We start from the raw sequence: 144,179 nt of genomic DNA, 5'->3' as shown, positions 1-144,179 counted from the left end.
CCACTGTTGCCATCTATCGTCGGCTGATGTTGCTGCTTGAGGGTAGGTGGCTCTTGCTGCCGCTGGTCTCTGAAGAGTTTCAATAACCTCTCAGCCTTCTCTCTACCTTTTGCTGTCCCATTCACCGATATCGAAACTAGGGAGGGTATCACCCCTTCTTGCAAGACCATTTGACTGCATTTCTCGTTACCACTGCACAGGATCAACAGGCACGACACAACCTGCTCTTGCTCGAAGGGCTCACCAAAGTCCAAGACTCCAGCAAGGCTGGAAAAGATTCCTGGATCGGAAATAATTTCTCTCCTTCCTGCCTGGCTCGATGCTAAATTTATCAAGACTGCAAGAGCCTTCTCGGTCCACATTATGCCTTCAGGTGCAGAAGGCAATCCGAGGAGCGGAAGGAGGCTGGTGATGATGCCTGATGATATGAGGATGGTGATGTTGGGTGGATGAGTGGAAAGATTATACAGCGCGTAGAGTGCATCATACTTGCAGGTGCTCCCGGCATTTTCGTAATCTTGTAAAAGCTGAATGAGGAATGGAACAGCTTTACTTGAGCAAATAAGGGGCTTGGCCTCGTTAAGACATGAAAGGTTGAGGTAGAGTGCCGCTACACATTGGTACGTTCCAGAATTTGAGATCATTTCCACTAGCAAGGGTATCAAGCCAGCTTCTATGAGCATTTCCTTGTTCCTAATAGAAGAGGAGAAATGTAAGTGCTTGAAACTAATCAGCAAATATACGTGACCACAAAAAGGCAGCCCGGTGCACGAAGCTCCCGTCATGCGGGGTCCCGGAGAAGGATCCATTGTACGCAGCCTTACCCTGCTTTTTGCAAGAGACTGTTTCCAGGATTCGAACTGTTTCCAGGATTCGAACCCGTTACCTTTTGGTCACATGACAACAACTTTACCGTTGCGCCAATAAATAGAATAGTAGGAAAAAAAGCATTAGACTTTTGTACCTATTGTTGTTGACTGCAAGGTTGAAAAGGGCCATGGCACCAGCTTCTTGAGCCTTTTGATCACCATTGTATATGGACGTTCTGAGAAACTGGATGAGCAACTCCGCAGCTCCATTAGCACCCATGAAGATCCTAGCTTCTTCATCCTCCTTCAGCAAATACCTTATCTGTTCCACTACTCTAAGTTGCTTCTGTGCATTTTTAACCTCACCAAGTGATGCTAGTACACTTCGGCATTTGCCAAGCTCATCTGCTCCACAGTCCTGATAGTGGTTTAAAATTTCAGAATCATTCTCCTTGGTCTCCTCTGGGATGCTACTGCCATCACAATCAGAAACACTAATACTTTTCGATTTACAAGAATTTATGCCAAGAAAGGAACTTGAATCCATGGCTTCACATTGAGAGAGACTCAATCTCCAATAGTTAAAATCCAAGGACTCGGGGGGGCCATTAGGAATGGGAAATCCATTCTGCTCACACCAACTTGCAATCAAGCCTTTAACACAGTAGTTTGGAGTTAAACATAAATGAGATAGCTGCTGCTGCGTTTTCGGACAGGTACTATGGCCATCATTGAACCATTTCTCAATGCAAATACGCTCATAGGTCTGTCCAGATGAAATAATGGCAGGATCAAACATGAGCTGCAAGGAAATGGGGCATATGAATTCTTCAGGAGGGATTGGCATATTTCCAGACCTTCCATTTTGTTTGAAGTTGAAAGAGCGCAACTTAGATAGATGTCTATCAAACATCTGACTGTTCCTATCAAATGTGTAGCTGTTCCGATGTGGACTAGACACCTCTTCAAACCCCAATATGGGAGGGGAGCGCGGAGTTGATCCCTGAGAGTCAGTATCATCAGCATACTCACTTCTGAAAATATTTGAGTACTTTCTCATGAGGTGATGCAAGTAAGATACAATAGATTCCTTCCGTTTGTCATCCTGAGCGCGAGCTCTCTCCATGAGTTTCTTCAGAGATCTCCTTTCAGTCAGTGCTGCTCGAGAAGAAGTAATCCCGAGCCTTAAAGCAGCTTGGTGGAAAATCTCAAGCTCTTTGCTATTGCTTGAATTGCTCTTCAGTTTACTGTCTTTCTGAAGCAATGATATGATTTCATCACCAGCCAGCTTCTCTGACTGATCAAGCTCAAACACAGCTTCTTCCAGCCCACCAATAATTTCTATGATCTGACATGAGAAAATGAAAAATAGAACCTTTGGGGAAAATTTATCATAGACAAGTAAAATGCATAAATTGAATAGTTGTCTAATTTTGTGTGTGTTGGACTGATATCAATTTTCTAATGCTCAACGGAATAATCCTTGTTGGTGCAGGTTGCACTAACAGTCGAACTCAGGTTTTGATGAATGACAGAGTAAGTTAAGTTAGGTTTGTTATGATCTAATGATGTAACTAAGTGTGCAGGAGAAGTCCAGATAGATCGACGGGCTGACCAAATATCTAGCAAGAAATCCAGCTAGGTCGACAGACTGACCGGATAGCTGGTACGAAGTCCAGATAGGTCGACACGCTAACTGAATATCTGGCACGAAGTCCAGCTAGGTCAACGGGCCAACCGGATAGCTGGCACGAAGTCCAGACAGGTTGACGGGCTGACCGGATGTCTGGCAAAGCGGTAAGTTAAGGTAAGTCACTGGAGGAGAGTGACTTGGTGAGGATGCATTCCCTGTTTGAGGGAATAGTAGGCGTCGATCCAACTTAGATCCATTTCGGAAATCTAAGTTGAGATCTTGACTAGATTCTGGTCTCGAGGAGACAGAATCTAATTACTACTCTATTTGTTATATTGTGCTAACTTTGTTTTGTAGGGTAATAAAAATTTTATTGTCTCGGACTAACATTTTCTTGCATGAAAATGAGTTGCTGAAAAAGTCAGGTCTGGGCGCCCAGAACTGGTCCGAGCGCTTGGAATGCCCAAGGCTTATCTGCTCGCCAGCTTGGAGCGTGCTGATTGGTTGGCCAACATAATGGTCCAGGTGCTCGGAACTGCCTATATAAGCAGCCTTCCACCAGGAGCACACAACACAACTCCAACGGTCGAGTGACGCTGCTCCGACGATCGAGCAACACAACTCCAACAACAGAGTGACGCGACTCTAACAATTGAAAGCACGACCTTCTAGATCTCTAAGAAGTTGTTGGTATACTTGTTTATTTTTGCACTTAAATTATACATTCATTGTATTCCTCTTGTAAAGATTTGCAAATTCTTAATGGATTGCCCAACAAAAGCACTCGACGAGTGCAGGCCTTGAAGTATGAGTCGATGAAGGCTCCGAACCAAATAAAACTTGATTTGTTAGCATTGTTTTTATTGTTATCTTTCCGCTACGTACTCGATTTAATTCTCGATTTTTACCGATCGCTATTCACCTGCCCCCCTCTAGCGTTCTTCACGATCCAACAATCCTGACCTATGATAGGTAAATGGTAAAAAAACCACAATAATTTATAGCAGTCAAAAGTATCAAATACAGCACTTAGACAATATTTTATATTACTTTATGTGTTTGTAGATATGGGCATGTATATTTTTGTACCGTGGAGAAATGGGCTGTGAGTTCTAGTATTAATGGATCTATATGTGTTACATTAAGACCGACAATAAAATGGGACAACAAGAAAGAGACAAGAGAAATGCTAGCAATTCAAAATGGGGCATATCATATAACACTAAGTGAGCATAGAGGAAACGAAGGCGAGAGAATAGAGCAACCATAAGAATTCAAAAGGTGATGGAAGCAATCTTAACTATTCTCCAACTTATTTAGAATAATATTTAAAATTGAACTAAAATTATTTTAAGCATACAAATAATCTCCAGTGTATGATGAATTAATTTCTTCAGAATCCCTAGCTCAAACTGAATTGCATATTTCCAGTAAAGAGTTGCATAAATGACGTCAAACTTCAGAGGCTTCATATTTAAAATCTAGAGTTCAGGATTGTTTTCAAATTGGAAGCACCTATGACCTATTGGGTAGAATGTTTCTAATAAGGAAATTTTCAAAATTATTTTTTTCTTCATTTTATTTTATTTTTTTAAATGATTTTATGAAAAATTAGTTTCACAAAGTCTGAATCCTTTTTTCTTTCCAACGAAGAAAATAAAGGGAAATGGATCATAATTTCCATCCCTCCAAGGAAAATAGATGAGGGATCAATTTCCTTCTTTCCCTCAATATTTCTTTCCCCTCCTCCACTTCTCTCCAGTCTTCATGTTACTTCGACTTCCTTGTAGGAAACATGGTGAAAGAGCACTTATGTATGTAGCTATAGAAATAATATATGATTTAAATATTTTGGCAATGCTAACAGACTTCAAATATTTACATGCAAACATGGTAGGAGCATACCTGACAATTAATAGGCTCTGGCACAATTTCTTCAACTCGTCTCAGACTTTCTCCAAGTGCACATTTGGCCTTTTCAAACTTTACTATAATTGATTCTCCAGTAATTGCCTATGGAATCAACACAAATGTGCTAAAACAATATCTAGCTGATTAACCTGATAAGGCACATCCAATATGTAGTAACTCCATGAAGATAATGCATTTCCAGAGAGATGTTCAAGATGGCACTTCTGTTTCAATTTTATAGAAAGTAATTTTTTGGCTGGCAAAAAAAGCTCATTTTGAGCAACCATAAAAAGAGCATGAACAAAGCGAAGGATTGCAGAAGAACATTCATTTATCATATAAAAGTAATTGATTAGAATAAAATAGGTAAGTAGCATGAAAGGATGAGAGTTCCATATATGCAACCTATTATAGGTATGCAAATTGAACCAATTTTTATGCTGCTTAAATTGATGGGTAAATGAAAGGAATCAGAGATCGTTAAAAAATCTTCAAGGAGTGTTAATTTTACAACATAATTAAGTAATAATATTTCATTCCCGAGACAAACTAAGCAATTTTTTGCTAGTAATTAGGAGTTTACAAACAATTTATGCTGATGACATTCAGTGAGATTGAATTCAATAGATTCAAGGAAAAATTGTGGAAAAGAAAATTACCAAGTAAAGCTTACTACACTCAGAGCAATGCTGAAGAAGACTTTTGGCTTTGTCAAGAGCAACATGCAAAGAGCATAGTGCCTGTATGCCAGACTTACTTCTGGGTCTTGCAGCTTCTATAAAGGGAAATATCTCCATTACCTTACTAATAAATGCATGGAGCACTCTAAACATATCCCCATGTACCTGTTCATACAAAAAAAGACGACTTAGTTTCATATTCCAATCATTCTAAACATCAAAACGTCTTCTCAAGCAAATCTTTCTTCTTGACGACAATACCTTTGGATCACCAGCTATGAACATGCGCCCTTCCAACTCAGCCGCGTCCATCACTCTCACCGAAAAGATGAATCAACTGTAACCAGGAAATAGAAAGTAACAATAAATACAACAAAATCAAAACTCTCATCGCAAACTAAAATCCAAATCCCTCAAAAACTAACTTCCACCAAGTTTTCGTTTTTTAACATCTATATCATATAAGTTCAAAACCTATAAGGTACAATTACAGATCCAAAATCAAAAAGACTTTTTTTTTTCAGTATGAGAAACCCGGAGAGCAGGAGCTCGGGTCCTCCCATCATCAACGGAAAGAACGCCAAGCTCAAAATCCCCAAGTATACAGATAATTTTCCGGCTTGTCAATCACAGACCCACCTACAAAAAAAAAACAAAATGTCCCAATCACCATCACCAGCGCCGGAGCATGCAGTCGATTCAGATGAAGTCGCGCATTACATGACAAGATCGAGATCTCATCTCCTCCACCTCCCTCGTTAGGAAAAGGATTTCGAGGAACGAGCTAGTTAAAAAAAAAACAAAGGGCGCTCGTTGCGAGAAGGAAGCGAGAATCGAGCGATCGAGAGAAGAGTAAGCACAAAGCGAGAGAGATTCCATCAGCCATTCATTCCCCATGTCCTCTCTCACTCTGATATATAATTAATAACTAATCTCCAGTGATTAACAGTGCTAATGGAATCAAATTGTACACTAAACATTATCAAACAAAATTAAACTCCCATCATGTCTCTTCACTTCAATACTACAATTGTTATTGACGTCAACACTTGCTACCATCTTCTTACCTGCACTCCCATTAGGTCAACGAACGGGCCTACTTGCCCTACATGGCAGGCCATGTGGTGGGTGCGTTGAAATAGGTCCTTTTTATCTTGACTCATCCAGACCGTCGACTGTTGCTTGTATTAATCATAGCGATGGGGTCCGAGAAACGGACGGCCAGGATCGCATGGATCAACCAATTTCAAAACATAATTTACAATTGTCGGTTGGATTTAATCATTTATTAACTCCACATGTCTCCCTGTACTAAACTCGCTGACCTAATTGTCGTTTTCTAGGCACGAAAGTACCCCTAAAGATCACTATAATACGAGGTGATTAATATGGTATTACGTATATTTTAATAAAATGTAGTGGTATTAATGGAAATTCGGTTTTATATCAAATCCATGGGGTTGGAGACCCGTAGATTACGCTGTCGGCGGCGATCGGTTCCTTCAGTCCGCCACGTGGCTTGCGCCTCGTCGCCTGTTTTGGCGGGGATTTCACCGGCCGTATGCTGCCTTATATCGGACGGTTCTCGATAGCGTGATAAAAAAAAACATGAATTTTCATTTTTGATGATCCTATCCAAAAAGTAGAATTGTAGAAAGGTAGAAAGTTGGATGTAGCAGTTTCATTGATCAGTTGCAGATCTTATTTCGTTCGGTAAAATAAATAACGTTAGTATTGAAGTAGGGAAGGAATTTTTGGTATTGGCCCTTTCATGTTTAAGTTAATCATCTGAATAGTGGAAGAAAGTGGAGCAACTGTAACTCTAGCGCAAACAGTAAATAACATGTACCTCCATTAGTGATGGACCCTCTTTATATAAAACTTTGATAAGTGACGTGCACACTCCTCGGCCATGGACACGTTTCTCCAATATGTTCTATGAAGGGACCTATTAGAAAAGTATCTTTGACATCATATCTTAACAAGACATGTATATCCCTAACAAGAGAGTAGAAGTTTTTGTCGTATGATCCGTCTATCGATCATGCCTCGTGTTAACGACACTATCTCCCAAAAGGATATCGAGAAATACGACAATGGTCCTACTGCTTAGCCGAGCGAGGTAGCCGCTTGGCCGGGACTCCTTCTCTCTGTCGATAGCTATGTCCCGCTGCTTGACCGAATCGGGTAGCCGCTCAACTATAACTTCTCTGTTTTGTCGGCCTCAGCTACCCTTCTCTATAGTGACTGTGTATAGGGGTGTCAAGAATGAATCCGACCCGACGATCCAATCCGAGTTGACCTGGAAAAAATCAGGTTCGAGTTGGGTATTTTCGGGTTCGGGTCAGGTTTAGGTTGGAGGGTTGGAGAGTTAAAAATTTTCGGGTTGGATTGGGTCGGGTTCGGGTTGATCCAGGTTGACCCGGGTTGACTTAAATATAGGGGTTTGTGGGTTTTTTTTGGATTAAATAAAATTTTATTTTAAAAATTTAGATGTTTTTATGTATATTAATATCATGTTTGTATGATAATGATGAAGTATTGAGATAAAAGTTAAGAATTATAGGGAAAATAACCTAAAAAGTCGGTTTGAATCGGATTTTCGGGTTATATGGGTTGGGTTCGGGTTGATCGGGTTGGTCAGGTTCGAGTTCGGGTTTAGGTGTTTTGGGTTGAACTTGGGTTCGGATCGGGTTCGAGTTGGGTTAAAAAAAAAAACTCAATCCGACCTAATCCGACCCGACCTATCCGAATTGATACCCCTTACTATGTAGTAGTGTGACCTCTCCATTCGGACAAGTTCTCCGGTCTCCTTGGCGTCATGTTACTTCACATTGAGCGTTCGATTATCTTATCCAATTATCCTGAGCTGGATGGATGGTCCGCTCGGATATGTCTTTCGATGGTCGGACACCGACTATCTTGATCGGCCATTGCAATCGTCCTCCGTTTGATTCTTAACACCTTGACATTAATCATCTTAACTTTAACCTCTACCTTGACAATTGACCTCGCACCAGATAGATCTCCCTATATCGCCGCATCATTTAACATTTCACCAACCGTTATACCCCCCACGCGATTGCAAAATCAAGAGCGGCCCAGTGGAGATTGACCAATTGCAACGCGGGCTTATGTTTTTGTAAGATAAAGAATTTCATGGACGCTCAATCTCGACCGTCCACTTTGGATGTGGGGTCCGTGATCCGAATTTGTATCCTCAATAAAGGTGCTCTTTGTCTGTGGCTGTGGGAGATTAGTAGCTTAAGTATGATTAATTAAATTGACCCATTAACATTGTGATTCTAATTAGTTTTTGTTTTTATCATCTGTAATTTAATAACAAGATTAGGAAATCAACTAAACATTTTTGAAAAAAAAATTGAAGTTTTAGAAATTGATATGTTAATTTCTAGTATTAGTTAACTTACCAAATAATTAAGTAAAGCATAACTTACCAATTGTTTAAACAAATTTATTGTCCTAAGGGCGTAGCGTAAATAGTGGATGCATAGCATTTGAGATCGGTACTACAAAATAGTTAATGTAATGTATCTATATTTTTGTTTTAACAATTTTGTCTTTAACATCCATTCTATTTTTAATTATTATTTTAATTGACATATCTCAGATATCTAGTTTACGCTAATTTATGGAAGTTTTCTTGAGAAAGTGTAATGCCACTACGCCATTGTCACAGGGGCAAAGTTGCATTCATCATATTGAAGTAAATATGATTATACTCATCCCAAATGAGCATTCATCACATGAGTGTGGTATTGTTGCAATTAAAATTATGATTTAAAGAAAAAAAATTGAAATTAATTGGATGTGTCACATGGAAGACCTAGGAGTTAGGCAACATTTGGTGCCACCCAAATTATTTTAATGAATGAAAATTAAAAATATTAAATCTATAGATTTTACTATTTTAGTGTTGATTCTTGCTAGGAAAGATGGAAGCAAACCAATAGTTCGAACATTTTAAAGTATTTATTTGCTAGTTCCTGGTTAAAAATAAATGTTGTTGCTTAGTGATTAACTATTAAATTTGAATGTATTAATTATATTATTAATTAATGAGTATCTTTATTTCTAAAGTTAATGTTATTGGTGCATTATCTACTATTAATATTTAAGAATAATGGAACCTCAAGTAATCAACTAATTTGGAATTGCTTTTGTTAGCCAAAACCGGCCTTATTATTTAGTTATTATTCTACTGAATTAAAACAGTGATAATAATAAAATCTCTGTGAATAATATTAATTAAGAAAAGTTTAAATATATTTTAATATAAATATTGCATTTCCATATACAAACATGTATTTTTAAAAACAAATAAGTATTTGAAAAAAGTATTTATTTTATAAGTTTAAAAATAACTTTGCCTGACTATTTATAAATTTGACGAAGTTAATTATATTTTAAATTTTATGGTAATTTATATAAGAAGTATGAGGTCGATTAAATAAATGTCTTTTAATGCTTTGTTTTTGTTCAGAAAGTCCAAATTAATGCTTGATCAAGATTTTATACTTGGTAACTACTTAACAAAAAGTCGCACTTTTACAATTCAATTCATAAATATTACTTGTATTAAACATCTTAATTTACATAATATATTTTGTGTATTATGATATGTTTAATCATAGAAACTCTTCCTAATTTATCTTTAGGGAGTTTGAGATTATTTGAATCTTTTGAGATTTTTTTTCATATTATAGTTAAAGGAAACTATAAGGTATAATCCGCTACCAGCAGTCTCACACGGCTAATGTCTAGCAGTAGTAACAAACTCAACTGATCAAATCTGGCCCGGGGTGAGATTTATTTTTTTTCACATGAACATTATAAATCTTGAGTTGTTAATGAATATATTTTATTATATGTATATATTTTTAATATCACTGGATTTTCAACTGATCAAAATTAAATTTTAAATATTTGAATTTCTAAATTGACGTAGCAATCTACTGAAGGCGTCATGTGCATCAAGAAGTCAATCTAGAAAAGGAGTCAAAGTCAAGATCAGGGAAAGATGAAGGTCCACTCGGATGATTAATAAGCTGAGCGATATAGTTCAACTTACTTGTCAGAGCTAGTTTTACAAGTTCTTGACTAATCGAGCAGGATGTAATAATTAATCATTAACTAATCAACATCGAGTCTCAAGCAGGATCATAAATTATATTGGTTTAGTTTTGAATTTGAAATTTACATTCCAAAGAAAATTAGGATGGTAAAAAAAATTAAACGTTCTCGATAATTAATTTAATGTTTGATTTAGTAAAAATTTATTTATATTCGTTCAATACACATCAGATCAATTATTAAACAAACTAAAATAATTAGTTAAACTAAATGAATTTTTTTTAGAATACAAATATATTCAACTCGTTAATATTCGTGAAAAATATTAGTGAATAACGTTCATAAATAAAACTCTTATTAATATGTTAATTTATATTATTCGATTAAATAATCAACAAATAAATTTTAAATATAAAAATTTCAAACAATTAAACAAATTTTAATTGAGAGTTCATAACATCTAAATGAACCAAACTCAAACTCAAGTAACTTTAACTCAAATTCAAACTCATAAAAAAAAATCAATCAATAATCATTTTAATATCTTATCACTGAAAATAAGGAATAAATTATAATTTTTTTTACTAATAGCTTAGAATGTCATATTTTACTTTTATAAAATTGTGGCAAAATATCTTAAATATTATTGTTAGTGTTCGTAACTTATGTCATCGATTAATCATAGAATGGTCAATCCAATTTCATAAAAATTTTAAGACTCATTATAATAATTAGGAAGTACTCGTAGTGGACGACCTATAGGGGTATAAATGAGCCAAGTCGATCGTGAGCTATTCGAAGCTCGATTCGATAAAAATTCGTTTGAGCTTGTTTAATGAGACTCGTTAAGATAAACAAACCAAACTCAAGCTTTACAATATTCGGTTCGTTAGCCCGTGAACATGTTCGTTAAGCTTATAAATCAACTTTTAAATAAAAAAATAATAGTTTTGATATTGAATTTATAGATTTTACACTATACATATGAAAAACATAGACAAATATATTAAATTTATTTATCTTACTATTTTATTAAAAATCTTCCCTCTTTACTAACTAACTTTGGTGAAGCCTAAAATGAATTTACGTTACTGTCCTTTTTTCTATTCATACTAAAAATAATTCCAAGGTTTATTAGTAATTTTCTCTGATTGTTTTATATAAAAAAAATATAGTTCTCTTTAGTCCCACATCTTAGAATTGACAACACTATGATCAAAGAAACTTCTATAAATATTTTAGGCCGATGATGTTAAAAAATATATTTTTCTTAGTTTTTTTTACTAAGATAAGTATAATATTAAATTAAAATAATTTTTTGCATAGGGAACCCATTACAATAGTTTATTACTGGGATTCTCTAACGTCATCCTTGCATTATTGCACTATTAATCTTATCCAAATGATTAATTCTTGGTTTTGAAGGAGACACTAGAAAATCGAAACAATTCAGATTTTCAAAGACCCAAATAATTTATATATTATTATATTACACACGTTGCGTGTGCACGATCACACTAGTTAGAATAAAATTATAAATTTTAACAAGAATATTATATTTTTTTAAAATATATAATTTAATTTTTAATAAATATTTAAATTTATAATTTATATTTATTAAGTTTGTTTAGACTCGATAAATGCTCGAATAAGCTCGTGAGCCATGAATATATTCGTTAAATAAAATTCGAACTCGGCTCGATTATAAACGAGTTAAATTTAAACATCAAAGAGTTCGACTCGACTCGATTACACCTCTAACGACCTATCAGATCAACATTTTTAGATGTCTATTTTAAAAAAATTATTCTTTAATTCGCCGAGATTAAAGCACGATCTTAAATGTCTAAGAAATGGAAAAGATATCCTACCTCGTGACTATTGCTTCGGGTGTTGAATATGCAATGACACATTTATTAAATCTTACTTAGATAAACTTTTAAAAATGTCCCTCAAGTTTGTTGCTTTTTAAAATGACTAAAAATTTTGCTACTTTTCGACTAACTTTAGTTTCTTAATTTACTCATTCTCAATAGTGTAGAGTAGTTGTGGGAAGACTGATAGGGTGGCGGATTTAGGTTTTTGCAGAGTTTATGATTTTTGCTACTTCTATAAGCTCCAAGTTTTGCAATTTTTTAAAATGTCACATAGCTTTTCAGTATTGTTAAAATACTACTAGCTTTTGGCTACTTTTTAAAATACCATAAACTTCTAACGTTATCAAAATGTCTCTATGTTTTGAAATATTACTTCAAAATACCCTTCCTGAGGTTATGAAATGGCTTATTTGCTATGCACATGACTATAATTTTACATTGGTAAAATTGAAAATACAAATTTACCTTTAACTAGGGGGATATTTCTAAATTTTAATTTCACACGTTCAGATTGATCGCTCATATCTTTACTTGTGAAACCACTAGTTCTTCCTTCTCGCCATTAGATTCATTGTGTTTAGTTTTCTCTGAAATTGTCCACTTTTTCACATACGCTTGTAATATTCTTTCTTGTGTAACTACTTGCTCTTGTTTATCATGATTTTTTTTATTTTTTAATTAGCATCAGAAATCATTAATCTATTTATTCATCCTATAAAAGATTTCTATAGCATTAGAATAAATCAAGCAGTATTTATAGCAAACGAACATTAAAAAAAATCAAACAAGATTTTTTGGTCCGTACTTAGATGGATCCTCTGCTCTCAAGAAAAATTATTCATCCATTAATTCATTAAGATTAAGATTTGATTCTTAAATATCTGAAAATTTAAAAGTGGCCCTTGGCCGAGAGTGTATGTTGAATAAATAGCAAAGCCTATGATCATGTTGAAACTTCATTAAACCCTCCCGTGTAAAACAGAATTTTCTCCTTTTTTTTTAATAAAAAAATAAATGTAAGTGTTTTTTTTTGGGTAAAATATTGATGGAATATATACAAGATGCTCTAAACCCTTAGCCGAGCGTCATTTTCGCCTCCAAGAGCTTGACGAACTCCGCGAAGAGAACGAATCCTCCCCGTCGCGGCCATGGCTGCTATCCACAACCTATTGACCTCCATTTCCTGCCGATCCTTCTCCCGGCGGATGGCTACGTCCCTCCGTTCCTTCGCCTCCGCCGCTCTGGCCGAGGTAGACTACTGGACCGAGTGGGAGGAGGTGGAGGAGAAGCACGTTTATAGCCAGCGCGCCTCGGCGGTGGAGGAAGTATGGGGGGAGAGGAAGGCGAGAAGTGTGCAGTGGGTGTTCATGGGCAGCCCCGACGTGGCGCAGAGGCATGTGCTTTCCATGCGCGTGGCGGAGCTCCTCGACGTCCCCTACATCTCCATGGGATCTCTCGTACGCAAGGAGCTCAATCCCAATTCCTCCCTCTACAAGAAGGTCTCTCCTTTTTCTTGATTTCACCTCCAGACTTATCGGATTTCGAATCTTGAAATTTCAATGATTTCCTCCCTTCCTTGGAATCGAAAAAGGTTGTTGTTTGGTTCCGATCTCAATTTATTTCTTGATTTCCCCCTTGAATTCATGGGCTTTTTCCTCCGGTGTGGGAATCGGGGTCAAGAGCTACCTGCGAAGTGGCGGCCACGATTTAGTTCGTTCCCTTTCTTGTGCCTTAAGGGTACTATAGTCATTTGCTAATTGCCGTTACTCCTGCACTTCTTTTAGGGGTTTTGGATTTTAGGGTCGCTTGGACTTTACACCCAAGTTGTAACTTAGTTTTAAATTTTTAGTTTGTGTCAAAACCGTCGCTGAATTTTAGTTGGATTGCTTATCTACAGAAACATATGCAAATTGTTTTTTTGGTGGCGCTGCAGATTTCGAATGATGTGAACAGTGGGAGATTGGTGCCTGAGGAAATAATATTTGGCTTGTTGTCCAAAAGGCTGGAGGAGCGATGCCAGAGAGGTGAATCGGGATTTATTCTTGGCGGCATACCACGAACAACAATCCAAGCCGTGAGTTTTTAGAGCCTATATTGTTACTATGCCTGCTTTACCATGTACTGTAATTTTTGTTCTGTTAAATCATACTTCCGTGGAATTTACAGTTGATTAACTATGGGTGTTTATCTCAAAATTTTCCTTCTTCTAAGTGCATTATTTTCTTGTTTAATCATCTTCACTTGTTTGAGTATTTTCAAGAGATATTGTTAAGTGTAACTATTATATCTGGCATCTGATGGGTTTTGTACAGAATTCATGAACTATGTCAATGTATTTGTTTGTTCTTTTTTTTTTTTGGCAAATGCTAATTTATCTTATTTGTCTTTATGTTCAGGAAATCCTTGATCAATTAGCAGATATTGATTTGGTAGTGAACTTGAAATGTGCGGAGAACTGCCTAGTGAAGAAACATTTTGAATATCATATTTGTCCACATTGTGGGAAGGTCTTTGACTCAAGCAACTCTGAATCAACATGCTCTAATTCTTGCTTGACCACATGCACATGTCATGCTCTGTTAAAACCCTCTCTTGCAGTAGATATGAAGGATCAACGCATGGAAAAAATCCATGTATATACTGAGCAGGTAGTTCCAAAGTATGATTTTAAAGTGAAGGCAAAATCCATTTATTTTCCATCATATTTTATGATCACTAGGAACTTCTTGAAAATTATTATTTTTTGAACCAAACTGTGTTATCAATTTCTCATCCTATTTTTCCAACATTTTGAATTAAGGAAACTACAAGTACCAGCCACTTTCTGTATCATGGATCATCTTAAACCATATATCTAAAACTGCAATTTTCCGAAAGATGTGTTATATATTCAGGAGTCTATGCTAGTCACCACCAATGTATAAATTTCGTCTAGTAAGCCATCATTCATGGCATTAAAACTGGTTAGCTTCATTAATTCACAAAATTTGCTTTCGCTGTTAGAGCAAAATAAATTTTGGTGGTTCATCCTGCCTCATTTAACTCCTGATTTTCTTACCAAAATTTCAGCCGTACATATTACCAATGATCTGCTTTATTCTTTAGTTATAACAAAACGCGAGTTGGAATTTGATGGCAGATCCAACCTGTGACACACTTTCACCCCTTGTCTACTTGGAGAGGAAGTAGAAAAACTAGTAAGTTTGAAGGAAAAACACATTTATAAGATGTTGTTTCCTTAAAAGTGTAGACAACAGAAAGTTGTAAGGTAAAATGCCAATTCTAACCAGAAAGGAAGAAATTTACCTTCTTCTGTTCCTCCTCAAAATTTACCCATCTACCTTCGACTCTTCAACTCTTGCTTCCTCATTGATCCCTCTTCATCAAGTTTATCCTACCCTCTTCATCAATTCTTGCAAGTAGCTTTTAATACAACAATGTTTGCAATCATTTACAGCATGCTGCCCGAGCACTGTCAAAGCAATGCTGCTTGTTCCCTATTGGTAAACACATCGGTGATGATGCCAACCACCTGCTGGTAGTAACAGGATGAAGAAGGTTAAAATGTTTTTTGAATGATATTCTTGCCTTCTTTCTCCCCAAAATTTTCAGTCTCCAAGTAAATATTTTTGTTTTTCCAACTTTTTGTTCCCTCCCTATTTTCTGTCTTCTCCCAATATATATCTTACCTGCTTTCTATCTTCCCTAGTAAACAGGACCTTATTTCTTTTCATTGATAGCTCTTTTTGCTTGAGCTCCTATCGTCATGCTCAGAATTAGTGCCACTATGATATGGATAGTCATTATCTCACTTGACATTGAGCTAACCTATTAACCAAAAAGGCACAAGCCAAAATGACTACAATTTACTAGTTTTATACTCGTTTAAACCTTTGTGTTCATTTGATTGGCTTCTCACTTCAAAACAGGACTGAAGCAGTGTATCTTGCTTTCCTTAATTTTGCTTCTGGTACATCTTGCATAGGTAGATGTGTTTGCGATACATATTATATATGGAGAAATTTTAAATACTCTAATACGTGGGTATTTGAATAGTATTTTAGTGAATGAGCCAATCATGGGTTGGATTCTAGGTAAAATGGTTAGATAATTACTTGCTATGGATATTGTCCACATTTTATGCTCATCTGATTTTACTCAATGCCTTTCATTTAGATTTGCTTGCTTCACCCAATTATTATGCTTCTCTTTATTTGCTGTAGATAAAAGCATAATGCTGGTCATACTGTTTTTTATGCTATAACTTGCAAGCATAAGATGATTAATACTCGACCATCTGGCATGTTTGGCTGGATATGCTCCCAGTTGTCTATATTGTTCAATTTCAATACTATTGTAGTTTCTAAACTTTGCATGTTAAATCCTGATAATCTTGAGTCGGATACTTTACTGTCCAGATAAAAGTCAAGAGGATGAATGCCCATCCTCGTTTGTGGGCTTCCCATTTTCTTTCTGCTCTTTCCATGCAGTGGTTTACTAGTTTTCGTCAACCAAATCTTTTGCCTTTCTTTTCTCCTGCTTTTTTCTTCCATCTTGGTCGGCATTTTTTTGACAAAACTTTCCAAACCAACAGTGTCTTTTTAGTCGTTAATCTTCTAATTTCTACAAGGAATGCTTCTTTAGCTCAGAAGTTCCGTTATCAAGTTGTAGGATTTATGTGTTCTGTCATGAGCTGTAGGTCAGTAAGTTATTGCTCTCAGTCAACCTTAATTGCATCAAAATCCTCTTTTGAGAAGCACACTTAGTTATTCTGTCTTTATTTTTCCTATGAATTAACTTTCAAATAGGTTTTGGATTCAACAGTTGGTAATGTTATGGTCATTGTTATTTGTTTGCTATGAAAGTCCAAGTTGATCTCACTATTATGCTCGCCTTCTAATGCGTGGTTCCAAAATATTTCTTCGGCCATAACAAATTGAAGTGTTTATACTCATTGTTTCGTTATTAACTGTAACAAATACTCTATAAGAAAACAGTGCTATTTGATCTTGTTTCAAAAATACAAAAGGACCTTGATATTTTATCATCTTTACAGTTCAAGCTATTAGAAGAATACTACAAGAAGCAAAAGAAGCTTTTGGAAGTTCAAGTGACTGGGGGCGCACGAGAAACCTGGCAAGGGCTTTTAGCAGCATTGCATCTGCAACATATGGATACTGCCAGTTCCAGCCTTCCTAGAATCAATTGATGACGCCACAAGATCTCATATATATTTTTTAAAATTTTTCTCCTCTCCCCAAGAACGTCGTATTATCAGCAAAATTTCGAGTTGTTTTTGGTGCGTAAGAAGTTTTCTAGATGTGTGTGTTCTAATGCGACCTCTAACGGGGTTTTTAGTCCTTCCATGGAGAATCATTCCTTTCTTTTTTGTAATAAGAGTAATGCCACTGAGGCCGAATGATATCGAGAAGTGTTTTGTTGTTTTTTGATCTTTTTCTCTGATAAACAAATATCAATGTTTGATGAATGGAATGGAATGGATGACTGTAAAAGAAGATGACTGTCAAACCTCTGATTACATTTTTTTAACGAACCCGAAGAGTCAAAAGCAATAAGTTTCTTCTTCCTTTTTGTTTTTCTTGTGAAAAAAGCAACAAGTTTAAGTCGACCAAAGAAAAGCATTTTATGGGCAGCAAACGAAATTCTTTTTTTGATAGGTTTTTTATTGACCATCAAAATAGATTGGAAGTATTAAATTTATGTGGTGGTAAAAGATGAATATACTCACATCTTCTTGGAAGTACTAAATCTATATGGATCGATTAGTTGGATGTCAAATCTGTACGACTCCCCGTTTTATAGCAAAATTTCAAAGTCAAACAAGTTGCCGGGGAGAAAACGATTACACCGACAAATGTAATTATGGATGCACTTTTCTTTGCTTTTGCAAGATAGCATTTATAAGTTCATTGTATACGGTCAAGACACCTTCTAAAATTTGTTGATTTGATTTGATTTGATTTCAGTATTCAATTAATCTTGAAAATAGACTTTCTCTTTAATTTATCTACTATGCAAATTAAGAATACAACTTATGCTTATGAAAACTTAAGACAATCCCTTTAACTCTTATAAAATTAAGTGTTAATAATTTCAATAGTTTTTAATAATGTTAATGATTAGAGATAAAATGATAAAAACCTTAGGACAGATTTTTCTATATATATATATATATTTCCTGCAACACCTACCCTAACTTAAGTAGAGAAATTCAAATTTGTGTGGTACAGTCAATTTTTGCAGCCTTTGATTTCAAAAACCTTTTGAAGATTCTTAAGATTTTTCAAAGATGAATGATTTCATTATCAATCAATTGATATACCTTTCATTGTCTGCGGTTAGCAACCATTTGTTGGATATATTTTATTTTTCTAAATATGGTATCTCTTCAAATAAAAAGGGAATCTCCTTAGAACAGTTCAATATATGGTGAGCTAATATAATTTTTAGAACATTAATATACAAGTTTAGATAGTAGTTAATCTTATTTTATCTTGTCTTATCTATTTCTTTGCTTTGTGAGTTGTGAGTCAGATATGATGATCGCTTGTTTTAGCATGCAGACATGATAATTAATTCGTCACATTTATGGCGAATAAGATATGATAATCAATTCACCACATTAATTATCATTGCAGCTCATTAGCGTGTTTCCAGCTAATCATTGGATCAGAACAAGCATTTTATAAATTCTCAATTCCAATTTTTAAATATCCTATTATACTAATTCAAAAAAATATATATTTTTGGATAATTTTGTATGCAGACCCTATTGACAAATAAATCTTTACATGCAGTCTCCATCTATGAAAATCTTTATTTTCACTCCCCAGTCAAACATATTTATCTAATTGTCCATGATATTTTTAGGTAAAAAAATCTAAAAATAAGTATAAATCATCTAAAATTCAGTATATTAAATTAGAATCTAGTATATTTTCTATCAAATTGAGTACGATTCTTTTTTCACCTCAAAATATACTCGATTTTAGTTTAATGTGCTGAATTTAATAGAAATTATACTCATTTTTAGACTATTTGTACCGAAAAATATGAGGGTTAATTTCGATAGAAAATATACTCGATCCTAGTATAGAGTGCTGGATTCTAGTGTAAAGTGCTGAATTTAACAGAAATTATACTTGTATTTAGACTTTTTATATCTAAAAAATATGAGGGACAATTTTGATAGAAAATATACTCGATTTTAATATAAAGTGTTGACTTTAAGAAGAATTATTTAGACTTTTTATATTCAATTTTGGACTTTTTATACTTAAAAAATCTGAGGATCAATTTAGATAATAATATTTATATGAGAGAATTGAACCAAATAATATTTTATATACAAGCAGTGGAAATAAAATTGTTTGGACATAAAGATTGCATAGTTAAAAGGATTTTTCTCTAATTTATAGTATATTTTTTATAAAATTACTAAAACTATAAAATTAATTCAGTACTTTTTTCCCATTCCTTTTGATTCGGCCTCTGCTTTATGGCAAGTTGCAAAAAGCTTGCTATTTAATCAAGAGAGCGGATGATAATCTTCTTCTTGTCGTTTCCGATCCAACTTCCGGCCCTATCTCCTCCTCATCCCTGGAAGCTCGAAGAAGGGGGCGGAAGCCATGTTCCAGAGCCAGTTCGCCAGGTCGCCCTCCTTGAGAGGCTCCCTCAAAGCCCTCGAAGCAGACATCGATCATGCCAATACCTTGTAATGTTTTTTCCTTTTTGCCCTAAATAGATTTTGTGATCGGAAAGACTGTCCTTTTATTGCGTTTCCGCTGTTGTTTTTTTGATTCCTTGAGCAAAAATGACATTTTGATTTTGGATCGCAGGACGGATGCTATTCAAAGAGCTTATGGCGGTGCTTGTATTCAGATGAGGCTGTCCTGCAGCCCTCTGGCTCCCTGTTTCCTCTTCTTGTCGGAATGGTTGGACTGCACTTGTTCTTTCGGTCTCCTCAGTTATTTAGGGCTTTTCCAAGTTCTCGTCTACAAGGTAGTAAGTGCTATTCTAAGATTTCTCGATCGTTCGCTATTGGATGATAAAAGATGTATTTTGCAGGTTTATGTCGATGATATGACCGCAGTCTCTACTATCGAAAGGAGAGCCAGCATCGGAGAGTTCTACGGTGCATATTCTGAACACAAATACACATTTCTATGCGTTCTTTGTATTGCCTGCATTTGCTCCTTATTCAATTTAGTTGTTAACCAAATTGCAGCAATCATATATCCTTCTCTGCAACAACTGGAGAGCAATTTGATGGAAAGAAAGCAGCCCAAGGGGAAAGGCCGAGCGAAAGACGCAGTTGGGAGGAAGAATTTAGACAGGGAGGACGAGTGTGGGATCTGCCTGGAAGTCTGCTCCAAAATGGTTCTGCCAAACTGCAACCACGCAATGTGCATAAAATGCTACCGTGACTGGTGAATTCTCACTCGATTCCTTTGCTCGTTTTAGAATTCCTTGGCTTCGGTGTTGCTAACGGTGCATAATGTCGGCTTGCAGGAACGTGAGATCTCAGTCTTGTCCGTTTTGTAGGGGGAGCCTAAAACGAGTGCGCTCGACTGACTTATGGGTGCTCACCAACAAGAGCGATGTGCTAGACACCGTGACTCTGGAAAGGGACAACGTGAGGCGATTCTATCGATACATAGACACTTTGCCTTTGATCATTCCTGACAGTCTCTTATTGGACTATGCTTATGTTGTGTACGGTTGAATTGTGTACGAATTTGTACAAAGCCGACCAACCCTCGTGGACTGAGTCTGGTCAGACAAATCACTTATTCCAATTGCTCGGTAGAGTGTCATGCGTTATTGGAACAAGGATTGCATGTATAAGCACACCATGGAAGCTGATGCACATGTATATGTCAGGGTCTGCAAGGCATTTGTATCTGCCATTGTTAATCCACTTCCCTTCTAGTTTCCTGCCTGCGTTTATCAAGAAAATAATCATCTAGTAAAATTTTAATAGATTCTAATAGATTCTGCTATGTTAATTACTTTGCCAGCTTTTAAACTGAGCTATCTTATTTTAAGTGGAGCTTACGGTTCTATAATTCAATCCAGCTGATCTAATTCTATCCTAAATAAATCTAAACTGAGGCAACTGACTTTGTCGGCTTTTAAACTGAGCTGTTTTATTTTGATTTTGTCAGCTTTTAGACTGAGCTATAATATTTTGATAGGATCTTAAGATTCTATAATTCAATCCCAGTTGATCTAATTCTATCATACATAAATCTTCTGAAGCTCGGGTTGATTTTTAATAAGTATAAAATGTCTTATAAAACCCCATGCTTTCCTCACAGATAGCAACATCTTAATTAGGGATTTGATTGAGTTGGTTAATACGGGATAAAATTAATAATACCATCGAATTTACACCTGGTATCTACAAAGAGCGCTATTTTTCCCACTTCGCCTAATATCCTCACTTCTCAACCCTACATAATTTTTTACATTTATACTCTTTCCTTATTCTCACATTCACGTTTTTTTTAAGTCTTGTTTCTTTTGTTTTTATTGGTTTTATTTTTTTAATCAGTTTTTTTTATCAATTTTTTTCTTTTTGAATAATTTTTTTATTATATGTTTATAATCTTTTATTTATTGTTTAGTTGTAGATTTTAGGAGTTATTATTTGTAAAAAATTTTAAAAATATAAAAAGTTTAAAAATGACGTAGTACAGATAGTGGGCGCATAACATCTCTGACGTAATATTAAGGGGTTACCTTATCATGCTGATTTACATTTTAAAAAGTATAAAAATATAAATCAAAATAAAAATTATATACATGAAACAAATAAAAATATTAATAATTAATAGTAAACACATTTATAGCTCATGAATAAATATTTTTTTAAAATGAAGAGTAAATATAATAATACATAAAAAAATAATGAAATATATAAAAATAGAAATTTTAATCAATTTAAAGAGAGGAGAGATTCTGACATATGTCAAGGGTTGGAAGGAGGTAATTTAAAGGGAGATGATTGTTTTGACATGTGTTAAGGATTGAAGGATGAGTAATTTAAAGGGATAGGAGGTTCTGACATTTGTCGGTTGGAGGATAGTAATTTAAAGATAGTGAGAAGTTCTGACATGTGTCATGTGTCCAGAGTTGAGGGAGGTAATTTTAAGAGAGGGGAGTTATGACATGTGTTAAGAATTGGATGGAGATAATTTAAATATCGAATTAGGAAAGTAATTTAAAGGAAGGAAGATATTCTGACTATGTTAAAAATGATATAAAATAAAAAAATAATAAATAAAATTGATAGAAAAATAAAACAAAATAAAAATTAAATAAAATAAAAAAAAACACGAGTATAAAATAAAAAAAAATTGATGAAAAAATAAATAAATAAAATTAATTAAAAAATTAAACTAAATACAAATTAATAAAACTTTTAAAAAAAAAATATAAGTAAAGAACTTAGGGGTATAAAGGTTATTTATATGGGAGACAAAATATGAAAAGGGAGGAGGCTGTGTAGGGGGTGGGAGAAGAAATTTATAAAACTAAATAAAAATTTAAAAATATATAAGTATTGATAAAAAATAATAAATAAAATTAATTAAAAAATAAAATTATATAAAAATTAAATAGAATTAAAATAAATAAATAAAATTAACTAAAAAATAAAATTAAATAAAAGTTAAAAATATATATCTTGAAAAAATAATAAATACAATTAATTTAAAAAATAAAAATAAATAAAAATTAAATAAAATTGAAAAAAAAAACAAAGAAAAAAGATAAGGAGAGAAATGGTATTTGACAGGGAGGGAGGGGTAGGCAATTTACGTCTACAAAACGTGTAGACTGACGGCGATTGGATTTCAAGGCGGGAATGGTTGCCGGGAACGGAAGGTGATACGTGTAAACTGGATAGGGATATTCGCCCCCTCTTTCACTATGGACATCGTACTGGAAACTGAGATCGTCGTCTTCTATGCATACCCGCTCTCGTCCTCCCTCTCGATCTCCTCCTCCTCCTTTTCCGATTCGGCTTCGCCGGATTGATTGAAGAGTCATTAGGATTCACGATCCCCTTCGCCCCCTCTCCCCTCCCGATCCAGGTCCCTGCACGATCACTTTATCGGTTTGCTTTCTGACGGTTTTTGGGTTCTCGAATGAGGATTTTCTGTTTTGGAGATGCGTAGGTTGGCAGATCGATCGGGGAGAGGAGATGGCGTCGCCGAAGAATGAGGGGATCTTGACGGAGGAGCAGAGGGGACACCGAGAATAGCCGCGCAGAACGCGGAGTTACCCTCCTCGTCACCCAGATCGTCCGGCGAGATGGGGATCCACGATTTCCAAGCGAAGGGCGGGGGAGGGAGGAGGAATCTGGCCGCTGGTCTGTGGCACATGCAGCGCACGCATTCGGGGGAGCTTGTGCAAGTGAAGAAGGGTTTGTGATAATCTGTCTTTGCTATCCCTTTGTTTGCTGGTGATTTTGGATTAGGCTTGAATGAGATGGACTGCATGTGATTGTTAAATCTCTGAAAGACACGTCTTGTTTTTATTTTTGCACATAATCAGGTTATATTGCCTGATCTTTACTTGATAATATTTTCGGAGGTGAAGTAGGGCTATAAATTGCGAAATGGATGATACAAAATACATAATGCATAGTATTTCATGCATTATACATATATTTGCCACTTCACATAAATATTATCACAGTTGTTCAAAGACCATTGCAAGTGTTTGGTTTAGTTTCGGTGACGTATGTGCATGGTATTTCTAAAAGTCACAAGAGATGGACTTTGGAACAGACATCTCGAAGAAGAGAGAAAGTGAAGAAGGGAAGGCTGAGAATCACATTATTTCGACTAAAGGATTGCAATAACTCTCCGTAAACTTGAAACTAAAAACTATCTGTAGATAACCATGATGTGTAAGTTTGACACTGGGGGGAAGTATAGACTACATTGATGAAGATTTCAACATTTATAAGAAGGTACCCAAACAACTATAGAAAACTTCCTATTGGGCACACTGTCTTGCAGGCCATATTAAAGTGACATCTAATGGTCAAGGAATAATTTTTCCCTTCTCAAGTCAGAATTGCATGAGAATATATCTGTGTATTTCACATTTTAGGCATATCAGATATGGAACCATTTATCAGGTTTTGATTCACAGGCATATATACTCTAAGCTTTCTTTTGAGGGATTGTCAGATATTGAAGTCAAGATTAGATTGATCTAATCAATATTTAGACTTACAAAACTTATTGAAGATATGGTGGTTAAATCAACTAAGTGAATTGTAATCCACTGACCTATTGCTGCAATGCCTATCTTTGCTTTGTTATGATTTGCTTCATTCTGTTACCCTTTTATTTTCTTTTTGTTTTCCCCTTCAGTTCTGCACAAACATCTTAGATAACATAAGAGTATTTAGTTATACTTAAAGGGCGCAGAAGTCAAAAAGAACCTGCGCCAATATAGGTATACACACATATACATTTAAACACATTTCATACCCGATAAATTTTATTAAATTCAGTTTGAGTGTTAGGTACATTTAAGGTGTAGTATACTTGATGGGTTGATTCATTTAGAAAGTTTACTTAATTACACTACAAAATTAACAGTAATCAAGTATGATTGTTTGTATCTAGCATATATTTTTAATTTTCTTCAGTAGGAGGGTACTTAGGCTTATTAACAAATTCAAATCTAACTATAGTGGTAAATATTATTTGCGCAATCAATATTTTGTTATTTTTTCTTCATAAGGAATGTAATGCCATTAGTATTTCTCTTTTTGCTCTTGAAGTTACAGTATTGCAATCTGACAAGTTCTTGTTATATCATACACCCAATTACCTCTAATGCAGTGATGCTAGCATTCTTCATTTACCTGTCAAATTACAGTTTTACATACTGAAAAGGTCTCTTCATACATATATGTACATTACTTCTGAAGGCTGCTCATGTTTTTTTTTTTTCCTTTTTCTTTTTGATAATTGCCTATCCCCCCCTAAATTTGTTAATGTTTTTCTATATCATCTTCTTTCATGTAAGGATCTATACCTAATTCTATTTATAAATGTCTTCCATATCCATAAGCACAGGAATAATAATTTTAGTTTTTACATTAATGTAAGTTCATATAATATTATATGACCAGTACGTTAGTTACTTACTATTGTTTACCCGTATAGCTTAGTGAAATGCCGTCAATCTTTGATACTACTACTCTGTCATGGAATACTCCATTTTATCCAGCTTTCAAACTCTAGAATGAGTTTAGTCTTTATTCATCTATTAATATATTTGAAGAAGTCTACGTTGCCTTTTAGATCCATTTACTTTGCTTAAGGAAACTCTTTATGTAGAGATGCATAATACCCAAGACTTTCTCCCCTTGTTTATCATTAATGTTCAACATTGTGGAAGGGATAAGTCTCTTATGCGGACAACATTTTGGCTGCAAATGTTTCTGCCTGAATTTAGGCAAAAGTAGGAATGTCCATGGAAGAGAGGTCCTAAAGACCTTTCTACCCTTTGTTCCAAGCAGAGTGAGGGATCTAACGAGGCAATCAGTTTGGTTCCGAGGTTGAGCGACTGGTGTGTTGATCAATGTGATGGTGTGGTTAAGCTAGGCTACGGAAGGGATTTGTGTCCTGACTTTTGATAGAGGAGACATGTTATCTACTCGTGGAATGACTCATGGTGCTTGATGGAGATGATCGGTGATTGATCGGTCTCATCGGTGCTAGACGATGAAAATTGGAGATGAGATAACTGATTGGTGTGGAGAGCCGTCAAAAACACAAAGAGGTCTATCTCACTGGAGGACTAATTGTCATTTTATTTCATCCATCTCTGCCTACTCTTCTGGGGTAAATGAGTTTTTGCTCCGTGGATAGCTTTTTTTTTCTCCCATGGTGAAAGGGCTTCTCTTGTAGATTCTTTTCCTTCCTCTTTCCCTCTATGTGGGTAAATGGACTCTTAGTAGCAATTTTAGTTGTAGAAAATTGATGTGTCTTAAGGATATTATCTACATGATGTATTTTGATATAAATTATTTATAAAGTTTCTTGATTGTTCTGCTGTTATATTTATGACAAGCACATTTTTTCTATTGTTCCTATTATTTTTGTTATTACATTTTGGAACATTTGTATGTGGGTCATTTTCAGATGGAGCTGGTGGGAAAGGAACTTGGTGCAAGCTTTTGGATTCTGGGCCTGATTCACGCATTGACTCGAATGGTCCTAGTTATGACAGTGGTGAAGTAATGACTTTTCTTATTCATTCTCTACTTATGTCAACATATACACTGATGGAAAGACATTTAGGTATCACCTTATAATACATTGTATTATTTTTATGTTTATTTATGCTCCTAACATGTGGATAATTATTCAATACTATTTCAGGGGCCATATCAGCTAGAAGGTGCCACTGTTTTTAACCCTGCACATGAGTCACATGACTATAAGAAATTTATAGCAACAATCATTGAAGAGTACTTCAGCGATTGTGATGTAGAATTAGCTACTACAGAACTTAGGGTCCTTGATTCTGATGAGTACCATCATTTGTTTGTTAAGAAACTTGTTTCTATGGCAATGGACCGGCATGACAAGGAGAAAGAGATGGCATCTGGGTTCTGTTATCCGCTTTGTATGCCAATGTGATAAGTTCATCTCAAATCAGCCGAGGTTTTTTTATGCTACTTGAGTCTGTTGATGATTTGGCACTCGACATGCTTGATGCAGTTGATGTGACATTTTGGATGTCTCAAAGGAGCTAGCTCTATTCTTAGCCAAGGTTGTGATTGATGATGTCTTAGCTAGGGATGTGTATTCGGTTAAAATTAAACTGAACCGAACTGAATAAACTAAACTTGAATAAACCGATTTTTTAAAAAAAAACTGAACCGACCGAATTCCTTGTTAAAATTTGAACAAACTAAACTGATTAAAAATCGGTTAATTCGGTTTTCAACTGAATTAACTGAATAAGCTGAATTTCTCACAAACTGTGAGAAATTGTCGATTTCTCACAATTTTAGGCGTTTAGTCATTGTTTGCCCATATTCATCAAATAATTATGAAGGTCTTCTTTCACTTCATCCTCGAATTTACACAAATTTGGGAGTGGAACAATTTGCCGATTGAATCTCTGGACATTGTAAAGCACTAAAGCTCCATGACCTTGTCATAGTTTTCAGCCCGCCACCTCTGTGCTTGCCACTTGTTAAACATCTCACGGCTACCATGCTACCATTGACATCAAGCATTTATAGAATTAGTGCACCAATTTTAGTTAGGAACTAGAAATTCAATGTCGCCACTTGATATCACATAAAAGGTAGGCCTCAATTTATTACTAAACTCTATGAGAAAAATAAAATATGACAAACGTAATCCAAGGAACAAGACAAATTTTGATCAAATAATTACTATTGGAAACCAGAAGCATGACATATTAACACACAATTTAGTGTGACAAAACAAGCAACAAATATAATCTTTCTGCAAACTCAAGACAGTGAACTACTTATGAAACATACTGGAGCAACTGGTATACAGCAACTCAAGGAAATAAGGCACAATTTTTCCAAGTGATTTAAGCTACTGTTTTTTATGGCCACAATAGGTTCCTGATTTGCAAAATTGTTTGGCATGTGCATGAAGAGTTTGATTCGCACTTTCGCAGTTCTTCCACTTCCTTTACCATATACAAGCACTTCCTTTACCACATACAAGCTTAAGCAAGGAATGGATGAGCAATCTGCAATCCTCTTTTTGTGAAACGGAAGCAATTGCTCAAAACTTAATCATCCTTTCAATGATTGCATTTTTACATATTTGTGACAACCATGGTGCATGTACTAGAATCAAGCATAAAAAGGCAATGCCTCTTCAATATCTCCATGAAACTCCATCATTTAAAGGATAATCATTCCAGCATGTTCTACAAGTTCAAAGGAAAGCAAAGTAAAACCATTTTTAGCATGTGGCAATTGACCTTCTACAATACCATTTGTCAGTAAATTAAATGTGAGCATAACAATTGACAATTAATCAATTACACAAGTTAAATCAGAAAATTATCAGCAACATACCTTTCTGATGACTTAAGTTTGCATGTGGTGCATGAGTATCAACATTAGCATGTGAATTCTCAGATCCATTCCTTTAAAGATGAAAAAATGTCAAATATGATTCACATATCCATAAAACTAAAATAATAGATTATGTTGTGGATATAGAAGAAATAGTATTTCAAAATATATATACCTACGTCTAGTATGCTATACAATTGAAGATGAAAGAAAAAAGAAAAATGAATGCAATAGTAGATGATGCATGACAAAAATTCACTACCAAAGTACCAATGTCCTTAACAAGTGAAATTGGAGGTACTAACCTTGAGTCATCTCTGGTCAAGATAGATAATATTGCACTTGCACATGCTTTTTTTTAATAATATTGAAGCATTAGAAACTTTCATCAAACAACCAAAAATGCCAATGGTGAAAAAATAACTATGAACCTATAGTGCAAACATTTCAACTTATCAAGATGGTTAAGAGCAGAGGGTGGCATTATGACTAAAAGAATGAAAGTAAATTAAGTTAAAGAGGGCTAAAATGTATATAAAAGAAAACTACAATAACAACATAAGGATCAAGGAACAACTTGCTTACTTTTATCTCCCATCTCCAGCTTCAGTTGAGGCTGCATAGATAGGAGATTATTTTTTTTGTTAAAACAAACTTCAACAAATTAAACCAAAGCTTATTTGTTTTAAGCGAGGTCAACTAATTTTAAATGTACACTAGTATACTATGAAAAATACTAAGCTATGCAGTAAACTGTAAGTATTTGATTACATGATTGTTAAGATTGCAATCCTATTGTTAGGAGTTAGAATCTTGTAATACAATGGCTAAAATTGCCACTAAACAATCCAAATCACTTGGTTGGAAGTTGGATCCGCAAGAAATTAAGATCCAATATTAATTAATTGTCCTTGATCCTCACAATTATAAACTCATGGAATATACTAATAAACTCAAATAGAAACTTCATTATTGCTAGTCTCAAATAGAACATTAAAAAAAAAAAAGTAAGAACTTTGCTAATATCAAGAACAAAAATAGCATAGCCAAAGTAAGAACTTTGCAATAGCATACTCTTTCATAATGAATTAGATTGCATCTTTCCTTGTCCTTTAGAAAGTGATGGATCTAGCTTAGTGCACTTCTCGGCATCTTTAAAACCTTCAAGCAAAGCACCTAACTTCTCGGCATCTTTAAAACCTTCAAGCAAAGTGCCTAACTTTGTATAGCATGCTGCCTTAGCAGTAAACTTTTAAAAGCTTGAGTCATCAAATATAAAAATGCTATGAAAAAGGCTGAGTAGGAGTTAGAATTACAATTAACAAGTGGGTGTTTTTGATTGCACAAGACAATCTAGGCAAAATTACAATGAGCACAAAAAGTTCTAGGCTAACAGATCATCTACTTGTTTGAGATATACAAAAAACTTCATACAATCTTTTGATTACATCAAGATAAAAATTCATCATTTGGAGAGCAATTTCAATGCATAAAGCAACAAGGTCAACCCCAACATAGTCATGTGTCTGTAATCCTTTCCAAATCAACCTACATTATACAAATCAAATTGCATAAAATCAACATGTACTGCCACATGTTTATTGAACAAGGTAACAACAATTGAAAATGATCACTTACATCATTAGATAGCTTCAAGGTCAATTTAAATAAAATATAATATTTAAACATATCATTGTTTATCACCGGTGTTGTCGAAGAAGATGAGTCCACTATAATTTTTGAGAATTCTGATAAAAAAATACAAGTTATCACAATACTCTTTATAAGTTTATAATTATAAATAAAAATCTAATTACCTTTTTCTTAAAAAGAAAAACTTACCACTTTCAAGTTTTTCCACATCCTCTAAAATTTCTTCGATGTTGAGTGGTTTCAAATTTAACCGCCAATCTTGTGTGCAAATAAGACTTTCCACCACCTTCAGAGTCAATGAACTCCTAAAACAATCAAGTACCCGACCACTAGTACTAAAAGCAGATTGTGATGCAATTGTTGATACGGAATGGCTAAGACATCACGAGCAATTTGAGCAAGTATAGGAAATCTGTGACAATTTTGCTTCCACCATCCCAAAATGTCAAAATTATCATAATACTCTTCAACTATTTCATTCAGATACTTGTCTAATTCTGACATATTTTCATCGCCAAAAACTTGTGACTTTTGTTTCTTATACTTGGCTACAATTGTTTGTCTTTTCAAATAACTCATATTGTTTGAAGTATTGTCCTTGTCAACTGAGTCTGAAATAGATGGAACTCTTGAAGTATTACATTGAGGCTCCATTTTTTCCTTATAATTCTTGTACAAAGCAAATAAAGTGTCCTTTATTATCTTTCCTACTCTTTCACCCTTCTCAGCTCCATATAATTCAATCAACATAAATTCTACGAAATCCAATTTATGCCTTGGATCAAGCACCACCTCAATATAAAACAACTTATTCATTTTCTCAAGATCTCTCCAATACTTGTCAAATTTATTTTTTGTTTTAATTCCCAGTGAATACACATCAAGGTCATCACTTTCTTGCCACTCCTTCAAGATGGTAAAAATATAACTAATTTCATGTGCAAAAGTATTGGATGTGACATGCAATGATCCTGAAACTTTTAATGTTAGCTCATAAAAAACTTGCAGTAGAGATGCAAAATGTCTAACATTAGCCCAATCTATACTTGTTAGCTTCCCATCAAAAGTCTCAATTCTCTTTTAGGTTTACCATCTGATTCAAATATCATCTCTCCATTCTCATTCAAAATGGTATGTCATTCTACATATTGAAGATCTAATTTAAAACATGGATCTTGTTCATCAAACCTATCAAAAGCTCTTTCAAATTTTTGAGCTGTATTCAACATCAAGAAAGTTGAGTTCCATCTAGTTGGTACATCTAAACATAATGAGTTCTTACTGTCAATTTTTTCAATCTCAACACATTCTTTGAACTTGCTTAATCTAGAGGGGGATTGCTTAACATATTTAATTGCATTCCTAACCGTCATCACAGATTGATTTATATCTTTTAAACCATCAGCAACAATCAAATTGATTATATGAGCTACACATCTCATATGAACATATTCCCCCTTCAAAATAATGGAATCCCAATTAGTCATCTTTTTTCTAAAACTATTGATAGCAACATCATTTTAACTTGCATTATCAACTGTAGTTGTGAAAATTCTGTCAATTCCCCAATGTCTCAAGCAATTTTCAATGGCTAAACTAATAACCTCTCCTTTATGACTTGTAATTGGACAAAAATTGAGAATTCTTTTCTATAAATTCCAATTTGTATCAATAAAATGAGTTGTTGGACACATATAGTTGATTTTTTTGAATCGATGTCCATGTATCAGTGATCAAACAAACTCTTTGTGTTGAATCATGCAATAATTTTTCCAATTTTTCCCTTTCTACTGTATATAATTCAACACAATCATGTGCAATCGTCCATCTTGAAGGAATTCAAAACTTTGGACATGCCATAGCCATAAATGTTTTAAATCCTTCTCTTTCTACAAATTTGAAAGGAAGTTCATCCATGATGAGCATTCTAGCTAATGTTTTTCTAGATGCATCTTGATCAAATTTCCAAGAAGTTAGAGACACCTCACCCTCTCTTGAACTTTGTAAACTTAATTGTGCTCGATCTCAAACTTGTTGTTCCATTCCTGTATGGATCACAAAAAAATTCTTTAACACAATATTTGCATTTGGCTTTTATCTCTGATGCATCATTAGTAAACTTTATGAAATGATCCCATACTTCACTTCTCGATTTCATTGCTTTTCTTTTGGTTGCCTTTCTTTTGGAATCTATAGTAATTTTTGTTCCCACAGTAGGACCACTTTCAGATTGTGGTATTGAACAACTATTAGTAACATCCATATTTGATAAATCTCCTTGCTTGATATCAGACAAATACTGATCACAGTTCAATGATTCACAAACACTGTTTAAAAAATATTACAAGGTGTGATAACATTGTTTAAAATATAAATGACTAAAATTGAAAGATAAATATGAATTCAACTTATGACTAAGCATGATGTTTAAAATATCTAGCTACTATTAAATACTTGAGTTCAACAAAGAATTCATATGACATACAAAATCAATGATTACTAATTTTAAAATATTGAGTAAATTATAAGTAGGTATTACTTACCCACACCGTAGGGCAGTTGTTGGCTATTGTGGTGTGAGGACAGGAGAGCTCTGGAGTCTGGAGGAATGAGCCAGCGGTGAGAGTGACAGGAAAGGGGAGGGCTAAGCAGTGAGCAGGGAGGAACACAAAGAGAGCGATGGGAGGATGGAGGGCTGCTGAGCAATGAGCAAGAAGGACTGGCGAAGAGAGCGGTGAAAGAAGGGCTGAGCAGTGAGCAAGAAGGGCCGAGGAGATGCTCGGAGATGGAAGGAGGGATGGCTGGAGGACTGGCGGAGATGTGGACTCGCTTGGCAACGAGAAGAAGGAGGACAGAGCAAGGCGGACCAGAGGAGATGCAGAGTTGTAGGTTTGGCGAGATGGCCGATGGGAGGAGAGAACACTGATCAGTGATCACGACAGATCGCCAGAGTCGGTGATGGGCGGCGAGAGCAGCATCGACAGCGGGAGCGTGACTGCGTGAGTGGCGAAGGAGCGAGTCGTGCGGAAATGGGAGATGAGAATAGGGATTTTAGGGTTTACTGGTTTACTTATGATTTAAGCCCGGTTCAAGTTCGGTTTTTTCGGTTTAACCGAATAACAAAGTTGAAAACCGAACCCAAACTGATTAACCCGAAATAACCGATTTTTTAAACCGAATTAATCAAAATTCCGAATTAACCGAATCGAAATTAAAATATTAGTCGGTTTGTTCAGTTTAACCGAGATTTTTCTCACCCCTAGTCTTAGCCCCACTCAACTTGGATGAGATCGATGACAAGCTTCCTAAAAATTGCAAGGGAAGGGAAATAGACCAGATGGCTCGTTCGCTTGTTTCTTCTCGACATGCTGGTGAGAGACTTCTGAGATGCTGGGGTAGTGGCACTAGTTGGGCAGTGGAGGGTGCAAAAGACAAGATAATGAAACTTCTGGAAGAGCATGAGAGTGGAGGCAATATAGGTTAGTCCTGTCTAAAATCAAGAAAGACGGGCAGCCAGTTAGGTGGCTTCGATGTTGACCGTGAAAAGATTTTTGGCTAGAGAAATATGTCATTAAGCGGTCCCGTGTGTCAAAAAAGAATGTAAAGGGAAGAAAACGTCAGCAATCGGGTCAGGGAGGGGTTCTAGCTCGCTGCAGGAATTCCGACGCTCAAGTTAAGTAAGTAGTTAGGAGAAAAATGGAATGTGACAAATAGTAAAAAAGAGCCGTGAGATTCGTCTGCCTAATCTTGTGTACTCGTGCCTCTAAGGGGAGACCCCTTATATATTGTTAGTTTTCCTCTATGTACGAATATTGATGCATTTTTAAAAAATGACTGACTATTCTAGCATTCTGACAACTTTCCTAAAATAGATTCACCATTTCTATGCTTTACAGGGTAGAAGCTTTCTTCATGTGAATTGCATAAGAAATATTTCTTTGATTCTCTGATAACAATTATACCAAATGCTAAAAAAGAATACTGGGTCATTGGGTTGGTGGGCCTTGGATACCCTTTGATGGTAGGCCGACTGGGTCCCCTCTAACGTCTGATTAGACCTCATTCTCGGATGGAGTTGGGTCAGCTAAGGGATATTGACCATCTTGTGAGCTCGACCTCTTTGAGGACTCGACCTCCTTGAGAACTCGGCCTTTGCTCGGCCAAGGAGTCTGGTTAGATCTTGTTCTCGAATGGGGTTGGATCGGCTAAGGAATATTGACCATCTTGAGGACTCCCAAGGAGTCCGATTAGACCTCATTCTTGAACGAGATTGGGTCGGCTGAGGATTGTTGACCACCTTGAGGGCTCAGCCTCTGCTTGGCCAATGAGTCCGATCGAACCGTACATTTATCATATCCAATCAGACCGAGAGGACTCAACTCCGAATTGAACTAATACGGCTCAAAGTTCTATCTAATTGGGGCTCGTAATCTGATTAGTTGGACCACTCAGTTGAGCCATGCGACCGTGCTAGCCCTGAGTATTAATATCTCCTTAATTTTAACTATCATATTAGCTGACCTTCAAACTTGGATCTCTCTTTCGGGAGCCTATTCTATTCGCCATATCATAGGTTCTGGAGACTCCTTATCTGCTTATGGATTCTAGTTCGCGTGGTTTTCTCTTATCTGCTCGCCTTATTGCTTTGCAGTCCTGGATGGGGGTATACCTGTAACGACATTGTCGGGATCTTTGTGTCTTTTGCTTAGGGATAGAATTTCCCTTTGATTTTTCGATTTTGGTAGCATACACTACTTCTTGATAGGCTTAATATGATAATGAAAATTTCATTTTCCATTGAAGTTTCTTTTTTCCCTGAAACTTTGAATTGTTATTTTGCCCTCTTGAATCTTAATTTTGTTACTGATATCCCCCCACTAAGTTTTCATTTCGTTAACAATATCCCCTCCACTGTTAAATATATAGTAATCAAGGAGGTGGGAAAAAATGGCCATCTAATGTGAGGACACATCTGGTATGCCATGTTTTGGATGAGTCTTATTCACGAAGTAAATGTTTTTGTTTTCTTGCCTTCATTGAATTCTGAACGAATTTTTCCCATCGGATCCACCAACATCACACGGTCATACTGGATAGACTATTAGAATTCATACTATGATTGTGTCAGGTTATGAGACCAAAGTTAAATTTCAAATCTATTAACGAACGTAAATCCTTCAATGAACTTCGTTTTGATAGTGGAAATACTTTTGTCTTGTTGCCTTCATCGAATTCTGAACCCATTTTTCCCATCGGATCCACCAACATCACACGGTCAAATTGGATAGACTATTAGAATTCATAATCTGATTGTGTCATGTTATGAGACCAAACTTAAATTTCAAATCTATTAACGAATGTAGATCGTTCAACGAACTTTGTTTTGGTAGTTACTTATTTCATGGTTTGACCTGATTTAAAAGTTATGACCTCCAGAGATCATATTTACCAACATCACAAGGCCAAGTTGGGCAGACTGCTGGAAATCAGAATAAGGTTACGAGACCAGACTTAAATTTCAATTCCTATAAACAACGTAGATCTTTAAGCGAGCTTCGATTTGATAGGTTGCTCGTTACGTGGTTTGACCTGAGTCAAAAGTTATGACATCTCAAAGATCAGATCCCCCAACATCACACAGTCAAGCCGGGTAGGCTACTGTAATTCAGAATATGATAGTGATAGGTTACAAGATAAGACTTAAATTTCAAATCCAGTAACAAACGTAGATCTTTGAAGGAGCTTTGATTTGGTATATTGCTCGTTTAACGGTTAAATCCGAGTCAAAGGTTATGGTCTCTCAAATATCATATCTCCCAACATCACACAGCCAAGCCGGGTAGGCTATTGAAATTCAAAATACGACCGTGTCAGGTTATGAGACTAGACTTAAATTTCAAATCAAGTAACAGGCGTAGATCTTTGAACGATCTTCGATTTTGTACATTGCTTGTTCCGTGGTTTGTCCTGAATCAAAAGTTATGTTGTCTCAAAGATCAGATCTCTCAATATTACATGGCCAAGCCGAGTAGGCTGTTGGAATTCAGAATATGATTGTGTCAGGTTATGAGACCATACTTAAATTTTAAATCCATTAACAAACGTAGATCTTTGAATGAGATTTATTTTAGTGGGTTACTTGTTTCACGGTTTGACCCGAGTCAAAAGTTATGACCTCTTAAAAATTAGATCCCTCCCAACATCACACGGCCAAGTCGGGTAGACTGTTGAAATTCAATATAAGGTCACGAGACCATATATAAATTTCCATTCATGTAACAAACGTAGATCTGTGAATGAGCTTGGATTTGGTAGGTTGCTTGTTACGCGGTTTGATCCGAATCAAATGTTATGGACTCTCAAAGATTGGATCCTCTAACATCACACATCCAAGGATCCCAAAACCTTCTTTTATAGGCTTTGTTCAATCGACGGATAAATCGTTCTGTCGACAGATCTTATCTGTCGACAGATCTTATCTGTCGACTGATCTCTATTACTTTCTTGTTCGCTATGATCCGATCTGTCTAATCCCAAAAATCTCATTATTCCGTCGACTGATCCCTGTGTTCCATCGATTGAACATTCTTCTTTCCTTATTCGATCTGATCTGATTCATTCGATCCCAGAAATTAAGTTGTTCCATCGATGGATCTAAGTTATCCGTCGACTGATTGTCGCTTTCCATGTTTGCTCTGATTGTAGCTTTATCTGTCAACTAGCCCATTTGTTCCATCGATAGAACACTCTTGGATCAGTTGACTGAACCCCCTATTTTGTCAGTTTAATCCTCAGTCAATTCCAACTTAGTTATTTTACAAAACAAAGTTAGCACAGATAATATAGAAGTCCTATAAAATAGAGTCAGCATAATATATAGTAAATAAGGACTGTCTTGATCTCAACTTAGAAATCTCCTAACTTCTTTAGTTAGATCAACGGCTAAGAGTTGTCCCTACTGGGACACGACATCATTGCACTCACTCCAGGAGCTTACCTCAACTCACCGATCAAATATTTAGTCTTCCAGACTTGTTTGGACTTTCTTTGCTTGGTGTCTGATCAGTTAATCCACAAAGACTTTTCCTACAATATTAAATTAGCACAATAATAATAATAGTAATGTCAAATAGTGTTGGTAAGACTATACTTAGGTTTACCAAAATCTGCTGGTCCAATCGACTGCGTGTTGTCGATCGAAAACCTTTCAATCAAATTTACTTGGAGTTCACTCCTCTAAGACTTCTCATTACCCAAGATTACCTCCTCCTAGGGTTTTCCACTGTCTAACTTCACTCATTAGGACTTTCACCATCTATCTTCACTCATTAGGGTCTAGCTTCACTCACTAGGACTTTCATCGCTTATCTTCACTCACTAGGACTTTCATCATCTAGCTTTACTCACTGGGGCTAGTTTCACTCACTAGGACTTTCATTGTACTTGGATTTCATTCCTGAAAGACTTCTCACTCCTTTGCTAGTCATCCGATCAGCCTTGACCTGATTAGACTCCAATAAACATATTGTCAAACAAAAATCAAAACCTTAGAGGTCAATTACACCAACAAACAGTTATGACCTCTTAAAGATTGGATCCCCCAACGTCACACAACCAAACCGGGTAGGCTGCTGGAATTTAGAATACGATTGTGGCAAGTTACAAGAACACTTAAATTTCAAATCCATTAACAAACATAGATCTTTAAATGGCCTTTGTTTTGGTAGTTTGCTCATTCCACGGTTTGACTCAAGCCAAAAGTTATGGTCTCTCAAAAATCAAACCCTCTAACATCACATGACCAAGCCGAGTACGTTGTTAGAATTCATAATAAGGTTATGAGACTAGAGTTTGTTATATTTGAAAGTGTCCTAAGCCAATCACCTTAGATATTGCATCATTTAATTGATAAATAAATTTATTATTTGGGTGCACATTATCTATGTATATAATTTGACCTTAAACTCAACTAATGAAATCCACAAAACTATACATTGCACGAGAGAAATTGTGATTGAATCAAAATTAGTGAGTATCTCATCATGTGCAATTATATACATAATGAAATAGTCCCTAGTCAATGAATTGATAAGACTAGACATCATCAATTTTATAAGACTAGCATATATTATGCTCCTTAATTTATCCAAGCAGTCGGTCCTCACTGGCTAAAAACATTAAGATGTTGAGAGTTAACATATGGATGCTAGTTAAAGGCAACTAGTTCATTGGATGTGACTTGTTATGAGATTTCATATGGTTCCTTACATGTTGATAAAGATCTTATTGCAGCTCGAGTGTAAGTTTCCTTTGACTTGAGGTATTCAAATCATCTTGGTCATAAACACTTATACTTTGACATTTTAGCAAACATCTCCTATGAGGTGTAAGTCTGGATGATTGGGTTAAGTCAATATGTCCAAAGGTGTTTGAATAACCCATAAAGGATTTATCACTCTTTTGATAAAGGAGACATATACATTAAGGCTTCTTGTCAGGATTATTACTCGTAAGTCTTTGACCAAAGCATTAAACATCAAGAGGATGGTCTTCTTAGACACGTGTTTGAGTAATTTGAATTTACTGAACAAGGAATTATTACTTTGGTTAGGTGTGACGTAGTCAGCTTAGAAGGGATTGATGATAGACCATGTCCTGAACCAAGTGGATATAATATGAGTGAAAGGAGCAGACACACTAATAATCGTAGCTGCTGAATGGTTCAGAATTGTTCATGGATCAACTGTGATTTTTTGATTAATTGAAGGTCATGATATATTACTAGGTGTCACTCATGATTTTCATAATTCATGGCTAATTATGGACGAATAACATAAACCAGAAACCTATTAGGTCACATGTACAATAGTATATCTAAAAGACTTAAAACAAATTTGAAAATTGGATTCTCATATTGAGAGAGACTAAGTCTGGTAGGACTAGACGAGGGTAAATATGGAAGATATTTGTTGCACTAGAAGTGATGGTGGGTCACGCCTCTTAAAAGCAAGGTTAGATTCATTATAGTTTAGTAATAAATCGAATTAGTTTGGTTTAGTTTTGAACTAAAATTGATTTGGTTATAAACTAAGATGGCTTGGTTATTGATCAAACATAATGCTAATGATTCGGGTTAGCTTAAAGGATTTTAGGTTTGGATTATGACTTGCTCCCCAAGTCATTATGAAGAGATATATAAATACCCCTTCATAGAATAAGAGAATTAATTAAGATACAATCTAATTGTGATTAGGTTTTCTTTTCTCTTCCTCTCCTTCTCTTCTACCTCTATTGCTGCCACCCATTAGAGCCGCTGTTGCCCTTGTCCAGCAGCCTCCATCCACCACTGGTCACCAACTATTGTTGGCCTTCTAGTCACCAGTTATCAACTAGCTGCCCTGCTACCAGTCACCATCCACTGGGCACAAGAGCTCTATACCACAGTTTGTGCCACCGGACAACAAGAAAAACTTGCTTTTTTTTGTTTATCACCAACTTCTCCCTTCCTGCCGGCCACCTAGCTGTTTGACAGAGGGTGCCTATGCTGGTGCAATCGACCTCCAAGATTTTGATGTTTGTTTGTCAATATATTTAATGTAGTTTGGTCAAGGTTGACCCAACATAGAGAAGTTTAGTTGGGTCAAAGGTTGACTAGATGACTAGCAAGAGAGACGTCTAGTTAGATCAAAGGTTGACTAGATGATTAGTAAGGGAAAGTCCTGGTGAGCGAAGCCAAATGATGAAAGTCCTAGTGAGCGAAGTTAGATGATGAAAGTGTAAATACCCTGTGATAGTTTTGATGTAATCAAAAAAGTCAAGTTAGGTCCTATTATGTTTTAATGCCCTATGTCTGAGTGTGCAGGAAATTAGGAGCACAGGAGGTCGAGCGAAAGACGTAGCTACCGAGAAGGATGACACGGGAGAGAGTCGACGAGCTCAGTACATCCGAATGATGAGGCACTGCGGAAGAGTACGCTGGCGGACGAGAAGGAAGTGTGCGACTATTCCAAGGGACGAGAAGTCGGAGTGGAAGGTTACTCGAGAAGACTGGAAAATAGGTTTGGGTGAGCTCTATTCCGGATGGCCGAAATCATCCAAGCGAACGGAGTCGGAACGAGAGGCAATCAACAGGGCTTTAACTAGCTAGACTGGTCAGGGCGCTCGGACCTGGTCGGGGTGTCCCGACCCCCCAAGGTAGCCAGGGCGCCCCGAGCCCGCGCCCTGTCCGCGGGCTGATTCAACCGGGTCCGAGTGCCCGAACTTGGTCCAGGCGCCTGGACCAGAAACCTTATCGATTAGCCAACTGTCGCGATCTCTTGTGATGAGAATAAATTTTTATCCATACCGAGGCGCCCGGAACCCTTCTAGGTGTCCGGAACAGGGCTATAAATACAACTCTGATTTCAGTAGTTAAACAACAACACTTGTAAACGAGTTCTTTGTCTGTTCTACTCTGTGTGAGCTGTCAACGCTGTAAGAGGCTTCTTTGCCTGAAGGAGATTTAATAGTGTGCTTCACTTGTCTTAGATTAGAAATCCTTTGATTGCAAATTAAGTAAACTTCTGTGCCTCTTCTTTCTTTTAAATTAGTTTATTTTTGTACAAGTGTTTCTATTATTCAAATCATAAGTTTCGACAAAGGGGTTTTGTTTGTTTTATATTGTGCAGGATAATTCACCCGCCTTTTGTTGGCCACAAGGGTCCAATATTTGGTATTAGAGCCCAACTGCTTCAAAAGGATTAATCGCCAATCGAAAAACAAAAGATGATGGCCGAACTGAGCATCTACCCACCGAAATTCGAGGAGGAATTCGTAATTTGGAAAAGAAAGATGGAGGTATTCTTCAAAATGGATTTTGATTTATTATTAATATTGAATTATGATTTTGTAGCACCGAAGGACAAAGAAGAATATCAATGGACCAAGAAGGAGTAAGCAGACTTTGTAGCAAATGGACGAGCCGAATTCCATCTACTGAGTGTGCTACCTCCACAAGAAGTCAACAGAATCGGCATCTACGAATCAACAAAGGAATTTTGGGAGAAAATTGTCAGAAAATATGTTCCAAAATTAGAAAATATGTCAAGAAAATATGTTCCCAGAAATTTTTGATTAATACGATTGAAAGGAACCTATTTTGGGTTCTAAAATCATTTTAAAATTAAAAATCATTATGGATGCTCTATTTTTAATTTGATTTTCTATTTTTTAAAATCTTAAAATTGTCTAACATTTTCTTATTTAAATTTTGTTCAAAATTAAGTAGATATTAATTTTTCTAAGAAAGATAATTTCATCTCTTATTTATAGATTTTTTTTTTCAGAATTTTCTATTCATTATATTGTTTTTTTAATGAATTTTATAATAAAAATTATATTTTTCAATTTAAAAATATTTTGCAAAGTTATTTTTTTGTAAAATTTATATTTTTGTGAAACCTTATCATTTTCCCTATCTAAGGAAATTTGACTGATTTTTTCTGACTGCCGGTGAATTTTCTATTAATTAATTATCCAAACATAAATTTTTAATATTAAAAATGTATGAAAATTTAATTCTTAAAACTTTATTTATTTATTTTTTATGAAAATGCATGTTCTATTACATTTTCAGAAAAATTTTCACGATTAGTTGAATTTGGAAATTATTTTTAAACATTTCTTTTGAAAATATAACTTTTTGTAGAAATTATTTTATTTCTGATTAAATAAATCTCATAATTTAGTGAAATTTTTTTCACAGCTTTGATTATATTGGTTTTATCGCTATAATTTTTTTTTTGAATTTTTGATAATTACAAAGATCTTTCACATTATTTTTTTTTTCTAAAAGTAGTTTATAAATTGTAAAACTCAGATATTTCAAAATTTAAACTTAAATTTATTTTCTGGATGATAGTCATTGTAGTGTATCCCTTAGACTCGATTTTAAATTCATTTCAAGTTATATTCATTGCTTACCGCTATTTTTAATTTGATCTAAGGGGAAGAAGTAGAGGTTAAGTGTAGGGAGAGGGTACATTTTGATTTTTTGCACTTTTTTTTCTTAAGTGCAAAATATGTACTTGCCATTTTTTACTCTGATTTGTTTTTAGTTTATCCTAACCTAACTTGGGCTGCTCATATCAAAAAGGAGGAGATTGTAAGTACCCATTGATAATTTTTATGTGATCAACTAAGTCAAGTTAGGTCATGTTATGTTTTGATGCTCTATGTCTGAGTGTGTAGGAACTTACGAGCACAAGAGGTTGAGCCAAAGACACAGCTAGCGAGAATGATGGCACGGGAGAGAGTCAACGGGCTCAGTGCGTCCGAGGGACAAGGCGCCGCGGAAGAGTACGTTGGCGGACGAGAAGAAGAAGCGTGTGACTGCTCCAAGGGACGAGAAGCCGGAGCGAAAGGTTGCTCGAGAAGGCTGGAGAATGGATTCGGGTGAGCCATATTTCAGATAGCCAAAATCACCCAAGCGAACGAAACTAGAACGGGAGGTAGTCAACAAGGTTGTTGACTTGCCATACTGGTCCGGGTGCCCGGACCCCCCCCCCAGGTAGCCAGGGCACCCTGGGCTCGTGGCCTGTCCGTGGGCTAATTCAGCCCGGTCCTAGCGCCCAGACCTGGTCCAGGCGCTTGGACCAGAAACCTTATCGATTAGCCAGCTGTTGCGATCCGTTGCGACAAGGATAAACTTTTATCCACACTCAGGCACTCAAAACCCTTCCAGGCGCCCGAAATAGGACTGTAAATACAGTCCTAATTTTAGTAGTTAAACAACAACACTTGTAAATGAGTTCTTTGTCTGTTCTACTACTGTGTGAGCTGTCAACGCTGTAAGAGACTTCTTTGCATGAAGGAGATTTAATAGTGTGTTTCACTTGCCTTGGATTCGAATTCCTTTGATTGCAAACCAAGTAAACTTCTGTGTCTCTTCTTTCTTTTTAATTAGTTTCTTTTTGTACAAGTGTTTCTATTAATCAAGTCATAAGTTTTGAGAAAGAGGTTTTGTTATTTTATATTGTGCAGGGCAACTCACCCCCCTCTTGTGGGCTGCAAGGGTCCAACAGAAAGTCCAAGTGAGTGAATCTAGGCAGTGAAAAGCTATAATGAGTAAAGCTATGTAGTGGAAAATCCTAGAAAAAGGTAGCCCTAGATAGTGAGAAGTCTTGGAGAAGTGAACTCCAAGCAAAGGAAAATCCTAGGGGAGTGAACATTAGATAGTGAGAAGTCTAACTCTAAGTAAAGAAAAACCCTAAGGGAGTAAACCCTAGAAAGTGATAAGTCTTGAAGGAGCGAACTCCAAGCAAATGAAAACCCCTAGGAGAGTGAATCCTATGTAAGTGAAAAGTCTTGGAGAAGTGAACTCCAACCAAAGGGAAAACCTTAGGAGAGTGAATCCTAGGTAAGTGAAAAGTCTTGGAAGAGTGAACTCCAAGCAAAGGGAAAACCTTATGAGAGTGAATCCTAGGTAAGAGAGAAGTCTTGGAGGAGTGAATTTGAAGCAAGTGTGACCGGATCAGCAAATTTTGAATGTTGTTAACATTATTTTACTTTACTATTTTATATCTATTGTGCTAATTTAGTGTTGCATGAAAGTCTTAGTGGATTGGGTCGATCAAATACTAAGTGGACAGATAAAGTCCAAACAGATCTGAATGACTAGATATTTGGCAGGTAAGTTGAGGTATGCTCCTGGAGTGGAGTTGTGATGTCGTGTCCTAGTTTGGGGCAAATCTTAGGTGATGCTCCGACTGAAGAAACCAACGGAAGTTTCTAAGTCAAGATTAGACAATTCTAATTATCTTATTCATGCATTTATCTATATTATCTAACTCTGTTTTGCAGGATCATATGACCATTTAAGTTTTAAATGGACATAACTTTTAATCCAGAACTCGGAATTAGACTCTGTCAGCGGACACACGTGCAAAATTTATAGATCTACAATTTAAACATTTATATTTAATCCGTCAACTGAACTAGAGGATTGGTCAATTAATCCAAGTGGATAAGAATATGTTCGAGATCTGGCAAAGAAGACAACTAGGGGTCTGTCGACAGATTAGTGAAATCAGTTAATCGGTCCATAAAAGGTAACAACAACTGATTAGATCAAATCACATAGAAAATTTATACTCAAGGTTCCGTCAACAGATAAGCTTTATTGGTCGACCAAATAGTGAAAATTACAGGATTAAGCAGATCAGATCTGGGCAAACAAGGAAGAGCGCTAAGATCAATCGACAAATAGGATCAGTCAACTGATAGGTTCAGTTGACGGATCATGTTTTCAGTCGACTGAATGGTGCTTATAAAAGAAGATCGCGAGGTCTGAACCAATTAATAATTTTGATTCATCGCATTATTCCGCTATTACTACTACTACTGTTTGTGCAAGTCTTGCTTCTACTACGCCGAGTGGCTTGTCGACAACCGTGCTTCATCTTCTACCTTATGTTGTTTGTTTAACTTTATTATTGCTTGCATTCTTATAAGGAGATAGTAGTGTTGTTACTATTCTCTTATTTTGATTTGTACGATTCTATTTCTTCAGAAGAACTATATTAGATTTTTCATAAGATACGATCAAGGATCGTAGGTCTTGGAGTAGTAGTCACTGGACTACGAACCAAATAAAAAAGACTTGAGTTTAGGTGTGTCAGTACAACCCCTCTCCTGAGCCACATCAACTGGCTGAACCAGAGGGTTGTTTCCTCACAGGAACGTGTGATGTTAATGCTCAAAGCCTCTTGCTCGTTCATTGATAAACAGAAAATATCGACCCAATAATGCCAATAATAAATTGGTAATAGGAATAATACAATCGGTTTTCATTTTAACAAGCCTCTTCTGAATAACGGCTCTTTTCTCTTTTCAATGAAACAAAATCGATCTCTCCTACTTCCTCGTGCACTCGCCCTGCAACTCCCTCTTCATCATAATCATCACTATCGTCACCTATGTCAGTTAACTCATTTCTGTTTACCTCTGATGGATCAAAAGCAGCTTCGAATCTTTCAGGATGTTTTATTTCTGAATCATTGATCTGATTTCCATGCTCATCACTACGAAGAAACTTAAGTTGTTCATTTGGTGAATCGTTTGAACTAACATTAGCATCACCCACCAGCTCATTAGCTTCAATCTTCTCTTCTGCCGTTTTAGCCAAAGACAGAAGTATATTCTTTGCTTTCTGGTCAGGTGGGAGCCCATGGGCACTCATCTCTTTGAACCATACGACAGCACTTCCAAAATCAGAGTTCTTGCCATGGGCATCCATGATGGTGGTATAGATGGTTTGATTGGCCTCAACGCCTTGCAACTTCATTCTCTCGTATACGCGTAATACTTTCTCAAGGTTATTCAATCTGGCATAGCCTTTCATTAAGGTCCCGTAGACAACCACATTTGGTTTCAAACCATCCTCTTTAATCCGGCGAAAGAACTTCTCAGCCCCATCCATATCAGATGCATTTACATAAGCAGATAGCATGGTTGCATAGGAGCAAAGATCAGGACTGTACCTGCAATATATTTGTTGTTTCAAAAAAAAAAAACATAAAATCTTGTTTCCTTAATTTGCAATAACAAGTTTGATGAGTTAGAAGGTTCATACTTCTCTCTCCTCATACTCTTGAAGACTGTCCGAGCTTGGTCTACCATTCCAGATATTGCGAAGGCATCAAGCAGAATGTTATAAGCTTTCCGTGTTGGCCTGGAGGGGGAAAAAACTGATTTGACTACCAATAGAAATCACAGGTTAAAAAATGTGCCGAGAATTAAGGGATTAAAGCAGATGTATAATGCATGAAAATAATGGATTAAACCAAAATGAAGCTTTACAAATAACTGCAATCAGCAAGAAAGAAACAGTCGCTCAAGCCAAGGAATACACAAAGCATTAGCCTATATATTTTTAAGCCATTTCATCTTTTAGGAATACATATGAAGAATTATGCTCTCCCCTCTTACTCGGTTAAAATTTAGGCATACATCTTGTTGGGACCAAAAAAATTTACATATCTCCATAATGGTATGATATTGCCCACTTTGGGTCTAAAGCCCTCATAGTTTTGTTTTTAGGCTCTATTCAAAAGATCTCATACCAATGAAAATTTTCATCTTTTAAACCCATGATTTTTTCTATGTTTTTCCAACGTAGGACTTTGATTGTATTTTCAACAATCCTCCCATCAAATGAAGAACCACCATTACTCTCATGGCCTGCAAACATCTGATCACCCTTGACCTGCTCCGGGCCTCCTAGCATGCATCTGCATCCAGTCACTCTTGACCTGCTCAAGCCTCTCCGCAAGCATCCGCATCAAGTGACTCTTGACTTGCTCCGGGTCTTCCCACAAACATCCAGTCACTTTTGACCTGTTCCGAGCCTCCCTAACTTCGTTCAAGGACACCCCACATAACAACCGGCTTGGAGATACCATTTGTTGGAATCAAAAAAATTCACATTTTTTCACAATGATATGATATTATCCATTTTGGACCTAAGCCCTAATGGTTTTGTTTTTGAGCTCTACTCATATCAATAGAGATATCTTTCATCTTTTAAACTTATGATCTTTTTCATGTCTTTCCATTGTGGACTTCTCTCTCCTGTGTGTGTGTGAGATCATGAGAATCTAGCAATTAAATATTACCATTCCATTTGTACATTTTGCGTGTCAAGTTTAGACATGCGTACAATGGATAGACTTATATATATGAATTGGTAAGGACCCTCATGTCTGATTTACTAAGACCTTTTTGCAGTAAGTGTTTATATTTATACTTTACACAATCGTTGAACAGCAATCTATATAGGTGTATATAAAAGAAAATCTAGGCAACTATCCTGAATTTGTTTTAGCAAAGGGGTAGTAAACTGGGATAACCCAAGGAATGATGAAAAAACGAATATATAACTGAATATGAATCTATGAAAAAATAATAAATGATTGATCAACCAATAATGATCAAACAGGCCTACTCCATCAAAGTCCAACCATACAAGTGATACAATAACCCAAGAATGCCAACCGTGTAGTTGCCCTTTTATTTGGTGGAAGTTATTTGCACAGTGAAAGAATTTAACAATCTTTAAACCAAGGAAGAACATAAATCCAGAAAAACCAACTATATGTCTATATCCAGCAAGCTTCTATATTTCAAGTAGAAATAATAACTTCTCAAACTGATGCCTCAAGGAAAAGTAGTTACTATTTCAATAATGGATCAATTGCCTGGTAAGATCTATAAAATAGCAACATAAGGAAATCACAAGGAAGAAAATGAACACCTGACACCAGCATCAAGCATTTCCTCAAAAACTGACAATGCTTCTTCCTCTCTTCTAGCCTTTCCATAAGCACTTACAAGCAACGCATAGCTAACAACATCAGGTTTTACTCCAGCTCTTTGCATCTGGGATGAATATCATTATCAGTTCCATTGTAAGCACAACAGAAAGAAACCCTCTGGAAGACAACCATATTTTCTTCTATAAACTCTACCATTAGATTTTGTAGAAGAAAAACATGATTTGCTAGCAGATAATTTGACGTTTGGTCATGTAACTTATGGTATTCCTATCTGCATTGAAAATTTCCACCAGGGCAAAATAAAAACATAACCAAGAGGAGGAATCATAGTTAATTTCATTGTATCATTATTCTTTCAGCTACCAATTTTTTTCTATACTAATTTCCACAAAGGCACTTCAAAATAAGCACATTTTTATTATAAACTTTTATCAAGAAATTTTCAAGAATCAAGACATCCATGTTAGACAAGTCTCAACGTAATATATATTTTTTCTTAAATTTATGCTCTGTCAATAAAATCAAGAAAGAAATATATAAAATGGCAATATAAAATCACACAAGGGCTGCAGATTATTTAAATAGATAGAAAAAAGGTATACACATTTATGTCATATACCTGGTCATAGATTCTCGAGACTTCCTTATAATCAGTTTCAAATGACATTAGGCTATTATATGTGACTGCAGATTTAGGGATTCCTCTCTCATCCATGAGAGCAAAAATCCTACGAGCCTGACCAGAATTCCCAGCTTTCTTATACATGTAAATCATCATATGGAACATTTTCTGATCTGGCTTAAAAGAAGATCTTTCTTCCTTCAAAAGGCTTTCAAAAACTGCTTCAGCTTCCTTAAACATGTCACCCTGTCATCATTGAATTGCATATGTCAACAAAATTTCATATGTCAAAAGTATTGAGCATGGAAAGTTTGCAAGTAGATATTTTACCCACTGAAATGCATTTAGTTAGTTATGAAATTGTAGGTTGTATTGAAGTGTTCCCATATTTGTTGTTGGGAATTGTTCATTAAGTGTTATTTGCACGTTAAAGTCACAAGGATATTTTTTGTTTCCCTTGGAACCTATAGCTAAACAGTGCAGTGAGCTTGCTTTTCTGCAACACTAAAATAGTGTTCATCATTCAGGACAAATTTTTTGTCATATGCAAGCAGGTTACAAAGATAACGTAAGGATTCTTAACAAAGGGCATAACTGATAAAGTCAAGAAAAGACAGTTTGATGTATTAGATCCATTCTGGGAGCTACTGAGGTATCAAAATGGGCTCCTAATTATAGTTGTCACTAAAAATTAGATGAATTGGAGTGGTTGTGATGATTGTCAAGGTGGAATGAGGGCAAATTCTTAAAAGAGAAGTTTATTCCCATATTTTGCATTGGCAAACATGTTTTGGATGACTCAAATTAGTGAGAATTTCTACCGAGATGACCTTGGAGTACGAGCATCTTGGGAAATATTATACATGAACTACACACCTTAAGCATAAAAAATTCCAACCATTTGAGGGAAGCACAAAAAGGAAAATTCATGTTGACAAAAAAGGAAAAACAAGATATGAGTTATGTTATGCTAATGTAAAATATATCTTGAGAACATTGGATAAGCAATGAACCAAGAACACTCTTTTTAGTAAAGAACTAGAAGGCCAAATCATTGTTGGTCAACATGCATCTGGCTGGGTTTTGAAGCATCAGCAACCAAAACAACAAGAATTTGTCATGTAAGTTCAGTCAACCTTTGCAAGGTTTACTTCTAGGTCCTAGAAAGGGATAAGTTTACCTAACTTACAAATATCTTACAACATTAAACTACTAGTAGTGAATCAAAGAAAGTGAAAAATAACAAATTATACTATTCAATATAAAGGTGCCAAATAACAAAAAAAAATGGAATCTGATAAAAGAGCTTGTCTTCCTAGATAGCTACAATGCATGTGAAAAAGAAATAAAACTGAATAATTGAACATGGATTGGACTAGCTAAATTAAATAGTTAAAGACTGAATCTGAAATGAAGATACAGAAGCACCCAAATGGATCAGATTAAGTTTGGAGATCACACATCAATTGACCTGATTAGGCATTGCACAACTGAAAGGATTTAATTTGATCTATCTTAATTGATTCGTCCCCACTAGGTGGGATAAAGCTTGGTTGTTATTGTTGTTGTATCTTAATTGATTCGTCTTATCTAGGCAATCATGACCGGAGAAAAAACGAGTGGTTGTTAAAGTACAAAAAGAGATTAAACCAATTTAATCTAATCTGATGAACTTTGTATTTTTTTTTTCCTTAAAAGAAAGTACAAACACAAAGTAAACAGGTGTTTGCATGAGATATCTCTCAATTGCTCGTAATGTCAGATATCTCCTCCTAAATTACAGGTTGCAGATTTGATTGACTTCATAAATGACTACTAACTTGCATAAAAATTGAACTTTAAAAACCATTTGAGTTGAAAGTATTCACCTCAACAAAAGTTTTAAGAATTATCTGATAAGTTATTGGTGAAGGATCCGGCCCTGACAACTGCATCCTACGAAATATTGCTTCAGCTTTCCGGTACTGATGAGATCTCCCATATGCTTCCATCAAAGCAGTATGTGAAATCACACTAGGAGAATAACCTTTTTTGTTCATGTACCTCAATACTCTCTCAGCCCTGTTAAAATCTCCAAGCTTACCATAAGCTGTTATAAGCATTAAAAGATCCATCACGCTGATATCCCACCAGTGTTGAGTTCTAAGCCATTCAAGAATCTGAAAATGTCACAAAGAAGAAAGATTCAGAAGTTTACACAGGTGTGATTCAGAGTAAAGGCGTAAATGTATATGTAGTCACTTTATGTTGCATTTACTTGGTTGGAAATAAAAGGAAGGAAAAGGAAAAGAAATGAAAGAAACAAGATTGGAGAAAATGAGTGGAAAGAAGATAGCATTGTTCTTTTCTTTCAGTTTCCCCTCACTTAAACTACTTCCTCTCTCCCTGTGAATTCCTTCAAGTGAACAAGGATATATCATGAAAAAGGTACACAACCACACTGCCTGCATTGAACCTTGTAATATATCTAGGGAGTTATGGTAACTGAATAGTTTCAGATCAGTTAAAAATAACAAAAGACCAAGTGCCAACTTGTCTCACGAAATGCAGATTAAAGAACAATACCTCGCTAACAATGTCCCATTTCTTTAGTTGCTTAAATCTTACAAGCGTCCCAAGAACAAGATCTCTAGGCAGTGCATCTTCTTTAGCCCTTCGGGTCTTAAGGACAGGCACAGCTGAGCCTAATTCTTCTATTTCCGCCATCAATTTTCTCCAATTTCTCTGGTTAGCAGCATCAGCAGCATCTTTATAAACTTCCACTGTCTTTCTCTGCATATGCTTCCTCGGCGCCAACATGGCATGACAAATTATCTCAAAACTTCTTTTTACTTTTATATTCTGGGGCTGAGGAATCCCTGCCACACGCATCCTTGGCTTGCTAATCCCACAATAACAAGGGGAAAAAGAAATTTTTAAGCCAGACAACTACAGCAAAAGGAAAATACTACAAATTTGGAGAACAATAGTAAAAAGGAGAGCATCAAATAAACTTAGTATATCCCGATAAGAAGAGCCGCTTAGTGTATTCGACGCGAAAACAAGATCTCTGACCCACCAAAAACTATTTTTAAAAAAGAGAGAGGAAAAAGAAAACTTACTACGTTTCAACTGTTATCAACTCATGTTTAGATGAAAGTAGAGGGGAAGAAAGGGTTTACCATAGTTGGGAAGAGAAAGAGAGCAAAGACTGAGGGCTTATTGCTTCCATTGGAGATCAGGGAAGCGAGCGCGAGCGCGAGAGCGAGAGGAAAGGGGAAACTGAAGAGCGAGGATGAGGACGCCTTATCGGCTTCGGTTGTCAGATGACATCATACTCCGTCTGTAAACCCCTCAAACCTCATGTTGACCTCAGTCTTAGCTTGACCTATTCGGATCCAACGGTGGATTTGATACTAGAAATATTTTGTGCTTTATGCCATGGTTCCTCTTTCCGTCGGAGGCGATGGAAGTGGTGCTAGCTCTTCGACGCGACCGCTGTTGGATCTCCGGTTAGTGCAGGCGACGGGAACTCGAATTACATGGAGGGAGGGAGGGGTAGGAGACCTGAAAGAAACTCCATGGAAGAAAAGTATATAATGACCATTTAGTCCCTGTAAGGCTATGATATAATTGTGGCAAAAGGCGAATACGTTATACCCCGCCCTTGCCAGTCCGTCCCAAGGTTAACACGGAGGACCCGTCCCTAGGTCAACACGGAGGAGATAAATCATGGACGGCTATTAGCCTTTGGAATAGTGACTAGCACATAAGGAAGGTATTTATCTCGATTTTACCGAGATTTAAACCCCAGATCTTATTGTGGCAACACCTCATGCGCTATCCATTAGACTCATCCTAGGGTGTAAGGCTATGATATAATGAACATTATAACAAAATAACACCGTTACAATTGCTGTTTTAATCGCAGTTGCAAGCCATCGCAGTTTGCAAGAAACATGCGGACTCAAATCGCTCACTTTCTCTTCCAAACTATGGTAAATCCTTTCTTCCCCTCTATTTTCTTCTAAAGATGAGCTATAACTTATAACAGTTGAAACGTAGTAATGGGACTAGACAATAAAGACCTAATTCAAACGAGAAGAAGATCTACTTAAGAACTAGGTAATGTAAGTGTTGGATCTATATCCATAATTTGTCGGATGAATAGTACTTATCTATTAAGATAATTTAAGTTAATAATCTCAAGTTGTTGGCTGGCTTAGTAGGTCGATCGTCAAATTATCTAGAGCTACCCAAGTTCGTGTTGGAGAGAGAATTTGTCAAGATGCAGATTCATCAAGTTGTCAAGTTGGTAAGTGCTCCGAGTGTTGAATCGAGGAAGTTGTTGCCGAAAGCTCAAGCAGGCCGAAAGCTCAAGAAGGATGTCAAATAAACTCGAACCCTGAGTCTGAGTTGCATGAGGAGCATTGTCCGATGAACAAAGACGCCGAGTCTTGCAGCGAGATAGCCTCCTTAAAATAGATTCATCCCCTTTGACAGTGCTAAGAGGTCAAGTTTGGGCGTCTATTTTTCTATATAAAACTGTAAAATCACAAACACAATCTAACATAAGTTAACATGATAAATTAAACATATACCTGAACACTATCACATATATCGAGCGAAAAAAAATTGGATGACAGTACGAAAAAGGACATGTTGGATATAATTATCCATATTAAGTGGGTTTATTTATAAGTTATATATATGAATACGATCTGAACCCTTTAAAGTGATCTAACTTATGCATATTGGGTTTGATTATTGGATGTAGACTATGTATGTATAGAATCTTTAGTCCCGCGTCTATTATCATCTGTATGATGATAATAGATGTTCAGTATATATATGGACTTATAATCTCACATCTATGATTATCTATGGGTTGATAATATATGTGCACTATATAATGGGTTAGTCCCCAGAGGATTAGGGCATTTTTGAGACGTCTCTTTGTTTCCCATTGACGAAAACAATTATCTTCCGTAGGATTATTGGATCGACGAGCTCTACATGAAGAATAATGACAATTCCGTTACATTCAAGTTCTTTATAATTACAGTATTTACTTTCTTATGTCATGTTCTCGATGAAACATGCTTATATGTTCTTGATTTTCCTATTCGAATTCTTATTTTAATTGTTTAAAATTTATACGGTTTAAGTTTTTACAAGAACCATCAAGACAAATAAGGGATTAACAGATCAAGCAGAGACTCTCTTCTTTGTTTGACCATACACTACAAAAAAACAAGATTTTAGGGATGAATTTTCCAAAAAATTTCGTCACAAATTTTTTTGCGACAAAAATATATTCGTCCCAAATTTTGCGATGAACTATAATTTTTGTCACAAATTTTGTTGCAAATATACACCATATAGTGCCTTTAAATTTGGGACAAAAATAGATTTTGTCCCAAATTAGGGACAAATTCTAGTGCGTCCCAAATTTGGGACGAATTTTGGTTCATCCCAAAATACGGGTTTACCCGAATTCCTAAGGTTCGTCCCGAATTTGGACAAATTCAGGACAGATCAAAATTCATCCCTAATTTAGGACGAACTTTGGGAATTGAAGGTAAACCCGAATTTTGGGACAAATCCAAATTCGTCCCAAATTGGAGGTGAATTTTGGTTTGTCCCAAATTAGGGACAAATCAATTCATCCCTAATTTGAGATGAACATGGGTAATTCGGTGTGGGATTTTGGGACGAATCCAAATTCGTCCCAAGGTTCGTCCTAAATTTGGGATGAACCCGAATTCGTTCCTAATTAGGGATAAATCCAAATTCGTCTCAAATTTGATACGAACACTAGTTCGTCTCAAATTTTGTCCCAAAATAAAAAATTATCTACATTTTTATTTTCTTTATCCTATTTACATATCAAATACATTATTACATAATCTGATCTATAAATTTCTTATCATCCCCATATCCAAATTTAAAATATATTAGTCAAACTTCAACACACATCATATTTATACACATCCAAAAAAACAACAAAAACTATACATCCCATATCAACATTCAAATATGTCAACTCAACATACATCATATTTACACATCAAAACAAGAACTAGTTTGGTTCAACAACTCATAATCCAAATAACAAATACCTCAAAGCATCTAAAGCATAAAATAAAATAATAATCGTCATGCTTCGGGAGTTTCGTGCGCCTTCTTCCGTTCTTCGTTCTTCTTTTCCTCCATCAAATTACAAATGAATAATAACTAATATTTATAAGCAAAAAAAATATCTAAAACATATCAATGTTATCATATTGAAATAAGACATCTAAAACTTATGCAACTAACTTTTCAATGTCATGTCCCCTTGCCTTTATCTTTGCTTTTCTCATTCTTTAAATTTCCTTGTGGTTCCTAAAGGCTACAAGGAAATCTTGGTCATTCTTTTAAAGATTAGAGAGGGGTAAACAAATCAACCAAAGTGAGAAATAAGTTTGCTTCAATTATCCCAATTCCTTTTCTTTCATCTCTTCAAGGTGAGCTTCAACGTTGCACAAAACCCACTAATCATTAGAAGATCAAAGTGAACTTCAACATAAACAGTGGAGTTTTATAGCTAAAAGAAGTAAGAAATCCAGGAAAGATTAACCAAATAAATATAGAGAAAGTAAAATAGTTGGACTACAAAATTTTAACATAAAATGATTTTTACACCGTTAATACAGTAATATCATCAGTTCATATCAGCAAGAATAAGAAAATCTACTATTGTAATCCGAAGATTTTTTTTCTTATACACCTATATATTCTTTAGTTAAACGTCTTGTCCAAATCAACTGTGTCCTCATCCTGTCATCATGCTATGTTATGCTTTTAAATTTATTCATCCAATTGATCATTTGATAGTGTAGATATTCTCTTACCTAAGGATTTCAATAATGAATGCATATGATTCTACTATCTAGTTTTTGTGGCACACTATATGCATTATCAATATCTGAATATGATGTATCCTAATACATGGTTATCATAATATATCAAAGAATTAGATAGCCAAAAAATATCATTTATCCTTATTTGCATGAAACATACATGAAATAAAACTTTTAATTAAGCGTAATAAAAATGTATATATCATGTAATCAAAAATACATGTATCAAATGTTTATGACATAATAAAAGTATTGAAATATATATAACTGAATTTGCATAGATTAGTAGTAGACAAATCAAAAATATAAAACATGGCATAACATGCAAAATATCAAAGTAAAATAAAAATATAAAAGAAACTATAACAATATTTGCTAAAAAAATTATAATATAAAACTTACCATAAATTAACTAAGATTCACCACCATCGCCATCATCTTGATCACCATCATCACCGTTATCGGGAGGATTCTGACTTGGAGTAGAAATTAACTGAAAATGTCACAAAATCAATTCCTGATTTAGGCGCATTTGACTCATTTCTTCATCCCTTTCATTTAAAATCTCATTCGACTGTGAAACCTCTTCAATCAAGTGATTCATCTGCTGGGTTTGTGAGGAGGAAGAAGATATACAACCAACTCTATGAGTTCTACTCAAAGAACCCATTCCAAATATCTTTTCTTCTTTTTTGACCCTCCACTCGCCTGTAGCCAAAAATTTAAATCAGTACCAACAGATGTCTCAGACCCCTCCATATCTGCACTAGCAGAACCAGAACATCTCTGTGTTACCTCTAGTTCATCATATTTCTCCTGCACTCGCTTGTGCTTGCTTTGTCTTGATAATGTGCAGTGGAAATAAAATACAAGATTCACACAACGCTAACAAGTAGATTTACTTGGTATCCACCTCAAGAAGAGGTGACTAATCCAAGGATCCACACACCGACTCACTCCTCCACTATGAAATATTCCTTCTCAGTCACAGTCGGAGGCGGAGAAGCCTTGTACAAACACACACAACACTACAACACTCACACAAGAAGAAAATATAAGAATACAACTGAAATACACCCTTCTTCTTGCTTACTTGTTGCTTGTTGTTGTTGTCTTTTGAATCTTGGAGATGCACTCCAAGAACCCCTCAAGAACTGGCAAGAATCTCGGAGGAGATTGCTGGTGAAAATCGCAAAAAACCGCAGGAGAAGAATGCAAAGTTCTGCGGAGAAAACACCTCGCAACGGCTATATCCTGTGCTCCCAATCGATTGAAATCAACCCCAATTGATTGCCACGTCAGCTCTGCACAATCCCAGCCGTCCATTACCTGCATCCTGCGCAACGATCACTTCCCAATCGATCAACCGATCGATTGGGGCTGCCTGAATCGATCGCCCGATCGATTCAACGTCTTTTTGTGCTCTCGCGTCCGTGTAAGAGCTTCTGCTGCCCAATCAATCGATCGATCGATTGGCAGCTCCCAATCGATCGACCGATCGATTGGGAAAGTCTCTGTGCTCGCGATTTCATATCCAATCGATCGGTCGATTGATTGGGCCTTCTCATAATCGCAACACAGTCCAAATCGATCGACCGATCAATTTGGACCCTGTTCAATCGATCGCCCGATCGATTGAACTCTCTGAACTTGACTCAAACTCAAGTCCAAAGTCCCAAACTCAACTTTCGGTCAACCATGACCTGTTGGATCTCCATGTCTAGCATTTAGCCACACCCGACCAACCTCGAGCTAGCCTTCTAGCTTCCTCCATCAGCCTTGCGTCCCTCGGATATCTCCCCATCCTTCACGCCTTGCCTTCAGGAGTTTCCTTCAGCCTCATCCTAGTTGTCAGGTCTTCCTTGCCAAGTCATACCAGGACTTACCTTGCCAAGACCACATGCTTGGACTTTCCAATTGTCTGGCTCCTCACCAGGACTTTCTCAATGCCTAACATCCAGTTAGGACTTTCCCAGTCAAGTCTCCTGTCAACCTTGACCTACTTGACTTGTATTCTCATCAACCTGGTCAACCTTTTGACCATCTCCATAACCGAATGATTGCTCTAGCAATCTCCTTATATTGTCAAACATCAAAACTCAAATCCTGACTCAAACTTGACTTAACTCAAGCTTAGTCAAACTGGTCAACCTTGACCTAGGGAAATTGCCCCAACAATCTCCCCCTTTTTGATGTTTGACAATACCTCTAAGTTAGGCTTAATCCCATAACCTTAACCTCTTCTTTATCACAAAGCTAGATCTCATAGCCTAAATCTCATAGTCTTAATCTCTTCTTTATCACAAAGCTAAATCTCATAGCCTTAACATCTTCCTTATACCAAGGCTAAATCTCATAGCCTTTACCTCTTCTTTATACCAAGGCTAAATCCCATAGCCTTAACTCTTTCATGACAAGGCATGAATGAAGGTTTCCTTCATTCTCTCCCTTTCCTAGAGGACAAACTCTCCCTGCTTGGGATGAAGGCCTAACTTAACATTCCATTTTTCCCCTTTGTCACACATCAAAAATTGAAAATAAACTCTTCTCCATAAGAGTTAATTCTACGTTGTTTACAACCTCATATGTTGTTAACAACCCTACAATGAAGATTTCATATTTTTCATTGCCGCCAAAGCTCCCCCTTGAGCTCTACTTCACTTCACAATGCTCATCCTAGAGCATGCATCAACTTCCCAATGAAACTCTCATTCATTGTATTCAATGCTTCCCCTTGAGTAGTAATCTTCTTTTCAATGCTCATCCAAGAGCATTTTTCACTTTACCAATGAAGGTCCGATTCCCTTCATTAATCCAATGCTCCCCATGGAGCAGTAACCTACTCCACAATGCTCATCTGAGATAATTTATTATCCTAGCAATGAAGATAACCAATCTTCCATTGTTCCCCAATACTCGACCCTGAGTATTATCCATCACGAAGGTTTAACCCCCTTCTAAGGTCTTTGAAGATAAATTTTCATGCATTCAAGGAGTAACTCCCCCTAAAAAGACATGATCAAACTTCTGTCATTGCACCAACAATGACTTGGAGTTCCTAAACAGTTAGAAAAACCAAAACTTGAAGTTTTGAGGTTCAAAATTTAATAATGAAACTAAACTCCCAACCTAAACTTCACCTAAGTCTACCTTAACCAATCCATACTTGCTTTCATCATGAAAGCTTCCCTTAAATGTATACAAATGTATTCCAAGGGATTTGGAATGATTATTGGAACTTGAAGTGGCTTAAAGTGTTGAAATCAGACTTTTCAGGCCAAAATTAGACTTCCCAATCGAAGTTGGGACTCAATCGATTGAAATCACTTCAATCGATCCATTGATCGATTCCGCAAGTTACTGCTCATAGAAATTCCCTCTGAATCGATCTGCTGATCGATCTAGCCTAGGTTAATCGATCGGCTGATCGATTCACTAACATTCTGTTTGCTGGAATTAGCTTCCCAATCGATCGGCTGATCGATTGGGTCTGATTTCCTGAAAGTTAGTTTCAGCGAAATTTAGAAACTCCCCAAAAATTCTATAAAATTCTAAAAATCATAAAAACTCATGTAGACATTATTTAGAGTATATTCTATCAAGGAAAAATAGTTTTCTATGAAAATACTCCTTATTTTCAAAGATTGACACATATTTGAAAACTCTTGAAAACTTCAATATTTTCTCCTAGTTTGTGTCTAACTTTCCAATGATGATTACTATCAAAAGATAGTCTTTATCAAGGTTTTCAAAAGTATTTTAAAAACCTTTTAAAATCAAAATCCAACCATGTTCGTTGGGGGTTATCCTAGAGAAACGAAAAGAGGTTTATAGTCCTAAAAATCAGAAGGTCATTGTAAGAACTAATGCCCGATTTTTAAAAGAGGACTATGAAATGAACCACAAACCCATAAGTAAATTTGTTCTTAAGGGAATAATAAAGGACACGTCTAATGTAGTACCAACTGTATAAGATGAAATATCACAAGAAATTACAACACGTATCACAAATGATACACAATTACAGAAAGTGTCTCATCGTAGTGGGAGGGTTGTTAGGCAACCTAAAAGATTCATGTTTTGGGAGAGTCTTTGGACTTGATCCCTGGTGAACATGAACCTAATCCCTGGACATATGATAAAGCACTCTAAGATAAAGATGCAGCATCTTGGCAAAGAGCAATGAATACAAAATTAGAATATATGTATTCTAATAAAGTCTGGGAGCTTGTAGAATCGCCAAATGGTGTAAAAGTCATTAGGTCTACAATAGAAAAAGGATAGATGGGAAGGTGGAAACTTTAAAAAGCAATGCTTGTTGAAAAAAGGTATTGATTATGAGGGAACCTTTTCACCGGTAGCCATACTTAAGTCTATCCGGATTCTTTTATCTATTGTTGCTCATATGGATTATGAGATTTGACAAGTGGATGTCAAGACAGCTTAACTTAAAGGAAGTCTTGAAGAAAGCATCTATATGAAGCAACCAGAGGGGTTCATTGCAAAGGGCAAAGAGCATCATGTATGTAAGCTCAATTGGTCTATGGACTGAAGTAAAGATTCAAGGTCTTGGAACATCCGGTTCAATAAAGTAATCTAGACCTATGAATTTATTCATTGACCAGATAGTCTTGTGTATACAAGAACTGTGATTGAAACGTGGTGGTATTTCCTGTACTATACGTAGATGACATTTTTGGTAGTTGGAAATAATATCAAAGTGTTGTCAGAAGTAAGAGTATAGTTGTCCACGAAATTTGATATGAAGGACTTGGGAGAATGCGCACATATTCTCGTGATCAGAATAATAAAGGATCGCAAGAATAGAATATTATGCTTATTCCAAGCTTCATATATCGATACAATCCTAGCCCGCTCTAGCATGCAAGACTCCAAGAAAGGTTTTCTACCTTTTAGATATGGAGTAGCTTTATCTAAAGAGATGTCTCCGAAGACATTAAAGGAGATAGAGGACATGAAGACAGTTCCTTATGCTTCGGCTATTGAAAGCCTAATGTATGCAATGCTGTGTACGAGACCAGATATCTATTTTGCTGTGAGCATGGTTAGCAGATATCATAGTAACCCTGGACAGGAACACTAAACTGCAGTAAAAGCATATATTAAAGTACCTTAGGAGGACTAGATATTATATGCTGGCTTACAAGGCAGATAATTTGCTCCCTGTGGGTTACACGGATTAGAACTTCCAATCAGATAGGGACAATAGTAAGTCGACCTCGGGGTTTTTGTGTTTACTTTAGGAGGTGAAGCCATAACAATGGAGGAGTGTTAAGCATAGGTGATTTTTCAGACTCCACTATGAAAGCTAAGTATATGACAGCCTCTGAGGCAGCCATAAAAGCTGAATGACTCAGAAACTTCATGATGGACTTAGACATAATTTCTGGTTTGTCCAAAAATTATTACAATTTATTTGTAATGATAGTGGTGTAGTAGCAAACTCAAAGAAACCATAGTCCATAAGACAAGTAAACACAATAGAGCGCAAGTACCACCCAATACGAGAAATCGTATAACGAGGAAAAATTGTTGCCGCCCAGATTTCAAGTGATGACCTGGAAGATCTTTTCACTAAGACCCTTAAGGCAAGAGCTTTTAATCAGCATATTGAAGGTTGGAAATCAGATGTATGGCAAGATATATGACAACTTAGTCTTTTAGTATAAGTGGGAGATTGTTAGAATGTATACTAAAAGCCTAGCTTTTGTAAATATTTATTTTTGAAATAAAAGAATCACATTGGTCAAATGTCTACGTTTATTTGTTAAGTGTAGTTGTTCAATTAATTTATATTGTAGATAACATGGTGTGTGGTTTCACACACAGAATATTATGTTATTAGTTCTTTATAAATTATAAACAGTTGCTCACGACTAAGATGGAAAGAAACAAATCATTGGAATAATCGTAGTGTAATTAGGTATTAGTTTATCTTGACTAATAAATTACACTAGTACACTCTGAGTGTATTGAGTAGGATCATTTTAGGTAAGTTCTTTTTATACTGATTTAATAAAAGAACTAGACCTTAGTTATTATGGAAGTATGTGTAACAACCCACCTTTCTTACTACTACTCTCTAAGGGTGATCGTTACCTAACTATTACTCTACTTACTAGTGTCACTGACGCTATTATTAGCATCAGTTAGATTTATCACGGCTCAGAGGAATTCCTACCGAAAATTTCGGCAGAGTCTCCCTGTACCGGTGACCAAATCAATAATACAAACAATGTATACATAGTCACAGGCGGCTGGAACATATTTTTCACAATCACGCAGTGATAAAAATCACAATAAGAAGAAAGAAACTACTCTAGCAATAGTAAACGACTATATCACTCCACGAATAATAAAAGAAAACTAATTACAAGTGCGGAATAAACTCAACTATAATCCCAATTGCATAATAACATTAAAAGAGAACTAAAAGAACTAAACAGAAAAGTCTTGGCAATTTGCCAGCTCATTCTGGATCTCTCCATAGTCCAGTCATCACACACCTCCATCACCACCACCTTGTCGCCTTCCTTTCATATTTTAGCTTTTCCTTTATCTGCAGTAGGAGGAAAAATATATCTATAAGCGAAACGCTTAGTAAGTACTAATCTATCTCACAAAACTCGAAATGCATAGAAATAATGCAACAATACTAAAACTGAAATGCTAAAAGAAAAGCTGCATGTACTCATCTAATAGCAAAGTACTCATGGTGTACAGAAATAAAACTGAACACTGGAAATATTACTAAACATGCTTACTAAACTGATAAGAAAATAATGAAACTAATGTTGTATATATGCTTAGAATTAAAGGAACTAAACTCCTGTTGATTCTAAACATAGGTGGTAACTGTTTCATTTACTTATAGCTTTATACTTGAAATTAATCTTTTAATTTCTTTTACTTTTACTTTTCTTTCTTCTTCTTTTTCTTTCTTCTTCTTTTTGTTTTACTCTTTCTTTCTTTTTCTTTTCTTTGGGCCCAGACTTAGTACCATCTTTTATGCGCGCTCTCTAATAGTGACTGAGGTAGCGAGCCTCTAGTCCTATGAGGGTAAAGACCTCGGTCTTACCAGGGCCAAGATCTCGGAATTGGTCACCTGGATTTGTTTAACGACAACCTCGGAAGTTGAGTACTAGTCTCTTACTTTAAATTACTTGTTATCTTTTCTTCTCTAGACCTTGGTCTTTTAACACAACACAAAACTAAATCTGCAAAATGCTAAGTTTCAGGATTTAAAACCCAAAAACTAAGGCTATATGTTCATGATACATGTATAAACAACAAAGATCAGAACTGAAGGTTTACTAAAAATTCTGGAACTAAAACCCACTGCAAATCCGAATCTGAATTGCTTAAACTACACGATAAGGAGACCAAGAAAAAAAAACTGCATGTTAACGAAATTAAATGGCAGCAGATCTAATAACATGGTTAACACAAGTTATCCCTAGTATAGAATTCCACAGGAAATCCAAACTACATGTCCAAGTAAGCCACTAAAGATCTGGCTAAATACTTCCAGAAACTAAGGCCGTTCGTACCCCTTATATAGCACGAATTAAGCAGCTGTGGAAAACTACAGTAGGCTCCAAGGGACAATGTTCGTGCCTGCTGAAATATCAAGAAGGAAGGGCTGTCCTATGCTCTAATAGAGCTGTACGTTTCTGCAGTGAACATAAAGAAAACTTGGACTGGAATGAGCTCCAAAGGGGCTGTTCTAAGCTCCAAATGGAGTTGTTCGTGTCTGTAGAAATGCACAAAGAAAGGGGTTGTTCTCTGCTACAATTGGAGCTATCCGTATCTACTGCAAATACCACAGAAAATGGGACTGTTGGTGCCCCTTTCATAGCGCAAATCAAACTAAACCTACTGGAAATTTAGAACCTATATAAAGCTTGTTTCGTTTCAAAATCAAATTCAATGTCTAGCAACAGGATCCTAAATCTTGCTACAATAGAACTTAAAAGGAAGAAAGCCATGAACGCATGCTGCACACTACAATCCGAAAGCAAAGAAAACAAACCGAAGCTTGGAGCAACTCCTACCACAGGTGAGTAGTACTTACCCTTGATTGCTTGGACTTACAACCGAGAGGGAGGGGCGGCTAGGGTTTCGGGTGAAGCTTGACGACCTCGGCGGCTCCTTTGAGTTCCCGAGCTCCCTTCGTCGAGATGATCCCGTACGGGTGAGGACCGGCCGGAAAAAGTCCTCGCCGGCCGCCGGAGGGAGAGAACCCTAGCTTCGTCGCTTCTTCGCCCGAGAGCAGAACCCGCCGCGCCGCACGTGCGTGTGAGGAGAAGAGAGTTTCGGCTCGGGAGAAAAGGAATTAGGTCTTTTTAAAACTAGGGTTTCCTATTACTAACTATACCTTAAATATCTATCTCTACTTATTTGGTTAACAAAACCTGCGTAGCTCAGTTGGTTGGCTGTGCCCGGTTAGGTTGGGTTCGACCCGAGGTCATGGGTTCGAGTCTCACCTTCAACGATTTTTTGTCAAAACTTCTTTCTTTTTGTAATCATACTAAACGACCTCCAAAAATTACGTAAAAATACTCTAAAAATTCCTAAAAATCTCTAGAATATTTTAAAAGTATTTCCAAATATTTTTTATGGACTTTTAGAACTTGAAATAGGGAAAATTGGGTCGTTACAGTGTGTGCTCTTAATCTTAATATAATAATAAGCACATATATTTAGTATTTATTTCTTTAACTTATCAAAGGGTGAGTTTAGTTCGATAAATCAATAGACCCGATAAGTTGGGAAATGATATTACTTATAGTGTGCGTTGTTGATTATAGAAGGAAACTGTGTCCTAGTAATCTAGGATGAGAATTGTCCCAAGAGGAGCTCATAAGGATTGTCATGTTAAACCCTGCAGGTGGACTTAGTCCGACATGACAATAAGGTTGACTGGAACTACTCTTGGATTAAATGTTAATTAAATGAGTTGTCAGTAACTTATTAAATTAATGTACAATTCGATATCTTAAACATAGGGCGATTAACACACTCATGATAAGAAGGAGCCCATAATGTAATTTGGGATTGGTGCCGTAGTGCAATAATAGCTCTCTAGTGGAATGAGTTATTATTGATGAACTTGAGTTGTGTGTTTGGGGCGAACATGGGATACTCAAGCTCATCGGAAAGCCAAAACCAATTTCTCTTCTAGGTCCCTGTCGTAGCCTCATTAAAGCCTCAAGTCCATCCAAATAAAAAACCCATCTTGGTGTCTAAGAAGGGGGCCGACCCAAGGCTTGGTGACCAAGCCAAGGGTCGACCACCATCTCCTCAAGAGGGTCAGCCCTTTGCTTGGTGCCCAAGCAAAGAGGGGTCGACCACCATAATCTAAATAAGGAGGGGTGTTTTGAATTTTTTAAAAATCTTCTCTTTGTAGATAACTACAAGTTTAAAAGAAGAATTTTAAATTTACAAAACTTTCCTTATTTGAATTAGGCCACATGGTTTAAAAGAAAGTTTAAAAGTTTCATCGCTATAAATTTGGGCTTTAAATAACATACATGAATCAATTTGAGTTAACTAGCTAGTAAAACCTAATTAGTCCTATACACTCAAATTGACCTACCTAAGTCAATTGCTACTATCTTATGGTAGTTAGCTTTGTACAAAGGTTGGACATTTTATCATAAGGATATTTTTCCTTAGTCTTTTTGCTCATGCTTGGACTTTTAGGTTGTCATCAATTCTAGGGGGAGCCTTGAACTATATTTCTTTTTTGAAAAACTTTTTCAACTTCGTTAAAAAAAAATTTGTATCTTAATTTCAAAATTTTCGAAAATCCTAATTTTTTAAAATAAAAAAATTTATTTTTCAAAATATTTCTATAATTTTTAACTTAGTGGAACTTTTTACATTGTGTCTTTCAAAATAATTTATCTATGCTAACCTCTTATCTTTCTAAACTTTTGAATTCTTAAATTAAAAAAAAAAAAACCTTTTTCACAAACTTTTATAAATTTATAAAAGTGTTCAAAATTATTTTTGACAAACTTTTTCAAAAACTTTTTTTATTTAAATTTTTAGATTTCTATTTTTCAAAATCTTTTACACTTAGTAAATTCTTATTTTACACTTAGATTTCATATTTTTAGACTTTTAGAAATGTTTAAATTTATTATCTTTAAAATATTCAGGTCAAATATTTTTCTAAAAACTTAGTAAAACTTTAAAACTTAGTAAGATCCTTTTAAATAATAATAATAATAAGTCATTATTTTTCTGTTTCAAATGTTTTGTTTTTAAATCATTTTTTTCAAAGATCTTTCTAAAACTTGGCGACTTTTAAAATTACTATAACCTTGAAATTTTTTACACTGAGTTGTTAGTGAATTTATTTTACAAATAATTGGTTAATTCTCTTTATAAACCTTACTATATTTTCAACATTATTGGTTTTATTAAAACATCTTACTATTGTTTGATTTTTGGAGTCTTCCCCTATTTTTGATGTGTGTCAAAGGGGGAGAGATAGTGAATTCAGGGGGAGTTGTTTAACTCAGGGGGAGAGTTCAAATTTAAAATTTCTTGTTTATTTAATTATTACATATTTTAACTTAACTTTGAACCTTGATTGCCAAACATCAAAAAAGGGGAGATTGTTGGTGCAAGTTACACCAGAATCAAACCTAAGTTTTGATGTTGTCAAAGGTTCAAGTTAAGTCTTGTTATGATCTAACAAGTTGACTGAGTGTGCAGGATGTTTACTTAACCGAGAAAGACCTAGTTGGAGGCTAGGCAGGAGAAATCTTAGCAGATCGTGGAACCTAGGTGCAAATCCAAGTAGGTCGAGGGGACCCAAAGCTTGGCAATGTGATTAAGAGGTCTGGAGGACCGAAGATCAAGAGAAAAGTCCTGGGGAGTCGATCAAGGCTGAGTGAAAAGTCCAAACTAGATCTGGAGGATTAAAGTTTGGCAGGTAGGTTGAGGTAAACAAACTGGAGGAGCGACAGTGAGGTCGTGTTCCCAAAGGAAACAACCTAAGGTCGCTGATCCAACTGAAGAAACCGGGAATGTTTCAAAGTTGAGATCAAGACAGTTCTACTGTCTTTCATATTACTCATGCATTATAATATTATTGTTCTAACATCTATTTTGCAGGAGATTTTTGCTTAACACTGTTTTGTAGGTACAACTGGATCGGTCGACCGAACCACGATATCGGTCGACTGAACAAGGCAAAATCAGTGCAATATTCATACCAAACCAGAACAGAGTCCAAGTCTGATCAAATACGGATCGGTCAACTGAACCTTATGATCGGTCGATCGAACCCAGATGACTCAACACAGACAACAATGATCAAAGCAGAAGGAAAACACACTGATGGATCGACTGAACCCATGGATCGGTCGACCGAACCAATCAACATTAAAGTTGCATTAACTGTTGATCTCGGCAAATCACGACGAACAGGGAAGGAAGTTATTCGGTCGACCGAAAAAAGGGTTCGATCGATCGAACCCTTAAAGAGCATTGATTGTCGGAGATCGAGTCAGCGTCAAACTCCAGCCAAAAAGGAGGGGAGCGTGTTCAGTCGACCGAACAGGAGGATCAGTCGACCGAACGATCAGTACACCTATAAAAGAAGGCTCGAAGTTTGAGGCCATGAAAAAAACACACTACTGATAATCAAAAAGCTCTTCTCTGCAAACGGATCGTGCTACAAGTCATCATCAGCTGTGTAAGATACTCCGTCCGGAAGTACCGACCGCGCTTCAATCTTCAATTAGTACTGTTAGTATACTTTACTCGTATTGCATTTAAATACAAATAAGATAGTAGGGTTGTTACTATCTTATATTTTTATATCTGTACGTTCTGCTTCTTTTCGAAGGATTTCGGAAATAAGAGTTATAGTGATTGCTCATCAGTGCGGTCAAGGACCACGACCCTTCGAGTAGGAGTCAAGCTAGGCTCCGAACGAAGTAAATGAATTCGTCTCTCTTTTTATTTTCCGCTGCACAATTCAGATTTTAAAGTTAAAGAAAAGTTTTAAAAAGAGCGCGATATTCACCCCCCCTCTATCGCTCGCATCCGATCTATCAGACACATCTTCCAAGATTAGAAATGAAACCATCTGGAAATTTCATTGATTTCAACCATTCACAAACAACACGTCTCTGATCCTTATTCAATGTATAAACTGCCTTTGGCTTTGGTCCCGTACTATCTTCATCGACATCAAGAGTGAGTCTTTTACAAAGGAGTCGCATATCTTTTCTTGCATTGAGATTGTCTTTGGTTTTCCTATTGATATATCCATCACTGTATTTATCAGATTATCAAAAATATTCTTCTCAATATGCATTACATCGAGATTATGATGTATTAAATGACTAAACCAATATGGCAAATCTCAAAAAAATACTCCGTTTTGTCCATTTATGTTATTTCCATAATCATATGTTGTACCATGTGGGTCTTCAATAACAGATGAAAAGTATAACACTTTGTACCAAATATCTTGACCTGTTAATCTTAATGGAGGAGGTGTTCTTTCAATTCTATTCCTCTTGAATTCATCTTTATTCATTCTGAAATTATGATTTAGTAGTAAAAATTGTCTATGACAATCAAAATAACTCGGTTTCTTCCCATGTTTCAATCTGATTGATTTTGATCTCTCCATACATATTGGGCATCCTAAGATCCCAGCAGTACTCCAACCTGATAGCATACCATAAGCTGGAAAGTCATTATGGTCCAAAGAAGAGCAACTTTCATTACAAACGTCTGATTAGTATGGACATCATATATAGGAAAACCTTCATCCCATAATTATTTCAATTCTGCAATCAAAGGTTGCAAATAAACATCTATTAACTTCTTTAAATTTTGCGGCCTAGTTACAACCAATGTTAAAAACATATAAGGTGTTTTCATGCACATCTCAGGTGGAAGATTATACGAAGTTAAAATAACTGGCCAACATGAATAATTTTTCCCTAATTTGCCAAACGGAGCAAATCCATCAGCACAGAGACATAATCTAATATTTTAAGTCTCTTTTACAAATTCTGGATATGTTATATCAAAAATTTTTCACGCCTCTACATCTGATGGATGACACATTAGTCCATCTTCCGTTGATGATTTGCATGCCACATCATATGTTCAGCAGTTGTCTTTGATGCATAAATAAAACAATTGACTATATGATTTACGTCGTTGTTGACTTCTGATGGTCTTGTACCTATCTTGATTACAGAATTTATAAACATCTGCATCTGCATCATCTCCCTAATATAGCATACAACCATCTCTGCATACATCAATTCTTTCCACTGAAAACCTAATTCTTTAATAAGTTTCTCCACCTGAAGGATATAGTTAGTGCGCTTCAACTTCCTTGGATTAACAACCTCCCTGGTTGTAACCAAGGCTATTCAACCCCCCTTCTAGCCAACCAACGTGATCCATCACTAATTACTACTTTTAACTATAATTGTACTAACACTTGTTTTGCAGGGTAGTATAAGTTTTATTGTCTCAGACTAACTTCATTTTGCAAGAAATAAAGGCTACTGGAAAAGTTGGTTCGGGCGCTCGGAGTGGTCCAAGCGCTTGGAAGTGATTTGGACGCCTGGAATGCCCAAAATCAATCTTGTCGCCAGCTTGGAGCGCGTTTATTGGATGGCTGACATCACAGTCCAAGCGTCCGGAAGGGATCCAGGCGCCCGGAACTACCTATATAAGCAGCCTTCTACCAAGAGCACAAAACACAACTTCTCTTTGCAACTACTTTCTTGCACGTTGCTCCAAAGACGCTCCTGCGATGTTGTGAAGCTTCTCCGACAACCTGCGACTCAGTTTGTATTTTCCTTGTTGTCGGTAACTTTATTTTATAATTCTTATACTTATTGTATAACTCTTTTGTGAACTATTAGTGGATTGCCCAATGAAATCATGCTCACATGCGGGCCTTGGAGTAGAAGTTGACGAAGGCTCCAAACCAAGTAAAACTTGGTGTGTTAGCGTTGTTTTCGTTATTATTTTTCACTGCGTACTTTGACTCGATAACGATTTTTCAACGATCACTATTCACCTCCCCCCCTCCAGCGTTCTTTTCGATCCAACAGTTTTAACACTGATTGTTGTAGGCAACTTTTCTGCACCTTCTTCATCTCCTGCTTTGGTCAATCCTTAAATATATCAGAGTATTGCTGAAGCCTTATAATATGTCATGATCCTGTCTGAAAATGGGAGGATGGAAGGCTGGGATGTGGCTGCTGCGCTGACTAGCTGTAGAACGCGCTTCGCTCTACAAAATAAGTAACGTCAGTACTAAGCCAGGGAAGGGCTCTCTAACGTTGGCCCTCCGACACTTAAGTCAGCCACCAAAAGTGTAGAAAGAAGCGGAGCAATAGTAACGCAAGCGCAAACCGTAATAACGTGTACTTCCGCCGGTGATGGATCCCCCTTTATATAGAGCCTTGGTGGATGACGTGCACACTCCTCGAGACATGAGCACATTCTCCAATATGTCATATGAAGGGACCTGTCAGGAAAGTACCTCTGACATCATACCTTAACAGGCCATGCATATTCCTGATAAGACAATAAAAGCTTCCGCTGTACGCCTGTCGACCATGCCTTGTGTCAGCAACACTATCTCCCAGAAGGATATCGAGAGATACGACAATGGTCTCGCTGCTTGGCCGAGCGGGATAGTTGCTCGACCGAAACTCCTCCGCTTCGTTGATGGCTAGGTCCCGCTGCTTGGCTGAGCGGGGTAGCCGCTTGGCCGGGACTCCTCCACTCTGTCAGCCTCAGAGAGATGACAATGGTCCTGCTGCTTGCTCGAGTGGGGTAGCCACTCGATCGGGATCCCTCCACTCTGTTGACCTCAGTTGCTCTTCCCTGTGGTGACTGAGTGTAGTAGCATGCCCCTCCCCGTTCGGACAAGCTCTCCGATCTCCTTAGCATCCTGTTGCTCCATACTGAGCGGCTGGCTGTCTTACCGTATTATCCGAACTAGATGGTTGGCCCGCCTGGACACTGGCCTTTGTAGCCTCTTGCCGATCAGACACTGATTGCCCTGATCGGTTGTTGTAGCCAACCTCTGCTCGGCCACCGTAGGTGAGCTTTTTGACACTTTGGCGTTGACCATCTTGACTTTGACCTCCACCTCGGCAGTTGACCTATGCCGGGTGGGCCCCCCTCTATCGTCGCATCATGTCACTATCACACGTCCTGACATATCTTTTGTTGTCAATCGGGCTTGTCAATATATGCACTCTCCCACTGAACAACATTGAGAAGGAGTTAAGAGGATCATTTGCTATCTCAAATGCACTATTCCTCATGGTCTCTTTTTATATCGACGTTCCTCGTGGAAGTTGAATGCATTTAGTGATGCAGATTGGGCTGACTCTCCTGAAGATAAACGTTTTACTGGAGGATATGCAATATTTCTTGGACGAAATCTTATCTCATGGCATTCTAAAAAGTAACCTATTATATATTGATTCAATACCGAAGTTGAATATAAAGTTGTTGCTAATATAACGTCTAAAATCATTTAGCTCCAATCCCTTCTCTCAGAATTACATCTTTCTACTGATATTATACCTAAGATATGGTACATGATAACATTAGAGCAAGATATCTTACTGCAAATCCAGTTATTCATGCTCGCATAAAACATGTGGAGATAGATTTTCACTTTGTACGGAAACGTGTAGCGGCTAAACAACTGTCAGCCTCATTCATCTCTACAGAGGATCAAGTTGCTGATATTTTTACCAAATCATTATCCTGACAACGGTTTCATAGATTGACAACCAAACTCAACGTGTTGCACATCTTGTTGAATTTGTCGGGGGTAATGACGATAAGGGTAGTAGTCCAGAATAATAATTAGAAGATTTATCATATTCTGTGTAGAATCAAAAATTGATTTCAATTATTGATGACTTACTATATTTGGATTGCAATCTCAACCATATTTATCATTGTTTTTATATTTATTATTAAGTATCATAATATGTTACCATATATATCATAATACTTTTCCATATAATTATTTGATCCTCTATAAATAAATTTATTAGCCTATGATAATATCAAGGAGAAAGCAATTATTTCTTCTCTCTTTTTTATTTATTACATACTTATCACTAAGTATTGTTTATTTTTTCTATTTCTATATTTGTTCGCATGTAGGTGGGCATATCCTAAAATACTAATATATATTTTTGAAATTATATCAGCATGCCTACTTAAAGGTAACATTATTAGTATGACTGTTTCCTTAAGGCATCCCCTATCATGATTATTGGATCAAAATATGGGATAGAGGGGGTGAATATTACTCGTTTTAAGAACCTTTATTTTTTTTTACAAAAATAATCACAGAGATAGAGATACGTAGTAGAAAAAACAATCAAAGAAGATAAGGTCAATTTTTATTTTATTCATAATTCAATGACTATTACTCCAAAGCCTTCAATCCTTGATCGCTTCTGAATAGGCAATATACTAGAGTTCTCTCTGAAAACTTTAAGAGAAAGAACAAAACTTGTACGCTATATGAAGTTGATAGTAACAAGCTTCACCTTGAATGTAAATGCAAGTATTAAAAATAGAATATACCGACAATTGAAGAGATAAAAGATTAAGTGTCGAAGAGCTTCTTGGTGTGGTAATAGCAGCACTTGCATGATTTGAGCAAAAGGAAAAAAATGAATCATAGAGAGAATTGTTTAGTCTCGGATCCCAAGGTACTTTTTATAAATTTTTCAACCGGTCAACCGAACTTTTTTCGATTGAATGATCTCTAGAATTTGCCTGGCTTCGTGTTCAGATTCATAATTTGCCTAGATCATGTCTTACGTGAAATCAACCTTTATCAATCGATCAATTCTTGTTCGATCGACTGAACATCCGAATTTTCCTTTGCTGCTCGATCTGATATTATCATGCTTACCAAACTCGATCCAATCGGATATCGATCTTATCCAATCTTAGGCTACCAAATATGTTGGGTTAACTAAACTCTTGCTCGATCGATTAAATCTTTATTTCATTTTTAACCCGAATAATAATAAAGGTCTTTAAAATAGAGTTGGAAACCGATACGACTATGGGTGAATAATTGTGACAATTAGAAGTGTCTTTTCTCGACTTCAAAGCAGTTGTCAAAAGAAAATTATTACACGGATTTGTAAGCTTGTCTTCGTAGTAAAAATAATAGCTAGCAAAATAATAGTTCGCAAGACCGACTGCCTCCAACTCATTCTCCTACGTACTTGCACTGCTGCTAATAAACGTCAGTATCTTGCTCGACTCTTCCACTACAATTAATCGTTATCTTAGGATTTCAGTTTGATTATTCAAAAGCCACGAAGAATATATTAGGATAAGCTCGTATTATTGGTCTTCTATTGTGCTCAAATAGTCAAATCTACCTATTGCTTTCTTTGGCTATCAGTTGACTTTGATAGCTCACGGTAGAGATTCCTTTAGCAACACTAACCCTGGATAGTAGGGTAGACAAGTCAAGCTAAGTTAAATTTTAGAGATAATGGACGTTTATAAATAGGTAGCATCACTAACCCCACACTTTTTCTACCACGCATAATTCTGTGCTAGTTATTATTTTAAAAGTTAATAATCATCCGTAATTTATCTCCTTCATATTGACCCTAAGATAAATTGACCGAAACGTTGAAAATGAAAATCATATTGATAAGTTGAGTTTGGGGACCTGTGCTCACTGATTTAAGAGCCTCAAGTGACCACTTCGTCGTTGGACCATCAGAGAGCGTACCCGGGACCTTTGAGTCCATAATTGATAAATGTATGAATTCAGTTCAAGTAGTTGTTTTTTCACGAAGACCTCCGTCTAAAATCGATCTCGCATCCACCTCCTCGTGACTCTCACCCAAATCACGTGACTTTCTATCGCGAGCCACCGACGAAATCCGGATAACCTCTCGATTTCCTCTTAGACATGCCAATGCCTCGCTGCCACGTGTTTCTCAAGCAGCCACGTCGGCGTCTCCGTGCCCGTCGTCGTTGGAAAAGTGCGCGTCCTTTTTGCTCACGGAGACGCCCCAAAAGCTAAAAAAAGGAATTAATCGTGTTCATAAATGAAGAGCGTTGGGTTGCATTTGCGCGCAGGCGACGGAAATCCGATGGTATAAAAATAGTGAGCTGGTGACCGAAGCGGCAGTATGCGGCGCTCCCGATCGAAGGCGCGCAAGCCCAGGTACGTCAGTCTCCGCCGCCACCTCGCTTCTCCTCCGCCGGAGCCCTCCGACATGACCTCTGCCGCCGCGGTGGCAGTGGGTGAGGAAATAATCGGTCGTCGGCGCCAGTTTGACCTCTTCCCGCGCCACCCGGAGCACCTCGACCGCGATCCGCCCGTTGACTGCCTCCTCGAAGACCGTGGCGGGGCCGCAGATCCGACCCTTGCTGGGATCCTCGGCGGCGGCTCATCTCCTTCGTCGGGATCCCCTTCGCCACCGTCGCTTGATATGCAGTCGATGAACTGGGAGGACGAGGGAGGCGGGGATGGGGACGGGCTCGCGAGGCGAGCGCTCAGGGGTCGGGAGCGGTGGGCATACTGGCGCGCCTCCTCGTCGGAGGAGGAGGTGGCGAGCACCGGTGTCGTCGCATGCGGAGTGGATTTGTGGCGGGGCACCGCAGCGACGCGATCGCTGGCGCTAAAGCTCGATTACGAGGAGATCCTGGCGGCGTGGTCGGACCGGGGCCCGCTCTACACCGACGGGGACGGGCCCCAAGTTGTCCCCGATCTCCATCATCAGATCTATACATTCTTCGACTCCGCCGACATCCCCGTGAGTACATCATGCTCCGTTCTCCCTATATGCGAATCCCTAACCGATAAAAGCACAAACGTCAAACGGTTGGTGTGCATTATGGATATAATATACGAGGGCGGATTGGGCGTGCAGGTACTGGTGGAGGTGTCGCAAGGAGGTGTTGCGAGACCATGGAAGGTGCCGGAGGCGGCGTGTGACGGAAATGGCTGCGAAGAGCAGGTAAAGGAGGAGAGCGGCGGCGGCGGCAGCAGCAGCGGCAGCAGCACTTTGATAAGCAGGGAAGCGAGTGTGAGGAGATACAAGGAAAAGAGGGGCAACCGGCTATTTGCCAAGAAAATCCGATACGAGGTCAGGAAGACGAACGCGGAGAAGCGCCCACGGATCAAGGTAATATTTTATCACAGAGGAGAACATCAATGATAAAAAGGAGTAAACTTCTTTTTTAGAGAATTTGATCAGTATCATTTAAATTTTGGATTTTTTGAGACGTTAACCATGGGCTTCCTTGTCCTATAGCGTAAAGAGTCGTAATCCAAACTGAGCAAATCAAAATGATGCTTAGCTCTCGATACTCAGAGAATTGTTTTATATGCTATAGAAGTAGATAAGGAAGTTAAAAAACCCTCTGTTCTCTATGACACCGTTCCCTTACAATGTTTCAGAATTTACAATGAAATAACATTCTTGTAGTCGACTCAGTAACATTTATGGACCAAAATTTATAAATTAAGACGTCTTGTTACAGAAATTCATTCCTATATTCTCTAGAGAACCTAAAAAATTAAGACGTCTGTAATAGAACTTATTTCTCTCTTTTTGTTTATGAAGTGGGAGGAGAAGAGCCTAGTTTGTTTCCCACTTTCTATTTCATAATTGACTTTCATTGTATGGTATTCTTCCAATTGTTCTAGGATTTCTGTGCATAACTAAGTGGATCAACTATTCTTCCTCTTGCAATCTATTCATCTAGTCTTGCTTGATTAAGATTGTTCTGAATGAACACTAGTAACTCAAGAGTCAACTGAACACTATAGTTGATTGAATCTTCTTGAAGATCCCAAGTTCTCTTGATTTATCCCTTGTAAGGCTACACATAGTTTGGAATTGAGCTTGAATGCCGGCTACAACTTGTTGTTTCTTGGTCAAAAGCTCTTTACAAGCGAACTAGATAGTCCTGACATTGTTTACTCACATCATCTCTCTGTGATGTTGCTCAAAAGCATAAGATCCAAATTACAATTCACATTCAATCTCTTATAGCTTACACAACTTCCATGTCTTTGATTTCTTGCCTTTAAGTCTTCATATAGCTTGCCCAAAGACACTTGTGTCTAAGTCCTCAACCTCTTGACCAAAGACGTTTGTCTCAAGATTTTCAAAACTCTATGCTCCTTGTTCTAAAGTTCACTTTGCCTGAAATTTTCAAATTTTTTGATATCTTATATGATCAATTCACCAATCACCTTCTACTTCACCTCACTGTAGACCTTTAATTCATCAAACCACTTGACTACATCAAGTCAACTATCAACTCAACTCAACCATGTTGACTCACTCTCTGAGCTCCATATGCATTTTGCCAAGTTCCTACATACTCGATGCATATATTAGTACCATATACAAATCTAACTCAAATTCTTTGTCAATACAACAAAACAATCTAGTCACATGGAACCATTTAGGTGTAGTTGTAGTGTTTTGAGCATCTGCCTTCTGCTTTTCTTATTGATTCCTTCTTTAGGAGTCCACGGTTCCTCTTGAAGTGTCCAAGTTTTTCACAGTGAAAGTACTTGTTCTTCTACTCTTTGATCTGCTGACTACCTGATCCTTACCCTTAGGTTCCTTGTCATTTCTCCTACCCCCTCTCCTTTGTAACAAGTGTCTGATCTCTTGGACCTATAAGGAAAATGTTATGTTCCTTCTGGACTGGATTCTTCATTCAGAATGTGTTCTTTAACTATGGTGCTAAGTTTCTCAGAGTGATAACAAGCATCTTCAAACTATCCAACAATGAGCTAAGCGATATTAGTGTCTTATCTTGTTGTCTAGAACAAGCTTTTCTGCAACTAATTGACAATTCCCTGAAACTTGTTTAGATGTTGTGAAGCATCCATTGTATCTTTACAATTGAGATTCACCAATCTTCTAATCTTGAGGCCTTATTCTAAGTAATTTTTCTGTCATATAGATTCTCAAGTTTATTCCTTAAAGAATGTCTTAGTCTCTGATGTTGCACGGTGAATAGTATTTAGATGTATTCATCTCTTGGTCATAGCACAAACTAACATATGAATCCTTTGGGCAATGACTGACAAAGGTGGTTAGCAATGTTCATCAAAGAAAGGGATTTGATAGTTTCTTCCACTTCTTCGCCCTTCAATCCATCCAATTTAGCACAGATCAATTTAAATAGAAAAAGAAGGATAAGTGATCCCTCAGTTATTTCTCTTCACCCAACAACTCAAGTAAACAAAATCTATCAATCTCCTTCCCTCTATTTTAGATTCTGTCCAGGTAAACACATGCATATCATGTCTTTACCACACAGAATTTCTATGAAGCAATTTCTTTTGGGGAAAAAACTCCGTCAAGGGAAAAATAAATAAATCTGCATTCTCATATCTACTAGATTACATATAATCTTCATTCTCATATCTACTATAAAATACTTATATATTACTAAATGTATATTATCAGATCCTACCAAATAATTGGAGCTTATGGTATGTTTTTGTTGTTGCATATCTTTATGCCACATGTAGTTCATGAAAGTTGAAGCTTGAGAGTATCTTTTTATGGATGGCCGTATTGATCCCTGCGCTCTCAAAAACCTTCCTAACACTTGTGTAGTGTTTAGGTTCAGCCAGATATCTATTCATTACCAACGAAGAGAAAATACTTAGCTCAGTTCTCCAATGCCTAACAATAATTCTCCCGAATTAACTAAACTTAGTGAGTTAGAGTGAAAAATAGACATGTTAAAAGAAGTAGCAAGTTAGAAAGAAAGTATGAAAGTCCACTCTTAATCGAAGTGAGGCTTAACTATTATTATGCTTAAATAATAAAAGCTCCCTCCTGGACCTTAACAAGTAGAATCTGACTCTTATTTCCACTGTTGCAGGGTCGGTTTGTAAAGAGAAAAGATGGCAATGTGGACCACTCTTGATTCAAAGGAATGAAAGATAAACAAGTTGCAAGCTTTAGGTTCAGCTTTGCCATGTGTAAAGAATTAGCTTTGTACTGAAATGCTCCTGTTTCAGAAAAACCAGATTAGAAAATCATAAACACTACATGCTTTCAGGTAAAGACTTCATCAAAATATTAAGAGACCAGTCTCAAGATTGTGTACTAGTATCCTGTGACTACACTAAGACTTTGAGGTATTTCATTTCACTTCTCTTAATCACAAGTGTACAGAAACCAAATTTATTGATCTTGCAACATTTGATAATTTTTCTCCACTCTAATTTTACGATTTTGACTTTTTTTTAAAAAAATATATCAGTTTCACTAAGGATTTAAGGCTGGAGAAACCCCGGTCAACTTTTTGCCCCGGGCTACAGTACAACAACAAAGTGGCCATGAAATCTTTTAAGTATTTATTTTTCTCTCGTGAGGGAAAAAAAAATCTAAGATATTAGATTGTTGGGTCATCCGTCACTTGTGTTTAGGGATGGAGCCATAAATTTCGTATTGAAGGTATAAAATATATGTGTTTATAATATAGTGAGGGGAGGCGATCGTCTTTCTTTTGCCTCCTATTTTTATACCTCATACCTTTCTTATACTTAAAAATTAAGAGGGGATGGTCGTCATCGTTGCCCTCTCCCGCCTTGGCTTCGCCTCTGCTTGTGTTTTCGGATTTATCTTGATGATAGATAGAAAATTTTTATGTAGTCGAACCGGTCACTTCCAGAATTAATTGATTTAAAAATTGAATATCTGAATTATTAAAAATAAAATAATACTAATGTGTTTTATATTAGAACTTGGAGGTGAATGGTTATTTGGCTCTTGAGGATGTAAGTGGACGAGGAGAGATGCTTTAAATTATTAAAATACTATAATATTCTTGAATACTTATTAAACTCAATTAAGAAATCGATTTTGAATTTCAACCGAGTCCAACAATCTTCGAGTAAACAATTTTGATTTGATTAAGCTCCTGACCACCCCAGTTTGGGTGGTTGATTGAAACAAAAACTCTTGTTTAACAATGAAAAGGTTAGGTTAATGAATGAATGAGGCAAATTATTGGAGGACGAAACCTTTATAATTGGATTAATTATAAATAATGAGAACAGAAAAAGGTCAGTGTTCAATTCATCTGATGTGCTTAACGAAGAGAGTGCAAATATTACTAATTTAAAATTCCACTTTTAAAATAAATAAATAATATTTACTTTTTATATGGATCGCCTGTGATGCATGACCGCATTGCAACACGATGCATGACTGCGAACCTACTCAAAAGTCAAGCCGATAAGAAATTATTATCTTTTGCCCCCACACAGTTTCATTTATTTATTTTTTCAGAGAATATTAGGATTAGGTTGTTTCTTTCCAATTTTTATAATTTGGAAACGTCACAATAGTTGCTTTTCTTATTTTTGAAAAAAGTTAGGTTATTTATTTTTGATATATAAAGAAAATTCTTTAATCAAGAAGCCAAATGTAAGGCGAAGAGCAGAGATTCGAAGCTGCGTAAGAAAAAACAAGAAGAATAAAGGAGGAGATAAAATATTGATCTCAAAGATGTGCATGCTGCATTCATCAGCAAGTAGGCAGCTGTGGGCCAGTGATGGAGATTTAAATTAGCAGTCTTTTTTTTCATTCTTCAAAAAAAAAGAAAAGAATAAATCTAGAATCCTTTAATTTTTCTCTGGATTTTCGCTTTTGTATTATTGGCCAGTCAAAAATGCTTTTCCAAAATTTCAATATGGAAATTGACATATGTATAAGGGATACATAAATATATAATGATTTGGAAAAGGAATATTACATGGAATCTTCCTTTTGATGCTTCAATTCAAAGGTGATGAATGACAACTGTAAAAGAAATTTGAAAAAAAAAAATATTGTACAAAGAAAAACTGGGTGCGCCCGTTGCCGTTTTCGAAATCAGCTTCTGGAAACTCGACGCAGGGGCAGAAATCGTTATTTTATCCGAATCCGGTGGGCATTTTACCAGATTTATAGGAGCCGGCGCATCCTTTCATGCTCAGGGCGTCGCAGTCCTAATCGACTTCCTTTGTTCTCTCATTCGTCCACCGCGAATGTCCTTCATCTCTAATTGGTTCCCGTATCGGATAGGTTTACATAAAGTAATCCTCAGGCACACCAGACCTGCACAGATCAAAGATCGGCGGGGATTGCTAGGTGCGGCTGATCGATGGGCGGGCGTATCATGAAACCCAAAAAGGCAACGGACGGTTCGTATCGATAGATCGGAATACGCACGCATCCTGACGCCGTCCGACTTGTTTCGCAAGAAAAGTAGGTAGCACACTTGGGGACGTCGACCTTGTCGTGTATATAATAAGCGATCCACCCTTCTCCTAAAGTCGTCCTCAAAGTTTTTTCTCTCGTCTCCGGCGTTTCTCTCATCTGCGATCGCAATGGGTGTGTCCTCGTTCTACACCTCGGTTGTTTTCTTTTGATCTTACTCATGCGGATCTTGACTATCTGTGTTTTCTTTTGTGATTTGGTTCTCCGATGCAGCTGCAAAGATTAAGATCGGGATCAACGGTCGGTTTGCTATCCTTGTTCGTTCAAATTTGTTCATTTTCGGTTGAAGCGGGTAGACTTTGTAGAAGCTTTGCGTGTGATTTCTGATCAGATATTGTGATCCTTGACAGGGTTCGGAAGGATCGGGAGGCTAGTTGCTAGAGTCGCTCTCCAGAGTGATGATGTTGAGCTAGTGGCTGTCAATGACCCCTTCATCACCACCGATTACATGGTATTTGTCATAGTATTTCATTTCTATGATTTGTCAGATCTAGCGATATTTCGTTATTTGTGATCGTTTTTCTTTGTTCAATTGGCTGGATCGACTGCATGTCTCGATGTTTTTCTAGCGAGCTATGTGCGATTTGTCTAGGTGGATCCGATCCACCATTTCGGGGCAAATTTGATGATGTGATCCGGTATTCTTACTGGTTTAGAAGTTATTTTATTTGTCTTTTTTTTTTCATTAGGTTTGCGCCTCAATCTACCATCCGTATTTCCTGTTTCTTCAAATGTTAGCTTTTGCTTATAGTCGTCCTATGTGCAATAGTAAATTATGATTAGTCTCTGGATACTGATCTGGCGTTTAAGCTTTTTTTTTTTGTTCTTCTGTCGTCGAATATGCAACTATCTTTTAATTCATTCAAGTGTAGTATTTTAACTTTTTTGATGCATCACAGACGTACATGTTTAAATATGATACCGTTCATGGATCATGGAAGCATCACGATATCAAGGTCAAGGACTCCAAGACTCTTCTCTTCGGAGAGAAAGAGGTTACCATATTTGGTATTAGGTAATCCAATTTTTTAATCTCATCGTGGTATTACCCGTCTTGCCTGAGATGTTTTTGGTTATATATTTAACTTGTTTTCATTTCAGAAATCCTGAAGAGATTCCGTGGGGTGAGACAGGTGCCGATTATGTTGTTGAATCCACTGGTGTTTTCACGGACAAGGACAAGGCTGCTGCTCACCTTAAGGTAACAATGATTTTTTTTCGTGTGGATTAACTTGTATGCTTGGTTGTTTCTACCTTAAAAATGCATATAATCGATTAAATCTTATTGGTATGCATGATTGTTAGTATCTACTTGTGAATAGGAAACTTCTCATGTTCATTTAACTATTAAGTTGTTTGTCATTGTTAAGTTTGTGGTGTTTTAGCTTTTGCACATTTTTGCTGCTCTGTTTGTGAAAATGCTGCAACACAGCAATATAGTTTAATACTATGTTAGTGCAGCAAGGAAATATGATAATTTGATTTTTTTTTTTTGTTTGTATAATAATGATCATGTATGTAGTACCTTTAAATTTCTACATATAGTTTAATACTGAATTTTGCCTCCTTTTTGAAGCCAAATATGCAATTTCGTTAATTTGCACTTCATATTTAAATTAGTTACAATCTCTTCTTTCTATCTGTAATAATGTTTTCTGTTTTCTTTGTTAAAACTTTAAGTTTTAACTTTATTTTTTCATTACTAGATCTTTTGCATGAAACTGTCTTCAAGCAGTGTGACTGACGGGATTTTCCTGTTTTATGTTTTTCGTTTCTTGTACAGGGTGGTGCTAAGAAGGTCATCATTTCTGCGCCCAGCAAGGATGCTCCTATGTTTGTTGTCGGAGTAAATGAAAACGAGTACACGCCTGATATTGATATTGTCTCCAATGCAAGCTGCACTACCAACTGTCTTGCTCCTTTGGCCAAGGTTACTCATTCTGTAAAATGGGTTGTCTCATCTTTTATCTTGTGAAATGGTAATTTATCGTCTTATTTTTCTAATGCCCTAGGTTATCCATGACAATTTTGGAATAGTAGAGGGTTTGATGACGACGGTTCATGCCATCACCGGTAACCCTTCTTGGTCCTGCTTAAATGTGTTTTTATTCTTCAAACTAATAAACATGAATTTAATGTGGGTTTTAATTTTTTCTTTTTCAGCCACTCAAAAGACGGTTGATGGACCCTCTAGCAAGGATTGGAGAGGTGGACGTGCTGCCAGCTTCAACATCATTCCAAGCAGTACTGGTGCTGCCAAGGTATTCAGTTCATTTGGTTTGTGAGCCCTTTGTTTACATGCTTAACATATAGCCAACTAGTTCAACCTTGGTTCGAAGCATTAACCTGATATATACATCAATAGATATGTTTTACAGGTATATGCAAATCTATGTACTATTGAGTAGAGCTGCCCGTTTTGATCGAATTCTTTGATTCAATTTGGCAAACAATTTTTAATGTAAAAGATGATCCATCTTTTTGAAATACTTCAATTTGTTTTCTTTATACCTTGGCCTTGAATTCGATTAGTTCACTCTTGACTGTTCTGGTGTTAGAAAATCTAAACCCATCGGAAATATGCAGGCTGTTGGGAAAGTGCTTCCTGCTTTGAATGGAAAGTTAACTGGCATGTCATTCCGTGTTCCAACTGTTGATGTCTCAGTTGTGGATCTCACTGTCCGGCTAGAGAAAACAGCAACTTATGATGAGATCAAAGCTACTATTAAGTAAGTAATCCTGACATTTCTTAGATGACGATCACTAGATCTATTTTTTTAAAAAAAAAATTTGGAAGACGGAGAGAAGCCATTAGAAAATTCACGTTTCATGCTATTTTAACCAATACTTAGTAAACGACTCTATCTTATAATAGTACATGAAGATGCTTTTGGTAGTTAATCGTGAAATTCTAATTTCTTGCATGACAGGGAGGAATCTGAAGGAAATCTCAAGGGCATCTTAGGATATGTGGATGAGGACTTGGTCTCGTCTGACTTCGTTGGTGACAGCAGGTATTTTCTTTGTTCAATCTTAGTTCATGCATTATTTACTGATATTTACGAATCTGATATTAGTTTTCTAAGCGTATAATTATTTGATTCCTAAACTGGTATAGGTCGAGCATTTTTGATGCCAAGGCAGGAATTGCTCTGAATGGAAATTTTGTCAAGCTTGTGTCCTGGTACGACAATGAGTGGGGCTACAGGTAATTAATTGTCAAACTCTACAACAATAATCCTTAGATATTACTTTAGTAACTTGTAAGATCTTGTTTGATTATGAGATCTCTAATTTGTAATTTGATTCTTATTTGCAGTTCACGTGTTATCGATTTGATTCGTCACATGAACAAGTCCGAGTAAAATCTTTTGCAGTTCTGGTTGCCATTTCAAGTTCTCAAGTTTGTGTTGCTCAGAAAAATAAATTTGGCAATGTTGTTTTTTGTTAATTATTTGAGTGTACGCTGGTCCATGCGTTGCATGCTTTTGCTTTATCTCGAGTTGTTAATTACTCAGCTTGGTAAAAAAGCTGAAATTTCTAGCCTGTTTTGAGATTTTTCTAACGTCGAATTTAATTTTTATGATCTTTTCTTTTATAATGGTGTTGAGCTGGTAGAGATTATGTTTCTTACATGTAAGCAGACATGCGTTGGAATTGTGACATCTGTCTCTTTACATTTAGTTTTCATATCGTAATATATGTTTCTTCAAAAACATTCTCTTGTAGATTTCTCCACATGGTCTATCTTAGTAGCAACAAAATTATGAAAAATTAATTTGACCTCACCTTCTCAACTGCTAACTCGATGGATCCTTGCCACTTTCATTTATTAACCTAGTGCAGTTTCCCGTTATGAGTCCATTCATGCCTGAGTAATTCTTGCTGTGGCAATCTCCAAAGAGCTGTGTTAGACTGTGAAATTACAGTTCGTCCTGTGTGCTTCTATCCCCATCTTGTCCGCGTGGCTTCTTTCCCAAACTAGTCCGCGTGGCTCGGTTGGCTTCTGTTGGCTGATATGAAACAAATTATTCTCCACTGCCTCCATTCCCTTCAACTGCCTTGCTCTCTCCATATTTTCAGATGGAATTTGCTCTTCGCCTAAGCTTACGAGAGCTGCTTCTTTGTGGTAGATTTCTACCTCTATGTGCCCAGTTGCAAGCATCTTCTATTCCATATACATCAATGTGTGTAGCTCTGCTTCGACATAAAGCCTCCGTTCCATTACCCAACACTATCCCACAGAACTCCCATCCTTGCTACACTTAGAGAACGGTGTCAACGTTGTTTCGTGTTTGGTTTACATGTTTCATGATGTGTCTGGGATAAGTAGCCTACATGCTGTAACCACTGGATTGGTCAAAAGTGAAGCTGAGTGGTAAATTAAGATGGAAAGGAAGGTGGACCTAAAACGGATCAAACGGAGCATTGAGGTGCCGACGTGGTAGGTCAAGACATGCCCTAGTACGCCGGGGCAAACTCAAGAGGGATTTAGCTTAGCTATGCCCGACATCCTCAGTTCGGTTACACTTGACTCCTTCAGCTCGGCCATGTCAAACTCCTCCAGTTCAACCACTCTTGGCTGCCCCAACTCGGCTAGGACACTTGGACGTACGTGGCAGTCCCACGATCTGAATGTAAGTTTCATGCCTCCCTCCTAGGAGATAGTATAAAAGGGAGTCCACTTTCACGAGTGTAAGTATGCACGCATTACGCATCTTAAACTCTTACCTTCTAAGATTCTTCGCTGACCAGTCTATTTTTAGTTTGAGCGTCGAAGTGCCCATGTCAAAGCCTGTCTTGACTTCTGTTCTAACATCTTACTAAGTGTTTGAGAGATTCCAAGAATTTGCTTCACCACTGAACCATCACGAAACTTCTTCACAAGAATTGCTCTCGTATCACTCATCCATCTGTGATTTGAGATAGGAACATTTCAAACTAATCCAGTTTGTTGTGCTTCCAATTGCTCTATATTCTTGAGTTAGTCTCAGAACTATCAGCTCTAGCCTGTCCGACCAGTGAAATTAGACAAATTGACTTTGCCACCCCCAAAAGCAACCAGTAAGTAGCAAATATACGTCATAAGGATGTTGGCTTAGAATCGATGAATAGCACACCCAAAGCACACAGCACACAAGAATATATAAGAAGAATAGGATAAATAGAAATTTAACTTATGAAAGAAAATCTTACATCGAGATACCATCTACACGCCTCTACGACCCTTTAAATACACCACAAATGATAAGAGCAAAGACTACAAGATCCATAAAAATAGGATCGGCTAACACTAGATCCATAAAAATAGGATCGGCTGAGTAATAAGAAATTATCAAGAAAAAAAAAAAACTAACGACGTGGGGACTTAACCTTATCATGTCTGGATTATTTTCTCACATTACTCCCCCTAATCCTGACATGGTTGTAAATCACGGACGCCGAGTAGTTGTCGCATGGTAGCTAACTTCACTCCTGGTAATGCTTTAGTTAACGCAACGGCTCGTTGTTCTCCGGTATTAACAAACTCAACCACAATCTGTCTGCTTTCAATACATTCTCTGATAAAATAAAACCTTGTATCTATATGTTTGCTTCGATCATGAAATATCAGATTCTTCATGAGAACTATCGCAAATTTGTTGTCAACAAACAAAGTTACCGACTTTGGCTCTACACCGGTTAATTCGCTGGCAAGGCTCCTCAACCACAAAGCATGGCAGGCCGCAGTTGTGGCTGCCATGAACTTTGTCTCACACAATAAAAGCGCCACTGTCTTATGCTTCTGTGAATTCCAGGACACCAAACTTTCATTAAAATATAAAGTCATTCCACTTGTGCTTTTCCTCCCATCAAGATCGCCGCCTGTACTCCGTGGCATCAACTGGAGTCCATTCCAAGTCCTTATGCAACTATATCTTGGGTTCCATTGGATGCTTTGTGGCATTGTAGTCTGTCATCTTGAACTGAGATAGAATTTTCTTGGCATAAGTTGATTGTCTAAGTAAAATTCGGTTCTTCTATTGCTCCACTTCAATCCCTAAATAGTAGGAGAGAAGACCCAAATCTCTCATCTCAAATTCTGTCATCATTTGTTGTTTGAACTTGTTGATTTTCTCTGTGCTACTTCCTGTCACGATGAGATCGTCGACATACACTCGAACAAGTATACTTGCTTCTCCTTCACCTCTTGTATATACTGCATGTTCTTGAGTGCATTTTTTGAAGCCAAGCACTTCCAGACTCCTGTTCAAACGCATGTTCCAAGCTCGTGGAGCTTGCTGCAGTCCATAGAGGGCCTTGGACAACCTGTATACCTTATGTTTCTGATTTTGTACTTCAAACCCTTCTGGTTGTGTGACATATATTTCTTCTTCTAACTCTCCGTTAAGAAATGTTGACTTCACATCTAGATGGTGTACCTCCCATCTTTGATTTGCTGCAAGCGCAAGAATGACTCGAATAGTGTCAAGTCTAGCGATAGGCGCAAACACTTCTTCAAAGAATATGTCTTGTCTTTATACATAGCTTTTAGCCACTAATCTTGCTTTGTGCTTAATAATTTTCCCATCTGAATCTTTCTTCAATTCGAACACCCACTTTAAGTCGATAGGCTTGTGGCCTAATGGGAGCTCAATTAGGTTCCAAGTATTGTTCATCTCAATAGATTTCAGTTCTTTCTCCATTGCTTCGTACCAGCAAGCCTTGGTTGCAGCTTCTTGATAACATGTCGGCTCTTCAGATATCACCATCATCACCTCGCCCTCTTCTTCATCAATACCAACCACTTCCTTAGTGTTGGCGCAGATATCAACAATGGATCTAAAACGGATCGGTCCTTTATAAGACTCGGGCGAGTTTGTTATCGAAGGCGAGAAAGATGTATGGGTGTTCAATGATGGTGTAGATGGACTTGACGCTCCTGTCATGGGTACCACGGCTACTACCGGTGTTGTGACATCTTCTGCTGCGACCTCAATGTCTGCTGCAACAATCACCTCGTCGGTGCCAAATGCATCCACCACCATAAACTCTGGTACCTTTTCTTCATTGTTGGCACCTGCATTCCATGTCCATTCATAATTTTCTCGAAACATCACATCTCTACTTACTTGTAGCTTGTCATGCCTTGGATCAAATAGACGATGACTTTGCAGCCTTCCTTGACACCCAAGTATACCATGGGTGAGCTTATGTCGTCAAGTTTCTTGAGGTGAGGGGCTGTATTTTTCATATATGCAACACAACCGAACACTCTCAAGTGGGCGAGATGTGACTTTCTCCCCATCCAAGCTTCAAATGGCATGCACTCTCCTAGCGCCTTAGTGTTAGAGTGTATACTGAAAGTCTAAGCTTTTGTAAATATTTATTTTGAATAAAGAATCACATTTGGCCAAATTATCTACATTTGTTTGTAGTTGTTCAATTAATTTATATTATAGATAACATAGTATGCGGTGTCACATACAGAAGATAATGTTATCAGTACCTTATAAATTATAAACAGTAGCTCACGATCAAAATAGAAATGAGCAAACCATTGGAAGGTCGTAGTGTAATTAGGTATTAGTTTATCTTAACTATATAATTACACTAGTACACTTAGAGTGTATTTAGTAGGACCATCAGATGTCGTTTCTTTTATACTGACTTTATAAAGGAACAAGACCTCAGTAATTATGGAAGTGTGTGCTCTTAATCCTAATATAATAACAAGAACATATATTTGATATTTATTTCTTTAATGTATCAATAGGTGAGATTTAGTTCGATAAATCAATAAGCCCGATAAGTTGGGAAATGATATCACTTATAGTGTGTGTTCTTGATTATAGAAGGAAAATGTGTCCTAGTGATCTAGGTTGATAATGTCTCCAAGAGGAGCTCATAAGGATTGTCATGTTAAACCCTGCAGGTGGACTTAGTCCGACATGACGATAAGGTTGAATGGTACTACTCTTGGACTAAGATATTAATTAAATGAGTTGTCAGTAACTCACTTAATTAGTGGACATTCGACATCTTAAACACAAGGAGACTAACACACTCATAATAAGAAGGAGCCCAAAATGTAATTTGGGATTGATACGGTAGTTCAATAATAGTTCTCTAGTGGAATGAATTATTATTGATAAAATTAAGTTGTGTGTTCGGGGCGAACACGGGATGCTTAATTTTATCAGGAGACCAAAACCAATTCCTCCTCTCGGTCCATATCGTAGCCTCTTATTTATAGAGTACTATACCCACCTTCATACCCATGTTGTAGGGGCCGGCCAAGCTAGCTTGAGGACCAAGCTAGGGTCGGCCAAGCCTTGATCCATGGGTGGCCGGCCCTAGCTTGAACCCAAGCTTAGGTGGCCGACCCTATTAAATTAGAAAAGAATTTTAATTTTAAATTTTTCTTATGTGGAAGATATAATTTATTTGAGAGATTAAAAATTAAAATATCTCTTTTAAGTTTCTACAAAAGATTAAGAAAAGAGATTAAATCTCTTTCCTTATTTGTAGATTGAAAGAATATTTTATTTTTCTTCTTTATAAATTATTCACATGTTGAAAAATTAAAATTATAGAAATTTTTTTTTATCAACCATGAAGAGATTTTAAAGGAAAATTTTATTTTTTAAAATTTCCGGAGACAAATAAGGAATTTTAATTGGTTGATTAAAAATTATCTTATTTGTTCTTCCATAAGGTGGTCGGCCATGACATGGGTAATTAGGAAATTTTATTTAATTTTTCTTAATTAATTCATGTCAAGGAAAGTTAAGGAAATTTTATTGTAATTAAATTTCCTTATTTGCCAAAGCTAAGGATTATAAAAGAGGGGGTTTTGGGTGCCTTCAAGGTGAACAACCTCTATTATTTTTCTCCCTCTTTTCTTCCTTGGTGTGGCCGGCTCTTCCCTTTCTCTTCTCTCCATCCTTGTGGCCGAAACTCTCTTCTCTCTTGGAGATAAAGTGGTGGCCGGATCCAAGCTTGGTGAAGAAGGAGAGAAAGCTTGCATCCATTGGAGCTTGGTTGGTGGAAAAAGATCTTCATCCTTTGGAAGTCTTGCTTGGCCGAAACTTGAAGGAAGAAGAAGAAGGTGCTAGGTGGTACTCGTCTCGGAAGATCGTTGCCCACACAACATCCGAGATTAGAAGAGGAATACGGTAGAAGATCAAGAGGTCATTATCTACTAAGTAAGGTATAGCTAATATTGTTTTTCGCATCATGTTAGTTTTATCTCCATGTAAAAATACCAAATACAAGAGGCATGCGATTCTAGTTTTTCGAATTAGTTTTCAAAATTGTGTTCTTTTGTTTTTTCTTTTCCTTGTGATTTGATTGTTCTTAGAGGTTAACCTAGGGTTACTATGGGAAGGTTAAATATTTAATTTCCTTAAAAGGATTTGTCTAGTCGGTGGTGGTTGCTCTCATATCCAAGAAGGCCATGTGCCTCGCCATGCAGTACTGGAAGCCGATTTTGGAAATAGATATTTAATTGTCTTCGTGACCTAGGTGATTTGGATCGAACGTGTTAAGTTCCGCATGAGATCCAAGTCTAAACCTAAAAGAACAAATAAATTAAACTTAGGATCAAACGTGTTAAGTTCCGCAGGCGATCCAAGTTTAATTTAAAAGAACACATGGTATCTAGGAAAAGGTTCAGACCTTTGTACAAAATTTTTGTACAGTGGAACCGTTAGGTTTTCCGAGTAGCAACCAACACTTAGTTGGGAGATGGTTTAATAGATAGATAGAATGCCTAACCGCCTCTCCCCAGAACCTTGCCGACATATGTGTATCCTTGAGGAGAGATCTTGCCATTGCCATCGCGGTGTGATTACGACGTTCCACAACACCATTTTATTGGGGTATGTAGGGAGCCGTGAGATGTCGCTCGATTCCTTCATTTTCACAGAATTGAGTGAACTCCGTGGATAGAAACTCCCCGCCCCGATCTGTCCGGAGTGTTTGGATCTTGTATTCAGTCTTATTCTCCGTCAAGAATTTGAACTTCTTGAATGCTCGGAATGCATCATTCTTTGTTGCCAATATAAACACCCACATCCACCTTGTGAAATCATCAACAATCAGAAGAAAGTACTTGTTACCGGCTAGTGTACATGGTGAGATTGGCCTGCAAATATCAGCATGGAGAAGTTCCAACGGCTTCTCCGCTCTACAATTTGCTTGACACGGGAATGGCGACCTTGCATGTTTGGCGATCACACACACCTCGCAAAGCTTGTTCGGCTAGGGCAATGGAGGCACATCAACCGCCAATTTCTTCTCCCCTAACAGCTTCAAGTCATAGAAATTGACATGTCCGAGTCTTATTTGTCATAACCAGGTTGGGTCTTCTAGGCTTGCTAGGAGATTGACTTGCTTGAATGTTTTCAAGGTTATCTTGTACAAGCGATTTTGTGTTCGCTTTACCAGTATCAAGAGCTTCCCGCTCCTATCAATCACCTTCATGGTATCTCTTTCCATGTGCACCTCGTTCCCAATTTCTGTCAATTGACTGAGACTTATGATATTACTACAAAGTTTCGTAATGTAATATACCTCGTGAAGAGCCTTCCGATCGTTATTCTTGCATTCGAACACAACCGTCCCCTTGCCCAAGATCTCAATGGTTTATCCATCGCCAAATCTCACCCTCCCGGTGATGGTTTCATCTAGTTCTTGAAACTTCTCACGATGGCCAGTCATGTGGTTGTTGGCACCGTTTTCAAGGTACCAGATGTCTTTATCTCCTTTATTAACGTCTCGATACATCTCCGGTAGCAACCTATCTTCACTGAGCAGAATGGTATCCTGCCGCTCACGCCTAGTGTCAGGCTCCTCGTGGGGCACAGTCATCATCAGTGTCAGCTCTTCATCGGTGGCGCGAGTGAGGTGAGCCTCATCATCACGACTCTTGTTGTAGCACTCGGACGCATAATGTCCCATTTCCTCACAATTGAACACTTTATACGGTTCTTGTCATGAGTGCCTCTGCTATTGCTGCTAGTGCCTCCTGCACTATCTTGGCTTGGTGTACCACGGCCATGATCGCGCCCCCGCCCACGTCCACGTCATTTGCCACAACTAGGGTTGTTGGACCCACGCCCCTTGCCTCATGACGAAATGTCCACGCTGCTCCCCTTCTGTCGCATTTGCCATGCGGCATGAGTAAGTAGAAGCTCACCTTCAGCGTTGTTGGGGTTGCTGCGTAATCGTAGTGTTCGTTCCTCGTACGCCTTCAGTCACCCAATAGTCTCCTTAAATGGTATCGTCTCAAGATCATGAAACTGCTCAATACCGACAACAATAGGGAAGAACTTATCAGAGACAGAATCAAGCAACTTTTTTACCAAAGAGGAATCTTCAAGCGTGGCACCAAGAGTGGAGAACTTGCTGCTCATGGCGCTGAGCTTGCCAGCAAACTCATTAATCGTCTCAGTCTCCTTCATCCGGAGGACGTCAAAGTCGCTCTTCAACGTTTGTACGCATACCTTCTTCATCCGATTACAACCAGGGGTGGATCCATTGGGGGGGGGCGACTGCCAAGACTTCTGGATCCATCACTGATCGTCCGTCTCCCTCTTCCTGTAATTAAACTCTGCAAGTTGCCCCTCTTCCTTTTCGTTAATTCATCTCCTTGTTACTTTCTCCGGAACCCTTCACCAATCTTCCTTCCAGTGCCAGGGTTTACGTGTGACTGTGAGAGAGAAGCTAGCAGGTGGAGGAGAAGGGCGCCGACGTTCGCCAAGTTATGGGTTTTGGGCAATGGCGGAGGAGAAGCCACCGATAGAGAACCGCAAGGGCATGAACGGCCTCGACAAGGTCATGCTCAGACAGGTTCGCAGGAGCTCGGCGGAGGTCTGATCCTTCGTTATCTCTAGATATTTTTATTTCATAAGCAGTTTTGTTCTATTTCTATATTTTCGCTGATGATTGGAATGCAAAGATCGTCGACTGTGGATTACTGTGCTAGGATGCATCTAGTAAGTGTTTTTGGATATGATTCGCTTCTTTCATGGGCATTCGTCCGTCACTGCATTATTTTAGTCATTAGCTCGATTGGATTGATCAAATGAGAAGATGTGGATTTTATTTTCCACATTACAAAACAAAAAAGGAAAACTCATTGAAGATGCTAAAATTTATAGTGGAAAAATGTTATTCCCTTTCATATATCACAGTAGATAGATCCTATTTGATAGAAGTGACAACATACGGTAATGATTAACATAAAACAGAAAATACATAAATGATATTGTATCATGGCAGATTGAGAAAATATGAAGAATCTAACCAGAATGAACCCAGTTTAGGTGAGAGAATCAAAGTGAAATGTATAGAGATTAATTGAAGAGCGTAATTGTCTCGTATTCATTAGTAAACTGTTTTAATGTTATTGTACGGATTTTTTTCATAATATTGTACCTTTTTTTCCAATATGTGAAGTTATTTAAAAATGTATATATTTTTAATTACATATAATTAATTAATCGTTCAAAAAAAAATTTGATCGCGCTCATTCAGATCGCAATCGCTCCTTCATGTTTGAATTCCTGGATCCGTCACTGATCACAACCAAGGTACCTCATTTTGAGATTGTCCCAGACTTCCTTCGTCGTCTTCTTTTTTGCAATCTGGAGAAAGATGTCTTCGGGGATACATTGCCAGATATATGCACACGTCTTTTTGTCCTTCTTTGTATCTACTTGGACTCCTTCCGCTGGCTCCACCGCCTCCTAGACTCCCTGGGTATCAAGAATCGTCTCTGTCTTTATTGTCCACACAGTGTAATTATGAGGGTTTAGCATCGGATAAGGAAATGACACTCCGTCGTTCTCCTTTGTAGCAACTTGTGCGATGCCAGACATTTTTGTGGAAACGTGGATTTTTTGGTGTTCTATACTGCCAAAGCTCTGATACCAAATGTTAACTTAGAATCGATGAATAGCGCACCCAAAGCACACATCACACAGGAATATATAAGAAGAATAGAACAAATAGATATTTAACTTATGAAAGAAAATCTTACATCGAGATACCTTCTACACGCCTCTACGACCCTTTAAATACACCACAAATGATAAGAGCAAATATTATGAGATCCATAAAAATAGGATCGGCTAATACTAGATCTTTAAAAATAGGATCTGTTGAGTAATAAGAAATTGTCAAGAAAATAAATAAAAAAAATAATCTAACGACGTGGGGGCTTAATCTTATCATGTCTGGATTATTTTTTCACAGAGGATATAATGCGATGGTGAGTAGTGAATGGACTTCTAGGCAACAAATATTTGAATTTCATTTCGAACACATTACACTTGAGGATTTTGAGTTACTTGTGATGCTGAGTTGTCCATTTAAATCTATTTGCACTTACCGATTTATTTTAATGACAGATGAAAAAATTTTATAGGACCAGATAAGTTACCTCCAAAATTAGTTGAATTGTAACAACCGAATATCTGAATTATCAAAAAAATAAAAATTTTGCAAATATACGGCCAATCTATTTCCCCTTTGATCAGTATGTGCCCTATCTAATCACTCAACTACGTTCCCCCAAACAAAGATGGATTATCTACGTGAAGAACTCCTCGCCAGGTCTACCTTGTGTATGCACAATCTCTTAAAACATGCATGCCTTGTCTCATCTAGGTTTGTATATATTTGCAGTAACTTTCCCGTGTGATGCTTAGCCTATGCCTTTCATAAGAAAACTCTTTGTTGTTGAGGAGCAAGACGTACACTTCATAAAAAATATCATGATAAATATGATGATAATGAATATGATATAGAATATTAATAATTATAAGTTGCGCTTGCATGCAGTACCAATATTTAGCAAAACTATATACGATAGCATGTGCAATATCATTGAAGTAATCCTCTAAATGTTTTGTCATTTCCTTTCACTTAATTAGGATTTGTTTTTTTTTTAATTTAATCCCTTTTTAGTAGAATGGCATCCCAAACTGGATCTCATCTCTTTTATTTCTATTTTCTACAGAAGAAGACAACGGTATACATAAATAATCCTTAAAGTTGCTTAATAGAATTAGTTTACATCTAATACAATAAAGTAGCTGGCCACTCAATTTCACACTAAATTACTTAACATACTGCTAAAATAAAACGTCTGTTAGTTGCAAACTGACGATATATAACACTTCAACTAGCATGCATGGTGAAGATTCATCTACCAATTCTTCCTGGGCTAGAGACAGAAATCCAACTGTTTCTAAGGATGACCTTGCTCACCTTCTTTGGAAATTATTTTGCTTCCCTGTGCTATACATTCCAAAACTCAAAAGCTTGGAAAATGAGGAACACCATTATTTGTTTTAATTAGATGCAAATCTTATATATCTGTGAAGAAGAAATCAATTCAATCTTACTGCTCATGCAGTTGAATAATCATAGATATCAATGGTTATATATCATGTGTACTTAAATCATTTAAAACCTGAACTATTATTAATTTACGTTTAGGCATTAAGTTCAAAAAGTACTATTACATTAATTAGTCTTTCTAGCTCCAATATGATCCTCACATATATAAGTAGCCATATGAATACCAAGTACAAGATTAGTTATAGACAAGGATCAAGAGGAGATAACAAAATATTATATATTATATAGATATAGCTAATTGACTTTGATCATCAACAACTAATGCATCATGCATCTTCTTCATCATTCTCATCAGCCTCTTCATGGATGCTACATTCTCCACTCATCTTCTCCAACCCATTCCTTCTTTGTCGCAATTTCGCAGCGTTTCTACTGCTCAATGATCGCGGCTCCGCTGGCTGTCGAACCTTCACTCCTCGAATCATCTACAAATTCTCAATAACGCACAACATTGTCGATCGGTTCTTGCTTGAAATAGTAATTGGGTCATGTTTGTATGAAGATGCATGCATGGAATGAGTTAATTTTTTGTTTGTGTGAATGAAGTTCAGAGATATTGTGACTCACATATTTGCCGCACTTGACATCCGAGTAGATCACGATGAAGTCGCCTTCCTGCAAACCGTTCGACCTCACAAAATCTCCTGAATTCTCTTCACCATTAGCGTATGCATGATACCAAAAAAGAAAATGGCACTTTAGCTAATCAATAATCACACCTGTATTTTCCAAGAGATACATTCTGCTCTTGTTGTTTGGCCAGAATCTGCAGTTAACAAAAGATAATTGTTCAAAATTAACATCGATAATTAGGCATGGATATTGTAACTTAACTATATATCAATTATATAAATATGTGTACCTATATCGCATGTTCCAGACCTGCGATGTGCCGATATCTTCCATTGGAATGGAGATTCCATCCCTTGCATCTAGCTCAGGCAGGTGAGTCTCTGCCTCTTTCTGTTGGACAACAAAAGTATTATAATTTTTGTTTTTCTGATGAACAGAAAGAAGACTGAAATGTAAAAGGATCATCATCAGCAATGTAGCTTGTGAGCTCACTTTCGGCAGCACGATGCGACCCAGACTACCCACGTCGCTCTGCTTCAACACCTTCTGCAACAGGAATTTTAAGTTCTTCTCGCCCTTCCATCCCTGCCAATTAGTTCGCCAAAACTTAATTTTTACTTGCTAAATTGCAAAAAAAAATTAGAAAAAAGTTTAATTTCATAACGATTTATGATCAAATTACGGAAATATTAGCTAACCCGACGCTTCTGATCATGCTGATCAGAGGATTTCTGCTGTAGTTGAGCTGCCGGCGGCGGCGTTTCGTGAAAGGTCCAGTTCCTTCCATTTATAGAATGAGTTGATCCGGTGTCTTCTTGGTTTCCGCCGCCGACGAGCTGCTGGTGGTTATTATGATGGTTCCGGTGGGAGAAACGGCGCTGTCGCGCCATCCTTTTTTTCCTCGCTTCCTTGGTGGCCGAAGAACCGACGCCGACGCCGCCTAGCCTTTGTCCGGTGCCCGGGTGGTACATAGGACGGAAATGATTCGCGAATCCACCGGAATACTGCGGAGGAACCACGGATGGGAACGATGCAAACTGAGGCGGCAATGCTGGCCATGGCCCGGCGGCGGTGACGTCGAGGAAATCGATGGCTGGAGAAAACGGCTGGCTGTTCACCACTACGCTGCCGTTGGGAGCAGTGGAGCAATGGCGATACGCACTAGGATACGACATCTCGTCGCCGTCACCAACGGCGGCGAGAAAGGCCCGCTGCGGATTCGCGGCTCCCGGAATCCATGAGGCGCCGCCGTAAGCGCCGCCGCCGTCGATCTGCTGGTTAGGGTGGGGGTTATAAACGATGGGGCGCTTGCGTTGGAGGTGGTTGTTCTGCACCCAAGTGAGTATGAGGCGGAGAAGCTGGGTGCGGCCCTGCTGAGTCCGGCCGAGCCGCTTGGCGGCGCACTCAATGGTGGAGCGCTTGAGCTTTATGCTGCGGAGGTCCTCCGGCGAGATGGCGTCCCTGTTGTTCTTCAACCAGTCAAAGAATATCCTCGCCGGCTCTTGCTCTGAGTTATTATTACAGCTACCCTGTTCCTGCTGCTCCGGCAACAGTACTCCTCCTTCATCTCGTCCACGCGTCGCCTCCGCCCCGTCGGCTGGGAGAAGAGAGGAGGGATCCCACAAGGGGTCGTCCACGTCGATGGACAGGTCGAAGAGATCTATGTCCTCCTCGTCTATGTGGAAGTCGTCGCCTCCGCCGGATCGTTCGTGTTCGACCACCGAGGATGAAGTCGCCACGGCGGCTTCCTCGGGCTGCGGATGGCCCACGTCGTCCAAGCCGACGCCTACGCCATCGGCGACCTGCAAGAAGGCCCACGAGTCGGCGGAGGAAGAGGGGGAGGAGGAGGAGGAGGCGGCGGCGGCTGCATGCAGGGTGGTGGAACCGGCGCCGGAGGAAGGAGAGGGGGAGGAAATGCACGGGAAGCAAGGCATAGCAGAGAAGGCGTCCTCGGAGAAGATTAGATCGTCGCCGTAGACATCGAGCATGATCTCGTCGGGGTCTCCCAGAACGGCCTGATCCTGATCCTGATCCCGATCTACTACATGATCATCCACCATGGTTGCTACTTTTTCCTCCTCATGATCGTCGCTCTGCATGCAGCTCTTGCATTCAATGTCGTCCATGGCAGGATGAGATCTCTCAACCTACTTTTACACACACACACACACTATATAAAACAGTGCTTAGAGAACAAGGTCAAGAACAGAAGAGATTATAAGTGCAATAATTAATCAATTAACTGAGTGAAAGGATAGGATACGCAAGTCTCAACAGAGGAAACCTGAGAAGAGGGGTTCATCTTGGGCCCGGTATGGGTTTGTACAAGGCAAGTCAACCATATTGTTGTGGATGTGATGGGGCCACAACAGTGCTACATATTTTTGATATGAACGCATGCTTGATTCTAGGAAGCAGGAGAGAATTAATTAGCTAGCTAGTTATCCATCGATGCAAAACACTGTGTGAAAAACAGTCTCTTTTGTTTAATCGATGAATTGCCAGAATTCATGGAAGTCTTATTGAATGTGAAAGTAATACGCGATGGCTGGCCCAGGTCTGAAGCCAGACAGGACGACTGTGCGCCCTTCGAGACCCCAACGCCAAACGTCGCGGCCTCAGTGGCGGTCGCGGGCGGCGAGACAGCGGACCCACCCTCGCGCATGATCCGCTGCCCTGCCAGGACACCAGATCCCGTCACGCGTGGCGGCATCACCGATGAGCACTGCTTTACCGCCAGTGCTGGCCTGCGGACGCGTAGCCGGTCGCCATTGGGCGGCCGCTAAGGCTTCGGGCTCGCGCGGCGGTGGAGGTCACGAGGCGGACGGACACGTGTATGGGGTGTCGGGCGGCGTGTCGTCGGCGGAGACGCCTCTGCTAACTCACAGCTGGCTGTGTCCGATGCCGCTAGCTCCGCAACAAGCTTCCTTCGTCATCCTTCGCAACCTCCTTCCCGGTGCATGCATGGCATTTACTGTCATATATCGATCTTTTATTCGAATTAAACTTTCAAATTCGATATGTAGCAATTAAGGCATCGCATTTAAGTTCATTAATTATTAAATTTTATGGACGGAGCAATCTCTCTCGTCACTGCCTGCGTCCGTCGAACGGCCGACGCTTTATGACGTCGGCAATCATTATATGTCCCTGAGCCGTTCATTCTCTCTTCTCATCCACGTACGCCGTACTTATTACTATGCACTCTCGCCTTCGGTGATCTTTGGACTCCCTTGGAGAAAATATATAATTGATAATCGAGCATGGATTTCAAGAAAGAACAAACTTGGCTACTTGGACCTTAATCGATATCTTAACAAAACAAGATCATGGATTTGGCTTCATCAGCAGAAGTAATATGGGTTTTGCTCAGCCCAAATATTTAATGTGCAGACACTACTGCACAGGTCCAGAGCAAACCCCTAGCTCCGTCCTATATATATTCATCCAGCGAAGTAAACAAACAGACTAATTAAATTCATAACTTTAAATTAATTACGACTTAAATTTTCATTAGGCTATACAATCCAGGCATTGCTCTCTGTATATGGACAATATATAATTAATGCATGGATTATCAAGTTCATGTTCACCCACGTGCATGCTCTCATCGTCATTCCTTCACAAACAGCTAGCTCAGAGTTTAGGGCGAACACTCCACTAATCCATCAAATTTAATTAATGATAATTAATTAAGATGGATAGGCCATAGTGAGATTAGTGGGCACAGCTATTCATTTGTCATTTGTAGGGCCTCAACTTTGATATGGTAATTAATGCTCATGCTTCGCTTTGAGATCTCAAGGAAGTACACGATGCATGGGCGTCCCAATCCGAATGGTAGTTAAGCTATCAATTAGGTCTGATAGAAAACCCTAATTGGAAAAGTTTAAAGCGTGCGATTAAGTGTGGCAAGCTGATCCTTTCCACACATCACTTCATGCATTCGTCTTCATGATCGACTGACTTTTATACTAGCAATAGCGCACACATGTTGTATGAGCCTCCGAATTCTTTCTTTCTATTTCTATAGTAAACTACTAATGGAACTTACTTTATAATATAATTTCCCTTGTATTCACATAGTTAATTGTGATTCGTGCACACATGTTGCATGAGCTAGGCCCCTTATGGCAATACAGATAGTGATCTAATGGAAGGAGAATTAACCTATAGAAAATATTTTTAAACTTTTTGTATTGTCTTTACTTTTATTTTTTTTTAGGGCAAAACTTAAATATTTTTATAATTTTATATACCTCTAGGGGTATTTATAAAAAATTGAGGTGGGACAACTACCCCACCAAAGTTATACGTGGCTCCGCCTTATTGAGTGTGTAATATAATATATGAACACGTGCAGGTAACAGACTCTCCTTCATTAAAAAATTAATTTATAATCTTAGTCAAAAGGTCGCCCATAAATTGTATAAAAATAAATACTACATAAGGGTACGCCATACATGCAATAGTGTAATGTTAAGATGATGCTCGAGAATCTCAGTAGCAAGTTACTATAACAGACTCTCCTTATAAAAAATTAATTTAATATCATATTTAATCTTAGCCAAAAAATTGCGAAAAATATGTTTTTTAATATTACCAACCTATATTGAACCTTCTCTGCTCGTAGTATTGTCAATTCTAAGATGTAAGACTAAAGAGAACTCTAGATTTCTAATTGATTAATGAGAAAAATTCTCAATAATACGCCGTAGCTAAGTCTCGAACTTTAAATCCCTGATTAATTAATGAAATTTTTTTTTTTGCCGCATGTGAGTCACGAACTCTAGATTACTGATTGATTAATAAAAAAAATTCTCAATAATACATGGCAGTTGAATCTTGAACTTTAGATTCATGATAAATGCATTTGTGGAAATTACTAATAAACCTTAAAATTATTTCGGTGTGAAAAGGGAAAAATATTAACATAATTTCATTTTGAGCTTCGTATTCACCAAAATTAGTTAGTAATATACTAGCGATCATGCACACGCGTTGTATGTAGGGAGAGATATGAGGGAAGAAGAATTGATCTATTGAAAATAATTTTAATTTTTAAGTATTGCCCCTACTTTTATTTTTTTTAATGGGGTAAGATTCAACTGCCCCACCAAATTAAACTATACTTGTAACAGATTATCGGATTATCCTTCATAAAAAATTAATTTAATTTTTATATCAGATATTAAATTGATAAGAACAAATATCATTGGTTGATGAATTTGGGAATAAGAGAATGGAATGATAGTAAAGGATAGTGTTTGAATTGTGGGTTTGGGAATGATTTATAGATTTATGGAAATCAACTAAACCCATATAACTCACCTAAGATAATGTGGACTAAAGAGAACTCTCGATTTCTAATTGATTAATTATAAAAATTCTCAATAATACGTCACAGCTAAGTCTCGAACTCTAGATCCCTGATTGATAAACTTAAAAAATTTTCAATAATAGGCCGCAACTAAGTCTCAAATTTTAGATTTTAATTGATTCATGAGAATTTTTTTTAATAATATGTCGCAGCTAAGTCTCAAATCTAGATCTCTCATTGATTAATGAGAAAATTCTTAATAATACGTTGTAGTTGAGTCTGGAACTCTATAGAACCCTAATTGATTTGTCTGTAGAAATTACTAATAAGTCTTAGAATTATTTTTATTGTGAATAGAAAAAGGGCATTTATATAATTTCATTTTGGGGTTTTCCAAAGTTAATTAGTAAAGGAGGGAGATTTTAATAAAATTGTTATATATATATATATATATATATATATATATATATATATATATATATATATATATATATATATATATATATATATATATATATTTTGGTAAAATAAAAAAACTTTTATTTCATATATTTTAGATATATATCCACACAAACTTTCAAAACTCAACCCATCATCACGTCCCCATCGATCACGAATTAAATAATTAGCCAAAGCGATCCTTTTCCTAATTTCCTTTCTTTGAATCATTCCCAAGGAGAGAAGCCACAAAATGGTCTGGTGACCCGGTTTAATCGGGGGTGACATGAACCGATGAACCAACACAATTGGAGCAGTAGTGGTTGGGGTTGAGGCCTCATCTTTAATTAGGATATATACGTACGTGTGCCGCCAATTGATTGAGGTTGGACGTGAGACCAACCTAGACAATCATTCAGCACAGTAGTGGTATTCCACACAATATTAATTAATTAATTAATTAGCGCCACAAGACGACATGGTTCCCATCAAATAAACCCGGTCGGTCCGCCTCGTGGGTCATGTGAACCATGTGCCACCATGTGGTGGTTCGCCCTACCCGGTCCCACTTCACCGCTTTTTGTTCCCAATCTAGCCAGGAAAGATCGGGACGCGTCGGCGGCACATTGATTTTTTTTTTTGTTTTTTCAAAAAATATTTAGAATTTATTTATTTATAGATTTTTGTCACTGTCTTATATATGAATTTAGGTTATATTAAGGCTCATAGTCTACGAAGATATTCGAGAAAGATTCGTGCCATTAGACTATTTATTTATTATTTTTTTTTTAAAAAAAAAAAAGAAAAACCACTAGGGTCCTTTTTAGCTACTTTCTTATAAATTTATAATAGCGAGGCTAAAGCCTAAAATATAACATGTTGGATTCTCCTGGATCATAATTAAACCTTCGAAAAATGCTCGTACATAGAATCTACAGACTTGTTCTTTAATCTGTCAAGTTATCTTCAGATCATAATTAATTAAAACAATATATCTAATTAACTTTAAGTTGATCATATATATATCGAGTTCAAATCAAAATCGAGTCCAGCCACACAACTCCATCGATCGACGATCGATCAGCATAGTAGAAGCAAACGGACGCCCACGCTTAATCCGTCGATCGTCTCCGACCGAATCAAGTCACATCTGATGAAAGTGAAACGATCGAGAGGAATAAGCATTTTCTGGCCATCACCACCACGCGCGCACGCCACCCGTTTCTGTTTGGTTCCGCGCCTATCACGACACCGTCCCTTTCGGCTCTTCCTCTCCTTCACACGCAACTTATAATAAATAATTTATCTCATCCGTGTTGGCCCTGCGACTGACACTGGGCTTCATCTTGCCTCATCCTCTCTTTTCTATCTTCCTAACCCATCGTCTTCCCTAATCTCCCTCTAGCTCCTCTTCCATCCCCCTCTCTCATCATTGCAGAGGAATCAGCTCCCGGATTGCAGTTGACATATATATGTATAGAAGAAGCTTCAAGGATACCAGGAGTTCCTTAGGGAGCCCTAACCCTAATTTTTCCAAGCCCATGGTGGCTTTGCGCTTCCTCCGCGCCCTCTCCCTCGTCCGCCGCTCCGGCCTGGGGGCCTGCTCGCCCTCCTACCGAGCACGCGGAATCCGACGCGCCGCCTACGCCTGCATGGCCGCCTCCGCCGGGCCCCGCCGGGCGTGGAGTCGCGCCTTGCTACGTAAAATCCGACGACGTCCCGGCCGAGGTCTTCGGAGGCCGAGGGCTGTGATTTGGAGACACAGGCCCGTCGGCGGTGGCGATCGGTTGGAGGTGGCGCTCCGGCGGTTGGTGCCCGGAGGAGGCTGCATGGAGTACTGCAGGTTGCTGGAAGAGGCTGCTGACTACGTGAAGTGCCTGGCCATGCAGGTAAGGCTCATGCAGACCATTGTGGATTCTGCGTCTCATGTTTAATTCGATCGATTAGTCACCATATTGGAGATCAAGATTAGGGTTTAAAGCTTTGCTAAAATACTACATGGGGTGCAGTTAGGGTTCCCAGGAGGAGGAAGAACAGGTTAACTTCCCTATGTAATTAATTAATTAATTAATCATATATCTCTGCATATATAAGTCACTTAATTAGTCGACACGCAGGAGTTAATTAGATTCATACGTGCTTTGTAAATTAATTTAATTAGTCATCATAAATCTGTTGACAAAAAGTAATTAATCAAAAGAAAACATGCTCTTAGTTTTCTTTGCAATTGTTCTTGAATGAAGAAGGATTAGACTGGTTAATTAATTGATTGATTTGTGAAGGTTTTGGTTGGTAATTAAGGATTAGGTGAGTGCATGTGCATGTGAGTTAGAAGTGGGCTGTCAATCCCTCTCCACAATTAGGTTCGATTCTCTTGTTGTTGGATAATATCTTCTTTATCTTTTTATTTAAAGTAATAACTTCTTTTAAGCATATTAGTAATGATAAGGATATGCTTATCTTCTTTTGGCCATCGTTTAGTTAATTGAAAATTAGATATGAAATAGAGATAATTCTCTGTCATGCATTATAACCACTCTCATACTGATAACATTATAATTTTTATTGAATTACTTTTTTTAATCGCACTCCTTTTTCTGAATAAATAAAATATTATTTTGGACTTCAGCTCCTTTTATAGATTAATTATTTATTCTTTACTTTTCTTTCTTTTCTAACTCTAGAAAGGTCTCATTGCAAATGCTCTTTCTTCTTTCTTCTATAAAGGATCGTGCTTTAATTGGCTAGTGTTCATAGTTTTTGCAAAGGGCAACACCTGTGTGGTTTCTTGGATGATATTTAATAATAAATATTAAAATTTATAAAAAATATCTCATGCTTATCATTATTACTATTGTAATATATAAAATCTAAAAAAATGAATGTCCTATATCTCTAGTTTAATAATATCATAATTATTTAATTTATACAAAAATTAGATTAAAAAAAAGCTTATTGCTAGTAGAGGTGAGTTCATCCCCCACAGTCACAAATGGTTGATTGATCGACTTTGCATTAGACAGTCACATGTGGCTAGAGTTGAGCATAGAGTTGATTGAATTACTTCCATAGGTATGGTACAGTACAAAACACTAGGAGGAACAAATAAGAGAATTAGCTAGAGTTCAAATCTAAGGATGAATATTTTGAAGATTGTCCTCTTGAGTGAGCATATTCGATAGACTAACCAAGAGAAGATCATCTACCTCTAGGATTAATCAGACAAAATCAGGACATCTAGATTATCAAAAACAAAAAAAAAAAAATCTCATGATGGTTAGTGCATCATAGCATGCTCTTGCTTTGTGTAAAGAGTATCAGGAACCCCAAAACAAAAAGGAGAAAAGAAGAGAAGAGGGACAAGTGTGTTTTCCATCTCTTTCTGATGTAGAAATGCTACTGCAAAATGCCTACAGCTAGCCCACCACCTAAAACTCACGTCTTTTCATAGCCTGATGAATGAACTGGGGGTTCTTCTTCAACTACTGCTTCTGGCAATTTTAGTTTCTCTGAAATCTTGAATTATATATCTTGAAAAGAAAAGGTGTGGTTCCAAACCCTGTCAAGTGTCTAACATGGATTGTGGATGTTCTGATTGCTTAGGTCCAAATCAGGACATAATTTGTGCTTATCTTTTTGAGGCTCAATGGACCGCATTGTGCTATCTATCATATTTGTTGATGATGACCTGCATTTATAAGAGTGAAGCACAATATATACATTTCCATGTCTTCATTCTTGTTTCAGGTACTTGCAGACAGACCATCAAAATAGAGTCACTACCCAAATATATTTTTAGGTAGTAGTCACTCTATTTTTTCTATAATAAACAAAGGAACAACTTTTGATTTGTCATTCCAAATTGCCACACTACTTTAAGTTTAGGAAGGTTAATTACCAAAAGTAAAAAAGACAATAGTAAATTTGAACTCAAATCACGTCACAAATTAATCCAAAGAAATATATTTATGCAACAACCTTTTTAATTTATGCAAAATTATCACTGATGTGATAGTCCTTAGAATCCTCATACCATTGGGTATTGAAATAATAACATACGTTCAACATTTTTATCTATTATCAATATCTATTATCAATGAAGGTAATATAATGTTTTTTATAAGAAAAGTGTATATAAGGAGTATCAAACTTATTATTACTTGTGTAAATATAAAGTTATCCCAAATTTCTACTATTGTCATTTGTTCATTTTCTTCTTCTCTCTTCTTCTCATGTTCATCGAGAGTTGAAATTTTCTTCATCTTTTCTTTCTCAAAATCATCAATTTTTAATTCCATTGATCTTGTTTACAAGAAGAAAAAAAATATTTTCTACTCAATAAAAAAGCAAAAAATTTACATATGCTTGGAATGTGTTCCAAATAATTATTTTACATCTTTAAGCATGTAAGGATCCTTTGACTAGACCTCGACAAAAATCAAGTTGTTGTGAGTAACGTATCAAAGTCAACTTGTTTATTTCATCATCGTTAGTCTTGGGATTCACATTATAGTTAGTACAAATCATTATTCGTCTAACTTTTCTAGTACGAATATCCTGATCCTGTTGAAAGCGCTGGAATTCTGTTCTGTTTTAATTCTCCTGTACAAAAATTGTACAAGTATAGAACTTTTCCTAGCAACTCGCATGTTCGATCAGACATGTGTTTGATCAATCAAGCAAGTTCTTGACGGATCAAAGCACACCTTGATCGAAGTACAAGATCGTTGGCTTCTTGTGTTTGTATTCAAAATCGATACAAAGAAAACTAAACTAATTACACAGCGGAATTAAAGAACTAGTTATACCTTTCCTTTGTAGCTAAAGACCTCTTGATCTTCTACTGTTTTCCTCTCCTCTTCTTGGACGTCATGTAGGCGACGATCTACCAAGATAACAAACACCCTTCCTTTCGTTGTTTCCGAACCGCCGGCCACCAAGAGAGGCTCTAGGATGGGGCGCCTCCTCCTCTTCTTCCTCTTCTCCAAACCGCTGGCCACCAAGGGATCTAAGCAAGAGGCGCCGACCCCTAGCAAGGAAGAGGAGCCGCTGGCCCTAGCAAGGAAGAGAAGCCGCCGACCCTAGCAAGGAAGAGAAGCCGTCAACCCTAGCAAGGGAGTTGTGGAAAACTTATGTTTAGGGGGCGCCACCTCCCCTTTTTAAAACCCTTGCCGTCGGTTACAAAGAAAGAAAAAAATAACAGAATTTTGTTTAGAAAAAATCTTCCTTTTATTTTTTTATAACTAAATTCTGTTTAGAAAAAATCTCCCTTTTATTTTTTATAACCAAATTCTGTTTAGAAAAAATCTCCCTTTTATTTTTTATAACCAAATTCTATTGGGGTGGATGCGAGACTTTATATAGAGGCTACAACAGGGACCTAGAGGAGGAATTGGTTTAGGTCTCCTGATGGACTTGGGCTTCCTGTGTTCGGCTCGAACACTCAACTCAAGTTCATCAATAATAACTCATACCACTAAAGGGTTATTATTGAACTACCGCACCAATCCCATATTACAATATAAGCTTCTTCTTATCATGAGTGTGTTAATCTCCCTGTGTTTAAGATATCGTATGTCCGTTAATTAATTGAGTTACTGACAACTCAATTAATTAACATCTGATTGCAAGAGTAGTATCACTCAACTTTATTATCATGCCGGACTAAATCCACCTGCAGGGTTTACATGATAATCCTTATGAGCTCCTCAAGGAGGCATCATCAACTTAAATAATTAGGACATAGATTCCTTTTATAATGAACAACACACCATATAAATAGTACTATTTCCTAATTCATCGGGCTTATTGATTTAACGAATAAATCTCACTTATTGATAAATTAAAGAAATAAATACTAAGTATATGTACTTGTTATTATATAGGGATTAAGAGGACGCATATCCATAATAATAGAGGTTCTGTTTTTTTATATAGTCAGTACAAATCGAACAATCTCAAACGGTCCTGCTCAATACACACATAGTGTATTAGTGTAATTTTATAGTCAAGACAGATTAATACCAAAGTACACTACAACCGTTCCAATGGTTTGCCTCAATTCATCTTGATTGTGAGCTACTATTTATAATTTATAAGGAACCGATAACATGATCTTCTGTGTGACACTACACACCATGTTATCTATAATATAAATTAAATGGACAACTGCATTGACATATATATATAAATATAAAATGTAAACATTTGACCAAAATGATTCTCATTTCAAAATATTTCAAAATAAATCTTTATACAAAAATTAGGCTTATAATATACATCTCAACACTTGTTTCATTAGTTGCTCATGTTTGTCTCCTCCATCGAATTAATGCTAGTGCTTCTAACTCTTAAGTTAGTTTGTATACCATCGAGCAATTTTTTGAATGATTTTTTTAAGGATTATTTTCTCCTACTTCGATTATTTCTTTTAATCACGCTCATCTAGGCATCACTCATAACCTATCCTAATGTTATATGAAGTGAGATAAATCATGAGATCAATATATAGCCGACCGTCAGATGGCTAGAGGATGAAAAGAATTTTTTTGCCGAGAGCATGCATATGTGGGTATTAATCTCCGTGGTAACAAATTTACCACCCTTTAGTCAACTGGGCTGCTGGGCACCCCATGAGGACTAATTTATACGTATGTTTGTATGGCAAATGGTGAGCTGATGAAGAAATAAAGTGAAGAAATCGTGATTTATTGTGAAATTTAAAAAATTCAGAAAATAGACACACAAACTATGAACTATTTTTGTATAAAGCTAGACAACATGAAACCAATTGTGCATTTAATCTTTCATCAGCAAATAAAACATTGTCTGCAACACGTTGTCACATGACATAACAAAATTAAATAAGACTGGAAAAACAACAGCCGACTACCTAGAACTCAATTTTGAAGAGTTGATGGGAATCTTACGTTCCAGTTCTCACCAAAGTCCTAAAAATAAATGTCAACTCATTTGAGGTTGGAAAAAAAATCCCTACAGCTCGCTCTCTGCATCAGATGGCTTCCCGTTGACCGCGACTAGCTCAGTGTCAAAGAGTAGGGTGGCTCCACCTGTAAGATTTCAGTATAAAGCAGTGATGAAAACTGGACAATCCTCGAGTCATGTTTTTCTACCGAGTCAGCTAAAGTTTTGATTCAACCAAATGTCCTTTCCTTACCAGTGTTAGCTGGGACTTTAAAAGGCAGACGTTAACCAAATCTAAAAAGACCCAACACAAATTAACCAACCTGGGATCTTTGGAGGTGATCCTTCGGCACCATAAGCAAGTTTTGCGGGAATTTTCAGTTTTCGCTTTTCGCCAACACACATGCCCAAGAGCCCTTGATCCCATCCTGCACAAGGTCGGTAGCATCAGTTTTGAGATGGTTGATGTAGATAGCCACATTCATTATTAACTATATCAATGGAAATCAGAAATAAGATTACTTGATCAAGCAATCAAAATGAGGAGGATGCAACCAAACCAAAATTATCACAGATAAGAGAAGCAAGACAATTACAAAGATCTAAACAAATGCAAAGACAAGAAACCCACAGCAACATGTTTCAATTACAAAGATAACTAAAATGTGATTATTGTGAGAGAAAAAAGGGTCATATGAGTTACTTGTTGAAAATTACATGGTAAGTTTTCCAAGGGTGGTGTAGAAGACCAGAGTTACACAATGGAAGAGGAAGTGGTGGTCATGGTTCTGAATAAGCTCACTAGTCCAAGACAATGACATTTCTTAGGAAGTTTCACCCATGCCAACAAAGAACATGGAAGATCTCAAGCAACTTATGGCACAAGTTATATTCATTCTCTACTGGAGCTCCATCATTTACCACTGGCACAAAGTTGTATTCAATTTTTACTGGAGCTCCACACAAAATTTCATCCTTCCTCTTCAATGCAGTACTCTCATTTTACTCTTGTCATTTATCTCATGTAGTTTACTTACTCCTTCCATCTAGAAACTCTTTTGTCTTCCTGGATTATTGCATTTGGTGCATCTAATCATATGATTGGTCCATCAAACTTTTTTGTGCCATATATTCCATATCCAGTTAGAGCTAAAAGTGCACATAGCTGATGTCTCTTTTTTCCACTACAAAAGGTATCATAAATGTTACTTTCATAAAAGTTTGCATGTTTCAAGGTTTCCAAACTCATCTTTGGACATAAAATTGCATGTTTCAAGTTTGTCCAAATTCATCTTTTCATATAGTTGCATGTTTCAACTCTAACATGTTACTTTCATATATCATGTTTTGCATGTTTCAAGTTTTGCAAATTTTCATGATTCCCTTGATTGGGTGGAGAAATGGGATCTCATGAAATCTAAGGCTATATGTCAATGTCATTACTCAGGTGCAACGTGCTATAACGTGCTATGAAAACACATTTTCAAATTTTCTTGATTGCCTCTTCCAAAAGGAGGGTAATATTGATACAAAGTGGCATACCTTTGATCACCTGACCACTGCCAAGTTCAAATTCAATTGGGTCTCTTTCAAAAGTGGAATCAAATACTTCTCCATTTGTAAGTGAACCCTGCAATATATATATAAAAAAGGCAGAAAAAATCTTAGCAAAATTAAACAAGTAAATACTTGCAATCTGAATCAACAACAACAGGGCATCTCAATTTAGCAGTTTAAGAACCACTTGGAGATTCAATCACCAAAAACCCAAAATTCCTTAGTTATTTTTAAGAAAAAAGAAATCCCACAATAACCAAGTAAATGTTTAAACTATGCAAATACAGAAATGAATCATATAAGTCACTTAGCTGTTTTTAAAGGTTGTTTCAACTAGATTAGCATATATGTTATAGATGGCATGAGTAGGAGAGTATCCTGAATATTACCTTCAAGATAAGATATATTCCAGGTGTTCGGATTATTATGGTATTTAATAACATGTAAGATAAATAAAGTAATGAAATATATATATTGGGAGAGTCTTTCACCATTGGAGAAGCTTTTCTTAATCCACCCAATTATCAAATGCGCTTGCTAGATTGTGGAATCAGTCAACTAATTCAACTGTTATAAGTCAGTTGTGTCTTTTTGTTGATAAACAGAGGAATGACTCAATTGAGAAGGAGATCCAAACGCCTCTTACACTAAGCTGTGGGTGTAAATTTATCTGTTTCTATTTTCTCCTTGCCATCACTTTTTTTAGAAATATGAGGAAGTTAGTAGCAGAGTAATCCTCCTCAGCAATTGGATTGGAATCAAATAACTCATTTCAGTGAAGACATGTATACATCTATCTTACATGTTAAGAATTTCATGGTTTCGATGAACATCTTAGAGAAATCAACATAGTTTTTAATACCAGAATCAGCTTCCAAATCCTAGTATAGAAGTTGAAGCTATTAAAAGAAGATAAAAACAATATGCAAAAAGAGAGAAGAAAAGAAAACGATTTGTAAATAACAGAAACTAGAAAATCATGTTCAATTCAGATGCAAATTGTAAAATGTCAACTCCGATTTTAACCCAATACATTACAATGGCATCAAAGAAGAAATCACAATGGTGTCACTGCTTACTCGATAGTGAACTTTAATTACGTCACCTTTGTGAGCTTGAATGGTGCAAGACTTTGGTTTGTACTGCAAAATCAAGCAGATAAATAAAATTAAACAAGGCAAATATATGCTACAGACAACTTATTTCAATGGAACTATGCTGTATATGCAGTTTAGTATCTTCATGCATCTTATATTTTGCATTGAAAGAATTGAGACTATAAGCTTCAGAGTAAGAGCACAGAGAGCTAAACCATGTTACCAGTTAATAACAATGGGAGGAAAGAGATACAGACACCCATTAGCATTAGTTTAGTTCATCAAATTTCAATCATAGTCGGAGCAAGAGAAAAGAAAGCATTTTCTCATCAAATACAAACATTCGTTTTCAATCATAGTCGGAGCAAGAGAAAAGAAAGCATTTTCTCATCAAATACAAACATTCGTTTCAATCATTCAGCTTCTGTTGGGCTTCAAGGTTCTATACTCTCAAAATCATTGCGTTTGAATTCCAAAATAAGTAAAGGAAAAAACCTAAGGCAATTTCTAAAACCTAATACCCAGAACAATATTATCTTGCCGGCATTCGCACAATCACTGCTAGGAGAAAACACGTCCATCAAAAACTGATCTTTCTTCTAGCTCATCGTATGATGCGTTATCATAACAAAAATAAGCTGTACCATGATAATCACCATATATTAAGATCCAAACTTTTCCGCCCCAATCTCTAATCTATAAATAATAGCTATCCCTACTACCAAACATTTTATTAAAAGAAACAGAAAGCAAATAAAGACTTAAAAACCGAAAAAGTACCTTAACTCCGATCTGGAGTTCCGTCACGTCGCCCGATTTCTGAGCAGAAGCTACGCCATGAAAAAACACATCCGGCAATAAGCAAAAGTTCACAAAGACTGACGGAAATTAATTGAGAGACAAATGATTACCGAGCACTAATGAAGCAACGGTTAACGCAACATAGAGGTGAAGCCTCGCCATTGCCGTCTCTCTGTCGTTCTTTGAATTTGCAGTGTTCTGTCCTCCAATATCCTGAGGTATATAAGGCGGTCCACGATATCATGTATCAGCGGACCACGATAAGGGTTTCTTTGTTGTATTTAAATTGTTTTACGTATTTATATATTTATTTATTTATTTATCTATTTATAGCAAAAAGTTAAAACTTTGAAATTACAGCTAAATGCCTAAATCCAATATATTTTGATTTTTTTTTCCTCCCACCACATTATTCGCATTTTTATTTTGAGTTTATTTGAAAGTTAGAAAATATAAGAAAAAGGAAACAAAATAAATTTATTCTTTAATTCTCCTCAATATTTATTTGGATGAAACCAAATTAAGAAAGCAAATGATGCAAATATCCTTTTGCTAATCAATTATAATAATGTATAATTAATACCTTATATACATAAATAAAACCAAATTAAGAAAGCAAATGGTGCCAATATCCTTTGCTAATCAATTATAATAATATATAATTAACCCATGAATTCTAGAGATAAAATTTAATTGGTTTAATCTCAAACTAAAAAATTAAAAATATTATTAGGTACCATAAATACGACCTAAATTTTTTTTAGCTTGGACACTATAACTCAACCTCTAAATCTTAAAGATAAAATCTAATTGTTTAAATCCGAAGATTAAAAATATATATATATATATATTGAATTGAAATGCCAAAAATCCAAGCACCTCAATATCATAAAAAAAATAATGAAGGCGTCTCCAATACGTTCGAGGAGTCTCGAGTCAGGTTCGGATGAATTCACAACGAAAACGCTGCAGACTTTCCGTTGTGAATTCATCCGAACCTGACTCGAGACTCCTCGAACGTATTGGAGGCGCCTTTATTATTTTTTTTATGATATTGAGGTGCCTGGATATATATATATATATATATATATATATATATAGGGTAACTATGTTGTGGACCATTCGCAGAGTGCCCATGTGCAATAGTGGTCGAGGCGCTTAGAATGAATTCATGAGTCTGAATTCATGTAATAATTTTTTTTTTATTTTAAGGTATATTATATATATTTAGGATTCAATATTTTAAAATTTAGGAATTGGGTTATAATGAGTCTAAGTCAATAATATTTTTACTTTTGGATTATAATGTTCAAGATTAAAAATTTTAGATACTCATGAGATATATTATATGTATTCAGTGTTTAAAATTTTAAAATTTAGGAATTAATTATAATAAGTATAAGCTAATAAGATTTTTTTTTAAATTTCAAATTTTCCCCCTGGGCTATATAGTTTTTAAGTTTAAAAATTTGAAATGTTCAGTTCCTTCTTAAAGAAATGTTGATTTTTTTTTAAAAAAAAAAATTAATCCGAGATCGCTATAATGCACAAGCGGCGTGTATATATATATAATTTTAAAAATAAAAAGATGCACAAGTTATATATGATAATTAGCAGTTCTATATATTGCTTAATGAACCTCACATCTGTAATGCGACCCCAATAGTTGACTGTTATTCTGTATAAGATTTTTAGGTGATTGAAAGTCAACCAATTTTTAGATGCTTTTTATTGAAAGTTAAAATCTAGTGCTAATAAACATCGTGACGAAAATTTCACAAAAGAAAAAAAAATGAAAAGAAAAGAACAGAACAAACAACATAGTCACATTATCTAAATTAAACAATAAAGCTTGACTTGCGACATATCTCTGCATATTACATGGTTTATTGCTCTAGGAAGGAACATGGAGAAACAAGAATTGCATGACAGACCATGACCCAAACAAATGAGACCCTTTGCGATAGACTTCAGTGGATGGATGAACAACAAATGAATGGTATCCAGGTTTGCCTCCGCTTTACTTTCTTCTTGTTGTGTTTGGTGACGGGTAATCTCGCAGGTGAGTTCCATTCCTTGTGATATGCTCGATTGCCCAAGAACTCATTCGATCTTTCAGAAACTGTTTTGAGTGTTGCAGGTTCTAGAGCATGCTCATCATTCTCGGTATGCCAACTTATTCTTTTGGAGCTCAAAACTGCAGTGTCGTCTCGGCCGCTGGCAAATTTCTGTTTTCTTTCGACGTGTGCTTCGGCTAGGAGATTCTTCAATATAGCTTGTGGTTGCCCGAAGTTCAGGTCTAGCAAATTGTCAGTGTTTTCGTCGATACTGTTTCTTTTTGCAAATTCTTGTTTGAGGATTTCAACTGTTGCATTCTCCATAGTAACTGATCGTCGGCCAGATTCAACCAGTGTAGTCAAAGATATCTCCAACATGTCAAAGATATCAACATTGCCTTGAAAAGCATCGGCCGCTGTTAAATCAGATAGTAGCTCCTTCGCTGTCAGGGAATTGGTAGGTGGTGAAGCTGCCACATCAAGATTGGATTCTGCTTCGATTACATACCCCATGGATGGAATTGCTCCCTCTGCAAATGAAAACAAGGAAAAGTGGCCCATTGATTAAAAGCCATTATATACATTAGGTATTAGATTCAATCATAGCTTAGTCCATTAAGTATTAGATGCATTGATTGGATCCACCGATATTCAAGAGGTTGTACACAATATTTTCTAACTGTAACGTTGATGAGGTAGGCGGCACGGGTAGCATGAACAGCTAATTTGAAAGAAAGTTGACAGTGGGCTAGATTTGTTATTAATAAATTAGATCCACAGTTTGTTTAAAAGAATTTCTCAAAAGGAGAACTTCTGATTTGAACAGATTTTCTTTTTTTGATTAAAAAAAACCTAAAATCCTGTGTTTCGAGGCATACAATTTTTCATAGGGGTTTTGCTAAATTACACTTATTTCTTGTCATAAGTATAGGTGTTGGTAAATAACTAATCCAGCAAGGAAATGAAATTTCATGAATCAAATATATGGATAGCACATCTAATTTCAGTGGAAATTAATACCACAAGAGGGCAGATTGTAGGCTCAATCTTGAACTGAACTGAAATTATTGTGATGCAACATACACGATTTAAAAATCTAACCTGGCATCAAGCTCCTTAACGCACGAATGCTGCATGTTTCAATGTTCTCCTTGACCGAATCAAGTGTTTTCTTGTTAGATGAGTCAGCCTCTTCCATAGGTTCCACCGTGTCATCCAATTTTCCACCAGATGACTGAGTTTGTTCCATACATTCAATATGAACGTTTTCCTCCTTTGAAGGCTGATCGAAGTTGTTGGAAGTAACTTCAATATGATGATTAATTTTTGCGTGGGGATCCAAGGAAGGCTTCCCAGCCAAAGAATGAACGATAGTAGACATTTTCTCAGGTTCAGTTGTAATGCTTTCTCCACCTTCAGGGAACAAACATACTTCACTGCACTGTCTGGCATTTGATTCTTCCTTATACATACTGCAGCAAGTATTTTCTTTTCCACCAGAAGCAATATGAACATCTGTATTTGCAACAAATAGACTATCCGGATTGTTTTTGTCACTGTTCAAAAGTTCAATTTTTGCAATATCATGAACATCCTGCTTCAGCTGAGATAAAAGGATGGTCTCCACATTGTTTGTCCCGCCTGTATGGACATCCAATCCATAAGAATGTTGATCATGAATAGCACTCTCTGATGTAGCTTCAAAGACAGTAATTAATGCCTTTCCATCAGGATGATCAATGGTTTTGTCACAAGAAGATGGTTGTTCGAATCTTTCCTCAAGAATTTCTTGTGTACGTTGTTGATCTGAGTTGCAATCAGAAACACTGTGCGAGTAACTGGAACTGATACCATCACCACCAACACTACGTTCTGCAATAGCTTGAAGAACAAAAGTTTCTGCCTTTCTATCAGAATGATCAATTGTTTGATTGCCTGCCCCAGATTGTTCAAATATTTCACTGGAACTAATATAATGTTGTTTTAAACTTATGGCACCATTTCTGTTTAGAAGATCTGTCTTCTCAGATTCATCTCCATGTGGAGGCATCGGTATAAAGGGATAAGAAAGAGACTGAGAACAAGATCTTGGGTCCATAGAATAACTTCCTTCTTGTCCCATTTCATGCATCTTCTCCTTGTTCATAAAATTGTGGTCGATTGGTGTTTTGGCTTGTCTATCAATTTGACTTTCAATATTTATTACAGAACTCACATTAAATCGACGCATGCCTGAATCTGCATTTGTTAAATTAGCTTCACTATATTCATAAGCATCCAGGCCTTTGGAAAGTGATTCTAGTTTATCTGCTTCTTTCTCAATTGCTGAGCAATCAGTTTCACATGAATCAGAAGTTCGATTTATATCCCTTGCTTGATCTACTGATAGCTCTACACTTGTGACTCGGTTATCTCTCTGAAGTTGATCCATTTCTTCTTTGGGACCTTGAAAATTTACTATTGCCACAGCCACCTCATGCTCAAGTTCATTGGTCAACTGGATTCTACTGTTCACATTCTTATAGTTATGATCGTTATTTATCTCATTGGTTTTATTTCCATCAAATGTTTCTCTGTGAAAGGAAAATTCTTCATCTGCTGAAATGAATGATGGACTGTCATTCACATTTTTATCAATGTTTTTCCCTACTTCAGCATTGCCACAAGGTTTAGTAAGATCAGGCTCTTCTGCAAAGGCTTCAAGATACCCAGGCTCCAATACCACCAAAACTGCCTTTGACACCGCTGCTGATGAATGACAATCTTCAGGCTCACTTCCATCTAGTGAAGCATTGCTGTTTTGGTTGTCACAACCAGAGAAATGAGCCGAAATATTAAAAGATTCACAAGCATTATTTTCCAACGAGCACAATCCATCACTGCAAGAAGACCCATGGTCTTCAAGAGAATCAGGATTGACATCAGACGCTTCCACCAAACATGAGGTTGATGCCAATGGTAAAGTATGCGAGTCCTCAAACTTATTCATAATTAGAAGAGAATTAACAGGCTTCTCAGCTTGATGAATATCTCCAGAGGAATGAACAGAAACATCAAAAAGCCCATTGGTATTAGTTTCTGAAGTGAATGCTCCATCCTTGCAAGATGGTTGAGCTTCAGACACTTCTTTAGCAACATCACTTTTCATATCTTGATAATTGTATAACTTAGATTCTACTGCATTTGCAGTCACTTCATGAACCAAATTGGCTACCTGCACATTCACTGGACTAGCACGATCTACAGTCAAACTGAAATCATAAGGTGTTACTCTAATTGGAGTATCCAGTATGCTTTGAGCTGTAGCACAATCCATTTCCTCTGGAGCTGCCAGTAAAGATCCATCAGTTGAAGTGGAATAAAAAACAAAGTTTGAATCTTCAGAAGCATAAACCACATGAGCCCCAGATGGCACTGAATGACTTTGTAAGCATATTGAACTCTCAGCTTGAGTTTCAATTGGTTCCTCATTAGGACTCTGAACCATATCGCCATGATCTAGAGCATACTTATGAGAATTTTCTGCAAATAGAAAGAAAGATTTACCCATTTTTTCAGAAAAACAAAAAACAAAAGAAATAGCCTCAGAGGTGAAAATTAATAATGAGAGTGTTTTCCTGGTGTGACAAGCATTATAACAGAAGTAATGCACCTTTAGGCAGAAGCTAAACTCCTAAGAATCTTCACACCTGAAGGAAATGACCAAATGGAGAACTAATTTTGTTGGGAAAAAAAAATACCGCCCAACTAGGAATGACATTCCAGAATATCAAGTATGCCTTAAACAACTTATTTCGTAAAACTGTAAGTTATTCTCTTACAAAAGAAAATCGAACAAACAACAAAGGAAATCCACTAATCAATGGTATATTAAGCTATAGGTTATAACCAAGGGACTTCATAATTGATCTAGTTGTGCATAAATAGCTTAGAGTTAGGCAATAAAGTGTATTGTTTGAAGAAAATGACATTAACAGCATTATTGCATACTGAATACGAAACATAGAAGATCTCCAAGTGCGATACAGAATGTTAAAATGTTAACAAGAAGTAGCCGATGCAAATGAAAAGCTCAGCAATCTCATGAATCAATAAAATGGTTCAAAATCGTAGAGTGAAGATCATCAAATCCTAGTACACATACCCACAAATGCAATCTCCAAAATCGTATTTTTGACCATTTCTTCATCGTCTCCACCGGATGGACTCATGTCTCTCACATCTTCTCCTTCTTCCCCCTCGGGCACTGATACCCCCATCACCTCCTCTCCTGAAAAGTAACTCCATGCCAATGAGCACGCGGAAAAAGGCAAAAAGGATCCAAAAAGATAAAAGCCGTGAACTTGCCACATTTTCCACCATGATTCTCCTCCGTAAGCAGCTCACAAGGCCCCACGCTCACATCCACCACTCCAGCAGCGACATTACCGGCGTCATCCGCCGGCATGGAAGCTGTGGCGCGGCATCGCTTCTGGTGAGCCTGCCGGTGCTTCTTGCCAGGGTGCGCGTTCGGGTACACCCACCCGCAACGGCGACAAATCTTGCCGCCTCCACGGTTCGCACTCCCTTCAAGAAGAAAAAAAAAAGTCCAACTAACTGAAGCCCCAGATCACACAAGAAACACATCTACGAAAGCACAAAACATCAAGAACAAGAAGAAATTAGCAACAACTTCACCTGGAGACTGCCCCTTCCGCCACTGCGTGCTCTCCATCTCCAAGTACTCCGCAATCTCGTCTCACTCACTCTCTCTCTCTCTCTCTCTCTCTCTCTCTCTCTCGCTGAGAAATGGGAACATTCGTAGTCAAAGTCGAGAGCGCCAGAGGAAGCGGAGTGACGCCTGCTATATTTGGAGCCTGGAATTAGAAGCATTAATAACCGTTGGATACGCCTAATTTTGAGAGACGATTCTAATCGGACGGTCTAAGATACAGAACAGTCAAGGATTCAGTGGGCCAAGCTAGTTTCCGTCTCCATCACGGCAACGGCTTCGCGGCGGTCGCATCACAAATTCACAGTTCACATGGATGCGAGGGGATGGCTGTGCGGGTAATCCCTACGTGCGTCCGCATAGACTCCAAAATATGATCATATCGCCGGTAATTTTAAATTGGCCCGTGAAGTTGTCGCTATTACTACTGTAGCCCCTATCTGGTTTCCGAGGTCTAATTACATTTTTTTTGATGGTCAATTGCCAAATGCAATTCAAAGCTACGATAATATGAATTTTTAAATTGTTTTTCTGATTAAACTCACAATTTGTTGTATTTAATATCAATGATGTCGAGCATACATCATGCTGACGTGGATAACTGGTCAGTCATTCAGCCGTTTTTGTGAATCAATTCCAGTAAACAGACAAAACCTCCCTCTGCCATTATTGAATTAAAGACGTACAGTCATAGTACAGTGCCCTCGATCATGAGATGAAAGGCGGTGCATTTAGGAAACAAATCGAGTCGAATTTTAAGATTTTTAAACTTATTTGATAAAATAATCAAATCAATCGAGTTTATAATGAATTAAATTTTTAAAATGAGTATTTAAGTTTGATTTGATTTATTTTTTATGAATTTAAGTTTATTTAAAATTTAACTTGAGTTTAATTATTTTAGATGTTATCAAGCTCTTAATTCAAGTTTATCTTGGGCTTGGTTCAAGTTTGACTTTAGCTTGATTCATTTAGATATTATCAATCTCTCAATTCAAACTTATTTAATTATTTGAAATTTTTAGTTGTTTGATTGGTTATTAAATTTGATAATTTAATTTTTTTTATTTATTTTATTATTTATTTAGTATATTGAAAAGAGTTTTATTAATGAATATGGTTCGTGAACATTGTTCATGAACGTTGTTCACGAATATTGTTTACGAACGTTAACGAGCTAAACACATATGTGTTCAAGCTAGTTTATTTAGCTTAACGAACTTTTTAAGCTTGTTTGTATAATTAATCTTATGTATATTGAACGAATATAAAGAAGTTTTTATCAAGTCGAACACTAAATTTGTTCATGAACGTTTGATTCATTTACAATCATAAGTGCACTCATTCCTAAGATCCTTGTCAATTTATTTCTAAATTAACATAGAGAAGATAAATGTGTCAATTTATTTTTAAATAAATGTGGAGAAGATAAATTAAGGAGAGTTAGTAGTCATTAGAATAATAGTTAAGATATAGAAACAAAAGACGTATTGAGTTTTAATCTCATAACTTAATAGATTAATATCTTATATTTTAATCATCGTACCTCTAGAGAAGACTATGTCTCCCTCGATCATGCATCAGGAGGAACAGGTAAGCTAACTGGTTCATGTATTTTTATAAATTAATAGAATGCATTTTAAAAATTAGAAATTTAGATGAAGTTGAAATCTGAATTGCAATTTAATCTATCAAAATGGATTAATTAACTTTCACAAGACGAAAAATAATTACTAAATTAATTTAATAATTTATTAACAAATGTTTAGCTTTCATAGCTCAGTTGGTTAGAGCACCCGTTTAGTAAGCGGGAGGTCTTGAGTTCAAATCTCAATGAAAGCATTGTTTTTATTTTCATAGTGGCAGTAGAATAAAAAATATATATAATGTATCATATCAATAATTCTATATTTTAAAGCTGCTGTATTCGGCACTCCACGTGGCACCGAAATATGATTGGGCACTGCATGTTCGGTTTGGTAAAAGAAAATTAATAAAATTATTTTAAATATAGAAATCCTAACAACTTTGATACGGAATCATGTCAATTAAAAACCACAAGGTCGAGTATTATGAATCATGTCAATTAAAAACCACAAGGTCGAGTATTATGAATCATGTCAATTAAAAACCACAAGGTCGAGTATTATCCTTTATAATTAAATAACACAAACAAAGACCCAACAGTTTGTCATAATTTAATCCCCAAATTCATATGAAAGGACAGAGTTATGTTATAATACTGCTGAGTGAACGCGTTTGTGTAAACTCGATAATATCTTGAATTACTCAGCGTTTGTGTAAATTAAAATAATAATATCTATATAATAATATTTATTCTCACTGTTTTGGTCTGAGTAATATCTTGAATTCAAAATCGCACATCTTTACACTTATTTTAATGACCTTTTATAAAGAGTATTCTATTAATCTCACCATATGTGTTAGACGACGATTTTTTTTCCGTCCTATAAATAAAAGGGGAATTAGTCCAAATACTTATGTGAATTTTCATAATTTTACTATCTCGTTCAATCAAGATTTTTGGATCTCCAATCACAAGATCAGGTTACCACTATAAGTATTCTTGTTTGTAGATTTGACTCTTACAATTGACAATTAATTATCACAATGCATCATTTTGGTAGACACTGTCTTTACTCAACATAGGATACCCTAAGAGGTTACGAAGTCATTCAACTTCTTCTACAACTTTATTTAAGGCTATAAATTCATATTTCATAGTTGATCGAAGTATGTACGTTTGTTTCATGGATTTCCATGACACTGCTCCACCATCAATAGTATATACATATCTACTGATTGATTTAGAGTCTTTTGTGTCAGATAATCAATTTACATCACAATAGTCATATAGTACTACTAACTATCTTGTATAATATAATCTATATTCTAAGGTGTATCTTAAATATTTAAGAATCTTATTAATGTCTTCCAATGATTACCATTTGGATTACTTGTAAATTTAATTAATTGACCACATAGATAATATCCGGACATGTGTAGTTAATGACATATATCAAATTGTCAATTATTCTCAAATCTGACAATTGGAATATGAGTTCACCATGGTTTTTAGTCAAATACAAGTTTAAGTCTATCAGTATTTTTACAAAGAAAAAACCATATGCATTAAATTTCTTTAACACTGTCTCAATATAATGAGATTACGACAGGACAATTCCTCTAATGTCTTAGTGATCTTAATCATAAGTATAATGTCTTTTATACTCTTATATTTCATATCAAAGTTTTTAGTCAACATCTGCATAATAATCATGATTAGATCATGATTACTTCTCATGATGAGCATATCGTTTATATATATAGACATATAATAATAAACAAGTTGAGTGTGCCTTTGATATATATACATTTATCACACTTATTTATTTTAAATCTATTTGACATCATAGTTTTGTTATATTTCTTGTGTACTATTTTAAAACTTGTTTTAACTCGTATAGTGACTTTACGAGTCTGCGTACACCTTATTTGTTTTTATCTTAGAGTCATAAACCCTTTAGGTTACTCTATTTATATTTCTTCCTCTAATTCATTATTTTAAAAGATTATTTTCACATTTATTTGATATATCTCAAGGTTATGTATTGCAACAATAATAATGAGTATTCAAATAGATGTGATCTTTGTTAATGTGAATAAGTATCAAAGAAATTAAAACCTTCCTTTTGTTTGAATCCCTTTGCTACTAGTTTTGTCATGTACTTGTCAATAATTCCATTAGCCTTATATATAATTTAGGATCCATTTATATCCTAAAAGTTTGATTCCGTGTGGAATATCCATCAATTCCTAAGTATAGTTTTGTATGATGAAATTTATTTCATTATTGATACCTTTTTTTTCCAAAAAGAAGTTTCAAAATTTGATTAGGCTTCACTTATTGGTTCGTTTTTCAACATATATGTTATGAAATCAAGACTAATTGATTTTACTATTTTGGCCCTCCTACTACATCTTAGTTCTTCAATATTTTCAAGATTATCCATATTCACAGTTTTATAAGTTCTTTTATTTGAACTTTTTTTTGTTCTTTTCTTTGTAAGAAAAGATATTTTCAAAAAATATAACATTCATTGATTCAATTGTTATTCCAGCATGTACATTAAGAATTGTTGATTTGTGCATCAAAAATCAATATGTACTACTATTTTTGGTATATCCAATAAAAATACAATCGATTATCTTTGATCCTATCTTGGTTTGATTTGGCTTAGACACTTCCACTTTAGCTAAACACTATTACACTTTCAAATAATTATAGGAAGCATATGATCCTTCCATAACTCATAAGGAGTTTTATCTTTCTTCTTTTGTTGGATTTTATTAAAAATCTGATTTATCGATAAAATATATTTCCCTAACAAATTCTAGAGTAAGTCATAACTTATCAACATAGCATTCATCATTTTTTCAAAGAGTTTTGTTCTCATGTTCGACAATCCTATTTGATTGAAGAGAGAAAAGAACTGTTATTTAATGAATAATGTCAGATTTTATACAAAATTCATCAAATGAATCATCATATTCTTTTCTTTGATCACTTATTCTTTTAATTCATTAACCAATTTGATTTCTAACTTGGTTCTTATAATTTTTTAATGTTTCTAAGGCTTCATTTTTGTCTTTCAATAGAGACACATAATAATATATAGTGCAGTCATCAATAAAAAAAATAAAGTACTTATTATCTCCTCTAGTTTGTACGAATTTTAAACCATATATGTTACTATAAATTAACTCTATAGAGATTATGCATCCTTCCATTAAATGGAAAGATAACTTTGTCATTTTAACTTCAACACATATTTCACTTTTTTGGGGAGAAGGTAAATATAAATAAAGATCCCAATGATCAAACTAATAAAGACTCTAGACGCCTACCAACCAAAAACAAAAGTGTCTCCAAACCTTACGGGTAAACAATCCACGCAAGGAGACATGACCATCAAACCACATAAACATCATAACCTTTTGTGTGCTAGCACAATTACAAAAGGTGACATTACATGACCCATAAAACCACAACACATCATAACCCCTTTCTGCAAACCTATCTACACAAGGAGACATCATTCACCACACACATCATATGACCCAAAAAAACACATAACATCATATCCCTTGTGGCCAAACATAACCACACAAGGAGACATACTACACCACACAACTTAAACACATGAAACAAGTACAACTCTAAACATCTACAAATCAAAACACGTGAGTCTAAATTTTCCAAAACAACCCTACTACACACGGTGCTTCCCCTTCAAATCAGTTTTTCTTTCGTGCTTACCATAAGAGGTAAACCATACAAGAGACTATTAAGTAGCATGCCTTCATTAGCCTACCATTGTCTTGATACCACTTTCAAAGGGCCCCGAATAGCCGCTGAACAGAATTGATTTGATGTCGAAATCCCAGCCAACACCTCACCTTATCAACAACTCCCTTTTGACTGAGCAGCGAAAATATATGTGGTCGTTGGACTTGTCTTGTTAGTTACATAAGGAACATATTTGGTACGTCTCATAAGTTATCGTATCCACTGTCCTCAACCGTCTATGAGCAAGTAACCACCAAGTAAACTAATGCTTAGGCATCAATCCAGCCCTCCACACAACCGATGCCCAAAACACCTTTATAGCACATTGTCTAAACAATCTGTACACATTAGCCACCCCTTTCTTTTATGCTGTAAAAATTAACTTCATGTTCACAACACCTTGACTCCCCAATCTTCGCAATATATCATCTTTAATCAGTGATGACCTCTTCATCAATGGAGAATATGATGTTTTGTCATGCCATCGCTAAAAATCTGCATCGTAGTGGTATTGCACTCATCTTACCCATAACGAGTTCATCTTACTTTTGATGTTCCATAGAGTCTGACATAATAATGCATTGTTCCAAGCATGTAGGTCTTGAGCTCATAGTCACCTTCATCTTTCAGTAGACTTATTGTTTCCCAAGAGATCGATGGATGTTTGGTGGACCACATGAAAGACCGGCAAAGACCATATAATTTTTCAATTACACCACTTAGCATTGGAAGGATAGATAACCAATAGTGCCCCTAGGGCATAACCGAGTGTTGGTGTTATTTGCACTAATGATCTAACTTAGATTTTGATGAATGATAAGTGGATTAAAGTTAGAGTGTTTTGTGATTTAATTACTTTACCAAGTGTGCAAGAGTTGACGGGTCAGAAGGACCTGACACCAAGCTAAAATTCAGCTAGGTCTGCGGGATCCGATAGCTGGTGGGAAGTCCAAATATGTCAGTGGGCCCCGATATTTGGCGGGAAGTCAAGTTGGGTTCGTAGAACTTGACAACCGACCGAAGTCTGGTTGAGTCTACTGACCTAACAACTGGCGGGAAGACTTGGTGGGTCAAAGGCAAGTTAAGCGACTGCAGTTGGTAAGTAGAGGTAAGAAACTGGAGGAGAGATCCAGTAAGGACGTGTTCCCCGTTGAGGCAACTGTAGGCGCCTGTCTAGCTTAGGTCCATTTAGGAAACCTAAGCTGAGACCTTGACTAGATCCTGCTCTCGGGGAGATAAGATCTAATTATTACTCTTATCTTATTAATGTTGTCCTAACTCTGTTTTATAGGATAAGTATATTTTTTTGTTTCTTGGACTAAATTTTATTTCAGGGAAGAAAATATAAGATCAGAAAGAACGCTAGAGGGAGGGGTGGGAGGGGTGAATAGTGATCATCGAAAATCGAAAGCAAACTAAATCGAAGTACGTAGCAGAAGAAAGATAAACCAATGCTAACAAACCGAGTTTTACTTGGTTTGAAGCCTTCGACGACTCCTACTCCTAGGCCCAGACTCATCGAGTGCTTTTGTTGGATAATCCACTAACAGTTCACAAAATGTTTACAAAAGTTAAGTACAAGAACTAGAAATAAAAATTACCAACAACAACAAAATGAGAAAGTCTTGGTCGTCAGTTGTCGGAGGAGTTTCACAGCATCACATGAGCATTTTCGGAGCACCAAGCAAGAGAGAAACTTGTCGTCATTGTTGTTATGAAGCTCCAGGTCGAAGGCCTTTAAATAGATCCATTCCGGATGCCTAGAACCCCTTCGGGCGCCTAGACCACGTGGCTCAGCCAATTGACGTGCTCCACGTCAGCTTGTCGATGATTTTTCAGTTCCGGGCGCTTGGACCGAGTCCGGGCACTTGGATCGAGTTCGGGCTCCCAGATCGCCTGGATGAGCCTGCTTTGGGTACCCGGATCCTTTTTGGGTGCCCGGAGTCCTTTTCTTCAACATCTTTCTCCCTGCAAGAAAAGGTTAGCTCGGGCAATAAAAATTATATTTACCCTGCAAAATAGAGTTAGCACAACATAGCAGATAGGGTAGTAATTCGATCCTATCTCCTCGAGATTAGAATCTAGTCAAGATCTCAACTTAGGCTTCCCAAATGGACCTAAGTTGGATCGACCCCTACAGTTCTCTAAACAGGGAACGCATCCTCACTGGATCTCTCCTCTAGTTACCTACCTTCACTTACTACTTGCAGTCACTTAACTTGCCTCTAACCCACCAGGTCTTCCCACTAGTTGTCAAGTCTGCAGACCCAATTGGACTTCGGCTGGTTGTCAGGTCTCGCGAACCCAACCAGACTTCCTGCCAGATATCAGGCCTCGCGGATTTATCTGGACTTTCCACTAGCTATCAGGCCTGTAAACCTAGTTGGATTTCAGCCTGGTGTCAGGTCCCTCAGACCAGTCAACTCCTGCACACTTGATAGAAAAGGTTAGACAAATATCATATCTAACTTTAACCTATTTGTCATACATCAAAATCAGATTATTAGTGCAACATGCACCAATATAAAAGAGACAAAAAGTGGTCCCGACACCCGGACTCCGAGCGCCCGGACTGCCCAAACTAGTGTCGCCCATGTGGGGGCCATAGACACACGGGTCGTCTGGGTTCTCAAAATTGGTCTAGACGCCCAGACCACAAAAAGTTATCCCGAAGCTAAGTTGGAGCGCGATGATTGACCAAACCCACATCAGCGGTCCAAGCGCCCGAAAGTGGTCAAACTTCGCGGATGAAGTTTTGATGAGAGATTGCCACGTTAGCAACGATCCAGATGCCTCAGAGGAGTTCCAGGTGCTCGGAATGAGCCTATATATGGGTGTTCGACCAACGACTTTAGAATCACATTCACTATAACTTTTATATTCAAGTGCTACTTCGAAAAAGCTCTGACGACACCGAAAGGCTGCTCCAAAGTTTGAGAAATAAGAGACTTCATTTTTCTTTCTGTTTGTTGGTAACAAATTTTATTTTTAGTTCTTGTACTTAATCATTGTAGTCCTTTTATGAACTGATAGTGATTATCCAACGAAAGCAATCGACGATCGTGGGCCCTGGAGTAGGAGTCATCACAGGCTTCTAACCAAGTAAAACCATGTTAGCGTTGTTTTCTATTTTCTTTATTCCATTGTGTAACTCGTTTTCAATCACAATTTTCAAATATCGTTATTCACTCCCCCCCTCTAGTAACTTTACGATCCTACAAGTAAACTTGGAAACACAATGTTATCAGTCGATGGAAACCTTGGATCAGTCAACTGATCTAATTTTGGCAATGATAAAGATTAGATCGAATCAACGCAAGAAAGACATATTCAGTTTCAATAGATGATCAACGCCCGAAAATTCTCAAATTAATTTTTATAAATATTCTATTATTTTTCTAGAATTTTAGAATATTTTTTACGGAATTTTTGGAGTAGCAGAAGTAGCAAAATTAAATAAAAACATAAAATAGCCTAAGCGGGGATTGAACCCAAGACCTATTAGACCCTACGACTTATAGATGACTCTAGTAACCAGGGGGCCCCAGCAGGGGTGTGTTGAAAGAAGAGGAGAGCAATTATATTTAAGATTTAGTTGTGCCGCATTAACCACTTAATATAAATAGGGAATTTAAGTGGAGAGTTATTATTTTTGATCGACAACTCTCTTTTCCCTCACCCTCACCGCCGACCCCTCTCTCTCTCTCCCGCACCCTCTCGACGCACAAGCCCAAGAAACCTAGGGTTCCATCCCTAGGGTCGTAGGAGCACCTTCCAGCGACAACTCTGATACGAGGACGCTCCCCTCTGCGAAAAGAAAGCGTAGACGTAAGAGGATCGCCGAAACGATCTTCTTCTCCGGAAACCTAGCGATCGGATTGTAAGAAAACTTAGCGCAGGATGTAAGTAACCCCTCACCTGCAGTATAAGTAGTTAATCGTGCATTTTTATGCTTTTAATTCAGCCATATGCATGATTATTATTTCGAGGAAAGTTAGCACACACCAAGTGCTCGATAAAATGACTAGTACAGTTAAATGCTACAGTAGACATTTTAATACTCAGTTAAATGTCATAGAAGCATTTTGAATAGCATGTTTAGCCTTGCTTCAGTTATATGGGACTACGGTCCAATGGGTGGGCTCTCATAGTCGCCTCTAGGTTCAGATAACCTAGTTAGAATAGGACAAAATAAATTAGCTTATAAATCAGTATTTTACTTTATCAGTGGCACTGTATTGGACTCTTAGTTGTCCTTGGGCTTGGTTCCCATAGTCATCCCTAGGTTTAGATAACCTAGTAACCCTACTAGATTAGGGACTTGCTACCTCGGGCCTAGTTAGGGATGCGCGCATAGCAAGTACAGTTGTCGGGCCCATCAGCAGCATGTTTATTATTTTTATCTATCTATGAAAAATAGTTTTCAAACTTCACAACCCAGACATGTGAGTACAGCTTAGTTTCAGTTTAGTTTTCTTAATGTTATAACAAATAGCTTAGCTTATGTATCGGTTTAGTTTGCTTGTTGATACAATGAATAGCTTTATGTTCAGTAATTGATTAGCACGACTTGTATGCCCATAGGCCATGTTTTAGCATTTTTCAGCATGATCATCAGCATGTATTTCAAAAAGCATCCTTGAAAGCATGATTTCTTAGAATGCATGTTTTTGTAAGGTAGATGATTTTTACTAAGCTCCCAAGCTTATAGTTTCTTTTTTCCTTATATTGCAGATAAAAGTAAAGAGAAGATGGACTAGCGGAGGCTGGAGGGCAATGCGATCAGATGTGTGTGAGAAGAAATTTGGAATAAAGATTCTTGGAGACTAGCAAGCTTGAGAGACTTAGTATTTCTTATAGTGTTACTTTTCCGCACTTTTAGATGTCAAGTGTCTTGAACTATGAAAGTATGCACTAAGTTATGCTTAGATTATTAGTTGTCCTGATATTAGATAGCTAACCATGAGTAATGACATGCCTAATAGTGGTATTATGCTTGTAGTTGATTTCTGAAGGTCCTGTACGAGTTCGGGTGGGATTTCTGCAGAAATCAGAAACCTCAATCGATCAACCGATCGATTGGAAGAAATCCCCGCGTACAGAACGCTATTGAATCGACCAGCCGATCGATTGAGGAGCCCTCAATCGATCAGCCGATCGATTGGGAAGCGATCTGCCGCGTACAGAAAGCTGATGAATCGATCAGCTGATCGATCGACCATGGATCGATCAGCCGATCGATCGGGAATTTAATTTTCGCGAATAGAGAGCTGCGGAATCGATCATCAGATCGATTGGCCAGATTTGATCGATCAGCCGATCGATCCAGACGACATCTCCGTGCACAGTAGCACGTCGAATCGATCAGTGGATCGATCAAATAACTCCAATCGATCCACCGATCGATTGGAAAGTCTGATTTCAACTAGAAGTGTCTGATTTCAGTTTTCTGATCAAGTAGGAAGGGTAGGTTCCCTTCTTAGCATATGTACAACTTTAGAAGTGTACTCTGAACATTGAATTCCAGATTGTATAACAAATAGTAGAATTTTTAATTAGTTCAGCTTCCCGCACAAAATAGCTTAGCATAATGTAACCCCCGGTCTCACAGCCTAGACAGTAGGAGGCAGGGCGTTACATCATCAGGATTAGTTAACCAAACCATGTGATATACAGGATCAAATGGATTAAATCTAAGCAAAAAAGGAAAGCCACTGAGGTTTAGTCGATGGATGCTTGGTTCAGTCAATCGAAAGGTTCAGTCGACTGAACGATCTTTTAGTCAACCGAACAATGTCTATATAAAGACCTTAGGATCAAAGTCGAGAAGCAACTCATTCATTTTTTATTCATTTCATTACACTCACTGCTTCGTCTCTACTATTACTGCACATGCAAGTTTTGCTACTACTATGCCAAGAGGTTATCCGACAACCTACGTCTAAGACCTAATATTTGTTGTCAGTATATTTTATATATGTACTTGCATTGTAACTGCTTATCTCATATATCTGTATGATTCAAGCATTTAGTGGATTGCCAACGAAGACGATTAAGGATCACGGGCCTTGGAGTACTAGTCGTTGGACTACAAACCAAGTAAAAAGAAATTGTCTTTTTGTGATTACCCCCCCCCCCCCCCCCCCCCCTCCTCTTTTGCCTCGTACCATCCAATAGTTTTCACATGATAGGTTTATAGAATATAGATAGCCAATAGCACTCCATACTTTATAATACCGATCTTACCAACTACAATCTTTCGACATATGATAATGTATGCTTTGGCTAAGACGCCACCTTTTTTATGACGCTTTAAGTAAAGAACCATAATTCACAATACGTAACCTCACCATGGCTAAAGGAATACAAAGATATCGAAATAGAAACTCCACTTATTGAAACTCATTTATGTGCAGAATACTTTGCTGAGTTTGTTTATCCACGCCAACCATATAGATGTTAGACTTCAATAGCTTGGTTCGTAATCCTGTTTTGCTGCCAAAATCTTCTAGTACATTCACCAATATTGTGATGGTAGAGGTATCCGTTGTTGTGAACAACAATAGATCATCCACATACACCAAGTGAGTGAATTGTACCTTCTTACCTTAGGATGAAAATAAAACTGAGGAAGCTACAATGCCTCCTTCAATGTTCTTGAGAAGACCCTCCAAGACTAGGCAAAATAATAGAAGGGATAAGGGATCCCCTTGCCTCAATCCTCTTCTTCCTCCAAAGTATCCATGTACACTTCATGTTTATTGAGTATGTGACCGTGGAGATGCATTCTTGAATCCATCCTCAAAATTGTTGGGGAAAGCTATAACCAACTAGTGTTGATATAAGAAAACTTCAATCAACATTGTCAAATGTCTTATTTAAGTCCACTTTGATCATACATCTTGGAGATATCCTCTTGCGAACATAATTCCTCAATAATTCTTGGGCAAGGTTGATGTTCTCTCCAAGGAATCGATCTCGAACAAATATTGCTTGTGCCGGATTTAACAAACTATCCATAATCTTTACTAGGCGGTCTGCCAATACCTTTGAGATGATTTTATAGAAGACTAAATAACATGAAATTGGCCAGAAATCAGTAACTTTTGGAGAGTGATCAGATTTGGATACTAAAGCGATCAAAGTGAAATTTCATTGCTTAATAAATCTACCATGATGGAAGAACTCCTTGACCGCCACCATCACATTTTCCTCAACTGTGTCCCATGCTGAAGTAAAGAACTTTGCATTATATCCATCGGATTTGGGAGCCTTATCACTTCCAATATCAAAAAGCGCAATCTGAATCTCCTCCATAGTAACCAGTATAATCAACCCATTTTGTTGTTCCTCCGACAATTTTCGACTGATGATGGAGCTACTATTCAGTGGCATACATATCTCCTTTGTGCCTAATAATCCTTGGAAATATCCCATAAATTTATTAGCAACATCTTCCAAACTTGAGGTTTGTTCCCTGGAATGTTTAGTGTGTTAAGATGACATTCCTCTTATTGCACTTAACTAGGTTATGGAAAAACTTGATACACTTGTCGCTTTTCTTTAAGTACTCATTATTGACTCTTTGTTAGTAGAACACCTTCTCCACCTCTATAAGGAGTATGGTCTGTTGATACGGTCTGACCTGGCTGCTGTTTTGATGTTGACACTGATTTAAGTTTGTATCAGATATTAATTAAACTCAGATTGATTACTGATCAATGTTGATCAGGTGGAAGGGAAAAGTCCAAGTATGGGAACTTGGCACGCGAAGTCAGAGAGGGCTCGGTAGCTCGTTCTCCGGACTAGGTCAGAGAGGGCTCGGTAGCTCGTTCTCTGGACCGGATGAAGTCGGAGAGGGCTCGGTAGCTTGTTCTCCGGAATAGGTCAGAGAGGGCTCGGTAGCTCGTTCTCTGGACCGGACGAAGTCGGAGAGGGCTCGGTAGCTCGTTCTCCAGACTAGGTCAGAGAGGGCTCGGTAGCTCGTTCTCTAGACTAGAAAGGCTTTAGGGTTTAGGGCTGGGAAGCGCCAAACCTACCTTACATAGGCATTGGATCGGTCTGTTGACCGATCTAGTGATACTATGGATATCTGATCGGTCTGTTGACCGATCCAGTGATACTGTGGTTATTTGATCGGTCTGGTAATCGATCAGTAACCAAACAGTAGCTTTCTGTGGGTTATCTGATCGGTCTGGTGACCGATCAGTAACCAAACAGTAGTTCACTATAAGTTATCTGATCGGTCTGTAGACCGATCAGGAAGCGATGAGATTCAGAGGACATAGGGGATCGGTCTGTGGACCGATTACAGACCGATCCACCTATAGGCTGATCGGTCCACAGACCGATCAGAAGCCTCCCAGACCAATCAGGATATGTCCTGATCGGTCCAGAGGGCTATGGATTGGTCTGCTGACCGATCCACAACACTGTCTGTTTCTCTGCAACTTCTGATTCGTCTGATTTAAGCATCTGGTGTGAGATTTTTACGTTGCAGGTATCATGCCAGTGCTTAAGTTCAAATTAAGGTCTATCAGAGGAATAAGACAAAGTGGTTTTTCTACTGTGTTTGGCTGCAAATGGTGCAATTGGAGCATCAACGGTTACTGGCGATCTGGCTGTGTTCTGGTTGCAATCAGCTTGACTCCTGGTATTGGTTCGAGCTCAGAGACACCAGTGAAGACCATGAATGGTATTGGTGTGAGTTCAGAGAACCAGATGAGGAGGAAAAGTGATTAGCGACGCCTGAGTTGGCAGCAGCGATTCGGTGCAGGTTGCAGTGATTCGATACAGGCAAACGCAATGGAAAAGGCAGAGGCATAAGAAGAAGGAGGATGAGATATTCGGAAGAACAACCAAAAAAAAGGAAAAAGGAAAACTCTCGGTCGATCAAGCAAGAGTGCTGTGTGTTTTTTGAGCTCTTTACTAAGGAACTTCTTCTGGTTTGCGCTCTACTTTCATCGTGGCTGTAAGCTTATTTTTCATTCCCTTTAGCCACTAATCCCTGTGAGTCTTGTGCTTCATTTAAATATTTTCTGAGACTTTGTGGAGAGGTTACTCCACCGAGAAGGAGAAATTCTTAGTCGGAATCTATCCGGGGTGTGATCTACCGAAAGATCAAGGGATCGTCTACCTTACGGACACGCCGAGGAGTAGGGGCAAGTTATCCCCGAATCTCGTACATACTTATGTTAGTTGTGGGTTGTTTCTTTTCCTTGTATTAGTTTTTCTTTTGCATATTTCCGCTGTGCTAACAAACTTTTGTGAGAAGATTGTTTAAGTTTTAGAGGAGGCTATTCACACCCCCCCTCTCTAGCCATCCGAAGGTCCTAACAAGTGGTATCAGAGCTTGGTGCTCTTCATCCGGATTAACACCCTAAAGAGCAAGAAGATGGCTATGAAGAAAGGGTTTATCACCAATCGTCCACCCTACTTTGACGGAGCGGACTTTCAATATTGGAAGAGCCGCATGGAATATTATCTCAAGACCGACATCTCCATGTGGTTCTCTGTCAAGGAAGGGTTTACACCTCCGAAGGACGAAGAAGGTAAGGAACTTGACTCATCAAGGTGGTCCACCGAGCAAACTCGCAAAGGACAAGCCGATGCCAAGGCGGTGGTCACTCTACAATGTGGGATAGCCAAGGATCAACTCGTCAAGGTAGGTCCATTCACGAGCGCAAAAGATTTGTGGAACAAGCTCATCGAGCTCCAAGAAGGAACCCGAGACTCTCGGATCGCCAAGAGAGACTTGTTCCTAAACCAACCACAAAACCTCACCATGAAGGAGAACTAGACGGTAAGTGAACTACACGGAAGGTTCAAAGAAATCATCAATGGTCTTCATTCCGTAGATAAACGCGTAGAGAATCGCGATCTTATAAGGTATGCTCTCAAAGCCTTTCCGAGGAATGCCTTGTGGTCATCGATGGTAGATGCCTACAAGGTCTCCAAGGACCTTTCAATTGTTAAATTAGATGAATTCTTTTGTGAAATGGAACTTCATGAACTTGCTAACAAGGGTCAAAAAGAGAAAGGTATTGCCTTAGTTGCAGGAGAAAAGAGCAAGGATGGAAGAAGGAAGAAGGAAAAGAAGAAGGAAAAAGAGATTCCTTCATCCTCATCCTCCTCCGAGTCCGATGATGAAGGTGGATCATCATCAAGCGAGATGGCCAACTTTGTAAGGAGAATCATGAGAAGAAGCCGGAGATACAAAGGGAAATGTAAAACTATCTATCAAAATGTTGATAAAACTAATGTTACTTGTTATGAGTATAGCAAGAAAGGACACTATCGGAGCAAGTGTCCAAAACTCAAGAAGAAGGAGGAAAGGGCCAAGAAGAAGAAAGCTCTCAAGGCTACTTGGGATGAATCCTCCTCAAGCTCATTGGAGGAAGAGAAGAAGGAGAAAAGCACACATCAAGTAGCGTTCATGGCAAGGGAGGAACCGGATTCCGGGAGTGATGGTGACACAAGTGACACCTCAACCGTGGCTTCATCATCTTCGGATGATGAAGAGGTAACCTCTCCGCATTTATAGAAATGTTATAAAACTATTGCACATTTATCTACTTTGCTTAAGAAATCAAAAACTGAAATTAAATCATTAAAAGACGAAGTAGAGCACTTGAAGGCTCTTAGGGAAGATGAGGTTGATGACCTACATCAAGAGCTCCTTGAGGATGAAAACAAAGCCTTAAAGGGTGAAGTTGAGAAACTCAAGAAAATACTTGAAAAATTCTCAACTAGCTCTAAGACCTTAGATATGATTTTAAATGCCCAAAGGGCGGTCTACAACAAGGCTGAGTTAGGATATCAACCTATGGAGTCTAGTTTCATTTCACTAGTGTCTAGAACCCAATTTCATAGATCACATGCTTCTAGGGTTCATGAGACTAGGAAGGGTGTGACCAAGGCATGGGTTCCTAGGTCTTTCATTGTAGATGCATTAGGTCCCAAGATTTGGGTACCTAAAACGTCTATCTTTCGTGTCTTGTAGGCATTTGTCAAGGGGGAGCATCTATCAACTTGGTTTATTGATAGTGGATGCTCCAAGCACATGACCGGGGACAAGTCACTCTTCACTACCCTTCAAAACAAAAATAGAGGTAATGTGTCTTTTGGTAATAATGATAGCCTTAAGGTTATAGGAGTTGGAGATATTCATATATCCAAATGTCTCCAAATTAAAAATGTCCTTCTAGTCAAGGGGATGACCTTTAATCTCCTAAGTGTCAGCCAATTGTGTGATACGGGTTACACAATTGAGTTTCATTCAAATCAATGTCTGGTCAAACACATTGACACACTTGACACGGTACTAGTAGGCACAAGGGTAGATAACATTTATCAAGTATCTTTTAAAAGTGCTACTAATGCCTCTGCTAAGTGTTTCATGTCAAAAGAAGAAGAATCATGGCTTTGGCATAGGAGGTTGGCCCATGTGAACATGAAGAATATTCGAAAGCTAGCCAACAAAGGATTAGTGCGAGACCTACCAAGCATCAAGTACCAAAAGACAAAATTATGTGATGCATGTCAAAAGGGTAAGCAAACAAAAGCATCTCATAAAGGTAAAAGCGCTGTAAGTACCTCTACTGCTTTAGATTTATTGCATATGGACTTATTTGATTGTAGTAATGTCATTTCATTGAATGGAAGTAGATATTGCTTAGTGATCATTGATGACTTTACTAAATATACATGAACTTTCTTTTTGAAAAATAAGGATCAAACCATAGATATTTTTGTTTCCTTTTGTAGAAGAACTGAAAATAAAAAATCAACAACAATTAAAATAATTAGAAGTGATCATGGTGGAGAATTTCAAAATCATAGATTTTTAGAATTTTGTCAAGAAAAAGGATATAGGCATAAGTTCTCTACTCCAAGGACCCCACAGCAAAATGGGGTTGTGGAGAGAAAGAATCGAGTTTTGCAAGAAGCTGCACGAAGCATGCTCAATGAGTACTCACTACCGAGCTACTTATGGGCTGAAGCTGTAAATACAACTTGCTATGTGCAAAACCGAGTCTTGATACATAGGTTTTTAGGAAAGACTCCCCATGAACTTTGGTTTGGAAAACCCCCTACAATTAAACATCTTAGGGTGTTTGGTTGTAAGGTGTTTATCTTGAACACCAAGGATCATCTTGGAAAGTTCACGGCTAAGGCTGATGAAGGAATACTGGTCGGGTACTCTCTCATCAGCAAAGCCTATCGAGTCTACAACAATAGGACTAAATTGATTGAAGAGTCCTCGGATGTAGCATTTGAAGAAATTCCTGTTGGATTGAGACGTGCTAGAGGGGGGGGGGGGTGAATAGCACTCGTGGCTAAATCGTTCGATTTGTAAAACACTCGAGTAATTAAGACGCAGCGGAAAAAACAAACAACACAAAGACACAAGTCGATTTTACTTCGTTCGGAGCCTAAGGCGACTCCTACTCGAAGGCCCTGTTGGTTGCTACTCGGAAAACCTATAGGTTCCACTGTACAAAAATTTTGTACAAAGGTCTGAACCTTTTCCTAGCTACCATGTGTTCTTTTAAATTAAATTTTGGATCGCCTGCGGAACTTAACACGTTTGATCCAAAACTTAATCTATTTGTTCTTTTAGGTTTTGACTTGGATCTCCTGCGGAACTTTACACGTTCGACCCAAGTCTCCTTAAGTTATTAATTCCATTAAATATTAATTTCCATAATTGGTTCCCAGTACTGACGTGGCGAGGCACATGGCCTTCTTGGATATGGGAGCAACCACCACCGACTAGACAAAACCTTTTATAGAAAGCTAATATTTAATTTCCTAAAATAACTTTAGGTTAACCAAAAAGAACAATCAAATCACAAGGAAAAGAAAAACAAAAGAACACAGCATCGAAAAAACATATTCGAAATTCTAGAACGTAAGCCTCTTGTATTTGGTATTATTTCCATAAATAACTAGCATGATGCGGAAATAAAAATTACTAGTTATACCTTGTAGAAAAACCTCTTGATCTTCTACCGTATTCCTCTTCTAACCTCGGACGTTGTGTGGGCAACGATCTCCGAGATGAGAAACCACCAACCACCTTCTCCTCCAAGCAAGGTTCGGCCACAAAGGAAGAACTTCACCAAAGAAGAAAACCAAAATACTAATCAAGCTCCAAGAGATGCTAGCTTTCTCTCCTTCTTCTTCTTCTTCTAAGTAGTATCCGGCCACCACAAGAACTCCAAGAGGGATGAAGTATTCGGCCACCACAAGAGGAAGAGAGGGAGAGGATGATGGCCGGCCACAACACCAAGGAAAAGAGGGAGAGAAAACAATAGAGGTTGTATCTCATGAGGGCACCCTCACCCCTTCTTTTATATTCCTTGGCCTAGGCAAATTAGGAAATTTAATTACAATAAAATTTCCTCAATTTCCTTGACATGATTTAATTGAGAAAAATAAAATAAAATTTCCCAAATAAACCTACATTGGCCGGCCACATCATTGGAGAACAAATTGGACAAGTTTCAATCAACAATTAAAACTTCCTAATTTGTTTTCGGAAATTTTAAAAAATAAAATTTCTCTTTAAAAATCCCTTCATGGTTGATAAAAGGAAATTTCTATAATTTTAATTTTATCAACATGTGAATAATTTTAAAGAGAAAATAAAATATCTCACCAATCTACAAATAAGGAAAGAGATCTAATCTCTTTCTTTAATCTTTTGTAGATCTTTTATAAGAGAGATATTTTAATTTAAATTCTCTTTAATAAATTATTTCTTCCACATAATAAAAATTAAAATTAAAATTCCTTTTTAATTTAATTTGGCCGGCCCCCACTAGCTTGGGTTCAAGCTAGGGCCGGCCACCCAAATTCATACCTAGGCCGGCCCTAGCTTGTTCCCAAGCTAGCTTGGCCGGCCCCTATTGGGTGGGTATAAAAGGTGGGTATAGGTGGGTATAGAACTCTATAACTAAGAGGCTACGATAGGGACCGAGAGGAGGAATTGGTTTTGGTCGCCCGATAAAATTAAGCATCCCGTGTTCGCCCCGAACACACAACTTAATTTTATCAATGATAATTCATTCCACTAGAGAACTATCATTGAACTACCGCACCAATCCCAAATTACATTTTTGGGCTCCTTCTTATTATGAGTGTGTTAGTCTCCCTGTGTTTAAGATATCGAATGTCCATTAATTAAGTGAGTTACTGACAACTCATTTAATTAATATCTAAGTCCAAGAGTAGTACCACTCAACCTTATTATCATGTCGGACTAAGTCCACCTGCAGGGTTTAACATGACAATCTTTATGAGCTCCTCTTGGGGACATTATCAACCTAGTATCTCTAGGACACAGTTTCCTTCTATAATCAACAACACACACTATAAGTGATATCATTTCCCAACTTATCGGGCTTATTGATTCATCGAACTAAATCTCACCCATTGATAAATTAAAGAAATAAATATCAAATATATGTGCTTGTTATTATATCAGGATTAAGAGCACACACTTCCATAATAACCGAGGTCTTTGTTTCTTTATAAAGTCAGTATAAAAGAAACGACCTCAAATGGTCCTACTCAATACACTCTAAGTGTACTAGTGTAATTATACAGTCAAGATAAACTGATACCTAATTACACTACGACCTTCTAATGGTTTGTTCCTTTCCATTTTGGTCGTGAGCTACTGTTTATAATTTATAAGGTACTGATAACATTATCTTCTGTATGTGACACCACATACTATGTTATCTACAGTATAAATTAATTGAACAACTACAACTAAATGTAGACAATTTGACCAAATGTGATTCTTTATTCAAAATGAATGTTTACAAAGCTTAGGCTTTCAGTATACACTCCAACAGGCCCGCGATCCTTGATCGCTTCCGGTGGGCAACAACTATAAGCTCGTAAAAATTATTGTAAACTAATTACAATTCAAAGCAGTAAAAAGATTATACTGATAACAAGAGACTAAATCTGAAGCTTCGGGTTGTCGGGGTGTCGTTACAGCACTTCGGAATCGTCTTGTAGGCAGCTTGTAGCAGACAGTTCACTTGGAAGACGATTATTCAAGCTGCTGGTCGAGATGTCCTTTTATTGGGCGTTCAAGGCGCCTCCAGTGCCAGTCAAGGCGCCTTGAACCCCAAAACTTATCCCTGTTCCTGCGCTGTGATAACCTTCGCTGACTGTTGCTTATCCCAACCTGAAGGCGCCTTCATCAAGCTCCAAGGTGCCTTCAATGGTCTAAGGCGCCTTCAATCCCTATGAAGGCGCCTCCAGCTCCACTTCGCAGCCAGCTTCAGGTTTTGCACCCGAGGCGCCTCCAAGCCTCATGGAGGCGCCTCGGACACTGTTCATCCGAGTTCTTCTTTGTGTTTTTGGTACCTGCAAGTATGTTAATCCAAAAATACCTGCAACACAAAGTTAACACAAAATAATAGTATGAATATGAAATTATGACAGTCTCCGGACTGTCCGGGTCTGACTTCGTATTTTCGACCGGAAACCCTAGGTCGACTCGACGCCTACTGTTCCCTATACGGGGAACGCGTCCTCACCTACTCCACTCAGGAGATTTACCTGCTGCCAGTGCGATCCTCCAGATCGACTGGACTTTTGCTCAGCACTCGATACTTCCGGACTTTCTGCTGGACATCCGCTTCCCGGCTAGTCCAGTCTTTTACCTGGTTCGCGACACCAGGACTTTCCACCTAGGGTTACCACCCCCTAGGACTTTTGCCTGAAGTCATCAACCTGCCAAGACTTTCCGCATAGGGTTACCACCCCCTATGACCTAGGGTTACCACCCCCTAGGGTTTTTCCCTTTGCCTAACCGCAGCTAGGACTTTTCTCCACCTAGGGTTACCACCCCCTAGGGTTTTTCACCTGCCTAACCGCAGTTAGGACTTTTCCTGAAATACTCATTCAACATGTTAGATCACAACACACCTTAACTTTGAATCCTTTGCCATTATCAAAACTTAGGTTCGATCGTCGGATGCTTCCCGCACCAACAATCTCCCCCTTTTTGATTATGGCAACCCAAATTCAAAGTTAAGTAAAAACAACTGCATAAAAAGGTTTTAAGTGAGCAAGCTTAAGTATATAAAATCAAATCAACGCCTAACTTAAGCTAACACTTAAACTTTTGTGAAGCTCCCCCTTAATACAGGGTTTCTTCTTTTAAATTTTTACTTTTTACTTTTTAAAGTTTACTTTTGAATTTTCTTATTCTCCCCCTTTGCCTTTATCAAAAAATAATCCAGTTTCAATTTTTCTTTTTGAAAAATAAATTAGACTTAAAAAACAGGCTAAGTTGAAAAGCCACTTTTCACCTAAAATTTTGAAAGCACTGAGCCTTTTGTAAAACTATCTGAAAGGTAACCTAGAAAATATCTTAGCAATAATATATAACGTTAGGTTTCAAGGTTGGTTAAGTTTGAAAAAAATTTGAAAGTTGCTTTATGAACCACTTATCTAAGCCTTTTGTAAACATTGAACTTTGAAAATTTAGCTTAAGTGAAAAGTGCCTTAGCTTAAAAAACTTGTTAAATTTTAAGTAGAAGAGAGAGAGTAGCTAAAAATTTGATTTAGGTTATCTATTCAGTTGGTCCTTAAGTCCAAGCATGAGTCAAGTTGAATAGCAATGTAATTGTTGTTGATCAGGTATCAGAGCCCTAAAGTATAGGCATTTTTAACTAACAGATTGAGTATCCTTTGCCAACTGTCTAACCTTGAGTTACTTGCTTAATGTCCACAGGACAATAGCTTTCACTTGGTTAGTCAAGTTAAGTTATTTGGTCCAGATAGACTTGACTAGAGCTGGAGAACTTAACTTGATTAATGTTTATTGTATATTTAACGCCCAGACTCATATCGATGCACAGATATAAGCATTCTTGAGTCCAGGCTGTACCCTATGCATCTCACGCCGTTCTATATTTTACAAACACAATCAAGGTAAACCTAGGTGTTTGTGAGATGCTCTGGCTGAGTTCTAGAGGAACATGATTTCTAGGGGAAAATCCTAGGCTAAGTCCAATTTTTGAAATTCTAGAAAAGTAGGAATTTTGACAAAATCAAGATTTTACCTAGAATTTATAAAAAATGTAAGAATATAATGTTATAGTATCTATTCTACCCAACACATACCTATTTGTCTTCTAAGAGAGCTGAACTCAAGTTCAGGTAAGGGTTTTGTGAAAATGTCAGCTAGGTTTGATTTTGACTCAACATAGTTGAGTATAATATCACCCTTAGCTACATGATCCCTTACAAAATGATGCTTCACCTCTATATGTTTAGTCCGTGAGTGATGAATTGGGTTTTTTGTTAGATTTATTGAACTTATATTATCAATTGAAATTTTTGTTTTATGATATTCTAGTTGATAGTCTTTAAGAGTATGCATCATCCATAGCAATTGAGATGCGCATTCACCTAAGGCTATATATTCAGCTTCAGTGGTAGATAAAGCAACACAATGTTGCTTTCTACTTGACCAACTTACAAGGCATTGCCCTATAAATTGACAACTGCCACTTGTGCTTTTTCTATCTAACTTGCATCCAGCGTAATCTGAGTCAGAATAGCCATGAAGATCAAGAGTGCAAGTTCTAGGGTACCAGAGTCCTATATTTAGAGTACCTTTAATGTACCTAAGTATTCTTTTAACATAGGTTAAGTGTGACTCTTTTGCACAGGATCGGTATCTTGCGCACATACCTACAGCAAACAATATATCAGGTCGGCTTGCAGTTAGATACAGTAAACTACCTATTATACTTCTATAATATTTTGGGTCTACTAGTTTTCCAACTGGGTCAGAGTCAATATTGATGTTGGTTGCCTTGGAGTATTTATTATTTTTGAATTTTCCATACAGAATTTTTTGATTAACTCCTTAGCATATTTAGTTTGATAAACATAACTTCCATCTTTAGTTTGTTTTATTTGTAAGCCTAAGAAAAAATTAAGTTCACCAACCATACTCATTTCAAATTCATTTTCCATTAGTCTAACAAATTCTTTTAGAAATTTAGAGTTAGTAGATCCAAAAATTATATCATCAACATAGATTTGGGCTATGAAGATGTCTTTATCTACAGTTTTTACAAATAGAGTTGGATCTATTTGACCTTGGTTGAAGCCTTTGGATATAAGGTGATTGGATAACCGTTCGTACCATGCCCTAGGGGCTTGTTTAAGTCAATACAAGGCCTTTTTTTAACTTAAATACATGATTAGGATTGTCTAAGTCTTCAAATCCTGGGGGTTGGCTTACATAGACCTCTTCTTTGATGAAACCATTTAAAAAGGCTGATTTAACATCCATTTGGAATAATTTAAACCCTCTATTTGCTGCATAGGCTAATAGCATTCGAATGGATTCGAGTCTAGCTACTGGTGCGTAGGTTTCATCGTAGTCTAATCCTTCAACTTGACTAAACCCTTTGGCTACTAGTCTGGCTTTGTTTCTTATGATATCACCCTGATCATCCAACTTATTTCTAAAAACCCATTTGGTGTCTATTATTGATTTATCTATGGGTTTAGGTACAAGGTCCCAGACTTGGTTTCTCTCAAATTGGGCTAATTCTTCCTGCATTGCAATAATCCAGTCTGGATCAGGCAGGGCTTCTTCTATAATTTTAGGTTCAATTTTAGAAATTAGAGCAATCTGACTAAGGTTTCTATAGGATGATTTTGTTCTGACTCCAAGGTTTGGGTCACCCAAAATTTGGTCAGGTGGGTGAGAAGTGCTTATTCTAGTTGGTCTTATCTGTGAGTCAGAACCTTGTTCTTCAGACTCATTAAGATTAGGTTGGATTTCATCATCGTCTACTGCTCTTGGATTAGTGTCAATATTTTCATTAGTTAAATTATTTTCTTCATCAAATATTACATTAGTTGTTTCTTCAACTTTCAAGGTATTTTGATTATATACTCTAAAGGCTCTACTGGTAGAGGAGTATCCTAAGAATATTCCTTGGTTAGATTTGGGTGTAAATTTTCCTAAGTAATCTTTAGTATTTAAAATGTGAACTTTACAACCAAATACTTTTAAATAGTTTAAGTTAGGAATTTTATGATAATATAGTTCATAAGGAGTTTTCTTGTGATGTTTATTGATTAAAATTCTGTTTTGAATATGATTTGCAGTATTTATGGCTTCAGCCCAAAATTGGTGATTTAAATTATATTCATTTAACATAGTTCTGGCGGCTTCTTGTAGTGTTCTATTTTTACGTTCCACTAGGCCATTTTGCTGAGGGGTTCTAGGACATGAAAATTCATGTAGATATCCATTTATTTTACAAAATTGAGTAAATCTATGATTTTCAAATTCTCCCCCATGATCACTTCTTATTCTTTTAATTTTAGTATCTTTTTCATTTTCTATTAATTTGCAAAAATTACTAAATGTTTCATAGGTTTCATCTTTTGTTTTTAGGAATCTTACCCATGTAAACCTAGAATAGTCATCAATTATTACTAAGCAATACTGGTTCTTGCTTAATGACTTGGCTCCATGTGAATCAAATAGGTCAAGGTGAAGGAGCTCAAGTAATGAGTTGGTTCTTTCTAGATTTGTTGGTTTGTGTGTTGACTTAGTTTGTTTTCCTTGTTGACAAGCATTACAGATTGAGGTTTCAATGAATTTTAGTTTGGGCAAACCTCTAACTAGACCGTTATGACTCATTCTTGAAATGAGTCTTGTGTGAGTGTGACCCAGTCTTCTGTGCCACAAGTCAGTCTCCTCTTCTTGTGTTATTAAACACTTTATTGAGGATGTGGGTAGATTAATTGAGTACATATTATTTTTCCTAAGTCCCTTAAGTGTAATTTCAGGATTTTCAATATTTTTGACTAAACACCTAGTTTTGTCAAAAGTGACTAAGTATCCGCTATCATATAATTGGCTTATACTTAGTAAGTTGAAATTGAAATTATCAACTAACAGAACTTTTCTAATAATAAACTCGGCGCTGAGTTCGATATTACCTCTTCCGATTACTTTAAGTTGACCATTGTTGCCGAATGCAACTGATCCTAAATTTTTTAATTTGAGCTTTGAAAACTTCAATTTATCTCCAGTCATATGTCTGGAGCATCCACTATCCAACATCCATTGATCCAACTCCTACACATGAATTAGTTGAATTGGTTTCTTTTTAATGGATTAAAGATAGCATGATTGAAGCAGACACTATGTTTTCTAATCCATTGTATTTTAAAAAAAATTACTTTGCATTTTAAGTTTTAAATAATTTTGAAATTGATTTTTAAATAGTTTTGAAATTAATTTTGATTTTTTTTAAAATAATTTTGAAATAAATTTTGAGTTAATTACTTTGATGATAATTTAAGATAATTAACTTGATTAATTTAAATTCAATTCAATTTTACTTTTAATTCTTAGTCATCTCACCCGATCTAAATTTCCAATCAGGGGACCCTAAAATTGTTGTGAGATGAATTATGGTTGAATTTTAGGGTAAGGTTTGACTTTGTGTTAGATTCAGGTTTAGCTTTGGGTTCAACAAGTAAGCATTCTTTGGATAAACTTCTGGGCTATGGTGAGTCACAAGGAACTCATTAAAGTAACCATGCCTTCGAGGTTTTTCAAATAGTCCTACCCACTGAACTTAATACTGAACCTTGGTCTAACTAGTTAGGATTCATTTAAGGGTAGCTTCGGTCAGTTCCACTTGGCCAAATGCACCAGGTCGAAGCCATATCTTCCTAGACATGCGATGCCCAAGCTTCCCTAACGTACTATCATCCAAAAACTTCACCAGTACCGTGGGTCAAGTTAAACCTCGCCCTTTTATCTAACCTTAATTACCCTGCCGGGTAGTCTATTCTTGTTTACCCATTCCGGGTAGATTAATTTCGGTTACCCAGTCGGGTAATTTAGTTGGGGGTGCCAGCTATTCTGGATCCTTCTTCTATTGATTTTTGAATTTTTGAATTTTAATTTAAATTTTAAATTTGTAATTTGAATTTTGAATTTTGAATTTTTGAAGTTTAATTTAATTTCGAATTTAGAATTTGTAATTTGATTTTTGAATTTTATTTTAATTTCGAATTTGTGATTTGAATTTTGAATTTTGAAGTTTAATTTAATTTCGAATTTAGAATTTGTAATTTTATTTTAATTTCGAATTTGTGATTTGAATTTTGAATTTTGAAGTTTAATTTAATTTCGAATTTAGAATTTGTAATTTGATTTTTGAATTTTATTTTAATTTCGAATTTGTAATTTGAATTTTGAATTTTGAATTTTAATTTAATTTTGAATAATTTAATTTCGAATTTTAAATTTAGATTTTGTAATTTAATTTTGTGTTTTAAATTTTAATTTAATTTCGAATTTAGAATTTATAATTTGAATTTTAATTTGGTTTGATTAATATCGTTTTTCTTTTTGCTCCCCCTGGATCATGGCCTCGATGTGGTCTATCGAGGTAGTATATTTGATCCTTCGGGACCCAGTATTGACTAGATCCAACTTGATTGATCAATTTGGACTTAGGGACCCATGCTTGGACTGATTTACTACTTTGTTTGTTTATTAAAGATAAATAGGATTTATATTTCTTTTTACTTTTGTATCCTAGCCCAGTTCTGTTGTAGACAGCTCTTTGTGTCCCAAGAATTAGATCCAAATTCTTGGAACCCAGAGAGAACTTTTCTAGAGTAATTTCTAACTTGTTTAACTGATTTTTCAGATTTGAATTTTCTTTCTCAAGTCGTTGTACTTGAGTTGAATCTTCAGTTAAAGATTTTGAGTTAGTTACTCCTTTAAGAGTGGTTATTTCTCTTAAAAGTGACTTAATTTTCAAATTTAACTTAGCTAATTTGCGAAGTAAATAATTGACTAAATTATTGACTCTAGGAATACTTACAGCGGAGTCTGGTCCTTCGGAAATGGATGCGGATCCATGGCTTT

General features: G+C 37.0%; 11 protein-coding genes and 1 non-coding gene across 17 annotated transcripts in view; 7 read left to right on the top strand and 5 right to left on the bottom strand.

Moving 5' to 3' along the window:
* The window catches only part of LOC122053050 (U-box domain-containing protein 45-like), a 6,194-nt gene extending 243 nt beyond the window's left edge, over positions 1-5,951 (bottom strand). Inside the window, exons 1-6 of one of the 4 annotated variants that reach the window (XM_042614904.1) lie at positions 5,673-5,951; positions 5,295-5,370; positions 5,013-5,198; positions 4,348-4,455; positions 965-2,157; positions 1-693 (exon numbers count right to left, since the gene is read on the bottom strand). The exon at positions 1-693 is cut by the window's left edge and continues 243 nt beyond it. In XM_042614904.1, the coding sequence (XP_042470838.1) occupies positions 1-693; positions 965-2,157; positions 4,348-4,455; positions 5,013-5,198; positions 5,295-5,345 (2,231 nt within the window). In that variant the 5' untranslated portion in view covers positions 5,346-5,370; positions 5,673-5,951. Of the gene's footprint in view, positions 694-964; positions 2,158-4,347; positions 4,456-5,012; positions 5,199-5,294; positions 5,651-5,672 lie in introns of those variants that run through there. The other 3 variants (XM_042614906.1, XM_042614908.1, XM_042614905.1) reach the window with 3 other exon arrangements.
* Positions 5,952-13,054: 7,103 nt separating this feature from the next.
* LOC122053048 (probable adenylate kinase 7, mitochondrial) lies at positions 13,055-17,471 on the top strand. 2 transcript variants are annotated; one of them, XM_042614901.1, is made up of 4 exons: positions 13,055-13,503; positions 13,938-14,078; positions 14,401-14,652; positions 17,061-17,471. In XM_042614901.1, the coding sequence occupies exons 1-4, from the start codon at positions 13,153-13,155 to the stop codon at positions 17,211-17,213; spliced, it is 897 nt and encodes a 298-aa protein (XP_042470835.1). In that variant the 5' UTR covers positions 13,055-13,152; the 3' UTR covers positions 17,214-17,471. The 2 variants fall into 2 exon arrangements, with proteins under 2 accessions (XP_042470835.1, XP_042470837.1); XM_042614903.1 differs by having other exon boundaries at positions 14,401-14,663; positions 17,061-17,090.
* Positions 17,472-19,506: 2,035 nt separating this feature from the next.
* LOC122053047 (E3 ubiquitin-protein ligase AIRP2-like) lies at positions 19,507-21,036 on the top strand. The gene is made up of 5 exons (XM_042614900.1): positions 19,507-19,739; positions 19,864-20,026; positions 20,093-20,159; positions 20,253-20,454; positions 20,537-21,036. The coding sequence occupies exons 1-5, from the start codon at positions 19,654-19,656 to the stop codon at positions 20,748-20,750; spliced, it is 732 nt and encodes a 243-aa protein (XP_042470834.1). The 5' UTR covers positions 19,507-19,653; the 3' UTR covers positions 20,751-21,036.
* Positions 21,037-22,870: 1,834 nt separating this feature from the next.
* LOC122050827 (MA3 DOMAIN-CONTAINING TRANSLATION REGULATORY FACTOR 3-like) lies at positions 22,871-26,703 on the top strand. Its single transcript, XM_042611701.1, has 4 exons — positions 22,871-23,124; positions 23,209-23,456; positions 26,203-26,297; positions 26,443-26,703. Exons 2-4 carry the CDS (start codon positions 23,345-23,347, stop codon positions 26,701-26,703), a joined length of 468 nt encoding a protein of 155 aa, XP_042467635.1. The 5' UTR covers positions 22,871-23,124; positions 23,209-23,344.
* A 17,858-nt stretch (positions 26,704-44,561) lies between these two features.
* On the bottom strand, positions 44,562-51,257 carry LOC122053046 (pentatricopeptide repeat-containing protein At3g59040-like). 2 transcript variants are annotated; one of them, XM_042614899.1, is made up of 7 exons: positions 50,885-51,257; positions 50,289-50,604; positions 49,592-49,882; positions 47,721-47,969; positions 47,080-47,204; positions 45,400-45,498; positions 44,562-45,301 (listed from the first exon to the last, which is right to left on the bottom strand). In XM_042614899.1, exons 1-7 carry the CDS (start codon positions 50,932-50,934, stop codon positions 44,620-44,622), a joined length of 1,812 nt encoding a protein of 603 aa, XP_042470833.1. In that variant the 5' UTR covers positions 50,935-51,257; the 3' UTR covers positions 44,562-44,619. The 2 variants fall into 2 exon arrangements, with proteins under 2 accessions (XP_042470833.1, XP_042470832.1); XM_042614898.1 differs by having other exon boundaries at positions 44,562-45,307; positions 50,885-51,256.
* A 21,473-nt stretch (positions 51,258-72,730) lies between these two features.
* Positions 72,731-76,910, top strand: LOC122053045. Its single transcript, XM_042614897.1, has 3 exons — positions 72,731-73,464; positions 73,582-73,836; positions 76,571-76,910. Exons 1-3 carry the CDS (start codon positions 72,838-72,840, stop codon positions 76,613-76,615), a joined length of 927 nt encoding a protein of 308 aa, XP_042470831.1. The 5' UTR covers positions 72,731-72,837; the 3' UTR covers positions 76,616-76,910.
* A 2,021-nt stretch (positions 76,911-78,931) lies between these two features.
* On the top strand, positions 78,932-82,555 carry LOC122053044 (glyceraldehyde-3-phosphate dehydrogenase 2, cytosolic-like). The gene is made up of 12 exons (XM_042614896.1): positions 78,932-79,071; positions 79,171-79,197; positions 79,308-79,408; positions 79,857-79,972; positions 80,059-80,158; positions 80,741-80,887; positions 80,970-81,030; positions 81,121-81,218; positions 81,544-81,686; positions 81,888-81,971; positions 82,076-82,165; positions 82,277-82,555. Exons 1-12 carry the CDS (start codon positions 79,068-79,070, stop codon positions 82,320-82,322), a joined length of 1,017 nt encoding a protein of 338 aa, XP_042470830.1. The 5' UTR covers positions 78,932-79,067; the 3' UTR covers positions 82,323-82,555.
* Positions 82,556-93,635: 11,080 nt separating this feature from the next.
* Positions 93,636-96,068, bottom strand: LOC122050826 (regulatory protein viviparous-1-like). Its single transcript, XM_042611700.1, has 6 exons — positions 94,641-96,068; positions 94,435-94,527; positions 94,232-94,332; positions 94,089-94,135; positions 93,937-94,022; positions 93,636-93,794 (listed from the first exon to the last, which is right to left on the bottom strand). The coding sequence occupies exons 1-6, from the start codon at positions 96,066-96,068 to the stop codon at positions 93,636-93,638; spliced, it is 1,914 nt and encodes a 637-aa protein (XP_042467634.1).
* A 5,173-nt stretch (positions 96,069-101,241) lies between these two features.
* LOC122050825 (transcription factor IBH1-like) lies at positions 101,242-101,634 on the top strand. The gene has a single exon (XM_042611699.1). It carries the CDS (start codon positions 101,242-101,244, stop codon positions 101,632-101,634), a length of 393 nt encoding a protein of 130 aa, XP_042467633.1.
* A 4,660-nt stretch (positions 101,635-106,294) lies between these two features.
* LOC122054193 (peptidyl-prolyl cis-trans isomerase FKBP15-1-like) lies at positions 106,295-110,268 on the bottom strand. The gene is made up of 6 exons (XM_042616002.1): positions 110,190-110,268; positions 110,059-110,108; positions 109,261-109,323; positions 108,167-108,254; positions 106,948-107,052; positions 106,295-106,770 (listed from the first exon to the last, which is right to left on the bottom strand). The coding sequence occupies exons 1-6, from the start codon at positions 110,239-110,241 to the stop codon at positions 106,694-106,696; spliced, it is 435 nt and encodes a 144-aa protein (XP_042471936.1). The 5' UTR covers positions 110,242-110,268; the 3' UTR covers positions 106,295-106,693.
* Positions 110,269-111,888: 1,620 nt separating this feature from the next.
* LOC122053043 lies at positions 111,889-116,978 on the bottom strand. The gene is made up of 5 exons (XM_042614895.1): positions 116,814-116,978; positions 116,484-116,702; positions 116,281-116,406; positions 113,238-115,658; positions 111,889-112,666 (listed from the first exon to the last, which is right to left on the bottom strand). Exons 1-5 carry the CDS (start codon positions 116,848-116,850, stop codon positions 112,050-112,052), a joined length of 3,420 nt encoding a protein of 1,139 aa, XP_042470829.1. The 5' UTR covers positions 116,851-116,978; the 3' UTR covers positions 111,889-112,049.
* Positions 116,979-118,615: 1,637 nt separating this feature from the next.
* On the top strand, positions 118,616-118,689 carry TRNAT-AGU. The gene has a single exon. It is a non-coding gene; the product is annotated as a tRNA-Thr (tRNA).
* The last annotated feature ends 25,490 nt before the right edge of the window (positions 118,690-144,179 follow it).

Source organism: Zingiber officinale, chromosome 3A (genome assembly GCF_018446385.1).
Source record: "Zingiber officinale cultivar Zhangliang chromosome 3A, Zo_v1.1, whole genome shotgun sequence".
Classification (NCBI taxonomy): Eukaryota; Viridiplantae; Streptophyta; class Magnoliopsida; order Zingiberales; family Zingiberaceae; genus Zingiber; species Zingiber officinale.
The sequence above is the reverse complement of the archived record's forward strand: the minus strand, read 5'-3'. Positions and strand labels throughout refer to the sequence as shown.

Coding starts and splice junctions, on each gene's coding strand:
- LOC122053048 (XM_042614901.1), top strand. CDS start 13,153: ATGGCTGCTATCCACAACCTATTGACCTCCATTTCCTGCCGATCCTTC. Junction 13,504..13,937: donor ATTCCTCCCTCTACAAGAAG/GTCTCTCCTTTT, acceptor GTGGCGCTGCAG/ATTTCGAATGATGTGAACAG. Junction 14,079..14,400: donor CACGAACAACAATCCAAGCC/GTGAGTTTTTAG, acceptor CTTTATGTTCAG/GAAATCCTTGATCAATTAGC.
- LOC122053047 (XM_042614900.1), top strand. CDS start 19,654: ATGTTCCAGAGCCAGTTCGCCAGGTCGCCCTCCTTGAGAGGCTCCCTC. Junction 19,740..19,863: donor ATCGATCATGCCAATACCTT/GTAATGTTTTTT, acceptor TTTGGATCGCAG/GACGGATGCTATTCAAAGAG. Junction 20,455..20,536: donor ATAAAATGCTACCGTGACTG/GTGAATTCTCAC, acceptor GTCGGCTTGCAG/GAACGTGAGATCTCAGTCTT.
- LOC122050827 (XM_042611701.1), top strand. CDS start 23,345: ATGGGGATCCACGATTTCCAAGCGAAGGGCGGGGGAGGGAGGAGGAAT. Junction 23,457..26,202: donor GCTTGTGCAAGTGAAGAAGG/GTTTGTGATAAT, acceptor GGTCATTTTCAG/ATGGAGCTGGTGGGAAAGGA. Junction 26,298..26,442: donor CTAGTTATGACAGTGGTGAA/GTAATGACTTTT, acceptor ATACTATTTCAG/GGGCCATATCAGCTAGAAGG.
- LOC122053046 (XM_042614898.1), bottom strand. CDS start 50,934: ATGGAAGCAATAAGCCCTCAGTCTTTGCTCTCTTTCTCTTCCCAACTA. Junction 50,605..50,884: donor TCTTTCTCTTCCCAACTATG/GTAAACCCTTTC, acceptor TTGTGGGATTAG/CAAGCCAAGGATGCGTGTGG. Junction 49,883..50,288: donor AATGGGACATTGTTAGCGAG/GTATTGTTCTTT, acceptor TGACATTTTCAG/ATTCTTGAATGGCTTAGAAC.
- LOC122053045 (XM_042614897.1), top strand. CDS start 72,838: ATGCGGCGCTCCCGATCGAAGGCGCGCAAGCCCAGGTACGTCAGTCTC. Junction 73,465..73,581: donor TCGACTCCGCCGACATCCCC/GTGAGTACATCA, acceptor TTGGGCGTGCAG/GTACTGGTGGAGGTGTCGCA. Junction 73,837..76,570: donor AGAAGCGCCCACGGATCAAG/GTAATATTTTAT, acceptor CCACTGTTGCAG/GGTCGGTTTGTAAAGAGAAA.
- LOC122053044 (XM_042614896.1), top strand. Junction 81,219..81,543: donor GCAGTACTGGTGCTGCCAAG/GTATTCAGTTCA, acceptor GGAAATATGCAG/GCTGTTGGGAAAGTGCTTCC. Junction 81,687..81,887: donor GAGATCAAAGCTACTATTAA/GTAAGTAATCCT, acceptor CTTGCATGACAG/GGAGGAATCTGAAGGAAATC.
- LOC122050826 (XM_042611700.1), bottom strand. CDS start 96,068: ATGGACGACATTGAATGCAAGAGCTGCATGCAGAGCGACGATCATGAG. Junction 94,528..94,640: donor AGCATGATCAGAAGCGTCGG/GTTAGCTAATAT, acceptor ACTAATTGGCAG/GGATGGAAGGGCGAGAAGAA. Junction 94,333..94,434: donor GTCGCATCGTGCTGCCGAAA/GTGAGCTCACAA, acceptor GTTGTCCAACAG/AAAGAGGCAGAGACTCACCT.
- LOC122050825 (XM_042611699.1), top strand. CDS start 101,242: ATGGTGGCTTTGCGCTTCCTCCGCGCCCTCTCCCTCGTCCGCCGCTCC.
- LOC122054193 (XM_042616002.1), bottom strand. CDS start 110,241: ATGGCGAGGCTTCACCTCTATGTTGCGTTAACCGTTGCTTCATTAGTG. Junction 108,255..109,260: donor TAATTAAAGTTCACTATCGA/GTAAGCAGTGAC, acceptor TATATATTGCAG/GGTTCACTTACAAATGGAGA. Junction 106,771..106,947: donor ATCACCTCCAAAGATCCCAG/GTTGGTTAATTT, acceptor GAAATCTTACAG/GTGGAGCCACCCTACTCTTT.
- LOC122053043 (XM_042614895.1), bottom strand. CDS start 116,850: ATGGAGAGCACGCAGTGGCGGAAGGGGCAGTCTCCAG. Junction 116,703..116,813: donor GCGGAAGGGGCAGTCTCCAG/GTGAAGTTGTTG, acceptor TTCTTCTTGAAG/GGAGTGCGAACCGTGGAGGC. Junction 115,659..116,280: donor TTTGGAGATTGCATTTGTGG/GTATGTGTACTA, acceptor TTCTATTTGCAG/AAAATTCTCATAAGTATGCT.